Source organism: Camellia sinensis, chromosome 3, assembly GCF_055761805.1.
Source record: "Camellia sinensis isolate YWXY chromosome 3, ASM5576180v1, whole genome shotgun sequence".
Lineage (NCBI taxonomy): Eukaryota > Viridiplantae > Streptophyta > Magnoliopsida > Ericales > Theaceae > Camellia > Camellia sinensis.
In genome coordinates this window covers 34288921-34433099 of record NC_138963.1, presented here as the reverse complement: position 1 = coordinate 34433099, position 144179 = coordinate 34288921, and the positions used below count along the sequence as shown (strand labels likewise).

The 144179-nt window shown below is 35.9% G+C and overlaps 2 protein-coding genes and 2 pseudogenes across 2 annotated transcripts; 3 read left to right on the top strand and 1 right to left on the bottom strand.

Moving 5' to 3' along the window:
* The first annotated feature begins 36225 nt into the window (after positions 1 to 36225).
* On the top strand, positions 36226 to 36725 carry LOC145821422 (secreted RxLR effector protein 161-like). The gene is made up of 2 exons (XM_082917936.1): positions 36226 to 36332; positions 36377 to 36725. Exons 1-2 carry the CDS (start codon positions 36226 to 36228, stop codon positions 36723 to 36725), a joined length of 456 nt encoding a protein of 151 aa, XP_082774062.1.
* A 3988-nt stretch (positions 36726 to 40713) lies between these two features.
* Positions 40714 to 64529, top strand: LOC114274128 (cytochrome P450 76A1-like; annotated as a pseudogene).
* Positions 64530 to 76496: 11967 nt separating this feature from the next.
* LOC114274127 (protein FAR1-RELATED SEQUENCE 1-like) lies at positions 76497 to 78950 on the bottom strand. The gene is made up of 3 exons (XM_028215993.2): positions 78051 to 78950; positions 77889 to 77954; positions 76497 to 76544 (listed from the first exon to the last, which is right to left on the bottom strand). Exons 1-3 carry the CDS (start codon positions 78948 to 78950, stop codon positions 76497 to 76499), a joined length of 1014 nt encoding a protein of 337 aa, XP_028071794.2.
* Positions 78951 to 82147: 3197 nt separating this feature from the next.
* On the top strand, positions 82148 to 102131 carry LOC114274121 (cytochrome P450 76A2-like; annotated as a pseudogene).
* Positions 102132 to 144179: the final 42048 nt, after the last annotated feature.

Here is a 144179-nt window from a genome sequence, read left to right as displayed (position 1 = left end):
GGAATGAAGCTGCTGCTGCTGATACACTTCAAAGGGAAGCTGCAAGGAGGCAACAAACTGCCGAACATTATGCTCTTCGTAGTTCTTCAATCATTACCACTACTACGTTTAAGGCTGGTAATTTCCTTTAGTTTCTTTAGTAATTTCCTTTCCTAAGTTTTTAGCAATAAAACTTACCATTGCTTCTTATTTTCTGTCTTGCAACAACAGTTACTTCACCTCTTTCTTCTTCGACAATGGCTTCTTCTGTCCTGTTTGAAGTTAAAAGGCCATTAGAGGTAGCCTCGAAAAGGAGGAAGAAGATCAATACTAAAGTGTCCTTAAGTGTAGAGCCCATCTAGATAATACTTCCCCTTCCCAGCTCTACATTTTCCATACCTTTTTTGAGGCAAGCCATTCCTATTTCTTTATGCCTGGGCTTAACTCCATATCTACCTCATCTAACCTTTACCTTAGCCTAATTTACTCTCCCTAAAATCCTGGCTACTCTTTCATCACCTGAGAAGGCCCTAGTTGTCACCTCATCAGTGATAGTGTAGACCGCCCGAACTTCCTCCGCGCACCCCCCTTTCGGAGAGGGCACGAATTGGTTCCTGCTACTACAGTTCGGACACTTGTCACGGTTCTGAATCTAATCTCACAAAGTGCAATGTAAGACTGATAAATCACCAAAGAGTCCAATCCAGCAAATCATTTTGGAAAATCAGATTTTGAATCAAAAATGCCAAACTAGACTGCTTTACCAAATTACAGAGTCGCCACCTAAATATTTTTTTTTGAAAAATTTAGGAAACCCTGACTCGTGCCAAAAGCCATGTGTCCGTCATCACCAAAGTTGCCTCAGCTCGGGAACTTGGGTACGAGGGGGAAAGGTCATGAAATGATCACCCTTGCTCGCCCGATCAAAGGATCAGCCTCTACTAAGCATGATATGTTGTTTTATAGACACATGTGTTCTTATTCCGATTGTTAGCTATCTTTACTATGTGATACGCACAGCATACAAGTATAGACTGAATCACAAGAATTGGAACAAAACAACTCATGTTTGTTTGTGAAAATGATTTGAAATTGCCACTCGCAAGTAGGCTAAAGCGCGGATTTGCCACCTTCAAGTGGGCTTAAAACATGATGATTTGCCACTTCGCAAAGTGGGTTTAAAACTCACATTTGATGAATTGTCCCAATTCAGGAAATAAAGCCTTCATCCACTGGCATTCATGCAATTAATCACTTAAGCAAATAGCCTCATGGCAAGCATGCTATCATGTCAACACTCACACTCGTGCAAGTATGCTAAAGCACAAACACTCACAGTGTACTCCGAGCCAAAACAGAGAACTAATTAGAAATCAATGCATGATCTTAACTATACAAGATGCCTAATACAACACATGTAATAATGCAACTAAATAGGCTCGGCTATCTAAGATGGCATATGAATGTAACACTTGATGACATGCTTTGAAACACGTATTCAAGTAAGTATATTGAAATACGATGCAGTTTGAATGATGCGTCGAGCCCGGTGCATGCAATACAAATGAATGAATGCAAACATACAAAGCATAAGGTATGCTAATTGAAAATGATCCCTAATCTAACCATTGAATGCGGGTAAATAAAAGGGAGAAAGACGTGGGGTTGGAAGACATGCACACACACACGCACACTTATTACAACATTGCCCTCGCAAGGAGGGTCCGAATAAATAAGCTAACTAGCTACGCTAATTAAGCTAATTATTACAAGCCAACTAATTAACTATGCTAAGCTAATTAATTACAAACCGAATTGAATAACTAGTTAACACTGAGCTAATTAAATAGTACAGACCAAATTGAATAATCAACTATGCTAAGCTAATTAAAACAATAAAATGGCCTCGCGGGCAAGGGAGACATGCATGCTCGGTTGGCGTTCGCTTGAAAATCCATCGCTTTGCCAATAGTTGCCTCTGTTTACACTCGCCTTAACCTCCGAACATTGAACCAATCCTCCAGACTGCCTCTGCCTCAAAACAGAATCATTTTTGCACAAAAACTGGGCTGATGGCCGGTCAGCCACAAAAAGTGGCTGCCAGCCACCTCAACTGGCCGGTCGGCTAGTTGGAGTGGCCGGTCAGCCACTTATTTTCCAGGTTGCTGGTTTTGCTGCAACAGAGAACAACAGAGGCACAGCAATGTATTTGCAAGGAAATGTGTGTACGACCACCCTCCTTATCATGTCTCAAGCTCAAAAGAGTGCGGCACTTGGCTTCCGAGCCACCAACCAAGCATTTTCAATGCATGGTGGCCAAGAACCAAGCTTGTACAATGTTGATGAATGCACAAATAAGACTCGAAGAGCCACCACCTCATCATGCATGATCAAAGGGGACGACGACCAAGAAATGTGACACGTTTCATCACTTGGAGTATGAAACGTCCTACATTTCTCATGTTTGGATTAACGTCCGATCCAAACACATGCAATGCAAACAATATGCTTATCTTGCACAAGTTTTACTTTACTCAATTCTTGTTTACACATTTTACATTACCAAACCATTATTTAATTGGTTAAGTCCAATGCGCAAGTCTTCTAAGGATAGGAGGTTAACCAAAAGAGTGATTTAGGACATGAGAGGGATTATGCCTTTGACTAGGAGGAACCCTCAAAAGAGGGTTAAAGTCATTTAAGCACAAGCCCTCCTCATGTTTAAACACAAACTTGAGGCCAAACAACTCTCAAAACAAATTGAAAAATGAAGAAATGAAGAAGGTTGCAGATGTTTTTAATGTTGAAATGGCATGAGAAATAACATCACAACATGTAAGTAACACATACACAACATGTTAAGGGCCAAAACAATGAGACTAATGAAGGGCACAATACTAGAAGCATGCAATGCAATGCTCAAATGATTAAACCAGCCCAAAACAGAGCTGTACCATGCCAAAATAGTGGCCTAATCATGCTGAAATTAAGGCACAAAAGGCAAGAGAAACATGCTCATATGTTGGCTCATAAACAAGGCATAACACACAACTTTCAAAAGCAATGAAGAAGTGGAATATCTGAGAGTGTGACAAGGCTACATGCACTGAAATCATGTGCAAAATGATGCTATGGCATGTAAACAATCCAAGCAAAGCATGCTAAAGGCCCCAAAACTCAAAGCTAGTAAAGAGCATGACACTAGAAGCATGCAATATCAAGCTCAAACAACCAAACCAGCTATGGAAAGACCTAAAACACATCAAATCAGAGACTGAAATGTCCTGAGATAATAGCATGAAAAACGAGAAAATCATGCTCATGTATTGGCTCATAAACAAGGCATAAAACACAACTCTCAAGAGCTATGAAAGAGTGAAATATGTGAGAGTGTGACTACACTATATGTACTGAAATTACATGCTAAATGATGCCAAAACACATAATCATCACATACACAACATGTCAAAGGCCTCAAAACTCAAAGCTAGTCAAGGCTATTTACACTACAACTATACGAAGCAAAGCATATATGACCGAGACCATCCAAATCAGAGTTAAAGCATGCTAAACCATGAGCAAAAATGTGTTGGAGCCAAGCTAACACATGCTAGAATGATAGACTAACTCATTAAGCATGTTAAACTAGTAAGCAAAATTGCACTACAAGTGCAAGATACAAATAACCAGTGACTAAACCAACCAAAAATAAGCTTAAACATGTTAAAATATAGCCAAAAACATGCTGAGATCAAGCCATTACACTGTAGAAAAACATGCTCAACTACTAAGCCATCAACACATGTAAACAAAATATGAGGAGGGGGAATTACGCCCTCCTATTTTGGACCTCAAGACCAAGTTTCTACCACTGAAAAACCTCTGAGTTTCAGTGGCAGAAAGACCAAACAAAGGGTGCCTTAAAAGCTTTATAGGATGGCACCAAACTTAGCAAATAAAGCCACAAATGAGGGTGGACCACCCTAACTCCAAAAGGGCCTCAAATAACCATTTTTAGCACTTAAAAATAGAGGTTTTTGCAGTTGACAACTAGGCCCAAAGTAACATGGAAAGGTGGCCAAGATGGTGTACAAAAATAAGCTTAAAAGAGGAATATGCTCACCCTTGAAGGACAACAGCAAGACAGCAACTTTTTTGAGCCAAAACCAGCTTTAGGAAGTCCAAACAAGCCTTAAGGAATCTCAGCTCCAAGGTCAAGATGTTTGGCTAAAGGGTTGTAGGTAAAATATGTGAAGAACACTCACTTCCAAGCACAATATAGAGAGAGAGGGAGAGAATTCTAGAGAGAGTGTGCAATTTGGACTCTGAATTTTCTGAACCTCAAACAAGGGGGAGGGGCTTCTCTTTATATAGAAAAAGTAAGCCAAAGTTTCCTTGACAAGCTAGAAGCTTGTTTGAATCCATCCATACACGTGTATGGAGGATACACTCAGTGTGCAACAGCTGGCTCAAAAGATCTGAAAATATCTGAAAAATGAGAAAAATGGCCGTCGGCCACTTCAACTGGCTGGTCGGCCACTTTAACTGGCTGACCGGCCACTTCAAGTGGCTAGCAAGGAGAAAAAGTGGCTGACAAATGCCAAAAGTGGCCGGCAGGGCCCTTTTCTCCCTCCAGGCAAGAGGCACCAAGGTCTAGCCCAAAAACAAGGCCAAAACATAGAGGATTTAGAGGCTCAAAGACAAGGCACTTAGCCAAGAACTTCAGGCACTCAAAACGAGCACAAACATGCACAATCATTGCGTGCACAAACGATGACGTCTAAGTTTTAAGGTCGGTCAAAAATGGGGTGTCTACAGATAGCTGGTGCTTCCAGAGAAGATACTAGTACCTTACCAATTTCTTGTCCACCACCACCATCCAGCTCTAGTCCCTCTTCTCTTAACCTACTGGTGGTTAGGACTATAGACACTGCCAAGGACACTTCAACCCCTTCTCCTATCCCTATGCAATCATGTCTTCCAGACCTTTTTACACCTTCTATGTCAATAGAAGAGATGGACATTTTTAAAGCCTAGTTGGCTAGCCTTTTTGACACACCTTCAACCACTCCAATAGCCAGTAATGAAGCTGAGCCATTGGTCCTTGCTAACTCCCTCTTGGAAATTTTTGAGTGCTCTTCAACCATCAACAGATTTTCCTTGCCTCCATTAGACTTAGGCACCTGTTTGGAATTGTTGACATCATTTTCAAGGATCTCATTCGAAGCCTTACAAAGACCCATACTTAAGAATGGTTTCCTCCAGTGCTGCAAAGTCATTGAGCAATCCAATATGGCCATTTCAAGCCACTCATTCCATGCAGCAGCTGCTATAGATTTCTATGTCAACATTTGCCACATTGCTAAAGCTGTAGAAGAGAAGCTATTAAAAGAAAAGGAATTTGTTTTCCATATACATACTGAGGTATTTGAATTGAAGAGACAACATTCCTCTGCTTCTTAGTTTTGCATTCAACTCTTGGAAAAAAAGGCCCACTTAGAAGAGGAGTTAGCAGCAGTTAACCTAGCCTTGGATCGAACTGCTACAAAGCTGCAGATCACCAATTAAGGGCTAGCTTCCCGTAAGAAAGACATGGCTACAACCATTCAGTTGTTCCCATCCCTTAGGAGTAGAGTATCAATTATAAGGGAACAACTGAAGCATTGTATTGATTTTTGGGCCAATATATGGCTTCATGTACTTAACTCTTTATGAAATGAAATCCTTATTTATTATTTGATTGTTTTCATACTCTTTTGTTTAGCATTTCTCACACTTCTTGTGTTTCCCACACAGTTAGATAATAAGGCTTCAAATATCTGCCATTTATTTTCTTGGGATATACATAACCATTTAGATTTTTCAGATGGTATGCTCCCCCAAGCAAAACTCTATGGACTTGATATGGTCCTTTCTAATTAGGTGACCACTTACCAAATTTATGGCTTTTAATTCCTATTGGGAGTATTGTTTTCTACACCAAATCACCTTCATCAATGCTAATATGCTTAACCTTCTTATTATAGCTTTTGGTTGCCTTTGTCTTTTGGAACAAAATATTATTTAATGCCAAAATTCTAGCCTCATCTATATTCTCTAATCCCAAGAACATGCTCTAATGATATTGCTCAAAAGTTAACTAGTCCTAGCATTTCACCCTCAAGGACCTAATGTTAATCTTCACAGGCAACACTGCATCATGCCCATATACTAAGGCATAAGGAGTGACCCTAGTACTTGATCTTGAAGAAGTCCTATAAGCCCATAATACATCTAAAAACAGGTTATGCCAATCCCTATGATTGTCTTCCACAACTATTTGTATTCATTTTTTCAAGGACTTGTTAGATGATTCTGTCTGACCATTTGCTTGTGCATAATGAGGGGTAGAATTAATAAGACTAATTCCAAATTCTGCTGTGAAAGGTTTTACCATCTTTCCATCAAATACACTCTCATTATCTATAGTTATGGTCTATGGGATGCCAAATATGTGAATCAAATCTTTAATAAATCCAATAACTTCAGTTTGACCCACAGCCTTATATGGTTTAGCTTCGACCCACTTAGTGAAGTAATCTGTGGCCACTAGGATGAAACAATGATGCTTCGAAAAGGGTGGATGTATTTTCCCTATCATATCCATAGCCTAACCTTTAAATGGCTAAGGCTTCACAACTGCATACAAATCAGTTATTGGTACATGTCTTATCATGCTATTCTTTTGGCATACCTGGCAACCTCTAGCATACTCTATACAATCTTTAAAGATGATTGGCCAATAATAAGAATGCCTTCGAAGCAACCATCTCATCTTCACACCAGGTTGATGGGCACCACAAATATCTTCATGGACTTCAGCCATGGCTGTCAATGTCTCCTTTGGCCCTAGACATTGCAATAACAACTCATATGCTCTCTTTTTATAAAGAGCATTACCATACACTATGTATTGCATAGACTGTAATTTAATCTTTCTGCTGGCCTTCGAAGATGGGCCAGTTAAGTACTACATGATTGGATGCCTCCAATCTTGATCTTGTAAGTCATTATGATTGACTTCCAACACAACATTCCTTTAAGCTAAATGTGGTATAAATTTTTGATATGTTGCTTGACTTATGTTCAATTGAGTGTCATTCCTCTTTCTGAAATTCGAAGCCTTCTGAGCTACATCATTGGCTTTGTTATTCATGAACCTTGGGATATAAGTCACATTTGCTATTTGAAACTGAGAAAACAAATGTAATACAACAACATAATATGGTAACATGCTTGCACTTTGACATTTGAAAATTCCTTTCACTTGGTTGACTACCAATTGAGAATCTCCAAATATATCAACCACATGAGCTTGTAATCCAATAAGTATTTTCAGTCCTATTATTAAAGCTTCATATTCAACTTGATTATTGAAACAAGTAATTTCATCAACCCTGAAACCATGTGTGGTTTCTACCCCCTGTGGTGACTTAATTACAACACCAATTCCAATCAGACCATTGGCCTTTGATCCGTCGAACCATATCTGCCATGGCTTAACATTGACCATACCAAGATCTATTATCTCCTAGCTTCCTATTTGACATGGATGATCTGCCAAGAAGTTAGCCAAAACTTGTCATTTTCCTGCCTTTTGGGGGACATATTCTAGATGAAATTCTGATATAGCTAATATCCATTTGCCAATTCTTCCTCTCAACATAGGTGTAGATAACATGTACTTAACCAAATTTGTGATTGCAACTACCAAAACAACAGTAGGCAAAAGATAATATCTTAATTTCATTGTTGCAAAGTACAATGCAAGGCACAACTTTTCTACACCTGAGTATTTACATTCACAAGAATTTAAAAACCTACGAAGGTAATAAACTGCTTGCTCCTTGCCTTCTTAATTGTCCTGGACTAGGAAAACTCCCAATGAATCTTCTATTGCAGCAATGTATAACTTCAAGGGCTTGTCGCTCCTTGGCGGCATCAACACTTAGCCAAGTAGGCTTTAATTCCTTTGAAAGCAGCTTGATACTCTACTGTTCACACAAACTTCTCTTCATCTTTCAATTTTAACAAAGAAAAAAATACTTTAGTTTTCCCTGTAGTGTCAGAAATAAATCTTTGAAGAAAATTAACCTGACCAAGGAACTTTGGTACTTCTTTCTTACTTGATGGAGGTTTGGCCTCAATGATGGCTTTGGCTTTATTCTGATCAATCTGTATTCCTTTCTTGTGCACAACATACCACAAGAATTTTCCAGCTGATACACCAAAAGCACATTTGAGAGGATTAAACTTTAACTTGAAATTTCTCATTCTTTCGAAAGCTGCTACCAAGTGAACCAAGTGTTCCTCCATAGACTGGGACTTTACAACAATATGATCAATGTAACACTCTAGGTATCCTCCAACAAGATCATGAAAGATAGTATTCATTACCCTCTAATATGTTGCCCCAGCATTCTTTAGAGCAAATAGTATTTTTACCTATTTGAAGGTGCCAATATTCTCAAAACACCTGAATGCTATCTTGTGGACATCCTCCTCTGCAATGTAAATCTGGTTGTAACCTGAATGCTCATCCATCATAGACAAAATCCTGTGTCTTACTGAACTTTCTACCAATAGATCCACTATAGGTATGGGGTATTCATCTTTTGGAGTTGCCAAGTTCAGATTTCTAAAATTGATGCATACCCTCATCTTGCCATCCTTTTTAACCACAGGCACAATGTTAGACAACCATTTTAGCAGATTTCTAATGAAGCCTGCTTTAAGGAGCCTAAGAATTTCCTCCTTCACTTTTTGAACCACTTCAAGGCTCAGCCGTCTTGGCTTCTGCTTGTGTGGTTTGAAGTTAAGCTTCATAGGGAGCCTATGTTCCACTAATGACCTATCCAACCTTGGCAGTTTATTATAAGACAACGCAAAATAATCCTTATATTTCTTTAGGACAACCAACAACTGGTTCCTGCCAATAGAACTTAACCAAGCACTGATAAAAGTGGATTGTTGTGCAGAACCTTCCTCTAAATTGATTTCTTCCAAAGGGTCTTGTACTTGAGCACTTACTAATGCTTCTCCTTCAACTTCTTCTACCTTCGAAGCAACTTCTTTGCTTTGTTCCGCTCCCACCTTCTCTAGTTCAACATCTTTGCCTTATTTCTCAGACAAAATATGTCCATAAGGCTTCTTTTTTCTGTATTTTCTGGACTTTTGTTTCAATGTCCAATGCACAGTACTTATCAAGGGTCAGAGGCCTGACCTTTTGTTGCACCTGATTACAGCCAACCACTATGGCTTTCTTCTCTCGTTCTTGAATCTTCTGGACTATTGATTTTATATCCAATGCTGGAAACTTGCCTAAAGCCAAGGGTCTGGCTTCTTGGGTCTTAACTTTTTACCTACAACCAGCCATCGTTGTCATCCTGGTGACGAACTCTTCATCAGCACTCTCTTGCACTAAGTGCTTCAGGTATGCTACTTCTTCATCAGTCGTCACTTCGGCTATTCTATCAGGCTTTCTCACTATGCTGAGTGGTGTCATTCATTTAGTATATAACTTAGCCTCTGCAAAGTCAGCACAAGCAATAAAAGGTTGAGGGTTTGCGTTGATCTCCTCTGTCTCTCCATTACATAGGGCCATCATTATTTTCTGATGTAGAGAGAAAGGCACACATTTGTTGGTGTAGATCCAATCCCTGCCAAGTAAAACATTATACTTGGCATTACTATCTATAACAAAGAATGCTGTCATGCAATCTCTGGTTCCCACACTCAAATTGATGGGCAGGATGCCCTGAGTCATCTGTTTATCCCCAGTGAAGCCAGCAATGGTTGTGCTAGTTGCGATTAATCTGGGGTTTCTTTTTCTTAATTTCTTCAAAGAGGACTTTAAAAGCAAGTTCACTGTTGCCCCATTATCCACCAACACCCTGTTCATTTGTATCCCATCGAAATAAGCCTTGATATACAAGGGCTTAACGTACTGCGTCATAGATGTTGTAGGATACTCGAAGAGATACGAGAGATCAATACTCACCTCCTTACTTTCATCTTCAGTTTCCATTGGTGTGGCCACTTCAGACTCGTCTTGAATCATGCTAACTTGTGAATCTTCACTAGAAACTGGAATAGGGTCATCTTCCTGACCCTCTTGGTTTCCATCTTCAGCCTGGAACTCCCGTGACAATATATATACCATGTTTATTGACACTGGAGGAAATGAGCCAAACTAAACTGCTGGTTGTACTTGTTTCTTTTCCAAACTAACTTGTTCAGTTATTTCGGAAGCGTCTTCCATGTTACACTCTGGTATCTCAATACTGGTGACTTCTTTCGAATCAACTCGTTTGTGGTCTGCTCCTGTTGGCTTTTCGACTAAAAAGGTCTATTCAACCATGAAGGCTTCAAACATCTCATCTTCATCAATTTCTTTCCTTTGGCCTAGTTCAACTTCTCCTTCTGTCTCACTGTCGCTTTCCATCAAGGCCTTTTCAAGACCTGCTAAGCTAGATCTTTCCTTGACTTTCAGTTCAGTGTGAACCCTAGCTAATTGCTCTCTACTGACACTTTTTTTGTTCTGATGAGCCAATTTTGGACTTTCTTTTTCCTTTGTCTGGGTTTTTGACTAGGCCAATGAAGAACTCTCTCCACTTTCCTTCAGATTCTTTTAGTACTAGGTGTACCTTCGCTGGATCTTCCTCCTTTGATACCTAGAGATTACTGGAACTATATTTAGTTCCTTTGTTTTTGGGTGCTTGAGTAATACCTAATTATTTGGAGCCACCAAGGGAGGTTTAATCATTCTGCCCTTATCTCCAAAAACATTTTTCTGTGCAGGTATTTCCTTAGGCTTGTTCTACATAATAAACTAGTCTGGCACCCCAAGTGCCTACGAACTCACTAGCTCACTTGCTGAACTTACTTTCCCAGTCTTTAAAGTCACCTTCAGAGCTAACTGTTGAGGCCAATCACTGGCTTTGGCACTCTGTCTCAAGCCTAATTTAGGCATTCTTTCAGGGTAATTACCTTGCATCTTGTTCGAAGTTGACTTTTGAGGCCAATTACTGGCTTTGATTCCCTGACTTGAGCCCAATTCAGGCCTTCTCTCATGATAATTGCCTTCCATCCTATAATAATTGGGTGGTCTGAACTCATGCAGAGGTCTCTTACCCTTGGATTGTATTTTAGTGGTTGGTGGTCCAGTCAAGAATGGCTGCTGTCGTGGACCAGTTGGGTATGGCCTATTGTTGTAGGTATTGGTTGGCTTAAGACGTCTCTGTACATCCTTATAATACTGTTTCCTATCAATTAGGAGCCTTTTCAACCATTTGTAAACTAACTTGCATCTGGGACACATCTGTTGCATAACAGCTGCCTCAAGAGAGTCATTATCCAGTGTTTCCTCACTAGAGTCATCCTTTTGGTCCGCAAAGCTCTGTCCATTTGCTGGTGAACTTCTGGTATCCTTCTTCAAAGCAGACTGGTTGGCAACATGCATCTGCACATTAACCTCCTCCAATTCCTTCAAGGATAGGTTTTGAAAATTTAGCACGCCAACATTGGCTGTAACCTCCCCAGTCTCTAGGAACGGGTGTCAATCCCCATAGCTTTCTCTGCTTTGGTTGGAAACTTTAAACTCTCCTTTCGAATATATTCTTGGATCATGTCCTGAAAAATAATACGGTTTTTAGTTGAATGAGACCAAGAATTATGCCATTTACAATACATTTTCCCTTTAAGTTCTTCTGGGGTAGGCATCTTAACTCCCTTTGGTAACTTTAGGAAATTTACTACAAGCAAATGATCAAAAATGTCATTTACTTTTGTTAAATCAAAAGAATACTTCCTATGAAGGTCTTTCTTTTTAAACTACTAGTCTATTGTGGTGCCCTTCTGAATTAAAGCCTCACAAGTCATAGGTTCTTTCCCTACGATTTCTGCTGCATCAATTTCATAATTAGGATCCCTATAATAAGTCTTATATGATGCATTACTTCGATCCTGTTCTTCCTCAAGTAAAGATTCATATCTAGACACCTTATAGGTTAATTCCATTATGTCCCAAAACTCAGTTGAATCGAACTTATTTCGAAGCCTAAACTCTAAACCATTTTGAGTCAATCTCACAAATTCAGGTTTTGGTAGAATGACCCTACACTTGTTTCATGCTCTTTTGAATCTGGTAATAAATTTACCAACCTTCTCATCAGGCCTTTGACTCAACCTTGCCAAATCTGCCATGGAAACTTCAGGCTCTATTTGGAAGAATTGGGCATAAATGCCTCCTCTATTTGCTGCCAAGTTTGGATAGAGCCAGGTGTAAGGTTAATATACCATACAAAGGCTGCCATAGTTATAGAATTTGGAAAGAGTCTCAACTTCATATAATCATTATTGGTAAATTCACCATATTGTCCTGCGAACTTGGCAATGTGTTCTACTATTGATTGGTTTTCATTTCCATAAAAGCGAGTAAAGTCTGGTATTCTAAACCCCCTTAGGTATTCATACACCCTATCCACCCATTCTGGTATGGCTTTCTATATACAGGAGTCTGAAACCCCCGAGCCATAGATCTACACATTTCTCTGACAATATCAGCAATTTGGTCCTTAGGAACTATATTATGTGTTTGTTGGATTACTACTGGAGGAACAAACATAGGGTTTGGTGGAATCCCATGTACTTGAGGTCCTCTTGGTTTATGGGGAGGTATATTTAGGACTGGCTATCCCTGTGGTACTAGTTACTGTTGAGGGTATGGTTGACCTCTTTGGGCTTGTCCTGCGAAAGGACCTATGAAAGGTGCTATAAGAGGAGGAACATGTGTTGTTTTTCTCTCTGCCATAGGAAACCCTTCCAACCCCCCAGGTGTGAATTCGAACAGAGGGTTAGTAAACCCCCTTATGCCAAGCATGGTTTCGAACATGGGATTTGGAAACATTCTCATGCCATTTTCTTGTGTTGGCCCAGATCCACCAATTTGTATGGCTTCGCTGTTAGGTAATGAGATATTTTGATTTACCAAAGGCATCGAAGGAGGCTCATACCATGACAGAGGTACAGGTGATGGTCTTTCATAATTTTGATTACTAGTCCGACCATTAGTATGTCCATTAATTTGCATAGGTTGTTTATCTCTAGCTAATCTTTGTTGGAAAACATTTGAATTTTCCCCCATATGCCTTGTGATAGTTGGTTGATGGGAATTCATTCGATCCATGAAGGATGTTGCCCATCTTTCCATTGCATACATTAACTGCTATCCCATGGCATCTACCAAGCCTCCCCACGAATTCATTGACTGGGTAGACAGAACAGTGGATGGTCCAATTCCATGGCCTCGTCCAATATTTTGAACATGTGGTGCATTTTTCGAGGTGCTGTTCTGTTCGACCATAGGTTCTAATGAGATAGGTGCTTCCATAGAATGTGTTATCACATTATCCTCTAGATCAGGTACTTTTACCTCTCCCTCCACAGCTTCTTTCAGGAGTTCATTTTTTCCTTGTCTCCTACGTTTAGCCATTTTAGAGTCCTACTAGGTGTGCCAAAAATATATGTTAGTTTTTTTGGCTTTCGAAGGTTAATAATGTAAATTTAAGCATGCCAGTAAGGAACAATCAGTCCTTACAAAATATTAATTGCTAACCAATTATTAGACGATTGTGTTGTAAATCTTTCATCCTCAATAAAGAGGACTTTTACTGGTGACTTGTTTAGGAGAAATTAGTAAATAACAATAAGTAAAGAACAATTTCAGAATCTAAATGAAAACTTAAAATGATCTAACCCAGTCTCATAGAGGTTCACAGCAACAAATTATTTGAAACTACTCAATGAAGTGCAGTACAAGAATTGAAGTGCAAAAATGTAAAAAAACTACAAAACTAGAAGGAAAATGAAGTAAACAAACTGATTTTTTGATCTGAGTCCGGGGGGCTTATTCTGGGGCCTTCCTTACTATTTATACTTCTTAGTGGTAACCGTTGAAGTGGGCTTCTAATCGTCGAAATATCCTCCCATGATTGCTGAACATACTCTCTCACAGTCAGTCCCACTACGCCACTCTTGCAATTAGGTTTCTCTCCTGATTTTGAATTTAAACTTATGAGTAACCGTTAGGCCACATCATCTTGTATCTCTCGACTATTCCAGTGTTACACATATCCATTAATACCAATATGAACTGTCACTTGTCAATTGGCGACTTGCATTAATTCCCCAAATTATTTTTTTGGTGTTACGTGTCACTGCTATTGATTTTACAAATTATACAACCAACAGAATATAAATCTCAGAAATAGAATATAATTTTTAAAATTTTAAGAAAGATTTTATAATTTAACTAAATTTCAAAATAGGTGTGAGTAATTTGCCCTATAAATTTTAACGACAATGCTATGTAGCTCAAATTTTGTGGCTCAAAAGTGGCTCAAATGGCCAAAACGACGTCGTTTTGAGTACAGAACAACATAAAAATGGCCAAAACGACGTCGTTTTGGCCATTTGAGCCACTTTTGAGCCACAAAATTTGAACTACGACACATTTTCCAAATTCTAAAAGTCATACTCAGTTGTTAAAATGTCATGCTCATCGCATAAGATTCTTCACCTAATAAATTTTTTATTCATAAATGTCTGGCTCACAGCTCGAAATTCTTCGATTACAACACAATTTGTGAGGGAAAATTTTTCACCAGATTCACATCGGTTTTTGTTAATTTTAAGAAAGTTGATTAAAAGTTAATTTTTTAATTTTTTGTCTTTTAATATATAAAAATAAAATAAAATAAGAAGTGATATGATTTAAAATGCTAGGTTCTTAAATTATCCCAAAATTGTAGAACAAAACATATAAAAGAGGGATGACCTATTTGTGTGGAATTTTTCTTTTTCTTTTTTTTTCTTTTTTGATTATCAATCAATAAGAGAATAATTATAAATATAAAAAATATTTACATCAAATAAATTACTGGCCACAATAATTAAAAAGTTAACAAAACCTAACACAACTAAACTAAGCCTAAGAACCACTATTAACTACAAATAACCCTCATTATATGGAAAAAATAAACCATCACCACAAAAGATATCAATTTCTTCTCTATAGAAATTGAATCGGATATCTCACGTCACAAATGATGTTATTAAATAACCATTAAGCCAAATGAGATTGGAATTTTTTCCTTTTAAACAAAATGGATTCCATTGTATTAGTTTCTATGTGGTTTAGTTCTTTGAGACACATCAAGGTTATTAAATGAGATTCAAAGGTATAATCATATTTAACATTTGATTTGATTATAAGATTGTGAATGTCCAATTAACTTGATTTTTTTTAATTTTTTATTATGAATGATATTCTCAACGAATTCTATAATATAAATTGTTCGAATAATCAAAATAAGCATGTGTCAAACTCCCATAATTACACAGTCATATTGTAGAGTGGTTAAAAGCCAATAGATAAATTACAATTAGTACTTTTGCACTTTTATCAAAATTTTACTTTGATCATTTCATTTTCAATTATAACAATCAACTCCCTATACTTTAAATCAAATTTTAAGAATATTTATTTATCAACTTTGTTAATGGTAGATTGATGGAAGGGTGAGATTGCAAATTGACTTAAAGTGTAAGGAATTATTTTTTACAATTGAAAGTAATGGGACTAAAGTGAAATTTTAGTGAAAGTGAAAGGATACCAAGAGTAATTTATCCAAAGACAATACAAACATATGAGAAGATTAATTTGGAGGGAAATTCTATTTACACAACACATGTACCTCTTTACACCCTCTATTTGAGATTTTTTTTTTCTTCTAATTTTAACTATGTGTAAAACTACCTTTAAGGATAAAAGATAAAAATTAAATAGATTTGATTATCTCTTTACACCCATTATACTTTAATCCCTAATTCTTTTTTTCATTTCTCATTTTTTCTTCTATACTATACATCTACTTTCAAAAAGTAAGAATCATAGTGTTTTGATTATAAAAGAAAGTAATGGACGAATAAATTGTGATGAATGACCAACAAAAAAGTGAAATGGTGCGTTTTTTCTTTCTTTTTTATGTTTTCATTTCGTTTTTGAAGAGGGTTGTTCGATTTCTATTCGGTGTACCAGAATCGAACAAAATCAAATAGCCCTAGAATCACACTGTCGAACAAAAAATACAAATCTGGTAGGAGTATTTGCGGTTCGATTTTGGACAGTTTGTGGATCGGTTTGGATCCGTCCGCATGTATGCGGTTTGGAAAAAATTCAACCAGCAACCGCTCGCAGTGCGGGTTGCGGTTTGTACAGATAGGGTTCGCAGATGTTTGGGCGATTGAGGGCGGTTCGTGAATTGAACTTTTTTCAATTTTCAGATTCAATTTCAATTTCCAAATTCAATATAATATAAGATTGGTTTCAATTTCAAAAGTAATTAACAGATTCAATTTTCCTTCCATGAAGAAGTAGATTCAATTTCCTACAATGTTCACAGAGCAAACAAAAAAGACAAAAACAAAAACATTCAAAAACGATATTCTCTACAACATTTCTTTTTGTATCATGAAATTAGGGTTTGATGTGTTGGCCAAAAATATCTAGGATAGGATGAATGAAATCAATAATTCAGGTTTTTTTATAAAAAATAAAATAAAATAAAAAATCTAAGCGCGGGCAGGTTCTTGCGGATACGGGTTAAACCCGCAACCCACAATTATGTCATATTCCAAATTGCATCTATTGGTATTGTGTCTGTGAAACCGCCCATTTGTATGCGGATCGGTTTGGGTTGGGCGGGTTGGGCGGTTCAGATAACCCTATGCCCAGCCCTAATATCTGGTAACCCACAGTCGAACAAAAAATACTTGTTTAGTAACCTACTGCCAAAAAAAATATATGTCTGGTAACTCATAGCTAAACATTTTTAGTTTCATTTTTTTAACATTTTTGTTTTTTCTGCTTTGAAGGATTATGCTACTTTTCATTGTAGTAAGGCTAGTAGTGCATTGTTAATGGACTACAATCATGAATTCATTACAAATGAGGTTTGTTAGATTTATCTGCTTTCTAGTCATCTAGTACCTCTGAAAGTAAGTAATTGAATTCGTTTTCATCACCTATGTGCTAATGGATGGGATAAAGCATATACTACTTGTATTGATCTATTCTATACGCTTGTTAGCCCTGATATAGTAACTACCGAAACTATCGACATAGATGGATTGTGATAACATCTCAATGTGTTTTTATAGATGTTTGTTTTGATAGATTGAAACATATTTGTATTGACTAATTTTATGAATATTTTTATGGATGTTTGTATACTAAATATTTTTATGGATACTTGATGTTTTAAGAAAAGTGAATCTGTCAACGCATGGTAACAAATGGCTGGACAAATCTAGTTTGTTCGACAACATGACACCTGAATAATCTAAATTGTTTGGCAATGTATAACCGAACAAGCCCATCATAAATTTAGAGGGAAAAAAAAGAAGATATTTTAAGGAAACTGAATTTGTAAACGTGCGGTAACGGATGGCTAGAGAAATACAATTTGTTCGATAACATAACACCGGAGTAATTCAAAAAGAATAGGTGTAATGAGAAAAAAACTATAGGGATTTTGAAAAGGGTTTAATTTAGGATTAGTTTTGATATTATAAAAAATGTTATGAGAATTTCAATTATTTCTTAAAGGTGTAATGAGAAAATAAATATAAAGAAACAAAATTATAGTGTAAGTAGAATTTTCCTAATTTGAAATGTGAATATCATCCCTTTACAAGACACTTCTAAAAATCAACAAATTGACCCGAATTGTTTATGGAAAATACTAATTACCACTCATTGATGGTGATTAATATTGGTATATGAATGTATTAAAATTAACTTTTCTAAAAATATATATATACATAAAAAAAATTGTGTAAAAATGTATATTAAAAATTTAATTTTTATTGACATTTTTAACGAATGTCCAATAAACAATTAAGTAGCACGACCTAATGAATGATGGCATGTAAAGCCGGAAAGGCAATATTATCGTTTAATTATGTGTCGGTATAATTAACTACATCTGTATATATAATGGCAATATCATATCTGTCGTGAATCCATCTATAGTTTCTGAAGATAATTATAATTTGAATGGATTGTTTTTACTCACTAATATATTTTTATTAAATTAATTCTCTCATTTTATTTTTAGTTATGAATTTAATAATTTAATTTTAATTTTTACAAAACAATTTGCATTTAGGATAAAGAATAAGATTAATTGGCAATTAAAGAAATCAAATGAAGAAATAGAAGCAAAGTTGATCAAACAATTTCCAGCAACAACTAGCATCACACGGCCGATTAGAAAATGTGTCTTACGTGCATAAAGAAATCGAATTGGATCAATAATGCAAAACCTTATTTGTTGGATGATGTATGGGATGGATGGATCAAGATTCAATTGGATGAATGATGGATGATTTGATGCATCACAACCATGGAGAAAGCATATTGGTAGGATGATGCCAGAAGAAATTTTTATGGTATAATCAATCAGTCAAAATAATTAATCTATTGGAATTAATTTTTTACATAAAATAATCGTTTATATCTTCCAATTGAAAATACCCTTGTGTATGTCTCAATTGCGTTATACAAATTAAATCTGGAGTATTTTAGAGGATCCTTAATGCCTTAACACCTTTTTTATTTTATTATTGTTGCCTCAATTTATCTTTTAACTAATTAATTTTTCCTAAACTATCCAATCATTTCCAAAAAATTCAAAATCATTTTATTCTTTATTTCATTTGAGTGTTCGGTCATTTTTTTGAACAAACTAGTCCCTAAGGATTTGATTTCGGAGTCACTGAGACATACTACTTGGTGCCATCCTCCGTTTGGGATTACAATATTAAAATTGCAGTAATAATCAAAAAATCGTGATGATATACCAACTTAAAAAATATACAAAATACATGGTCTATCTTGTCATTTTAAAATAAGGAAAAATTAGCCATACGAAGTAAGTTGAGAAAGTTATTACACATGTATGGAAAAACTTATAATTATAATAATTAATATTGATAAAATTTATTATTAATTTGTAATTATTATTTAACTGTTACACTAATTTAAATTTTTTTTCTTTAAAATAATATGGCATGGCTACCACCTACTCTAAAAATTATAAAATATTCTCAAAATATCATATAACATTATCTACATTATACTCTTATCAAAATAAAAAATCGTAAAATGTTCCATCTCTTTAACACCACCACAACCAACCCCCCCCCCCCCCCCCCCCCACACACACACACACACACACAAACACCTCCCTCAATATCAAACTCTTCTCTCTCCTTCCAAAATTGTTTTCCACATCCCCCCCCCCCAACACACACACACACAAACACCTCCCTCAATATCAAACTCTTCTCTCTCCTTCCAAAATTATTTTCCACATCATTGAGGGCAGGGATGAAATCATAATTTTTACTTGGGAGGGGCCAACGTATACAGGAAACATACTAAGGTCTCGTTTAGAAACAGGTTAATTTAGTAATTTTTTGGCTAAATAGCTAAAAAGGTAGGTAAAAAAAACTTGTATGTTTGGGATGACTTTTTGACTAATTACGAAAAGCTATGTAAAAAGTAGAGAGAAGCCGTAATTGTTGACCTTTTGGTATGACTAATTGACTAATTGGCTAATTTAGTAACTTTTGAGCTAATTGGCTAAAAAGGTAGCATCCCAAACGAGGCCTAAGTTAATTTTGATATATTACTAATTGAATGTAATTTTTATATGAACATTGAGAAATAATTTTTGGGTAAACTATCAATAGGTATTAATAGGTTGACTTAATATCTATCAAATCGTATTGACAACAAATCTTAATAAAATTGTCACTAAAAATAAATTTTGGGGGATAATTTTTTATACATCACTAAAAATTGACAATTAGTGACTTTTTTTATCGCAGTTTTTTTAAAAAAAAAATAAATTATCACTAAAACTTACAATCAGTTACTTTTTTGTGATGAATTTTTTAAAATGTCGCTAAAAGTTAAAAATTCGTGACTTTTTTGTGTCAATTTTTTTAAACTGTCGCTAAAACTTATAATTTGTGACAAAATTTTCAAATTGTCACTGAAAATTAATAATTAGTGACATTTTTTAATATTGTTTGATGAAAAATGTCATTAATTCTCACAAGACTTATTGGACAATAAGTCTACCTATCAGGACCTACACGTAAGTCCTCCATAGTTTTTTTAGTTTTTAAAAGTTTTGAAGTATTGATTAGATCTCAGTATATAATGGAAACCGCTATTATAAGTTATTTTATGGATGGATATAATGTAGTAAATAAAAGTGAAAAATGCTTAAGACCCTTAAAACATGACCATTAAATTTATATTCAATGACATTGAATGTTACATGCCAGTTGATTTATTTAGAAATTAATCAATTAAAACTCAATCTCTGCCATGTCATTGTGGACAAATTTAAGTTTTAGGTTTCCTAGCATCGCTCATAAAAAATATACATACCATTTAATAAAATTGACATGTACCTCTTGTATTAATAAAATTGACTCAATAAAATTGATGCTATTATTTAAAATGTGAAATAATTAAATATCATTTAATTATACATTGTGAAATATTAATGAAATAAAAAGTTAATAAAGTAATTTTTATAAAACAAACAAGTCATCACATTATATATTTTATGTTGTAAAATATTTGGATAACCATCAAAAGAGATGCAATTGGAATTCTAATGAGATTTAGGCCAAAGTGAAAATAGGGAAAAGTTTTATCACACGGGAAGTGTGGTATGTCATGTGCCAAACTACATGGTGTGATGAATAGTAGTGAACAGTGAAGTTTTATCACCTATAAATAGGTGAGTTTGCATTGTAACGAAGATATAGAAAAATTGTGTATTATATTATTTTCTCTTCCATTGTGGCTGTCATGACCCGAACCCGCCCCTATGGGTTAAGACCATAACCGGCCAGTAATCACGAGATTACCTACGGCCTCAAACCAAATAAGACAAAACTCATCAGAGTAAAGGGGCCAAACGGAAGCAAACTTAAAACTTTGTCCATAGAGTTGTGCTTATATGCACATCATAACATTCCACATTCACATATGTTAATAACTCACAACATAAAGTATAGTAGCATAAGGTTCTGTACAGACAGGATCATTCAAATCTAAGTCAGCCAAACAAAACTATACACAGACGTATACCGAAGTCCTCGCCAACATAACAAAATACACAGAAAGGCAAAAAGGCGAAGACGTGTCTCGTGCGTGAGACGCAAGGGCTGACTCTTTAAAACTTTGGTTGTTCCATATAGACTTCACTGAGGCTGGGTCTGGACCTCTCTTGGCTCACCTACAAACACATGAATGAGCGTGAGCGAAAGCCCAGTGAATAATATTAAATAAAGAATATACATTGGAACAATATACATCAAACGACCTTGGCCCAATTTATATTTCTAACTAATACATACATACATAGACATATGTAAGTTAAATAACTGCGGTTCCAAACACATCATACAGCCTCGGGCCCAATTCATTCGTATCATTCAGGTCAAACTGGCCTTTGGCCCATTCAACTTTCATTCATGTCAAACTGGCCTCTGGCCCACTTATTCATGTCAATTAGCCTTCGGCCCAATCATTTATGCCAATCAGGCTCTGGCCCAATCATTTATGTCAATCAGCCTTGGGCCCAATCATTTATGTCAATCGACCTTTGGCCCAATCTCATTTATGTCAATCGGCTTCCGGCCCAATCATTCATGTCAATCGGCCTTTAGCCCAATCATTTATGTCAATCGTTGTTCCCCATTCAAATTAATGAACTTACAAAACTTACATAGAAGTAAACAATTGGACAACAACATATTTCAAATATCTTGTTAAGATATTACTCACAGTGATCGGCTGATTGATTTACCGTGGAGCTTGACCCTACATACAACATAACACATATGAGTCACAACCGATTCAATCCGTTCTTAATTCACATATTCCTCTTTAGGCTTAATTCTAATTCTTTTAACTCATTTACAATGCTCAATGTATGCCTAAGAGTACTTAGAAGTGAAAGGGAAGGGAAAATGAAACATAGAATACATTTTCAAAATTTCAAAAAACAGGGTCCCCGCTCGAACGGACCCTTGAGGCTTGCAAAAGTACTGGTTATGTCAAATTTACGCTTGATCGCGAACTCTGGCGCTCGAGTGGAAGGCCTCTCTACATGGCTCCCCGCTCGAGCATGAACTTCCCCGCTCGAGCGGACACCATGTCTGCAGAAAATACTGGGAACATGAATTTCACGCTCGAGCGGCGGTTTCCCCGCTCGAGCGGGAATCAAAATTCTGGAAAATTCAGAAAATGTTCTTGAGCTTCAATTAGACATTCAAAGGTTCCAAATGCATGATTTTGGCTCAAATTTCACATATATATATTCTAACATGGTATAAACACCAAATTACAACACAATGAAGCTCAATTTCACAATTTAATCACTTGCATATGTCCCAAATTAACTCAAACTCATCACCAACACACTACATTCAAACATGCAAGACTCAAACTCCCATGATTTGCACTTGCATGTGAAATATACACATTATCCCCAACTTAATTGGTGAAAAGATGATCAAATGCATGGTCATTAATCAAAACTTAACATGGATTACATACTTTATGCTCAAACATGGAAATTTATGGCAATTTCCTTCATGCGTGTGTTCTAAGACTTCAAATTCAACAAAACCAACTCAAATTCATTTCAATTCTTACTCTTGATCATTAATCAACTTTGAATACACAAAATTACATATTAAACTCATGAATTCAAAAATCAATTGCTTACCTAGAAGCCCAATCTTCCCAATCTATGGTTAATTCTTGAGTTTAACTTCAAGACTTCTAAGCTTCAAGACCAAACATAGATTTTCTTCCCTCTCTCTCTAATTTCGGGTCTCTCTTCCTCTAGAGAGTCAAATCAGCCAAAAGATGAAGCAAGGAGAGGAATTGAGTGTATATTGCCTTATTACAACAAATCCCACTAAGTCCAATTTAATAATAATAAATAAGTGGGCACTAATTCATCAATTAATTCTGATCTGAATCAATTTCTAATTAAATTTCACCGTAGGCTCTAAAAATTATGCCTATCACAATGGCGTAATAAATTTTGGTTTCGGTGGCCGATAGGGCCTTCAATTTAAATTCCAAAGCAGATAATCAAACAGATATTCCTACGGTGAACAGATAGAAGTTCAAAACCACATATTTTCTCATAATGGCACACAAAATCATATTAAACACATAATCATACTCATATTAAGGACCAATTAACATATTACGGAATAGGGATATCATAGTCTTCCCCCATTTAGGAAGTTGGGTCCTCCAAACTTATTTTACCTTCAGTCGAAAACAATTCGGAATACCTCTTATTCAATGGTTCCAGTGCTATCCTTTAGATAGTTATTTGCTCGGTCTTAAAATCAAGCAACATTTTGTTCTTAATAAATCAGAGGCTTACCTTTTTCGCCATGTAAGGTTTTGCACGGTGCCATACCGATACCAGAGTGCAAGCTGTTGTTGTAAGCAGAGTCTGCCAACAACGAATAGACTTTCCAAATTCCCTAAAAGATCTACTAAATATATTTGGAGCATTTCTCCCTAAAGTTCTTTCTAATTATACATCAATTAGCGGATGGAAGGTAGCGCTGACTCACAATCCAGTTCCCATCGCCTCTTGAAGACTTGTCAAAATTCAAACACATTTTATGATCTCTGTCCAAAACAATAGATACTAGGATCCCATGCAAACGAGAAATCTTGTCGATGTAAACAGTTGCTAGTCTATAAGCATCCTACGAAAATTTCACAGGGAGGAAATGAGCAAACTTAGTAATCCTATATACAATAACCCAAACGGGACTTATACCTTGGGTGTCCAAGGCAGCCCCCCAATGAAATTCGTTATTTGGCTTTGACTTGTTGGTACCGAAAATATTTAGACACAAGTTCAACAATTTCCTTTTTCACAATAGGTCACCACATAGTTATTTCAGATGTCGGCTAACTTTACCATAGAAGTTCAGTCTATTCCCTTGTCACAAAAGTTCAATTCATTCTTCAATAACTCCGCAATTCACAATCCGATTTGGTATTTAGTTCAGTGACTCATCACAGTTATCCAAGGTCAATCAAAAGTCTACAGGAATTTAAAGCGGATCTAGACACTGATTCCCGAGTCAACAAAGATAACAACGAAGCAATCAACCACACGACATGCGTAACTCATATATCCCCATAGTACCAATTGCAAAGTACAATAACATCAAGGCAGTTGAATTCTAACAGAATACACATGTTCTTAATTCATTTAACAGTTTGTAGTTTACAATTCGGTTCAACATTTAATTCCCTGCTCCTTCGAGTCTTTCCACACTATCTCATAGTCGCAAAAAGTAGAAGGCAATTCGTATATTAATCCCCATGATGTCAAGGATGATATTAAAATAGTCAATCATGTGTTAAACACAATTTACACATCCTCAGAGCCCCAATTGCAGAATATAATGGCACTGAGTAGTTATTTACACTAGGCGTATTGAATTCACATACTTTCGGACAATCAACATTTTTAAAAGCTCCTTGGACGTTAATAACATCTACATAATACCAAAGGATGACATTCCGGACAAAACAAATGAGTAATCGTCTCGGAATCAAAGCACACCCGTTTACGACCGTCGGTGGCCGACCCGAGATCGATTAGACAAACCCACCCGTACAAAACCGTCAGTGGCAAAAGAGATATCTCAACACATAGGCTTAACGTCCCCTAGCACGAAAAGACGTCTCAAGAATGTCATCAAAACAAACACAATACCACTCACATAATTTGATTTCCCAAAATCTGATAACACTGAAGCAGACACATGAGACATATTCTGATTAGTTGAGGATAAATATTCAGTACTGTTGACAATCAAATCAATCTGTTGTCCCCAGCTTCCTTAGCGTCAAATATGTAAGAGCATGACAACACACAAGCATTGTTCCTTAAGACACCCAATCACTGGATTTGCACAATTCGGTTCATTTTTAACACGTATGTCCTCGATAGTTAGAGGTTGGTTCTCAATGGTGTTCACGGTTAGATCAATCTGCTGATAGCCCACATAAGGTCTTTCGAGTAAGTCAAGTACTCCAAACGGATTCAAGTTCTGGGTCTATCAATTTTCCTGCCAAGAATAATCTGGCTATTTATTCACACGTAATACTTACCTCCCCTTAACAAGGTCAAATCAGATAGAGGGTCTCATCAAATGAATCCCGTCAAAGGTCTTGCCAAATCAAATCGAGCAAAGGTCCCATCAAGTTATATCAAATGAGGGTTCTAACAGGCCCAATCAAACAAAAGTTCTATCAGGTTGAATCAAATAAAAGTTTTCTCAATAGGGTATTTTGGTTCTGTAAGGCACACTTTGTTGCTTAGGTATATAGTCGATAGTTTTACAACTGTTCTAAGTTCATCCATTCTCAAAATCATATTGGAGTTATTTATCACAACTGTTCATGTCGAAGTATTTCAAATCATGTACAATATGGCACTATTCACATACGTTCAGGTGTAGTTGCATATGCAGGCATTCATATCAGGAGGTATATATCATAATCAGTATAGAAATTCTCAAATAGGTCTTATATGCAAGCACATGGTACACAATAACACATTAAACAAAGCTCCTTGGTTACACATAATATAGGATCTGTCACGCAGAGGTTCCAAATTAGTCATGAAAACATAAGTTTACGAGTCAAGCTTAACATAGTCACATAGTTCAACCAATTTTCTACCAATCCAAATACATGATCTCGCAATTTATAGAGTTCGTTATTTGGGGTGCTCAACCCAGTCACACAATTACAGGGTCATAATTCCAGTGATTTAGTCATTGAAGACAGTAATATAACAAATCACCCTGAGCATAGGTTTAGATGTACATGTGCATGTGCAGAGTTAATTGATATCCCAATACATATTTCACAAATTTCCCAAATGGAGCATATACATTCAATGAATACGGTCTCGACCTTGTGGGTCTAACCAGTCTGGATACACATGTAGCATATACGAAAGAAGATACCGATCCGAATCAAATAATACCCCAAGTGAAGATATACACATGTACTAATTCAGAATTAATCAATACATAAGCATTCGTTTGTAAATAGTATAGATACTTGGGATAATGTTTGCAGTATTTTGAGCACTTTCTGGGATGAGTGTGATTACTCTATCTTGATTAGAAATTCCTACCATCGGCATGAACCTAGTTGAGGCAGAAGATTTATTCACGTTCCGTTCAATTCGGGGACAGTTCCTTACCATATGGTCCATTTTACCACACCTATAACAAGCCCCAGAAATTTGATAGCAAACTCCTCGGTGTTTCTTACACTGGTGGTGGCAAAGGTTCTTGCCGTAGTGGCAACTGGCGTTGTTGTCTCAAAATCTCTGCCATTTCTTGTACTATTCTTTGCAGTCTATCAAGTCGGGCTGTGGAAGAGTCTGCCAACCCGTATGCCCTTACTTTATCCATGTTCTACACAAATTCTTATTAAGCCTTGCCAAATACTGGGATGCCCAATACAAAAATAAACACAGATACACATACGTACATTCGCACATAGGCACATTGTTATATTCTCATTTTATGTATCAAGGCACAATTAATCACATACGTAACAGATGATTGCATACTTATCAGATACCCATGCTGAACATTTACTAAGTAGTTATATACTCAAATCATGTTCATATTTCACATAGACACCCATTTGCAGAATCGAATGCACATAAGCAACTTTTCATGACTTATATGTTCATATATGTGCATTATAACAAAACAAACTTGTTGTACACATTAGTGTAACAATTCGCATCTCATATAATCACATGTTCTAACCATCTGATTAAACTTGCATTATACTTTATACAAAATATTCACAGGTATGCATATACAAAAGAGCATACGTATTCAAATATTTTGCAATGCAAGCAATTCACAAACTTACAGCACATAATCGTTCATATCAAAACAGTTAGGCATATTCTCAATGCTTCCAAATTCATACTTATCACATGAGTGCATCCTAGATCTTTTCTAGACGCTTATTTCTCTTTTGGACAAGTGTGTGAGTTATTAACTCGTGCTCTGATACCACTCTGTCACGACCCGAACCCGCCCCTATGGGTTAAGGCCATAACCGGCCAGTAATCACGAGATTACCTACGGCCTCAAACCAAATAAGACAAAACTCATCAGAGTAAAGGGGTCAAACGGAAGCAAATTTAAAACTTTGTCCATAGAGCCATGCTTATATGCACATCATAACATTCCACATTCACATATGTTAATAACTCACAACAGAAAGTATAGTAGCATAAGGTGATGTACAGACAGGATCATTCAAATCTAAGTCAGCCAAACAAAACTATACACAAACATATACCGAAGTCCTAGCCAACATGACAAAATACACAGAAAGACAAAAGGGCGAAGACGTGTCTCGTGCGTGAGACGCAAGGGCTGACTCTTCAAAACTTTGGTTGTTCCATATAGACTTCGCTGAGGCTGGGTCTGGACCTCTCTTGGCTCACCTACAAACACATGAATGAGCGTGAGCGAAAGCCCAGTGAATAATATCAAATAAAGAATATACATTGGAACAATATACATCAAACGGCCTTGGGCCCAATTTATATTTCTAACTAATACATACAAACATAGACATATGTAAGTTAAGTAACTGCGGTTCCAAACACATCATACGGCCTCGGGCCCAATTCATTCGTATCATTCAGGTCAAACTGGCCTTTGGCCCATTCAGATTTTCATGTCAAACTGGCCTTTGGCCTATTCAACTTTCATTCATGTCAAACTAGCCTCTGGCCCGCTTATTCATGTCAATCGACCTTCGGCCCAATCATTCATGTCAATCGGCCATCGGCCCAATCATTCATGTCAATCAGCCTTCGGCCTAATCATTTATGTCAATCGGCCTTAGGCCCAATCATTCATGTCAATCGGCCTTTGGTCCAATCATTTATGTCAATCGGCCTTTGGCCCAATCATTCATGTCTATCGGCCTTCAGCCCAATAATTTATGTCAATCGGCCTTGGGCCCAATCATTTATGTCAATCGGCCTTTGGCCCAATCATTTATGTCAATCGGCCTTCGGCCCAATCATTCATGTCAATCGGCCTTTGGCCCAATCATTTATGTCAATCGTTGTTCCCCATTCAAATTAATGAACTTACAAAACTTACATAGAAGTAAACAATTGGACAACAACATATTTCAAATATCTTGTTAAGATATTACTCACAGTGATCGGCTGATTGATTTGCCTTGGAGCTTGACCCTACATATCACATAACACATATGGGTCACAACCGATTCAATCCGTTCTTATTTCATATATTCTCCTTTAGGCTTACTTCTTATTCTTCTAACTCATTTACAATTTTCAATGTATGCCTAAGAGTACATAGAAGTGAAAGGGAACAGAAAACGGAACACATAATGTATTTTCAAAATTTTAGAAAATAGGGTCCCTGCTCGAGTGTGGACTTCCCCGCTCGAGCGGACCCTTGAGGCCTACAAAAGTACTGGTTATGTCGAATTTACGCTCGATCGCGAACTTTGGCGCTCAAGCGGAAGGCCTCTCTACATGGCTCCCCGCTTGAGCGGTGGTTTCCCTGCTCGAGCGGGAATCAAAATTCTAGAAAATCCAGAATATGTTCTTGAGCTTCAATTAGACATTCAAAGGTTCCAGATGCGTGATTTTGGCTCAAATTTCACATATACATATTCTAACATGGTATAAACACCAAATTACAACACTATGAAGCTCAATTTCACAATTTAATCACATGCATGTCCCAAATTAACTCAAACTCATCACCAACACACTAGATTCAAACATGCAAGACTCAAACTCCCATGATTTGCACTTGTATGTGAAATATACACATTATCCCCAACTTAATTGTTAAAGAGATGATCAAATACATGGTCATTAATCAAAACTTAACATGGATTACATACTTTATGCTCAAACATGGAAATTTATGGCAATTTCCTTCATGCGTGTGTTTTAAGACTTCGAATTCAACAAAACCAACTCAAATTCATTTTAATTCTTACTCTTGATCATTAATCAACTTTGAATACACAAAATTACACATTAAACTTATGAATTCAAAAATCAATTGCTTACCTAGAAGCCCAATCTTCCCAATCTGTGGTTAATTCTTGAGTTTAACTTCAAGACTTCCAAGCTTCAAGACCAAACATAGATTTTCTCCCCTCTCTCTCTCTAATTTCGGGTCTCTCTCCCTCTAGAGAGTCAAATCAAACAAAAGATGAAGCAAGGAGAGGAATTGAGTGTGTATTGCCTTATTACAACAAATCCCACTAAGTCCAATTTAATAATAATAAATAAGTGGGCACTAATTTATCAATTAAATCAATTAATTCTGATCTGAATCAATTTCCAATTAAATTTCACCGTAGGCTCTAAAAATTATGCCTATCACAATAGCGTAATAAAGTTTGGTTTCGGTGGCCGATAGGGCCTTCAATTTAAATTCCAAAGCAGATAATCAAACAGATATTCCTACGGTGAACAGATAGAAGTTCAAAACCACATATTTTCTCATAATGGCACACAAAATCATATTAAACACATAATCATACTCATATTAAGGACCAATTAACATATTACGGAACAGGGATATCACAGTGGCTCTTTCTTCTTTATTTTCTTTAGTTTTATAATACGTTATCTGCACGAGAATCTAACCAGCTAAGAAGATAAAGCTACTGGGTGGTTGTAGTAAGTCTAAATAAATTCTAAAGCTAATTTCATAATTCCTTAATATATTTACGTGATACTAAATATTTTGTTTTTGTTAAATTTAGTAAACATGTCAAATCTTTCAAAATTAGAATTCTCAGCTCTTGATATTTCTGAAAAAAATTATTTATCTTGGATTCTTGATGTTGAGATCCACCTTTAGGCAATGAAGTGTGGTATGCCATGGGCCAAACTACATGGTGTGATGAATAGTGAAGGTTTTATCACTTATAAATAGGTGAGTTTGCAGGGTAATGAAGATATAGAAAAAGTGTATTACATGCGTGATCCTTTATTTCCTCTTCCATTTTGGCTCTTTCTTCTTTATTTTCTTTAGTTTTATAATACGTTATCAGCACAAGATTCTAACCAGTTGAGAAGATAAAGCTACTTGGGTGGTTTTAGTAACTCTAAATAAATTCTAAAGCTAATTTCATATTTTCTTAATATATTTACGTGATACTAAATATATTATTTTTGTTAAATTTAGTAAACATGTCAAATCTTTCAAATTAGAATTCTCAGCTCTTGATATTTCTGGAAAAAAATTATTTATCTTGGATTCTTGATGTTGAGATCCACCTTCAGGCAATGAATCTTGGGGATACCATAAAACATGAAAATAAAGCATCCCTGCAGGATCGCGCAAAGGCAATGATATTCATTCGCCATCATCTCCAAGAAGAATTAAAAAATGAGTACCTCACAATAAAAGATTCACTAATTCTGTGGAATAATTTGAAGGAGAGATATGAGCACCAGAAGACCATAATCCTCCTAAAAGATCGCTAGGCTGCACTTGAGGTTGCAAGATTATAAAGTTAGTGAATACAACTCTTCTTTATTTAAAATAATCTCTCGATTAAAATCATGTAGAGAAAAAATTACTGAAGAAGATATGTTTGAAAAAACATTCTACACATTTTATACTAATAATATGCTCCTACAGCAATAATATAGAGAGCATCGTTTTTCAAAGTACTCTGAACTAATTTCATGCTTTCCTGTGGTTGAACAAACTAATCAATTATTATTGAAAAATCATTTATCCCGTCCAACCGGTTCTGCTCCATTCCTTGAAGTGAATGAGGTTGCAGTTCATGGTCGTGGACGAAGAAGAAGTCACGGTTTTGGACGTGGCCGAGGTAGAAATAATTACCAAATCCTTAGGGGATATGTTCAAAAAAATAACATGCGATTCCACCAGAAGTGGAATAATTCTGGAACATCACAAGAAAAGGGAAAAGGTTTACAAAATAAACCTCTCAAGAATCATGAAAATGCTTGTTACAGATATAGCATAACAGGGGCATTGGTCACGTATCTGTCGTACGCCTAAACATTTAGTGGATATTTATCAAGCCTCGATAAAAGAAAAAGGAAAATGAATTGAGATACATTTCACAGATCATTATGAACCCATTGATATTAATCTTCTTGATGTGTCTGATTTCTTTGAAGACCTTGACGGAAAAGTTAATTATTTAATTGGAGATGGAAATACTCACACCAATTAATCTGATTTTCTAAAATTTTTGGATTATGCTTTGTATTGTCCTGTTTTATGATTTTGAAATTTGTATTTTTCTATTTTGGAGTGTTCATTTTCTTGTTTTAGTTAGGCCTTCAAAGTTTGTATTTTTCGGGTTGACAGTTTGTATTTTTCCTATTTTGAGAATAATGAATTACTTTTTTTTATAGGCATGACTTTCATTGATGCATTGACTAACTCCAAAATAATTGATGATGATATCTATCCAGTGGACAATGCAAACACACAAACACAATCTTACGTGATGTAAAATATTTTATACAATTAGTCATAGAAAAAGTTAATGTCAATACAATTTTAGGTTCTGCAAACCTAATTAAGGGCTCTAGAAGAGCCAATATTATGTTGTCAAATGGAACATAAATTTATATTGATGAAACTTTGTATTATACCAGATCTAGAATAAATCTGTTAAGTTTCAAAGATATACGTCGTAATGGTTATCATATTGAAACTATAAATAAAAGTCAAGAAGAGTATTTATTGATCACTTCAACTAATTCTAGCCAGAAGCTAATATTAGAAAAACTTCATGCATTTTCATCTACATTATATTATACAACAATAAAAATGATAGTCACATATTGTCATGCACCAGAAGTGCTCTAACCCAAAAACATTTATGCTATGGCATAACCAACTTGGGCATCTGGGATATATAATAATGCGTCGAATAATTAAAAATTCACATGGATATCCATTAAAGAACCAGAAGATTCTTTTACCAAGTGATTATCAATATGCTTCCTATCCACAAGGAAAATTAATTACCAAACTATCACCCACAAAAATAATTGTTGAATTGCAAAGAATTCAAGGGGATATATGTGGGCCCATACACCCTTCTTGTGGACCATTTCGTTATGTTATGGTTTTCATAGATGCATCAACTAGATGGTCACATGTTTGTTTACTTTCTACACGTAATGTTGCATTTGCCAGACTCTTTGCTCAAATAATTAAATTGTGAGCACATTTTTCAGACCATTCTATCAAGACATTTCGTCTTGATAATGCTAGTGAATTTACATCACGAACATTTGATAATTATTGCATGTCCATTGACATTGATATTGAACACCTTGTTGCATACACTTATACCCAAAATGGTTTACTTGAATCTTTCATTAAGAGACTTCAGTTGATTGCTCGGCCTTTGCTTATGAAAAGCAAATTACCTGTTTCAGGATGGGGTCATGCTATATTGCATGCAACATCTTTAATTCGTGTTAGACTAACTGCATATCATGAGTACTCGCTATTACAACTTGCATTTGGGCAACCACCAAATGTTAGTCAACTTAGAGTGTTTGGTTGTGCTATTTATGTTCACAGTGCACTAAGATGGGTCTACAACGTAGACTTGGAATTTATATTGGTTTTGATTATCCATCAATCATTAGATATCTAGTGATGTGTTTAAGGCACGATTTGAGGATTGTCATTTTGATGAAACAATTTTCCTATCATTAGGGGGAGACAAGTCACAGCCTAAAGCTCGACAGGTTATCGCTTAGAATACTTCGGCATTATCTCATCTTGATCCTTATACTAATCAATGTGAACTAAAAGTTCAAAGATCATTCATTTACAAGATATTTCAAATAAGTTACCGGATGCAGTTACCGATACAAAAAATATGACAAAATCTTACATACCAGTAGATAATGCCCCAACAATAATTAATGTTCCTATCGGACAATCAATGGGTATAGTAGCAAATAAGTCTAAGGCACGCCAGAAGCGTGGGAGACCCGTCGGTGCAAAAGACAAAATTCCGCAAAAAAAGAAAACTCAAGAACAAACAGCTGGTACTCTAGAAGAAACCATAACTAGATGTCTTGGAGAGATCATACCCATGAATAAAAGCACCCCTGAAGAGGTTACAATCACACAAAAAAACTATAGTAAGTCTATCTAAATCTCCTACTTATGAACCTCCAGAAGAAGAATCTCCATAAGAGAAATCTCCTGAAGAGTTATTCCTTAAAGTGGAAAAGGTACCTGAAAATAATGAGATCTCAATATATTATATGAGTACAGGAGAAGTTTGGGATAAAAATCAAATTGTTGTCAACAACATATTTTCGTTTAAAGTTGCTCTTAACATTACCAGAAGTAATGCTGAAAACATTATCAAAAGTGATGATGACAATGAACCACAAACTGTCGAGGAATGTTGACAGAGAAATAATTGGTCAATGTGGAAAGAAGTAATACGAGCAGAGTTAAGCTTGCTTACAAGATGTGAAGTATTTCGACCTGTAATCCAAACTCCTAAAGAGAAGTAACCTATGAGATACAAAGGGGTATTTGTTCGAAAATGCAATGAGCAAAATGAAATTGTAAGATATAAATGACAACTTGTTGCGCAAGGTTTCTTGCAGAGACCTAGTATTGATTATGAGCAAACATATTCACCCGTAATGGATGCAAGTACATTCAGATTTTTTATTAGTTTGGTAATCACAGAAAATTTAGTTATGCCTCTAATGGATGTAGTTACAGTATATTTATATAGATCACTAGATAGTGATATATATATATATATATATATATATGTAAAACCTAAGTTGTGTGTAGTATTATTTTATTGGATAGATTAGTAATTAAATTAATTTATATGGGTCATTTATTAATATCAAAGAATTAGTTATGAGATGGCATTATATTTTCTATTACTTAGATGGGTAATTTTGTAACTTTGAGAAATTTGGTTAATAAGCCCACCTATTGTGGCTTTAAGTCTTGGGGAAACAAACAAAACAAAGGCTAGGAATTGCTCCATAGACGGCTAGGGTTTGAGAAGGTAAAAGAAAAAAGAAAAGAAAAAGAGAAGAGAGGTTCAAGTGAGGCTGCAATAGGGATTGGAGGCAGCACGTTGGTGATTTTGGGACACCCATTGGTTAAGGTAAAATCTATCTTTACTGTTAATTATTAAGTTTATGTTGAGGAATTTAACAATCAATGCATTAAGGGGATTTAGAAGATCTATAGGTGCCTACTTAGGTTTTGAGAATTGGGTGCAATGTGTAAGTGTAACTTTGGGTGGGTAATAGAAACAATGGAGTTTTGTATCATGGGCAAGGGTGTGTTTGGCTATAAAGTTGGGTTGAATGGTTTAATCACTTGGATATTAAAGCAATACACTAATCTAATATAGTGGGGCTTTTGTGGGTGTATGTAACACGTAAAAATATTAATTTATTTGAGGTTTTATTTATTAGGTTTGTGTGATTGAAGTGGTGGAGCTGGGTGTTTGGAGTTGGTGATGGAATATTATTTCTAAGCGTTTGGAGTAAGTAACCCTCTATCACTGTTGGTTCATTTTTATTCCTATCGAATCATTTAAAATCATAAATATTTATTTATAGCCTTTATGTTCTCTTAAAATAAAATATGGGTCAAGTATAAAATAACATTGAATATTATTATGAAAATTATTTGAATATTTGGTGAAACTATTCTGAAAATTGTACTAAACGTTTATTCTGAAAATATCGAATGTTTTATTTAAAATTTGTGTATTGTTTAAATTTTGAACATCATTCTAGTCTGACTATGATTTGGACCCTAGCCAATAAGGGTTATTTATTGGCACAGAAACTTGTTTCGTTTGGGACTTTATCACCGGCCTATGTGTGGTTCTAGGCCTTGTCACGAGCTAAGTGACCGTAGTCATTAAGACTTGGGTTTTGTGAATCAAATCATTGAACCATTTGAATATCGAACCATCGATTTGAACAACGAATTACTTTGAATTATCTTGTTGGCTTTTCATTTAAAATGTATTCTACATTGCTTATTTTTAGCTATGAAACCATCTTACAAATAATTGTTCATTTATTGAACTGTAGAAAAAATTATATTTATTGGTTATCGATTTATTTATTTATTTATTTGTATACTTGATCCAACTAGCAGTGATGGTTGATTATTTACTGGGCTATCTAGCATACCCTCTTTCTTTTTTTTTCAGATTCTGAAGAGTAGAGCTGCGCTGGATTTTTACATGTGGGAGTGTCAAGAGTAGGACTATGATTTAAGTACTTGAATTATTGTTTTGTTAATGGATTTTGTTAGTGGACTTGGTGGATAATTTCATATGATAAGAATAATCAATTTTTATGGATTTTAGCATTATGGTAATTAAGGATTTAATTGGAGTATTTTACATTGTTTGTTATGTGTTGGACTCTTAGCATTGCATGCTCACTTAAATGAGTGTGCGGCATTGTCACAAAGCTTGGGACGTGACAATATATATATATATATATATATGAAACTCCCTAAAAAATTTAAAATGCCAGAAGTATCTAATTCAAAACCCATAAGTGTTTATTCAATCAAGCTACAAAGATCTCTATACGGGTTAAAACAATCCGGACGCATGTGGTATAATCAGTTTAGTATATATCTATTGAAAGAAAGATATGTGAATGATCCAATTTGTCCATGCATTTTTATTAAAAAAATCAAAATCCGAATTTACAATTGTTGCAGTATATGTTGATAATTAATCTTGTAGGAATTCCAAAAGAACTTACAAAAACTACATAATATTTAAAGAAATAATTTGAAATGAAAGATCTTGGTAAAACAAAATTTTATCTCAGCCTGCAAATCGAACATTTGCCAAATGGGATTCTTGTACATCAATCCACATGTATAGAAAAAGTCTTGAAGAACTTTTATATGGATAAAGTTTATCCTTTGAGTACTCCTATGGTTGTTCGATATCTTGATGTGAAAATGGATTTTTTCGACCTCGAGAAGATACTGAAGAACTCCTTGGTCCTGAAGTACCATATCTTAGTGTAATTGGTGCTCTTATGTATCTTGGAAGTTGTACTAGGCCTGATATTGCATTCGCTGTCAATTTATTAGCAAGATATAGTTCTGTACCAACCCGAAGACATTGGAATGGAGTAAAGCAAATTTTGTGTTATCTTCGTGGAACAATTGATATGAGTTTATTTTATTCAAATAAATCCAAGCCGCGATTAATTGGATATGCAGATACTGGATATCTTTCTGATCCACATAAAGCCAAACCACAAACAAGATATGTTTTTACCTATGGGCATACTGCAATATCTTGGCGATCAGTAAAACAAATATTGATTGCTACTTGTTCAAATCAGGTAGAGATACTTGCAATTCATGAAGCAAGATCAGGAATGTATTTGGCTTAGATCCATGATCTATCATATTCAAGAAATATGTGGATTGTCTTCAATAAAAGATAGTCCAACCATATTATATGAAGATAATGTTACATGTATCACACAGATCAAAAGAGGCTATAACAAAGGTGATAGGACTAAACACATTTCACCAAAATTCTTTTACATACATGAGCTCTAGAAAAATGGTGATATTGATGTTCAACAGATACACTTAAGTGATAATCTGGCAGATCTATTTACTAAAGCATTATCGACTACAACATTCAAGAAGTTGGTGCATAATATTGGGATGTGTTGACATAAAGACCTATTATACAGCATTGAGGGGGAGTCATCAATTTTAGTAGATTTGTAGATTGTACTCTTTTTTCTTCGTTTAAGGTTTTTTTCCCACTGAGTTTTCCATAGCAATGTTTTAATGAGGAAATTTAAACAAATCACATACAAAAATATTGTACTCTTTTTCCTTCACCAAAGGTTTTTTTCCACTGGATTTTCGTTGGTAAGATTTTAACGAGACATATTCTTAGTATATGGTTATCCAATGGGGAGTGTTGTGAGATATTTGGATAACCATTAAAAAAGATGCAATTAAAATTCTAATGAGATTTAGGCCAAAGTGGAAATGGGAAAAAGTTTTTCCATGTAGGAAGTGTCGTATGCTAAGTGGTAAACCACAATGTATGATGAATAGTGTTGAATAGTGAAAATTTTATCACCTATAAATATGTGACCTTGCATGATAATGAAAATATAGAAAAATTGTGCATTATATGTGTGATCTTTTATTTCCTTTTCCATTGTGACTCTTTCTTCTTTATTTTATTTAGTTTTATAATATTTTATAAATATTAATAAATATATAATTAATAATAAATTTTCAAAACTCGGAGGGAGCTGGGGCCCTTCCGACCTCTTCATATTTCTGTCACTGATTGAGGGAGAGTTTAGGGGGAAAAAATTAGGGAGTTGTAGCATTGCATTTTTTTTTATCACTCAACAATCGTGATATGTCCCACCCCTGATATTTTTTTAAAAAAATTGTCACCTCTCCTTTATGCATTAGACTTAAGGGGTGTTTGATTACCTGATTAAACACTTAAAACTGAATGTATTAAGTAACAATTAATTCAGTCCATTTGATAGCCACAATTGATATCACTTAAAAATTTAAGGGTAAATTACATTACACCCCCTAAGGTTTGGGTTTAATAAATATCACTCTCTAACATTTGAAAAATTACACTGACCCTCCTATCATTGTAATTATTTAGATAGAATTAACATTGGTATCAAAAAGACGTTGAATTCATACACACTCTCTTTTCTTGCTTTGCTCTACTTCTTCCTCTCTTTTTTTTTTCTTTTTTTTTTTTCTTCCTTTGCTTTGCTTTACTTTTTTTTTTTCAATATAATTTCTTCTATTTTTCTACTACGAGTTATTGTCTTTTATATAAGCAATGGATTTGTGAAATGAGAGTATTTACCACAGGGATGATAATGTAATTTCTATAACATTAGGAGATGGGATGTAATCGAACCAAACCTCAAGGGGTGTCAGTGTAATTTATCCAAAATTTAAATCTCTTAAAATGTAGACTAAAAAACTAAATTTTTTTTTAATTATAAATCATATAAAACTTACTTAATTATGATTAAATTTATAAATACTAAACATTATCGATATACACTATTATAAACTCACTACCACCACCACCACCACCACCACCCCCACCCCCATCCCCACCCCACCATTGCTACCGTTACCACTATCACCATACCATCACCAACACTACCATTACCACCACTACCACTACCATCACTATCGCTATTGCTATGACCATCATCACTATAACCACCACCATTATGTCACCGTCACTGTTACCATCACCACCATAATCGTCGCTATCGCTACAACTACCACCATCACTATGCCACCGCCTCTACTACTGCCACTACTACCACCACTTCATCACCATTATCACCATCAACGCTACCGCTATCACTACCGCTACTCCTACCACCACCATACCATCGCTACCATCACCACTATCACCACCATCACATATAAAAATTAAAATATCCAATTTAAAAATAATAATTTAAATTTAATCTTATACATATTAAATAATTTATTTTTAGTGCAGTACTTAAGTTTTTATCCCCCCTCCCAAAAAAAAAAGGCATTTACATACAAGTCCCATTTTGTGAACTTATAATCCATTAAGTCCTAGATAAAAATTTTACTCCTTAAAGTCCCATTAATTTTTAATAGACTAATTTACCCTTCCAAGATCTCCTCCATAGCTGCCAAACATCCATTGCTGTACTTCATTCACTCTCTCTTACTCTTACTCTTACTCTCTCTCTCTCTCTCTTAGCCGAGAACATGTGAAGAGGTGGGAAGAAGTTCTGAGGAAGATGTTACCTGTCGGAGCTCCATTGCCTAACGAAGAACAACTCGATTACTCCATCGCGATTGAGTACGACGGCCCTCCTGTGCCCTACCAGGTCCCCAAGGTTGATCCACTCGACGTCGATTCCATCTCCATTTGCACCTCTTCAATCGTTTCCGTTTCCGAATGCGTACCAGTTGTCCTTGTTGCTGTCCTGATCGCGAAGCTTTCGAGGTTCAACAAAGGCGAAAGAAGCACGAGTCCAATAGAGGTGAATCGGAGATCGTCGTTGCTTTCGCGGAGTCAACAGGAGTTGCAGAACACCTCAACCAATCACGAGCTTTCATTCTTCATTTGGTGTGCTCTTTAAATGAACACACAAAAAATATGTAAACTTCTTTATTTTAATTATGATTCGTCGGCTTCCAATTAATCATGAAGAAATTAAGAAATTTCTCAAAACTGAGTTGGAGATATATGTGGCCCCAAAATTTGATAAAGGCCTATTTTGAAAAAGAAAAGTCAGTTTATTTGTTTGTTGATTTATTTGAATCATTAGTGTGTTTAGTTTTATAATTTTAAAATTGAGAATATTATCAGTTTAAAATTGAAAAAATGATAATATTCTCAGTTTTAATATTGAAAAAAAATGAAAATCTTCTTAATTTTACTAGATATTTTTGAAAAATTTCTCAATTTTTTTCATGATTAAAATTGAGAATATTATAAACTGAGAATGTTCTCAATTTCAAAACAGAGAATAATTTCAATTTATAAAAACTAATAAATTTCTCAAATTTTTGCCTTTTGCCTTTTGCCTTATATGTAGTAAATTTTTTGTGTTTTCTCAATCACGTGATTGTTTGTAATTACGTAGAAATTGAGGTGCTGCCAAATGTTGGAAGAGAGAGTTGGGGAATAATAAATACTGGTAGTAATAATTAACGAGGGGGGAAGGGTTTGGCTGTTAGGCACTTTGTGAGGGCGAAGGGCACCAGTCAGTCACACACAGCCCAAACCAATCACAAAAGAAAATAAAAAATAAAAAATAATGGGGGCGTGGCGAGCGAGTGCGAGAGAGAAATGAGAATTTTGGAAGAAATGAAAGGAAAGGGCCTACGGCAATCCGGACAAAACGACTCTTTGTCGCTTATGTTATATATATATATATATATAACTATTTGGATTGAAGGGTAAAAATGTCTTCTTATTTATAAATAGGACTTATTGGTTCAAAAACTTTTAGATAGGACCTAAGCTACCACAAAATATGTAGATAGGACTTTTAGGTAATTAATCCAAAAAAAAAAAAAGTTCAATTTAAAAATTTTACTTTTAATTTTTAATACTTAATTTTCTTTCTACAGTTTTTAACTTTATCAAATATCACTTTATTATTACAACCAACTTGTTAAGAAATTTAAAAATACCATACATTTTTTTTATTATACAAAATATATAACGTTTTTGATCAGTTAAATTTTGCTTATTTTATAAAAAAAATGTGTTAATTGATGAAACGATATCGCCTATGCTACACACATGCTACATTAAAAAGAATAGAAAGAAGCAAAACCTAACTAGCTATCATCCAAGCCATGGAATGGACATGGAGCTTTCTTATTCCATTATCATCATATCACCACCCTTCCTCCTTCATCTCCTCCGCTACCACAACTCCGCCTCCACCACCCTACCTCCTAGACCACCAGGTTGGCCGGCATTTGGCAACCTCTTCGACCTCGGTAGCATGCCACATCGAACCCTAACCAGACTTTAAAAACAGTACGGCCCAGTCGTTTGGCTCCAGCTCGGCTCCATAAACACCATGGTAGTCCTCACTGCTACCGCTGCCACCGAGCTATTCAAAAACCACGACCACTCCTTTTCTGACCGAACCGTCTCCGCCATCTTTCGGTCCCACGACTACCACAAGGGCTTCGTCGGTCTCACCCCCTGCAGCCCGTACTGGCGACTATTGCACCGTGTAGGCTCCGTCGAGATGCTCATTGCCAAGCGGATTAACGCCACGGTGGGTGTCCACCGAAAGTCCGTCGACAACTTGTTGATGTGGATAGAGAGGGAGGCGCGTGGGCATTGTGATGCAGCGGTGCGTGGGGTTCATGTGGCGCATTTCGTGTTCCTCACATCATTTAATATCCTCGGAAATCTTACGTTTTCAGGTGATTAAATTTTAGAAGAAATTACTATTTGGTGAATTCTATAAAATTATCATGTATTTATAAAAAAATAATTATAATTATAATTATTAATATTTGTAAGATTTATCACTTATTTATAATTTTTTTCCAAAACTCTTACTGAATTGAAATTTTTCCTAAATTTACTATGCTAATGAACGTATTTAATTATCCCAATGTGTTCAACCATTTTAATATCTTTTATTTATTTATTTATATATTTTGTTTATAAATCTTCTTTTGTCTTGTTCATGAATCTCATCTTGTTCATGAATGAAGATTCATTGTTTTGGTGACCTTTTATCTTGTTCATAAACAAAGATTAATTAGAGTTCATGAACTTGGTGGTGAGTTAATATTTGGAGACTCTCCATTGTCTCTAGTTTACTGGTCAATATTATTTTTTGGTGTAAATTGTAAGGTCTTAGTGGCCTATAAATAATTCCTCTCATTTACTTTTTTCTACACCAACTATTTTTCATACTTGAAAGATTACTAGCCAAAGAATGATGTTTTTTCTTGGTGGAGCTTTGGATTCACTATCTTGTGCAGAGTTGGTTTAAACCATATGACAAGTGGCCGAGCTGTTGTATCCTGGAAGGACAAGTCATAGTTTTGTGACTGGTGCATCGGTATTTGGGTTCTTTCTACCATAGTGGGCTTGATCTCCTTAAAGAAAACGAGATATCTGTGCCTCAGTCTGATCTATTTATATCTCATTTTCTTTGCATTATTTATCAATAAAATATAATTTTTTCTGATACTTTCACCAACAATTTTAAGGAGATCAACCATGGAATAAGTACTAAAAAATACCAATGATAGAATTGGAGATCTCAACAAGCCTTTCAAGTTCAAGGGAGTTCATTTTAGGAGGTGGAAAGGAAAAATTCTTTTTTCACTCAGTCTTTTGAAAGTTGCATATAATCTTATCGAGAAAAAATCAAACAAAATCCCAAACGAGGAGATAAATAATGAAGACTATGAGACACATGAAGCAAAAGTGACATCCTACAATACAGATAAGTATAAATGTCATTTTTATCTCTTAAATTTCCTTGCTGATTAATTTTACGATTGTTACTATGACACCACTTACACTTTGTCTTCTATTAATTTTTGGCATGCTCGCTTGTATCATATTTACAATAAATATGTGGGAATCATGAGTAGTTTAGGATTAATTCCTAAAGTGAAAAAAAAATTGAGAAATGTGAAGCTTGCAGTAAAGTAAAAATTACCAAGAGGTCTCATAAAAGTATTGAGAAAAATACCGAATTGTTAGAATTATTTCATACTGATTTGTGTGAATTTGAAGGAATTTTAACTCAAGGTGGTAATCGATATTTTATCACTTTTATTGATGATTTTTCAAATTACACAAACGTATATTTATTAAAAAAATAAAAGTGATGCTTTTGAGAAATTTAAAGAATTCCTTCTTGAAGTGGAAAATCAATTCGGTAAAAAGATTAAGAGAATTATAAGTGATAGAGGCCGAGAATATGAATCTCTTGGATTCAACTCTTTTGTTTAGTCATTGGAAATTATTCATGAGACTACTCCACCATATTCACCTTCATCTAATGGCATAGTTGAAAGAAAAAATAGAACGTTAATTGACTTGACATATGCTAGGCTTATTGATTCAAGTGCTCCCTCAAATCTTTGGGGCGAGGCTATTTTGACAACTTGTCATGTGATAAATAGAGTGCCACACAAAAATACTAAAATTGTACCTTACGAGTTGTGGCGGGGGCATAAACCAAATCTAAGTTATTTGAGGTTTTGGGGTTGTTTAGCTTTTGTAAGTCTTGCAGATCCTAAACGACCTAAATTGGGTGAACGAGCTACCACCTCTGCTTTTCTTCGGGTATGCGTTGCATAGTACAGCTTATAGATTTTTTGATATGGAAAATAATATTATTTTTGAATCAGATGACGCTATTTTTCATGAAAATAAATTTTCTTTCAAATCTAGAAATAGTGGGGGTCAAATAATTTTTGAAAATATTTTATCCATGCCTAGCTCTTCTACTCCATCTCAAGTTTTTCAAGAACAAGAAAATTCTCAAATCCAACCAACGAGGAGTAAACGAGCTAAAGTTGAAAAAGATTTTGGCCCTAACTATTATCTTTACAATGTGGAAGAAATTCCTCTTACGGTGCAAGAAACTTTATCATCACCTGATGCTATTTTCTGGAGAGAGGCTGTAAATGATAAGATAGATTCACTACTTTCAAATTAAACACGAAAGCTAGTGAATTTACCTCCAAGTTGTAAAACTATTGGGTGTAAATAGGTTTTTCATTAAAAACTTAAACTGGATGGAACTACAGATAAAAATAAAGCGAGGCTTGTCGCTAAAGGTTTTAAATAACAAGTTGGTCTTGATTTCTTTGATACTTTTTCTCCAGTTACTAGAGTTACATCCATTAAACTATTGATAGCAGTGGCTGCAATTCATGATTTAAAATTTTATCAAATGGATGTAGAAACAACATTTTTAAATGGAGATCTAGATGAGGAGATTCACATGGACCAACCCGAAGGCTTTGTGGAGCCTGACCAAGAAAACAAGGTGTGCAAGTTAACTAAATCCCTTTATGGTTTTAAACAAGCTCCTAAACAGTGGCATAAGAAATTTGATTCCTGCATGCTTGAGAATGGCTTTAAGACTAATGAATGTGATAAGTGCATATATTATAAAACTTGTGAGAATGCACATGTGATTATTAGCCTATATGTAGATGATCTACTTATCTTTGACTCTAATTTGCATATTATAAATGCGAATAAAAATATGCTTAATAGCTATTTTGATATAAAAGATCTTGATAAAGCCAATTTTATTTTGGGAATTAAAATTACCAAGATTAATTATGGCATTTTTCCTAATCAATCGCATTATGTTGAGAAAATTTTAAAGAAATATAACTTTCTACACTGTAAACATGTTGTTACTGCTTTTGATGTAAGCATACATTTATCTGTTGTAACAAATAAAAAAGAAGTGATTAATCAAAAGGGATATGCTAGCATGATTGGTAGTTTGAGATATGCTACTGACTGTACTAGACTTAACATTGTATATACTGTTGGACTACTTAGCAGATTTACTAGCAAGCCAAGTCGAGATCATTGGCTAGTCATGGAAAGAATTATGAGATATTTATCTGGTATCAAAAATTATGGTTTGTTTTATAACAAGTATCCTGCAGTACTTGAGGAATATAGTGATGCCAATTGGAATACTTTGTCAGGTGTTTCTCTCTCTTTACCTCAAGTTTTACTTTTACCTTAGGTGGTGGTGCTATATGTTGGAAGTCTAAAAAACATACTATAATTGCTAATTCTATTATAGAAGCTGAGCTTATAGCGTTAGTTTCAGCATGTGAGGAAGTGAATTGGTTGAGAGATTTGTTACATGAAATCCCTTTTTGGGAAAAACCAATTCCTCCTATGCTAATTCGTTGTGATAGTACTGCTGTTATTGGTAGAGTGAACAACCATTTTTATAATGGTAAATCCAGACATATTCGAAGGAAACACAGTAATGTGAGATCCTATTTGAGTAATAGCATCATAATTGTAAATTATGTAAAATCTTGTGATAATCTTGAGGATCCGTTAACCAAGGCCTTGGTGAGAGATAGGGTCTGGAATACATCGAGGGAGATGGGTTTAAAGCCTATAAAATCATAAACCATGTATGAGGACACCCAGTCTAGGGACCAGAGATCTTGTAACTAGGTTCAATGGGAAAAACGAATCATAAGGTTGTAGCTTGACTTTCTCACGCCCCCTTTCGGAAGTTCGAAATAAGCCCTACAGTTCAGAATCCCGCGGTTTTGAATCTAATTTTACAAGTGTAATGTGAAATTGATAAACACCAAAGAGTCCAAATTCGACAAATCTTTTGAAAAATCGATTTTGAATCAAATTGCCAAAAATGGACTACTTTGCTAGATACAGAGTTGCCACCTAAATATTTTTTGGAAAATTTAGAAAATCCATAACTCGTGTCAAAGGCCATGTGTCCATTGTCACCAAGATTGACTCAGCTTGGGAACTTAGGTACGAAAGGGGAAGGTCATGAATTGAGCACCCTACTCGCCCGATCAAAGATCGGCCTCTACTAATCATGATTTGATTTTTATCAACATTATATACTCTTATTTCGGTTTATTAGGCTAGCATTACTATGTGATGCGCACACATACAAGTATAGACTAACTTTGCAAGAATTGGAACATTTCGATTCGTGTTTGTTTTGAAAATTATTTTGAAATATGTGCCGCTTGAAAAAGTGATCGCATAAGAACATTACTCAAATTATTCCAATTCAAGCATATGGCCTTCATCCACAAGCATTCAAGTAGTTATAGCACTTAAGCAATTAGTCTCCTGGCAAGCATGCTAAACATGGCAACAATCACATTCGTGCAATTATGCTAAAACTAGTAAACACTTACCTAGTACTCCAAGCCAAAAAAAGATAAATGAGTTAGAAAAATGTATGATCCTAACTATGCAATATGACTAATGCAACACATGTGAATATGTAATTAATAGGCTCGGCTACTAATATGGCATATGAATCAATTAAATAGCATGTGATATAAGCATGTATTCAAAGAAGTATAAGCAATAACAATGCAGTTAGAATGATGAATCGAGCCTCGGTGTATGCAATACAAATGGATGCAAACATAAAGTATGCTAAACAAAACATGATGTCCCTAAACTAACCATCAGAAGCTAGTAAATAAAATGGAGAAATACGTAGGGTTGGAAGACATACACATTATTACATTACGCTCTTACGAAGGAGAGTCCGAATGAAAAAGCTAGCTAACTAACTAACTAATTAAAACTAAGCTAATTATTACAAAACAAATGAAATTAGCTAATCTACTTAACTAATTATTACAACAAATGAATTAACTAACTAGTTAACTAGCTAATTAAATAATTACAACGTAGGTGCAATTGAAATGGGTAATTAAACTACACGACTATCTACTATGCCTCGGGAAACGAAAGATGTTCATGCGCATGCTCGGTTTCTACCTGAAAAGCCATTGTTTTGCTTCTAAATGCCTCTATTTGCACAGTTGAACAACTCTGCTCCACCTTATAAACACACTGCTGAAATTTGCATCAGTGACTGGCCGGCCAGAGATGAAGGTTGCCGACAACCAATGGAGGTGGTCTACTAGCCACTGATGCACAGGTTCATCTTGCTACAACAAAAGACAAATAGAGCATATACAAGGTATTTTCAAGGGTTGTCTGCACAACTCACCCCTCATTTTCATGAACAAATCCAAGGAGTGGTGAACCTAAGCCACAAACCACCAATTCAAGCAATTTCATTGCATGATGGCTTGTGAACCCAAATGTGCAATTTCAATAAATGCAATGAAAATGAGACTCTCAAAACCACCTCCCTATCATAAATGATCAAGGGAAGTGGTGACCTTGGAAACTTGAATCATTTCATCACTAGTAAGTATGAAATGGTTCAAGTTTCCACGTGTTCAATTAACGTCTGATTGAACACGACCAAATTATTATCTTTTACCATTTTTAGCCTCAATTTTAATTACTCCATTTTAAATTATCAACCATTCTTTAATTCATTGAGTCCAATGGTGAAGTTAAGTACTCTAATGGAGTGAAGTACCAAACCAAGAGTTAACTTAAGACATGAAAAAGATGTCACGCCGTTGATAATGAACCCCTAAAAGGGATTAAACATGAAGCATGACAACCTCAATCTCATGCTTAAAAGAACAAGAGACTTGAAACAACCCTCAAAGAAAAACAAAAACCAAGAAAGGAGGGAGTTTGCAGAGATTATTAATGCTGAAAATAAGTTAGAAAAGCATAAATAAATGCTATCAACTCAAATGAGATGGTGTATAAGGCCTAGAACACCAAACTCACGAAGACTATTACACTATAAACATGCAAAACAAAGCTCAAGCACAACAAACACTTAAAAACAATCTTAAAACAAGTCTGAAACAACCCTAAAACATGCTGGAATTTAGCTAACAAAAGCTAGAAAAATAAGCTAAACACATGGAGCATATTAAGCTAGTAAACAAAACACAAGGAGGGGAGGCTACCCTCTCCATTTTTGGACTTCAAAACATGATTTTAGCCACTGAAATAACTCTGAAATTCAGTGTTTAAAAGCTCAAAAAAAGATAGTAAAATGATGGGAAACACAAGGGTAAAGGCCTTGAAAGTAAAGTGTAAAGAAGGGTGAACCACCCCTCTACCTTTATTAGCCTTAAACCACAAGTTTCAGCCCAAAAATACAGAGTTCTCATAGCCCAAAAATAGTAAGAAAAAATAGAAAATAAGTGGTGTAGAGATGGTGCAAAAGCAAGAGAAGGTATACCTCTTGAAGAGGAATGAACCCTTAAGTCACAAACCACCAATTTCACACTCTCAAGTGTTTTAAGAGCTCAAATTCAAGCTCAAATAACCTCAGCAAGAAGCTCTCTAGTTTTGGTTTAGAGTGTTTGGGCAAAGTCTATGCAAGTTGCAACAAAGAGAGAGAATTGTGGAGAGAGAGGATATTTTTTTGCTCCCAAAGTTTTTTTAACCTTGAAATATGAGAGATAGGTAATGTATATATAGAAAACATGAGCCTTAGGTCGAAAATATCTATTCAAAAACAGCTGAAGCAGTGTGAAAACAACTAGAGGAAAATATCTACAAAAAAATTTGTTTTTGGTCACTAGTGGCCGGCTTGGACACCAGTGGCTGGCAGGCTAGAAATGGTGGCCAGCCGTCCACAAATGGTGATTGTCGGCTACCTGCCAACCACAAGAAAAATCTACTTCCAGGTCCGACTTCAAATGGGCATATCTCTCTCATCCGAACTCGATTTTACATCATTCTTGAGTCTAAATTGAAGCCCCGAAAGTCTACTTTCTGATGGTGATGGCTTCACATCTAAATTCTAAGTGTGAAAAGAGATATGCCTATTTTAGTGAAGGTTGCTCAGTTTTAGCTTAATTAGAATGATGCCTAACTTTAAACAGTCATATCTCCCTCATCCGAACTCAGCTTTAGGAGATTATTGGGTCTAAAATGAAGCCTCGGAAGTCCACTTTCCAATGGTGGTGGCGTCACAACTAAAGTTCAAGTGTACAAAATGATAGGCATGATTCAGTGTACGCTGCTCAGTTCTCCCTTACAGTTTCATACCCAACTTCTTCCCCAACTAGTTTTCTTCGCTCGCCACTTATTTGCTCCAACTCCAAACCTCTAAATAAGATGTTTAAAAGATTTTTCAAAGAGTTCACATCTCTTCCATTTATTTTCACTTTATCCTTACTCGTTTTATCGAAAAGTGCAACTTTTAAACGAAATACGAGCCTCGAAACATCATAGAAGCTTTTCAAAAATATTTTGAAAGAAAGGGTTTTAAGGTCTCAAATGGTTTTGGTCAAAATAGTTTTGGTCAAAATGAGGTGTAAGGTTGGAATTTAGAGCTCTCCTTGATGAAGAAATCGAACATTTGTATAGCACAACTTTCATCATTGAGTGATCAATCAGTGGCATTCAAGTCTTAAGGGCGATCAAAAATGGGTGCCTACAATGGTGGTTGTAAAAAATGCACTCCTTAATATTTTGTTGTCCATTCCTATAATGTATGTGCATTTGTCCTGTAATGTTGGAGGGTTGAGTTTTTGTACTCTTAATGAAATTATGTAGCTCTTGTTGAGTGTATTGTGTAAATTATAGGAACATCCTTGACAGATTTCACCTATATGAGCATGAAAGTGGGGTTGTTTTCTATAAGAACGAAGCTTATTCTCAAATATGCTCATGAAAATTGGGATAAGCACGAGGTCGTAATGTGCTAGCTATTAAAAGCTCATGTCAACACCTGAATTATTATGTGTGAGTAGTAATACTTTATTTCTCCTAAGTAGTCATAGTTCAAGTTTGAGACCACTACTGACTCTGGAGTAGAGGTTACTGTTTCACTAATGAAGGTTCAATGCAGAGCACACCTTCATGATGCATACTAGCCTATCTTTGTTTGGTAATCTCTTTTGTCCTTGCTGATATTAAAATGAGTGGGGGATTGTTGGACCATTTTAATATATTTTATTTATTTATTTATAAATTTTGTTCTTGAATCTTCTTTTGTCTTGTTCATGAATCTCATCTTATTCATAAATGGAGATTCATTATTTTGGTAACATTTTGTCTTGTTCATGAATGGAGATTAATTAGAGTTTGGAGACTCTCCATTGTCTCTAGTTTAATGGTCATTATTATTTTTTAGTGCAAATTGTAAGGTCCTAGTGACCTATAAATAGTTCATTTCATCTACTATTTTCTACACCAATTATTTTTCATACTTGAGAGATTACTAGTCATAGAATGGTGTTTTTTCTTGGTGGAGTTTTGGCTTCACCATCTTATGCAGAGTTAGTTTAAACCATATGACAAGTGGTCGGACTGTTATATCCTGGAAGAGACAAGTCATAATTTTGTGACTGCTACATCGAGATTTGAGTTCTTCCTACCTAAGTGAACTTAATCTCCTACAAAATATCCATATCTCAATCTGATCTATTTATATCTTATTTTTTTTACGTTATTTATTAATAAAATATAATTTTTTCTGCTATTTTCACCAGCGCAATATAACCAGCAAAGCTAACTTATTCCAACCACACGGATAGAATACACTCACTTAGATATGTTGAATGTGACGTGATATCACCGTTTTAATTATTTTTTTTTTCCTTTTTGTATTTTTAGGGGACGTAGTGGACCAGAGTCGGCACAGGCTTCAGAGCTTTTCTCGGCAATGACGAGTTTTATTGAGTGGGCCGGGTATCCGAATTTGGTGGACTCGTTTCCGTGGCTCGGATGGGTTGACCCACAGGGTTTGAGGAGAAGGATGGATCGGGACCTCGGAAAAGCGTGGGCAATGGCTTCAGGGTTGGTGAATAAGAGGGTAAAAGAAAGGGACGAAGGTGGATTGGGAAAGAAGCAAGACTTCTTGGATGTGTTGCTAGATTTTGAGGGAAATGGAAAAGACGAACCAGAAAAATTGTCTGAAGCAGAGATCAATATATTTATAGGGGTAAGTATTATTTTAGTCCCTTTTTTATAATTATGAATTTATGAGCATGGCTCATATTTTCTCATCTCAGTTCAGTTTGGCCATGATTTTTTTTTCTTTTTTTAAGTTTTTAAATTCTACTCGACATGACGAATTAAAAAATTTAGAAAAGATAAAAATAAGTAAAAAGTAATTTTTTTTTTATTTATTTTAAATATTTTTTTACTTTTTAAATTTGTTTACGTGATTTATTAATAAAAAAGAAGCCACTAATGATAAAAATAAAATTGAAAAAAGACGTGCTGTATTTTATTTATTTATTTATTATAGTCGAGGGAAATTATTCAATTAGCACCACGTGTCCATACTCCATACCAATCACCAATTAGTTAGTCCCATATTGTCCCCCCATCTCCAACATAAATCGTGGGTCCTTGTGTCTCTCTACCAATCAAAACATTATGGAGCACCACGTATCCATACTCCGGAAATACTGAATAATCACCCTATAGTCAATATCAAGAAGTAGCATGGATCCTTTGTTCTAGGATCAACTTAGTATAATTATTCAGTATTGTTTACCTAATATTTTTAATTACTAAATTTTTTTTTTTTTTTTTTTTTATGGGTAAGACAATATTAACCCTCCTTTATTTGGTAGTTGGGATTACAGTTCTTCATCCATTGATATTATTTTCTTATAAATAATGTCACATGACATTATGAAATTATTTAGGACAAATTACAAACACCCCTCGAGATTTGATAAAAATACAGATTCCCCTCTGAAGTTTGAGAAATTACAAATTGCCCCATGAGGGTCAAATTTTCATAACAAATTAGGAAAAATTAGGAGGGAATCTGCATGAAAATAAAAACCTCATGGGACAATTTGTTATGAAAATATAAACCTCAGAGGGCAGGATGTAATTTCTCAAATCTCATGAAAGAATCTGTATTTTCACCAAATCTTGAGAGAGGTGTTTGTAATTTGCCCAATTATTTAATAATATTTGCGTCCGTCTATAGCATTTGTTCGTGGAAGAATTATTTAATAGTGGAACAACAAAAAAAAAAAAAAAAAAACAAAAAAAAAAAAAACACAAATATCTCATGCGTTTATAGTTTTTTTTCTCTGCTCTAAGTAATTTCCCCTTTGTTCATAACTAATGTTATGCAAATTAATAAATTCTACAAACTTCTTTTTACTTACTATATTATTATATCATTAAAATTATATTATTGTCTAACGAAATAATTATATGATTTATCAGATGTGAACAACTGTCTGAATTAATATAATCATTGGTCTTTTATAATTTTTAATTAATCCAATTAGTATATATTAAATCATATTTGAATGATCATTTACACATTTTAAACCCGACCCATCTTAATCCATCATCCATTCATTCTGAATGGAGTCCACTCTCCACAAATATGATAGTTCAAGGTCACCAGGCCCCAAATAATTTTGGGCCTCTATTATCCATAAACCCAAAAATAAAGCCCAGTGAAACATACCTATGTTCAATATTCAAATATATGGTAGATTTATGGGGTGCTTATATTTGCGGGAAAAAAAAAAAAAAAAACAAACAAACAAACTCGCTACGTTCAATTAAAATTTTAGTTTCTGTTATATCTCAATGTAAATTTATTAATAAGGACAGCATTTATTAAAACATAAAATAAAGTATCTTTTTTTTTTCATAATACATCCTGATCACTGATGCGTGTTATTCATATTCAAGTTTTTTCATATTCTTTCCCAAGTTTTAATTATTTTCTCCTTCTTCTTCCTCACTCAAAAACTCCAATCTACTGCACCAAAACTAACCATTATCATCAATATCATTGTTTCTTATTTGTTGTTACATGCAAATAGAACAAAAAATTGAACAAAGTCAAACAATGAAGGAGAATAATAATCAAAACTATTTTTTTAAGCAATCCATCAAAGAAGAGTAAGTATTCACATAACTATTAAAGAAAAATTCTTAATTTTTTGTGTTTTTTTTTAAACATAAAAATGAATATTCAGCCTATTTGACGTCAATACTATTCGAACTTTCAGATCTAAACAAATTCACTTTGTTAGAATTTTCACTGCCGAACAAAGTAAATTTGTTCAGATCTGAAAGTCCGAACAAAACAATCTTATTCGGCATTGGAAGGCCAAACAAGCTGACTTGGATCCAATTTTTGTTTCATCCTTCTCCTTCTTCAACGTGGATTTAATGTGCTTTTTTTTCAGTAATTGGCAATGAAAAGACTAAGAAGAGGATGACATGGTTGAGACGTGCCTGAGAATGGCTGAGAAGACAATGTCGTAGCTGAGAATGATTAAGAAGAGAAAATTGAGGGTTTTTTTTAATTGATTTTATATGAAGGCTATTATTTGAGTGTACCATAAAATTAAAATATTATATTATTTAAGGGTAATTTGTGAAAAAATATAGGGTGTATTGAGAGTCAATTATATATTTTAATAATTTAATATGAAGCATTGAGAAATTGGATGTATTAATTAATTTTTTGGGAGTAAATAAAATCCCCTAGATTTATGTTATCTATGCAAAATAAAGAGCGCAGTCCAACTTAATTAGTAATTTTATATTTGAAAATGCTATAAAAATAATATTTGTGTAATACTTTATTATGATTGTTGGGTATACTTCTTTATTGGAGTATGGGACCCAATTAGTTTATTAAAATATTCCGTTTAGTTTGGTGTTGGTTATAATTTTTTTTAAAAATGTTATACCTAACTTTGGAGGCCCAATGGGTATTTAATAATTTGTTTGGTAACAGTTAGGGTTGAATAAAAGCCCTAAAATCAATAATATATATATTGTTAATGTTCCTCCACGTGATCAGTTAGTACAAATTCAATTCGGTGGGAGTGGTTTTTTTCTCTGAGGCTTGGAAGATTTCATTGGTTTCAAGTTTTGGCTGCTTTGAACATTGTCTCTGTATCTTCGGCTGGTTTGGTTTAAGTTGATTTGGGTTATTATTTTGGATCTTCTTCAACTCTGTTTTGAAGACTTTTGTTTCATCTATTTGGTGAGATCTTTCCTCTTGATTATTTGTAATTATTTGGAATTCACCTAAGGGTGGTTTTGTGAGACCATTCGTGTCTCGTTTGTAATCATTTGAAAACTTTTTAGTTGATAGTGGAATCGAACTTCGATCCCATGGACGTACCTCACATTGAGGGAACCACGTAAAAATTCTTGTGTCGTCATTGATTTAATTTTTTCGCATTAATTTTTATTCCCATTGATTGATTTACTTGTGAGGAATCATCTATTTTCCCTAACAACTGGTATCAAAGCTTGTTGTTTATTTGGGTTTATTTATATATGTAAATCAATGGGGGGGAATATTGGTCGTATGTCTAGCTTCGATGGAAGCAATTGGGTAATTTGAAAAACTAAAATGAAGGACTTATTATTTTGTAAAGATTTTTATGGGCCTATTGAGGGTGATAGTGACAAACCTGAGGGTATGCAAAATGATTAATGAAAGAGGCTTAATCGAAAAGCCGTTGGCGTTATCCGTCAATAGATTGATGACAATGTGTTTTATCATGTTGATACTGAAACTTCGGTATATGATTTATGGAAAAAATTAAAAGGCCTTTATGATAGAAATCAGTCACAAATAAAGCCTTTCTGTTTTGAAAGTTTGTTAATTTAAAATATAAAGATGTAAGCCTTATTTCGGAACATTTGAATGAAATAAAGAGTATTGTTAACCATCTTGCTTCTATGAAAATTGTTTTTGATGATGAGTTGCAGTCTTTGATGCTATTTAGTTCTTTACTCGAAAGTTGGGAGACTTTGGTTGTGACGGTTAGTAATTCAGGGCCCGATAAAGTTGTCACAATGAGCCGAGTCACTAGTAACTTGTTGAATGAAGAAACTAGAAGAAAATCAGTGGGTTCCAATCATTCGGAGGCATTTATTGTGAGAAACCGAAGCAAAACAAGAGGGAGGAGTAAAACTCCTCATAGTCGCGATCAAAGCTGTGACAATTCAAGAGATGGTTCTTTTTCAAATAAAGACATTGAGTGCTATTACTGCCATGAGAAAGGACACATGAAGTGGGAATGTCGAAAGCTCAAGAACAATGAGAAAAGGCGTGACAAAAGTGTGGATAAGAAGCAAGAAGACACAATGGCGATTACTACCAATGGTGATCTCATGGTCATTTGTGAAGATGATTGTATCAATTTTGTGAGCCAACAGAGCAATTGGATGATTGATTCCAGTGCTTCTTTTCATCTGACTTCTCGAGTGATTTCTTTACTACCTATATCAAAGGAGATTATGGTTGTGTTCGAATGGATAATGAAGGTTTGTCCAAGATTGTTGGCATGGGTGATGTTTGCTTGGAAACAAATTTAGGCAGCAAGTTGTTACTTAAAGATGTAAGGCATGTTCCCGACATTCGCCTCAATTTGATTTCTACCGAGAAGCTAGATGATGAAGGCTTTAACAACAAATTTGGTGATGGAATATAGAAGCCCACAAAGGGTTCTTTGGTAGTTGCTAAGTACAAGAAGACTCATACACTTTATTCGACGTAAGGAAAAATTTGTAAAAGTATTGTCAATGCATTTGAAGATGATACTTCTACCGAATTGTGGCACAAGTAGCTTGGCCATATGAGTGAAAAGGGACTACAAGTTTTGTTCAAGAAAGAGCTTTTACTCGGTTTAAAAGGTACACATCTTAAAACTTGCTTTCATTGTTTGACAGGTAAACAACATAGAGTTTCTTTTCATAAAAATGTTGTTTCTAGAAAAGAAAATGTTTTGGAGTTGATTCATTTAGATGTTTGTGGTTCTTTAAAAGTTAGAACACATAGTGGTGCACTTTATTTTATTACTTTCATTGATGATTATTCAAGGAAAGTTTGGGCTTTTATACTAAAAACTAAAGATCAAGTTCTAAATGTATTTAAGCATTTTTAGGTCATGGTTGAAAGAGAAACGGGACATAAATTGAAGTGCATCCGAACAGACAATGGTAGTGAATACATTAGGCGATTTGATAAGTATTGTCGTAACCAAGGTATTCGGCACCAAAAGACAGTTAAGAAGATTTTTCAACAAAATTGCGTTGTTAAGAGGATGAACCGCACCATTTTAGAAAAAACAAAGTGTCTGCTTTCACATGCTAAATTATCAAGATCTTTTTGGGGTAAGGCAATGAGGACAGCGGTTAACGTGATTAATTTGTCTCATTCCTATCCTTTGAATGGAGATGTTCCTAAAAGAGTTTGAACCGGTAAAGGTGTCTTATGAGTACTTGAGAGTGTTTGGTTGCCGAGCTTTTGTTCACATTCCATAAGATAAAAGGTCCAAGCTTGATGGCAAGTCAAGACAATGTATTTTTCTTGGCCATGGGCGTGATGAATTTGGTTATAGATTGTGAGATCTAGTCGACAGAAAAGTCATTCAAAGCCGTGATATTGTATTTCTTGAAGACCAAACAATTAAAGACTTTGGCAAAGGTGATCAACCGAAGCCAAAAAGTAGTGATCTCATTAACATGGATCCATCTCTTTCATCTTTGGTGGATGATGAAAATGGAGGAGATGTGCAGCCACCTATTAAAGATGTAGATGATGATACTAAACTTAATGAACTTAAGCTAAAAATCGAGAAAGAGCATCCAACTCAAGAACCGCCACCACAACTTGAGTTGAGAAAATCTACAAGGGACTGGCAACCTTCGAGAAAGTATCCTCCCAATGAATTTGTGTTGATTTTCGATCAAAGGGAGCCTGAGAGGTACGAAGAAGCAATTGAGCATGCAAAGAAAGATGATTGGAAAAAGGCCATGGAAGAGGAGATGAATTCCTTGTTTGAAAATCACACTTATGATTTAGTGAAGTTGCTTAAGGGGAGGAAAATTCTGAAAAATAAATGGGTCTTCAAATTGAAGAATGATGGAAAGAATTTGAGGTACAAAGCACGTCTTGTTGTGAAAGGCTTTGAGCAAAAGAAAAGTATTGACTTTGATGAAATTTTATCGCTAGTTGTGAAGATGCCTTCTGTTCGGGTTGTACTTGGCATGGCTGTAAGTATGAACCTTGAAGTTGAATAACTTGATGTGAAAACCGCATTTCTTCACGGTGATCTTGAAGAAGAAATTTACATGGAGCAACCAGAGGATCTCGTGGAGAAAGGAAAAGAAATTTTTTTGCAAATTGAAAAAAAGTTTGTATGTCCTCAAGCAAGCCCGCGACAATGGTACAAAAAATTTGATTATCTCATAATGAATAAATATTTTTCTAAAACCACTTTGGACCATTGTGTGTTTGTGAAAAAAAATTCAGATGGTAAATTTATTATTTTTTTGCTTTATGTTGATGACATGTTAATTGTTGGTCAAGATTACACTATGATTAATAAGTTGAAATTGGAGTTGAGCAAGTCTTTTGCTATGAAAGATTTGGGGCCGACAAAGCAAATACTTGGTGTGAAAATTGTTCGTGATTGCAAAAAGGGGCTAATTTGGTTGTCTCAAGAAAGCTACATTGATCATTTTAAGCTTAGTTCGAATCAAAGTCCTAGAAGTGAGAAAGACAAGGAAGAAATGCAGAAAATTCCTTATGCTTTAGTAGTTGGTTCTTTGATGTGCGTCATGGTTTGTACAAGGCCAGATATTGCTCACTCCGTTGGTGTGGTAAGTCGATTTCTGTCTAATCTGGGTAAAAAACATTAGGCAGCAATAAAATGGATTCTAAGCTATCTTCAAAAGACTTCAAAGGTGTATTTGAGTTTTGGAGATGGTAAGCCGATGCTTAATGGGTTCACGGATTCTGACATGGCCGGTGATGTTGATTCTAGGAAATCCACTTCGGGGTATTTAATGACTTTTGCAGGGGGAGCTACGACATGGCAATCTAAATTACAAAAATGTGTTGCTCTCGCAACTACCAAAGCTGAATTTATTGCTATTACGGAAGCTTGCAAGGAATTGAAGAAATTTTTGCAATAATTGGGTTTGAAGCAAGAAAGGTATGTGCTTTATTGTGATAGTCAAAGTGCTATTCATTTGAGTAAAAATTTTACTTTTCATTTGAGATCGAAACACATTGATGTGAGATACCATTGGATTCGTGATGTGTTAGATTCAAAATTATTCTAACTCGAAAAGGTTCACACGGATGATAATATTTCAGATATGTTGACTAAGACTTTGTCGAAGGACAAACATTTGAAGTGTTAAACTTTGGCGGGTATGGTTGATGTCTCCACCTAAATCGATAGAGGGAGAATTGTTGGATATACCTCCTTATTGGAGTATGTGACCCAATTGGTTTATTAAAATATTCGGTTTAGCTTGGTGTTAGTTATAATATATTTTTAATATATTATACCTAATTTTTGGAGGCCCAATGGGTATTTAATAATCTATTTGGTAATAGTTAGGGTTTGAAAAAAATCCCTAAAATCAAATCTATTTATGTTCTTCCACGTTAGCAGCTGGTACAAATTCAATTCGGTGGGAGTGGTTTTTTTTCTCCGAGGCTTGGAAGATTTCATTGGTTTCAAGTTTTGGCTACTTTGAAAATTGTCTCTGTGCATCTTCTGCTGGTTTGATTTAAGTTGATTTGGGTTATTATTTTGAATCTTCTTCAACTCTGTTTCGAAGACTTTTGTTTCATCTATTTGGTGAGTAGGGATGGCAATCTGAAACCGACCTGACGGTGACCTGACTCCCCCAACCCCGAAGTCAGTGGTTATTCACCGAAAAATGTCCCCGACGGGCCAGGGATGGTATTCAAAAGTTCATCCCGATGATATCCGGGCTGGGGACGAGAATAGTTGTTTCAGACCCGACCCCGCCCCCCCTGGCCCCGCTTAGTCCCCGAGGTAAAATTACCGTTTTGTCCCTGAATATATATATGCTTGTGTTTGTTTAGGGTTTGAGACACACACACACTCAAACACACACGACGTTCTGTTCCGCTCGTTTCTCTCTCTCTCTCGCTCGCCACCACTGGTTTGGTCTCCCCCTCTCTCTTTCTGTCACGGTCGCGCCTCTCTCCTCATCAGCAATCCTCCGTCACCACCGATCCTTCATTACCGCCTCATCTCTGCTGTTTTACCGTTTCACCTCCTCGTCTTTCTCTCTCACACACACACACGAAGCGGCTGCTGCTTTCTCTCCCTTACCGCCGCTCCTCCGTCACCGCCTCCCTCCCTCACCGCCGTTCCTCCGTCGCTGCTCTCTCTGTTTAGGTATCTCTCTCTCTCTCTCTAGGGATTTGGTTCTAGGGTTTACAAATATGTATATATATTATATATATATGAGTGTATATTATATATAGATTCAACATCTGTTTTTTTTTCCCTTCAAAATTTATAAATCTATCTATTTTATATATAGATCTGTTTATAAATGACGACTTCAAAACAACGACTGATCTGTTTATTGATCTGTTGGGAATTTGTTATGCATATAGATCTATTAAGATGATGATCATATTATTGAAGATGATATGTGGGAATTTGTTATGCATATAGATCTGTTTATTTTATATTATTGATCTATTGATATTATTGATAATCTGTCTATTAAGATGACGATCTGTCTATTTTATATTATTGATAACTTATACCATCTGTCTATTTGATGATTATTGAAACAGAGAAAGAAAATTGATGATGTTGATGATGTTATTCTGTGTATAGAAATTAGTTGTTCTTAACACAGTTTAGAAAAGAAACAGAGAAAGAAAATTGATGCTTCCATTAGATGTTTAGTTAATTTGTACACTAAAAAATATTAACAAAAAATATAGATCTGTTTATTTTATATTATTGAAGATGATGAGTAGTTAATTTGTTTAAAAGAAAGAAAAAAAATGGAATGAAAACAGAGAAAGAAAATGATGAGTAGTTAATTTTTTATATTATTGAAGATGATGAGTAGTTATTTTATATCTTCACTGTATTTTATCTTCGCTGTATTTTATTCTTTCTTAAACATCAATTTTTTATTTCACTGTATCATTGAAAATTGATGTTGTCACTGAGTAGCTAAACATCAATTTTTTATCTTCATTGTATTTTATTCCTTCTGTTTATTTTATATTATTGAAGATGATGAGTAGTTAATTTTTTATATTATTGAAAATCTTATTGGTACATGTCCCAATTCAATTCCATTCATCTAAAAGAAAGAAAACAGAGAAAGAAAAAAAAATTGATGTTTAGTTAATTTGTTTCTCAGTTCCATTAATTCAATCCATTAGCTTAGTTATTATTAATTTGTTTCTCAGTTCCAGTAATCTACTTTTATGTTGCCTCTGTTAATATTAATTCAATCCATATTATTTTTATAAAGGTTAAAAATGTCAGATGTTAACTCTGAAGCACTAGTTAACTCTGAAGTACCCGTTAACTCTCAAGTACCATTTGAGAGTGACGCGTCACAATATTCATCGCCAGCTACAAACGCACCTACGAACTCACCGTCTCCCCTCTCTAATCAAAATGTTATTGATTTAGAAGAAGAGTCTAATACTACTTGTGGAGAAACTAAAAGAAAACCTAGTGTTGTGTGGGAACATTTTAAAAAACAACAAATGAATGGGGTGTGGAAGGCAATATGTAATTATTGTAATAAGCATCTTGGAGGTGATTCAAAAAATGGAACTAGGCATTTGCATGGTCACCATAAGAGTTGTACTAGGAAAAAAGTGATGGACATGAGGCAAAAAGTGTTAACTAACAACTTTAGTAGAGAGAGTCCAAAAATGAATTCTTATATTTTTTATCAACATTTTGCTAGGAAAGAGTTGTCACATGCCATAATCTTGCATGAATATCCCCTCTCTATCGTAGACCATGTTGGTTTTAAACGATATTCAGCAGCACTTTAACCATTGTTTAAAGTGCCTTCTCGAAATACGATAAAAAATGATATTTTAAAAATTTATGATTATGAGAGGGTGAAGACATTGAGTTTGGTAGAGCATAATAAAAGTAGGGTGGCAATAACAACTGATATGTGGACTGCTAGCAATCAGAAGAAAGGATTCATGGCTGTTACCGCACACGTTATTGATGATTCATGGACATTGCAATGTCGTATTTTGAGGTATATTTTTGTAAATTTACAAATCATTTAAAAATTCTATCTTATTCAGTTCAATTTGCATGTTATTAATACTTGTTTATGAATATCATATTTTAGGTTTATTTATGTTACATGTCCACACACAAAAGAAGTTCTTTGTGATACTTTGCTTGAGTGTATGATGGATTGGAATATTGATAGAAAAATCTCGACTGTTACTGTTGATAATTGCTCCACAAATGATGCCATGATTATTATGTTAATGGATAAGTTAAGTAATTCATCGCTTTTGTTGGGTGGTACTTTGTTTCATATGCGTTGCTGTGCACATATTTTGAATTTGATAGTGAAAGATGGATTGGATGTCATACGAGTTGGTGTGGAAAAAATTCGAGAGAGTGTAGCTTATTGGACAGCAACCAAAAAGACTAGAAAAATTTGAAGAAACAGTCAACCAATTGCGTATTCCACATACTAAGAAATTAGGACTTGATTGTGCAACTAGGTGGAATTCAACTTACTTGATGCTTCAGACAGCCTTATTGTATAAGGATGTCTTTTCTGGGTTGAAAATTAGAGAGCCCCAATATAAGACTATGCCAACTGAGCAAGAATGGGAGTATGCTAGAGAGATTAGTGGGAGGTTTAAGATTTTTTTTTTCTATCGCAGAGTTATTTTCTGGTACAAAGTATCCCACAGCCAATGTTTGTTTCCCAGCTTTATGTGAGATTAGGATGACACTGTTTCAATGGCTCTCTTGTGAAATTGAAGTGATCAAAACAATGGTATAAAAAATGTTGGAAAAATTTGATAAATATTGGTTAGTGATACATGGTGTTATTGGAGTTACAGTTGTACTTGATCCTAGGTATAAGATGAGTGTATTGAAGTTTTATTTTGAAAAACTTTATAGAGACAAAGCTGAAGATAAAGTTGATAGGGTTCGTCATATTTGTTATGATTTGTTGCAAGAGTATCAGCACCGAGTTAGTATGGAGACCGATATTGTTAGTGACTCTTCTACTCATCCAGAAATTGTTATAGAGACCCTTTCAGAATTTGATTTGTTTGTTAGTAGAAAGAGAAGTAAAAAAATGAAGAATGTAAGATCAGAGTTAGACCATTATCTAGAAGATGATGTTTTGCCAAGAACTTCAGGTTTTGATGTTTTGAATTGGTGGAAAGCTAATGGACCAAAGTATCCGACCTTACAGGCAATAGATAGGGACATTTTAGCTATTCTTGTGTCCACTGTTGCTTCTGAGTCAGCATTTAGTACTTGTGGAAGATTGGTAAGTCCACATCGTAGAAGACTTCATCCAAACACATTAGAAACATTAATGTGTGCACAAAGTTGGTTGTGGGGTGCAGAAATGAAAGATATTATTTCATCCAATCTATATATTATTATTTCACTTTTATTATTTATATTACCATGAAATAATTTCAATACTGAATTTATATTCTTTCCTTTTAGGAAATTCAACATTGGAATCGGTGGGTTATGCAACTATATATGATGATGATGAGATCGAGTCGGATCAGTCATGTGCTACCTTTGTGTTAGTTGTCATCTTTTTTGTTTTAATTGTTAACATTTTTTACATTTTATTATTAATATTAATTATTTGTTTTTTTCCTTTTATTATTTAACAGGAATTCAAGTTGAAGGAGATGATGGAAGTTGTTGTGTGGTTTGTATGGATATTGGAGAAACAATGGATTTGATTTTTTATGTTGTAATGGATATTTTTTTTTTATTTTTAATTTCAATTTTTGAGTAACCTATCCCTTGCGAGTTGTGCTTGGGATTAATTATTCTTTTTGCTACTTGTTGAATTTTCTTGTGTGTGTGGGTTGTGTATGGGCTGCTGAATTTTCTTGGAGAAACAAGATACTATTTTATGAGTTTGTCTCAATAATGACGCTGTCTCAATGTTTTGTATGCTACAGGATGTTTTGTGTGTGGGTTTTGTATGGCACTGTCTCAATGTTTTGTGTTTGGGTTATGTATGACACTCTTAGAATTTTTTTAATTGGCAATGCTACAGGATGTAATATGCAATTTCACATGCTACAGGTTGTGTAGGACAATGCTACAGGATGTGCTACAGGTTGTGTATGACAATGCTATAGGATGTAATATGCAATTTCATTGTCTCAATGTTACAGGATGGCACTGTCTTAATGCTACAAGATGTAATATGCAATTTCACTGTTAGAATTTTTTTAATTGGCAAATATGTTGACAAATATATTTTAATCCATGTTTATAGATTTTTATAGATAAAAAAAAAAAAAAAACACCGGGGATTTTTCAGGGCTGGGGATCCCCGATCGGGGGAGGAGATGGGACTGGGCTATGAGTCCCCGTCGGGGATCAAGGGCGGGGACGGGGCATATATAACTTTCGGGGATCGGGGACGGGGAGTGTAGTCCCCCGCCCCGCCCCGCTCCACCCCGTTGCCATTCCTATTGGTGAGGTCTTTCCTCTAGATTATTTGTGATTATTTGGAATTCACCAATGGATGATTTTGTGAGACCATTTGTGTCTCGTTTGTAATCGTTTAGAAACTTTTTGGCTAATAATGGAATCGGACTTCAATCCCGTAGACATGCCTCACATTGAGGGAATCACATAAAAAATTTTGTGTCGTCATTGATTTAATTTTTTCGTATTAGTTTTTATTCCCATTGATTGATTTACTTATGGAAAATCATCTACTTTCCCTAACATTATTATGGTGGGTTCAATTTTTGTTTGGTTGTATTATAATTTTACATTTTGTTTGATGTTTTCTTATTTTAACATGATTTTTTTCTAAATTATAAAGTAATAAGATCGTATTTTATCTTCTTTTTTGTTTTTTGATTAGAAATTTTATCTTTGTAAGTTCTTGTAATGAATCCATCTGTAAGAAAAATTTTAGAATGTAATTTTAATGATTATATTTGTGGGTACTGGCAAATAAAAAGAGTAGAAGGACAAACTATTTTGTTTTATAAGTACTATTTTTTGTTGTAATTATAGGGTGTTTGAGAAGAAACTTTTTTGGTTTTTTTGGTTGAAATATCACTAAAAGACAAAATAGATTAAAATAGTTAATAAGATAAAATATCACATCAATTCGATAGTCATTTCAATTCTTTCACAAAATCACTCTTAACTACAAAAAAAATCTAACTTTTATTCTAAACACAAAAATTTTAACATCTTAAAATAACTAAAAATTAAAATCACCCACTAAAATAGTAACTTCCCACGCACCCACCATGTATAATGGGCCTAGTGCTATTTTTTGTTGTGATTATTATGTACAAAGAGTTGATTATAAGAGTTCACTAGTTCAACAAATCCTGCAGGAAATGTTTCTAGCCGGTTCAGAAACAACTTGCAGCACCACCGAATGAGCAATGGCCGACCTTCTTCGCCACCCAGAAACCATGGCCAAGGCCAAAGCCGAGCTCAACAACGTCGTCGGATCAAATAGAAAAACAGAAGAGAGTGACATCGATAATCTGCAATACCTACAAGCCGTGGTAAAGGAAACGATGCGTTTACACCCTTCATTTCCACTACTAATACTGCGAAAAACTATTCGAGATACTAATTTCATGGGGTATCAAATACCCAAAAACACTCAAGTCCTTGTCAATGCTTGGGCCATTGGAAGAGACCCTGAATGTTGGGACGACCCTGAGTCGTTCAAGCCTGAAAGGTTCTTAGGCTCGAAAATAGACTATCGGGGGCAACATTATGAGTTTATACCGTTTGGGGCCCGGCGGAGGATGTGTGCTGGCATTCCGTTAGCTCATCGGATGGTGCATCTTCTTCTGGGCTCATTGCTTCATGAATTTGAATGGGAGCTTCATGGTAATGTCAGTGTCACTTGTGAGAATATGGACATGAAAGAGACGATGGGAATAGCAGTGAGAAAGTTGGAACCATTGGAAGCAATTCCGAGAAAGCGTAGGTGTGATCATGATTTTAAATAATAATAACAGAATACAATGATATTAATATGATTATATATATATAGCGGTCGACAGTATTAATATTATACTATTGAAAATTCAAAATCCTAATAGTATGTTGTGATATTTTTATGTCACAAATAATATTAGGGGGTCACCTGTTTTTGTCCTAGTTTTATGCTAATTGAGTGGCTACCGTTTGATTGGGTGTGTTATGATTGTCCTTTGTTTCACTTTTATGTATTAGTAATTCTACGGCCTTTGAAATATTATTCCGAATTTTATCCAAAATTATCAATCTACGATTTAAATTTATTTCACGCTTGGACGTATATTTCATCAATTCAATCTATACAATACAAACATACTACCCAAAAATTTTTTAGATGGTTTAGTTTGGCACCATAGCATTTTTCTTTATGTATTGACATGCAAGGTGCAGTGTCAATGAACCCGCAAGGGTAGCCCAGTTGGTTGAGGCCAAGGGACTTGGGGCCTAGGAGTTTGCTCCTCTCTAGGTCTCAGGTTCGAATCCCACTCCCAGCTGTGCTCCTGGCGGGCCACTGCGTCTTTGCCTGGTCGATCGGCTCAGGGCCCCGAGATTAGTCGAGGTGCGACACTCCGAAGGAGTGCTGGCCCGGACACTCGGTCATCAAAAAAAAGGTGCAGTGTCAATGAATGCTTCACTTATTGACAAATTCTTTTTTTTGTTCAACTTTTTATTGTATGAACTTCTATTAATTTTTATTTATTTTTAGTTTATAGGTATTATTAGACTAGAAAACTCTAAAAAAATTAAACCAATTTTGAAAAAAAAAACCATAAAAGATTGTTATATTTCTTGACTTTCTCTAAAGAAATTGAACCAGTATTGCTTGATAAAATCAAAGCAGACATTGGGAATTGACCCAAGTTACAGACAAAGATGGACGTTGATAGATAAAATAGCACACTAATAATCCAATAATCGGTTTGGAGCACTATGTTGGCAAAATGTTCCAGGACTACTAATACGTAATGAACAAAATTTTACCGAATTTGTTTTCAAAAATTTTGTGCGTTCATATACATTTTTGGCATGTTTGATTGGGTGGATTAGAGCATGGGATTGGGATTATTAATCGGTAGGCCCAATTATCTTATATTTGTTTTAATATTTTGGTTTAGGATTATTAATCCAATGGATAATTAATCCAACAAATTTGTAGGATTATTAGTAATGGGGTAGTGGTGGGATTATTAATGCAATGGATATTAATCCAATTGGATAATGAATACCACACTAATTTAATAGGATTATTAATACTTCACTATTAGTCTTGTGAATCAAACATGACCGGTATATTTGATTAGTAAGATTATAATATAAGATTGTGATTGTTAATCTATGGACTCTCAATCTCATGTTTACTTGCAAATTTTATTAATCAGATTATATGTACAGTAGATATTTAAATTTGATTAAATTGACAAATTTTTAATATTGATAGGAGTTGAGAATCATAATTTCAAATATGAAAAAAAAAACAAAAAACAAAATGAATATATAATAAATGATTATCTCACTAAATTAGATAATTAATCGTATACTAACTCATGGAAATATTAATACGCTTAGAGCATCTCCAACGGTAATAGGCATTTTACCTATCTAAATATTACTATAAAGTATATATTTTATTTTACCTATCAACTATTTCATATTTCTACTCCAGCCATGCTCTTTATTTTAGCTATTCATCTAAATACTATTAATTTTATAAAATGCCACATCAGCAACAAAGATGAAGGTAAATGATCCTAATGATTAAATATATTTTGCCTAGTCTTGAAAGCTAGCTACATGTAGCTAGTGAATGTGAGTTGAGCTAAAATGCCTAATCGTATGCCTAGTGCATTGGAGTTGAAAAAAATAAGTTATACTAGACATTTTGACTAACAAGCATGATATGCCTAGTGGGTTGGAGATGCTATAAGGCCTATGTGTCCGATTTTGTAACTGGACTGGAATATTTGTTTGTGCTTTGTAGCAAAACTGCTTGACACAATAAGCGTATCACTAATTGAACTGAGTGACGCAAGAAATGTTTCTAGCCGGCACAGAAACAACTAGCAGTTCCATTGAATGGGCAATGACAAAGCTCCTATGCAACCCAGAAACCATGATCAAGGCTAAAGCCGAGCTCAACAACATCGTTGGACCAAACAAAAAAATGAAAGAGAGCGACATCAATCATCTGCAATACTTGCAAGCCGTGGTGAAAGAAACGCTACGTTTACACCCTCCATTTTCATTTCTACTCCCTCGAAAGACCATTCACAACACCAATTTTATGGGTTATCACGCGCCCAAAAACACACAAGTTTTTATCAACGCTTGGGAAATTGGAAGAGACCCAGAATGCTGGGATGAGCCTATGTCTTTCAAGCCTGAGAGGTTCATAGGCTCAAAAATTGATTACAAGGGTCAGCATTCTCAGTTGATACCATCTGGTGCCAAGCGAAGGATGTGTGCTGGGACTCCTTTAGGTCACCGCATGTTGCATCTTCTTTTGGGCTCATTGCTTCAGGAATCTGATTGGGAGCTTCAAGGTCATGTTAATGGAGTGACCATGGACATGAAAGAGAAGGTTGGACTAGCAATTGAAAAATTGGAACCATTAAAAAAAAAAAATAACTAAAAGATGTAGGAAAATTGACTAGGCTGGCCTCATAAATATATATATATATATATATATATCTTATAAGTCTCACTCGGTGTGAGTTTTAATAATTGAATGACACTTAAACTTCTCCTAATCAATAGATAGTCTTTGAACACCGCTACGAGATTAGATATTAGACATTCTACACCTTTGTGAGTCTTTTTTTTTATTGTTTTTGTTTTGGTTTTCTTATGGGCTTGCTAGGTCTCTTGTTATGTTACACATTAATGATAATTATTGTTGTTAGACTTACATAATTAAATAATGTTCTGAAAATTTTGTTAATTTTCTTGGCTTTTTCTAAAGAAATCGGACCAGCATTGTTTGATAAAATCGCAGTGTTCTAGGACGCCCTGTGCTGGTTTTGCTGTCAAGTCCTGCTGTTGCTGTGCGTGTAGTTCAGTTGCTGGGTGCGTAGCCCACTACTGTGGTCTTGTTATGGGAAGCCCTCTGCTGGTTTTTTGCTGTTTTGCACTACTGCTGCTGGTCCTATTGTTGCTGGTTATTGGTGCTGCTTGTTGATACCTTGGGTGTTAAATACTTGGTGCCTGTTCCTGTGGCAGGGAGATAGATAGTGTATGTTTCAGAAGTTGCCGGTAGAGTTTTCAAGGGAAGGAGTTGGCAGAGTTGAATGGTTGTCCTTGCGGTGTGGTTGATACCTAGCGAATAATAATCTTCGTGGAAATTTGCATAAATTGTTTGATCGACTTAAAGATGTGAGATATTGTGACATCTGCGGGAATAACTTCAATGGACAAATACCTGCTTTCCTAGCCCAATGGAAAGATATTGAGGAATTGTACCTCATGGGGAACAATTTTGAATGGCCTGTTAGTCATGGAGTGTTCCAATCATTGAAGAATCTTACAATCTTGCAGCTTGCTGACATAACTGGAAGTCCCAGAGATTTTTGGTCTGATTAGGCTGATATGCTTTGCAATTGATCTGTGTGGTCAGTGATCTTTGGGAGTTGGCTGTTGCAGCTAGTGCTATTGTTGTTGTCCTGTTTTTTTGGGTGTTTGGCTTCTATTCTGATGCATAGTTCTGGATATTTTAGTTGATGCTGCTGCCAAGTTTTGCTGGTGTGGTGGAGTTTGCTGTAGACGTTTTTGGCAACCCTCTCTAGTTTTCTTTGTTTTGGATTGGTATCTCGCCAATCAGTGGATTTAGTGCTAACAGATGATTTGTGCTTCCTCTTTGGTGCCAACCTAGTTGAGATTGTGGATTGATAGCTATGATGTTTTTGCACTTTCCTGTTTTATTGATGTATATTGGTGCTTGTACTTGCTCATTTCATCAATAAATGTTTCTTTTTTCTTTGCTGATCAAAAAAAAAAGTAAGCATTGGGATTGACATGAGTTACAAATAAAAATGGACTTTGATAGATAAAATAACACACAGACATAAAAAATTAAATTAAATTTAAAAAGGGTAATTGGTAGCATATGAATTAAAAATAATGCAACGGGTGTCAATTACCGAAAATGACTTGATCAATAACTCGGCCATACGGGGAAAAAATGTTATCGAAGGGGCGCGAAGAAAATTTGAAACCACACTGTAGAGCCATCACACGGATTCTGGCCTATCTGACCATGATATGGTAAGAACAAAATGAAAGTGCAAAAAAACGATTCTATGCAGATGTAAAGCTCTAGAAAAAAGAAAATAATAAAGGAACACAAGATTTTGGTGCGATTGCCCAAGAATTGAGAAAGTTTAATTTAACTAAAATAGTTTTGTTAAATCCCCTCAAGTTTCGGGTTGTTTCCTAGATTGAAGTAGCATTTCATTGCCCTATCAGACGAAAGTTTTCAAATAGTTTGTCTATTGAGATGCGTAAGCTAGTTTGGATACTCGGTTATCAAAAAAAAAAGTCTACTTTCATTATTATGAAATGGGCTTGCACTAAACAGATCAAGAATCAAAATCGCCTTCAAACAAGTCTACTATTGTTGTTCAATCTTTTCTCAAGTTCGTAGAGTCGAGTAGCAACACATTCATTTATCGAAGGATGAGAGGCAAAGCACAAGCCCAGAGCATGTGCCAGTGAAGGAATAATGGAACAAGCAATAGGAAATGGCTCCAGCACCGCCACTTAAATGAATCCAGGGCAAAACAACAATGATACAAATTTAGAAAAATTACTGTAGGAAAAAAAAATCATGGTCTACATTCATTGTTAGCGTTACTCACATGTACTAATTTTAAATTTACACCACATACTCAATTTCGAGATAAGTTTTAAGTTAAATTTTCACAATTCACGGCTCTTTTGCAGGCAAAGACAATGATTTCTTGATTCATTTTGTTTTTATGTAACTTTTTTTTTTCTTTAGTTAACTTTTTTAAATTTGTCCCTTTTTTAAAATTTTGATTTTTTTTGGAGTATAAATTAATCAGGGAGAAACTCTAGAGTCCACAGACGCCGTATCAAGGCTCAACATACATTATGTGAAACTTATACCCACTTAAACGCTTAAGCCTTTAAGTGGAAAGCCCAACTCTTTTACTCTTTATCTGATGTGAGACTCTATCTTCACACATACTCCAACAATCTCCCTTTCATGTGTGAACCAAACACCGGGCCTCTCCTTGCTCTCTCTCAAATCTTGATTTATTATCCGCAAGTTCATCATAGATCATACACACTCCCTGTAATCCTAATCTATAACTTTTCAACATCGAGTCCAACCAAATCTACTAGCACACACTCCATCATGAGCCACCTTGCAGCGGTTCAATCTCCAAGTGCACTAAGAATTTTTCTTCATCAAAAGTCGCATGGATTTTTTTTGCTCCATCTAGAGTTTCTATGCAAGCCTAGGCCTATCAACATCGATGCTCTAGGAGAGTCCGCTAGGGAATCGAGGAGCCCACGAGCGTAGAACAATATCGGTCTAATTCATCAAGGAAAAACTCCATAGTCTACATATGTCATATCAAGGCCTAACATATATTATTTGGAACTCATACCCAATTAAAAGCTTAAGTCTTTAAGTGAAGAGTCTAGCTAATGTTTATTAAGACCCATCTCTTTTATTCTTTATCCCATATGGAATTCTACCTTCACATATGCTCCAACAAAGAAGACCTAAAAAAGGAGTAAATTAAACTGACTTAAGGTTTGAGCAAAATATAACAACATTCACAATTTTAACGTATTTAAGACGACCTCCTTTTTAGTAAAGTTAGAGGGTTCAAAACTAATGCAGATGATGTGAGAACTTGAAGATAAATAAAAAATATATATATATATTTCATTATAAAAATATGATATTATTCAGCTTGCCTGTTTTTATTTTTCAAAAAATACTTTTCAGAAAATTCTACTTTCTTATTTTTCGTATTTTTTTTTGTTTTTACTGAATTATTTTAATATTTTAAGCAATTTTTACTTTTTAGACACACCTAACATAAATACACCTAAAAAGTAAAAAAAATTGTAAAAAAAAATCTTTTAAAAATTCACTAAATACCAAAAATACAAAAAAAAAATACAAGAATTCAGTGTATTTTTTGTATTTTTATGTAATTTTTAAAAATATTTTTTCACAAATTTTTTACTTTTTAGATGCATCTAAGTAAGGTGCATCTAAAAAAGTAAAAAAAAAATGTTTAAAATTTTAAAAATATTTACTAAAAACAAAAAAAAAATACGAAAACCAAAAAACTTAGCTTTCAAAAAACTTAATTCAGAAAACTCAAACCAAACATAATGATTATTTTTCTATTGATATGATTACAGAATTATTGATGAAAAATGGTTATATTATGTCAATTAAAATTTCAAGTAAACCCAATGTATTATTATACAAATTTGTGAAATTTATTATATTTTCTTTAAATTTCAAGAAAATTCATTATAATTTATTCAAAATAATAATAATAAATATTGGGATGTGAAGGTTTTAAATAAGTGCACTTTTTTATTTTTTATGAAATATAAGTTGGATTTGGATTGGATTTGAAGTGATGTATTAGAGAGGTAATGTGACTTAAATAAGATGATGTGACTAAGGGGTTGTTTGCGGTGTCCTAAATAAGTACACTTTTTGTCTTTTTGGATTAAAAAATTGAGAAAAAAATATGGATGTTTGGGTTAACTTTTTAACTTTTTATGAAAAAATGTGTATTAAAAAATTGTATAAATTAGTGTGTAGGAAAAAATTAGGATTGAGAGTTATGCAGCCGTAATTTTTGACTTTTGGGTGAATAGTGATAACTTTTTAACTTTTTGAATAACTTTTTAGCTTTTTGACATTTTGGCAACTTGCCAAACTTGGCCTAAATAGGATAGTGATTTTTTAACTTTTTGACTTTTTTCAAACATGCCAAATCAAGCCATAATATACAAAGAGCAAAACATACATAAAAAAAAGAAAGGGAAAGCTATGGTACAATGCTGATATATAACTGTCAATAGATTTCATTGTGTATTTTTTGCTCCTAATACTGAAACAAAAATGATTTTCCCCCCGAATCCCCCAACTGTCCAAAACGACGTTGTTTTGGGCAGTTTCTGTTTTTTTTCTTTTCTTCTTTTTTTTTTTCCTTCTTTTATGCAGTCTGAAAATGGAGGGGAAGAGAGAGAGAAAAGAAAGAGGGAGAGAAGAGAGAAGAAGAGAAAGAGGAGGGGAAGATCGCTTGTCGCAGATCGATCGTCGCAGCTCGTCTCCGATCGTCGCAAATCGTCGCAGCTCGGCCGATCGTCTCCGCCCCGCCTCCACCTCTGCCTCCGCCCCTGCCCAGCCCGCTTGATGTTGGCCCCTCTTGTCCTTCTTCTGCCTTCTCTTCTTCTTCCTTCTTTTTCTTCCTTCTTCTGTTCAAATTCGGGCGATTCGGGGGGAGGACTTTTCGAGCTACATATTACAGCTCAATATTGAAACTATCACTTTCGTAGATTAAATAAGTTTAAAAATTAAATAAACTATAAAACAAATTGTGAATTTTTTTTTTTCACATTTATTAGACTAGACTACATTAACTTGATTATTAAATAAATAAAAGGCTTAAATAGAAAAATTAGAAGTTTAAAAGTCACATTAAATAGAAGCAATATAACATACACAATTTTTGTTGTTTCTAAAAATAAAAATTTTGTTGCAAAAACATTAGGATACCAATTATTGTCAACACTAAAAGGTCGCCATAAAAATTCAAAAAAAACGACTTTTGTCACAATTTTTAAAAATATCACTAATAAATGCATTTTTAAAAACAAAATAACATTGTTCCAAAAGATTTATCTTTTCAAATGAAAATTTTGATGCCCAAAATGATAATTTATTACTAAATATCTAATTTTGTCACTAAGAATACAATAATGACACTTTTGATAACTAAAATATTATTCTTCAAAAATGATTTTACCCCTAAATTTTTATCTGCTATTTTTTTAAAGAGACAAACTACAGGAATGAAAAGTGTAATTAAACTATATATAAAAAAAAATTAGTTCATCTTGTATACACACAACGTATGTTTATATGTCTCTCCGTCATATGTTTGGAATACATTTTTTTTTTAATACTTAGTGATTTTTTTCTAAATTATGTTAAAATTTCTAAAATGTTAAAAGATATTTTTTTTTAAAAAGTTAAAAAGTTATTTTTTGAAAAAATTATTTTAAAATTTATTTATTAAAAATTTGAAAATTTGTTTTTAAATTTTTTTATTTTTAGCGATTTTTTTAAAATTGTAGACGAATTAAAAAAGTAAAAAAAAAATCAAAAAATAAATATATTTTTGAAATGTATTTCCACACCTTGGTTTGAGTGTTGTATTTGGTTAGAATTTTTAAAAATTGATTCCACACTCAATTTTGAAACCATGTCTACCCGATCATCCTCCTGGATGTCCCCCCAGTCGTTCGACCAATTGATTGGAATAGTGTTTTTTTTTTGTGGCATTTGTTATTTTTATATTTTAAATAAAAAATATTTTCAGAATATTTTTTAAATTTTTTTGAGTTTTGAATAGAATTTTGAGTTATGTGTTTGGTTATAAATTGTAAGTTTTTAAAACAAATATCATATGTCACATCAAAATTTTCAAACTCAATTCAAAACTCATAACTAAATAAATTTTTCACACCCAAATCATAATTCCAAAACTTACTGACTTAAAATACAACTATATTCTCAAATCATAACCAAACACTACCTAACTTTTTCTTAATTTTGTTGTCCTTTCTAAACTTTTTTCAAAATTTTTAATTATGATTGAGTATAATCCAAAAGTGTAATAATTTTTGAATGTTTCTTTTAAAACTCAGTAAAAAAAAATTTTAAAAAAAAAATCAACAAAAAAAATTACAGTACATGAGTTTTGGAAAGAGTTTCAATTGAGTGATGTGACATATGATATTGAAAAGTGGATATTTTGAAAAATGAGTATGGAATTAATTTTTTCGAAAATGATCTGTAGCTCGAATATTGCGGGCTCGAATGGCTCAAAAGTACAAATATACCACCTTCAACAAATTAACTCTCACCTCTCTTACTCTCGCCTTAGCCGTCTCACCTTTCTCGCATCATTCCTCTGATTCACTCACTCTTGCCTCATCCCTCTCACCTCTCTCGTATCATCCCTCTTATTCACTTACTCTCGTCTCTCTCTCCTCTTTATATCTTCACTCTCGCCTCTCTCACCTATCTCTTGAAGGAGTACGAAGGACGACGATACGGTGGACAAAGGATGACGAGACGGTGGACGAATGACGTAGGAGGACGACGGAGGACGAACGACAACCTGCGATCTGAGGTAAACCTGAAATCGAAAAATTAGGGTTTACGTTTGGCTTCAATTTTTGTAGAAGTTAGTTGATTTAGAGTGTTTGGGGTTGGATTTTGCTTGCAATTTGTGTTAGGGTTTGGGATTTGGCTTTAAATTGTGATGGGTTAGGGTTTGGGATTTTGCTTGCAATTTGTGTTCGGGTTAGGGTTAGGGTTAGGGTTAGGGTTTTGCTTGAAATACACCTCTGTGATGAGTTTGGTCATGCAAAATATACCTGTTATCAAGAATGAACTCTGTTATTAAGATTAACCTGGTTAACCTGGTGGTGTGCCTAATTTAAGGTTGAACTCTGTAATGAAGATTAACCTGGTTAACAGGTTAATCTTGAATTAATTTTTAATCTTGATGAAATGTTCCTGAACTTCATTAAATGTTCCTATGTTAAATCATTTCAAAATTAATTCAATGAATAATTCAATGTTGTGTGTGTGAAAAACATATTGAACTCTGTTATCTTAATTTAACAGATTGAACAGAGTTCTGTGAAAAATTAATTCAAGATTAACATGTTAACCAAATTAATTCAAGATTGAGTTTTGTTATGAAGATTAACCTGGTTAATTCAACATATCAAGATTGAACTCTGTTATCAAAATTAATTCAAGATTAACATTTAACAGATTGAATAGAGTTCTATGAAAAATTAATTCAAGATTAACATGTTAACCAAAATTAATTCAAGATTGACCTCTGTTATGAAGATTAACCTGGTTAATTCAGCATATCAAGATTGAACTATGTTATCAAAATTAATTCAAGATTAACCTGATAAGAGAGTTCAATCTTGAACGCATCTGTCTCTATTTTTAACAGATTCAACTGTGCAATCAAGATTGAACTCTTTAAACAAATCCGTTATGAAGATTGAACTCCAACATCATCTTCTACTAATAATAGGAAGATTAAAAAAAATGGAAGAAGAGCTTGGTAGGTAGTTGAATCATCATCTTCTACTAATATGTAGTTGAATTTGTTGGTAGGTAGTTGAATCATCATCTTATAGTAATAGGTAGTTGAATCATCATCTTCTACTAATAGGTAGAACAGCTTGGAAGATAAAAAAAAAACAAGGAAGAACATCATCTTCTACTAATAGGTAGTTGAATCTGTTGGTACTTTTTTTTGCAGATAAAAAAATGGCTTCATCTTCTACTAATAATAGGAACATAATATTAAAGCCAAGATTATGTAATTGTGAAAGAACAACTTCTATGCATATTGTACGAACCAATGAGAATGGGAATGAAGGATGTGTGTTTTTTGTTTGCCCAACAAAATATGTAAGTATCTGTTATATAAATTAATCTTTTACTTCATTTGTCATCTATTCATTAATTGATTCTTGTGCATTGTAGAGCATGAACGAACACTGCAATTACTTCAGGTTCGGAGATGATGATGACGACGACGTTACCTTCACAATCCGTGCCAATGCTGGACCTCAGACATATTCAAGAACAGAAGAAATTAATGATCTAAGGAAAAGGCTTTGTGAGGTGGACAATGCAGTTCATGAGCATGACAGAAGGCTTTAAAGAATGGAAAAGATTTTGAAGGCAATGACTTATGTCATTGTATTTTGTGTATTTTTTTACTTTATCATGTAAATGAATCAGTTGTTAGGTTTTCGACAATGTTATGAATGTAATCAGTACTTCTTTTGTATTTTATTTTGTATTTTGTAATCAATATTGCCTACCATCTTTATTTTGTATTTTATTTTATTTTGTATTTTGGAATGAATATGAATGTATTTTATTTTACTTTATCTTGTTATGAATGTGATTTGGATATCAATGTTTATAGATTCTGAAATCTGTTGGCTTGAATGAGAAGCATTGAGAGACTAATAGAGAGTTATTGATGATGGCTTAAATGAGAAGTGTACACACAGGTTTGAACAAATTCACACAGGTTTTACTCATGAGATGCATAAACACAGGTTTGAACAAATTCACACAGGTTTCACTCATGAGATGCATCTGTCTCTATTGTTTTGGGTCTGTTTGAACACAGGTTTCACTCATGATATACAGGTCTCTATTATTTTGGGTCTGTTTGAACAAATTCACACAGGTCTGTTTGAACAGGTTTCACTCACACAGGTTTGAACAAATTTACACAAATTCACACAGGTTTGAACGAATTCACATAGGTTTCACTCATGAGATGTATCTGTCTCCATTTTTTTGGGTTTGTTTGAACACAAGTTTCACTCATGATATACAGGTTTCTATTGTTTTGAGTCTGTTTGAACAAATTCACATAGGTCTGTTTGAACAGGTTTCACTCACACAGGTTTGAACAAATTTACACAAATTCACACAGGTTTCACTCATGAGATGCATCTGTCTCCATTTTTTTGGGTCTGTTTGAACACAGGTTTACAGGTCTTTTTTAACAGGTTTCAGTCATATAGGTTTGAACAAATTCACACAGTGTAATTAAACTTGTTCAATTGAACCTGTCTAGTGAACAAACAGACTAGCAAGAAATTTTAAGACCAGCAACAAAATAGACCAGTAATTGAACCTGTGTATTGAACAAATTTTAACAACACAGTCCAATTGAACACAGTCTAATTTAACCTGTCTAATTGAACCAAACAGACATTGATCAAATGAGACATTGAACACAGTCTATTACATTATCACCCATAAAATAAAATTATGAACCTGTCTACTATTTTTTTGAGGAAACATTACATATCGTTCATGATTAACCAAACATTACATATTAATCAAAGAAGGCCGCAATGTCAGAATTATGGGTGCAACTTGGGCGGGGCTTAACCCGAGCAACCCGAGCCCAGCCCGAATTTTTTTAGGGCTTGAACAAAATATTTTCAAATTCGATACGGGCTTGGGCAGAAATTCAGAAGCCCGAATTAAATTTGGACGGGCTTGGGCAAAGATGTCAAACAACCCGAAGCCCGAATTATACATATATAGATATATAAAAATATTAAATATAAATATAAATTATTAGTCATTACATGATATTAAAGTAATTTATGTTATTAAATCATATTGAATATATATTATATATACAAATAACATAAAATCTTACTTTTTTCCTTTTTATTTTCACTCATAAATTATTAGGACTACTATAGTGGCATTTCTCTTATATTATATAAATTATTTGTTTTGATGGTATTAATGATTTTCTATAATAAAAAAATAAAAATAAAAAAACTGAAATTCATTTACAATTCGGGCAACTCGGACAACTCGGGCAATTCTGGTTTAGCTCGGGTCGGGCTTGGGCAGACAACCTCGAGTTACAATTCGGGCTTGGGCAGGCTTGGGCAAGTCAAAGCACAACTTGGGCTGGGCTTGGACAACCTCTCAACCCGATCGAACCCGCCCGAGTTGCACCCCTAGTCAGAATTGATACAAGTTTAACAAATCACAAATTACATATCGTCCACGATTAACCAAAAACACAAAGGGCCACACAATGGCCAACAATTACTAGTGCAAAACTAAAAATAAAATGGGGCATTTGGATCTAATATTGTTGGTACTGTAGAACTTTGACTGCTTATATTGTTGACCATTCTTGATTTTCTTCCAATATTGTCCGACGGTTCCATTGTGCAAACCCGTGCTTATAAAAACAAAGTACATATTACAAATTGCTTTAAAAAAATATTGACCAATACATTCATCATTACAAATGTGTACTCATATATTGAACACGTACCAGTACAGATATGTTGTCTTCTGTGCCCACCATAGAAGGAAAATAGTAAGCTTGATCGTGCGGTTTCTTATGATTATATAGTAAGACAATATTATTAATAATTTGAAGCATTAACATAAACCCCAACAACAAGCAAAGAGCAATATTTTAAGTACATTCAACATATACCGGTACATACAGACTATCTTGGGTGCCAACCATAGAAGGAAAATAGTAAGCTTGATCTTCCGGCACCTATCATGAAATAGTAACACAATTTCATTACTAATTGTAACCATTCAACTATAAATCCACAAAATGCTTACGAAACAACCTATGCCAAGTATTTACCTGTGCGGGAGTAGTCTTCTTGTTCTTTCTCTTCAACCGATTAACTATTTGATCAACCTTGCTAACCTCCTGCTTCATACATGGACGGCCTCTTCGGCGAACAACCAAAGGACTGAGTACCTTGCTAGTGTTGCTTGCTTTTGTAGTATTCAAACGTGGCGAACTTTTCGGCGATGTATAAGAAGGTGGTACAATACTAGTAGAAGGTGGTACAGTACTAGTACATGGCACATTACTCGCAGTACCCGATTCAATAGTTTTCACTCGATCCTTGATTTCTCGCAAGCCAAGTTGAATCACTTTGTGTTTACCATCGTCATTTGTGGCAAGTTCTAGGATCTTATCTAACGTCTTGTGATACAAATCATGTAACTTTGGATTTATAGCAGCCCCGAAATTAGTATATGTGGTTGGAATGCATGTATACCCTCTTTCCAAATCTTTTCTCCATCTCGAGACAATGTATTTATTTGGAACCTCATATATAGACCTCTCAATGAACACACTAAGTGAATGGGCACACATAATACCTCTAAACTCAAACAACCGATACATACATTGGAGCTCACATTCAGTTGAATTACAGTACACAATAAATTCTACTTTCTTCATACCCTCACCCAAAAGAATGGCCTCCCTCACATGATAGGTACAAATTGATCCCTCATCTTTTGCAAGATTCGGACGACAGTACACTAGACACTTCATTTCTGCTTGAACTTCTTTAAATTTTGCATTTGTGTACGCTACACGAAATTGCTTCTCAAAATGATACACCATTAGGCAATCATACAATTGGTTACGAGATTTGAAATCTGTTTTTGTTTCCTTTTCCACCTTACTTCTCAAGGCATTGTCATATTGCTCAACAAATTGCTTTAAGGTAGTCTTCGAGTTCATTGCAAAATGCCGTGAGTCAGTAGGATTCAAATCATGAGTGTGCTCAAGCACAACTGTGGTTAACTTATATCTGCCATCGTTTTGTAGACTAGCTCTGACCCTTGCTTTACAATCAATTTTTGATGACAAAGATAGTTCCAAGGGATTTATTTCTGATCTTTTTGTTTTGAACCTCGCCCGAGTACATTCAATTCCAAAATACTTCACTTTCCTATCACTTGTTAGATTTTGTGATCTAAAAGCTATAGCAAATCCACAGTGTTTCGCATATTTTGCATAAAATGCATACACTTCTTATTTTGAGCTAAAATACATCCCCTTCTTGGGTTCTTCAACTTCACCATTTTCGTTAATATAAAGATTGTTATCCTGTTTTTTAACTTCCTCACTCTCATTCAATGAATATTGTTTGAATCAATATTCATTGTAGTTTCAAAGTTAAATACAATAGACATTGTTAGCTGCAATTTCAAAAGAGGCAAGTAGAATGAATTTTAATTTGCATTTGCATTTGCATTTGAAACAAAGGGTCAAGTAAGGACAGCCATGCCATGGATGAGTAGCCACATCTCAATATGCTAATTTTTTACATTCATCTTAACAATAATCTTATAACAATGTTAATATCAGCTCAGTGAGTAAATATGATTACTAATACTAATATCAGCTCAAAGTGCAGAATTTGATGCCAAAAAAATATGATTACTAATACATATGATGAAATTTGAGATGTCAAAAATGAGGTACAGTTTAATTTGGGTCTACTCAACCAAAAATGAGATACAATTCTACCCATCTCATTGATCCCACATATCTAACCCTCTTTTTACATTGCAGTGATATCAGTCTTTTGGAACTGTCCATTAATTTCACCAATTTGGCTAACTTTTTCTTTCAACCATTTTAATCTCACTTTATAAAGCTTCCCATTTTACATTTGATCAATAAATGAAAGTTGACAGAACACAAAATCATGCTAAGGAGCCCCCAACATTCCATGGTTTAAATTCATATTTTATTATTGATGAATAAACCAAGAACAAACAGCAGTAGTGATTTGCACACAAGCTTCGTCCAAGAATTCATATTTTATTATTGATGAATATTTTAGTTTAGCTACCAGCCATGGCAGCAACAATCACAGAGCAATGGAAGAGGAATGACACAAGGGGAAATAAAACGCCAAGAGGAAATACCTTATCCACAACTTAGTGAATAGTCCGATTTGCACACAAGCTTCGTCCTCTCCCACTCCGATCAAACAGCAGTAGCGGCGCCACAAAGAGACAGTTCCGCTAGGTTACGAATGGACTGGTTCGAAGTCAGTGGAGACTCCGATTGCTCTGCGGCATACAAACTTTCTCCTCTCCTACATCGATCAAACAGCAGTAGCAACCAGACGGCTCCACTAGGTTACGATGACACGGTGCTTAGCTTTCTCTCTACACGGTGCTCTGCTCTGTTTGTTTATTTTTTTTATTTTTTGTTTTTGAAATCAAAACAATTGTGGGTGTATCTCGCGTAGCAGAGCAGCCCATTTATCAATTCAAGCTACTCTCGAGCCTCGCCTTTCGACCTACGGAGCGGAGTCATAATTTTTTAAAGCTGTAACCAAACAACACACTCAAACTAAGGGATAGAATTAAACTTCAACAAATCTGCCAAACAGAGCAACTTTTGAGTTAGAGCTATAAAAGGGCAATAAAAGAAGCAAAAAAAAAATTCATAATTACTCTCCTATAATTTTTAAAACTATCGCTAATAAATGCATTTTTAAAAACAAAATAATATTGTTCCGAAAGATTTATTTTTTTTAAATGAAAATTTTGATGCCCAAAATGATAATTTATCACTAAATGTCTAATTTTGTCACTGAAAATACAATAATAACACTTTTAACAACTAAAATATTATCCTTCAAAAATGATTTTACCCCTAAATTTTTATCTGCTATTTTTTTAAAGGGACAAACCATATAGGAATGAAAAGTGTAATTAAACTATATATATATAAAAAAAAATTAGTTCATCTTATATAAACACGAACAATGCTACCGACCCCCAGTGACGTGGTGCGGCCTCATTAGCTGAAAACAAAAAAAAAAAAATAATAATTTTTTTTTCGCCCAATCAGGGCCTTACACGCACGACCCCCAGCACCCCCACTGGGGTCAGAGGCATTTTCCATATAAACACAATGTATGTTCGGAGCCGTCATATGTTTGGAATACATTTTTTTTTTAGTACTTAGTGATTTTTTTTAAAAATTATGTTAAAATTTCTAAAATGTTTAAAGATATTTTTTTTTAAATTTATTTTTAAATTTATTTATTAAAAATTTAAAAAGTTGTTTTTAAATTATTTTTTTTTATTTTTAGCGATTTTTTTTTAAAATTGAAGACGAATTATAAAAGTAAAAAAAATAATATGTTTTTGAAACGTTATTCCACACCTTGGTTTGAGTGTGATGTTTGGTTAGAATTTTCAAAATTTGATTTCACAACCATTTTTGAAAACATGTCTACTCGGTCATCCTTTCGGATGTCCCCCTGGTCATCCGACCAGTTGACTGGAACAGTATTTTTTTTTTTGACACCTATTATTTTTATATTTTAAATAAAAAAATATTTTCGGAATAGTTTTTTAAATTTTTATGAGCTTTTGAATAGAATTTTAGATTATGTATTTGGTTATAAGTTATAAGTTTTTGAATCAATCAAAAATTCCAAACTCAATTCAAAACTCATAACCAAATAAATTTTTCACACTCAAATCATAAATTTAAAACTCATAAACTTAAAATACAATTCTATTTTGAAATTATAATTTTAAAACTCTACCAAACAGTACCTAACTTTTTCTTAATTTTGTTGTCCTTTCTAAACTTTTTTTAAAATTTTTAATTATGATCGAGTATAATCCAAAAGTGAATAATTTTTGAAAAGCTCCGTAAAAATTTTAAAAATAAAAGAAAAATCAACAAAAAAATTACAGTACATGAATTAACGTTTAAAATTATTATTTGTTAAGTCAATTTTGAATTTTAAAATATGTGTTTTAAGTGTTTTCTATATCAAAAAAAGATATACTGGTGTAATTATTTTTAAAATAAGCATAACTTTTGAGTCACAGCTATAAAAGGGCAACAAAAGAAGCAAGAAAAGAAAGAGCTAACTTGGTACTTCAAATATCGAAGCCATGGAGTGGAGTTGGAGCTTGCTTCCCTATTCCATCATCATTTCATCCACCACCTTCCTCCTCCTCCTCCTCCACTTTCTCCGCCGCCAAAAACCGATCTCTGGCAGGCTACCACCACCGGGACCACCAGGGTGGCCGGTATTCGGTAACATGTTTGATTTCGGGACAACGCCACACAGAACGGTAGCCGAACTTAAAAAAAAGTACGGCCCAGTCGTATGGATCCGACTAGGTTCCGTAAACACCATGGTAATCCTCACCGCCAACGCCGCCACGGAGCTTTTCAAAAACCACGACCAGTCCTTCGCAGACCGACACCCCCCCCACTGTCTTGGGGTCGCACAACTTCATCCAAGGGTCCTTTGCCTTCGCTCCTTACAGCGCGTATTGGCGCGTGATGAAGCGACTAATTAACATGGAAATCAAGGTCGCTAATAAGATGAATGAAACAGCACCCACCAGGCGAAAATCTGTCGACGACATGTTGTCGTGGATAGACAAAGAAGCGGGGAAATTGCATGGGAAACGAGCAATCATGGTTGCTCATTTCGTGTTCCACGCGTCCGCTAACATGGTGGGAAACCTTATGGTTTCCAGGGACGTGGCAGGTCCGGTGTCAGAAATGGGGTTGGAGTTTTTATCAGCCATGATGGAGGTACTGAAGTTGATTCATGAACCAAACATGGCTGACTTATTTCCATGGTTCAGATGGCTCGACCCACAAGGTCTAAGGAGGAAGATGGACCATGAGCTTGGGAAGATCTTGGCAATGATTTCTGGGTTCGTGAAGGAGAGGATGAAAGAGCGGCGAGAAGGAGGAGAGAGGAGGAAGGACCTCTTGGAAGTGTTGCTGGACTTTGAGGGGACTGGAGGAAAGGATGAACCAGATAAATTATCAGAGCATCAGATCAGCGGAGTCATAGTGGTAATCAACTATATATATATATACATATTTGCGATAACCGAGCCCAACGAAACTAACAGTTGACTATTTGATTGGTTTGAAAGTTTTAACGAATTTTCAAATTTATTTAAATTTAATTTATTAAACTTTTAAATCAATCTTAAATTAATTTTTGGTGGAGCCAAGTTCAACTAGTTTGGAATTTTTATATAATTTTAAACTTATCAAATCAAATTGAACAAATAATTAATTGTTTCAAGATTGATTTAAAATTTTTACTGAGTTTCAAAATATGTTCAAACTTAACTTGCTTACCTAATGAACTAGGCCCAAACGAGATTTTAACGAGCTGAACACAAATTGAGCTTGAACTATTTGGTTCGTTTATCACCCCTATATATTTCAAACCTTCATCCCATTAGAAAATTGTATCGATAGTCCTTACATTTTATCAATTATATCATTTTGGTCTTTGTACTTTCAATTGGTTCAGTTTTAATTCTTAATTTAAGATTTTGCATTCATTTGGCCTAATTCATAACAATGCTAGGATTTTTGACGAAAAATAATTAATGAGTTGATTGATGTTAAATCACTTAATTGATTAAATTTATAATTTTTTACTGAAAAATACAACGCATGCCGCTTATATATGCATTTTTCATAATAAAAAAAAAATGGTAACAATTGAAATCAACTGGACCAATTAATTTGAGACAGTAAAAAAATTCAAGATCAAAATCGAGCTAATTTAAATTATAGAAACAAAAATCACACAATAGTTAAAGTATAGAGAATATCTATATAATTTGCCCATCAATAACTCTATAAACACAAAAATCAATCACGAAACTGAATTCAAAATGAAGAAAACAATCTTTTAAATTGATTTTCACTTTTATATCTTGTAAAATTATATTTATTGTTGTATTCTATATTTAATTTTTATACTTCTAACTTAGGAATGGTAGCGGAGCAGGTTTGGCATTTCCTGCCTCATCCCATATCATATCGGGACAGGATAAATTGGCAATGTCGGAGGCGGGGCAGGGGCGTAGTGAGGGCAGGTTAATTTCGTAGTGTTAAAATAGAAAAACTTATAAAAATTAAAGGTAATATGATATGCTATAGATAATAATTTATAATTAATGAAAATTAAAAGATATAATGGTTTCGTTTGGGAAGTTGACTATTTTAGTATGCTATTTTAATTTTTGACTATTTTAATAAGTTAAAATATTTGTATTTAAAAAAAATATTGAATTTTTTTATAATTAAATGTGATGTTTGTAAGAGAAAAGTGAAATGATTATGGGTTTACTGTAATCTTTTGTCTTATTAACTATTTTAACATATTTTTTCTTTTTATAAATTTTAACTTAAAAAGTCCAAAAAATTATTTCCCCAAACACCCATAATATGATAAATAAGTGAGTGACAATGAATATTGAGTATAATATTTTAATATTTAAACCTAATTATGTTGAAAAAAATATATTCTATATTACATATATAAATATATTTAAAACGGCACGGAAAACAAAATTCGTTCTTACCTCACTTCCTCATCATCATGGTGGAAAAAACCCACACGACGCATGGCAAGAGCGGCAACGGAGCAGGGGGAGAAAAAATGCTATCCCTATTCGTAACACTTATCCATTCTATAATCCCTAGTATTATTATTATGTTTTCCATTTGAAAATTGATTCATCATGATGATCAATTAATAGACTCACAAGATGGTTGAATTCAGGTGACAAATAAACTGTTAAGACTCCAAATGAGAAAAAAAATCAAGTACATATTTCCGGGTCATGAATAAGATAATGTGTGATAAAATTAAAAATTAAGCATCAAAAATTAAATATTAAATTTTTTAAATTAAAAATTATTTGATCAAAATTTAAGGGTTCGCTTGGTTTGTATTTCTGAAAAATTTTTGGGAAATTTTCTCTACAAATAAGTTTTTAAAAGTAATCAAACCAAACAAATTTTTTCAAAAAAATTTCTCAAAACTTGTAGACCAAACAAGTTTTCCAAACAAATCTCTCTCTCACACACATCAAATCAATCACTTTTTTCAAAACTCTCTCTCAAAATAAATTTCCAAAACATCTTTTGAAAAAAACCAAACCAAATAACTTTTCATACTTTTTATCTTTAAAACACATCTCTCAAACACAAACCAAACATACCCTAAGGGTTTGTATGTTTGCCCGCACGAGTGGAGAGATTAGAGTATGTGTCATGTTGGGGGGGGGGGGGTGTTAGGTCAGTATTCTCTTGGTGTAGAAATCCTACATCATGGTTAAAAACTATTTTATCCCTTAGTCTAAACGGTTACAATAATGAAAGAAGGTTAATTATGAAATTTCATAGATTTAATCCTCATCAATTAATACCACCATAATACTATACAAACAAATACATTTTATCTTATATTTTTAACTTAATACTACCATATTATTAATTTCCTCATTCAATCCTAATGTACTTACTCATAATTTCATTCAACCAATCTGTCAAACAAACGTAGCCTAAGTACTCAACTAAAATAGGTTGTTTGATATGCACAAGGTCAAGTTTAAAATTTATTTTCAAATTCTTTCTTTTTAAGTTTAATATTGTGGAGGTGAAGGTGGAGCTAGAGCTGGACCTGGAGGCTGTGGCGATGGCATCAATGGTGGTGGAGGTAGAGAGATAGTGGTTGTGGTGATGGTGAAATGGCAATGTAGTGGAGGTAAAAGTAGTTGACGGCGATAGAGTAATGACAATGGTAATTGTGATAGTTGAATAATGATAGTAGTTATGGCAACTGTGATAAAGAATGTGAGGGGCGGGGGGGGGGGGGGGTTAGGTCAGTATTCTCTTGGTGTAGAAATCCTACATCATGGGTAAAAACTATTTTATCCCTTAGTCTAAACGGTTACAATAATGAAAGAAGGTTAATTATGAAATTTCATAGATTTAATCCTCATCAATTAATACCACCATAATACTATACAAACAAATATATTTTATCTTATATTTTATATTATTAATTTCCTCATTCAATCCTAATGTACTTACTCATAATTTCATTCAACCTAATCTGTCAAACAAACATAGCCTAAGTACTCAACTAAAATAGGTTGTTTGATATGCACAAGGTCAAGTTTAAAATTTATTTTCAAATTCTTTCTTTTTAAGTTTAATATTGTGGAGGTGAAGGTGGAGCTAGAGCTGGACCTGGAGGCTGTGGCGATGGCATCAGTGGTGGTGGAGGTAGAGAGATAGTGGTTGTGGTGATGGTGAAATGGCAATGTAGTGGAGGTAAAAGTAGTTGACGGCGATAGAGTAATGACAATGGTGATTGTGATAGTTGAATAATGATAGTAGTTATGGCAACTGTGATAAAGAATGTGAAGTTAAAGTGTTACAGTAATTGTTGAAGTGGTGGTGGAGAAGTGGTTGTACTAGTAGTAGAAATAATGGTGGTGGTGTAGTACTAGCAATGAAATGACAATAGTTCTTATGGCAATGAGAACAATAGTATTGAGGTTGTGGTAGTGGTGGCAGTGGTGATTGCGACAACAATGGTAGGATAATTGTGGTAGTGGTGGTGATGGTGGCAATGAGGTTATAGTGGTGCATGACATTTATGCATAAGTATTTATCAATTCAATTAAAATTAAATAGGTTTCGTATCATTTAAAATTTTCATAACTTTTAGTCTATTTATGAAGTGTTTTTGAGTTTCCTTATTGCGTCCTACGAACAAAAATGTTGTCCATTTACAGAAATTCGACATTTGATTTTGTGATTAGATTTTGTATTTATGTTTATAGCAAATTTGCTTGATGCAATGAGCATCACTAACTGAACTAAGTGATGCAGGAAATGTTTATAGCCGGCACAGAAACAACTAGCAGCACCATTGAATGTGCAATGGCAGAGCTTCTACGCAACCCAGAAATCATGATCAAGGCTAAAGTCGAGCTCAATAATGTCGTTGGACAAAACAAGAAAATGGAAGAGAGCGACATCGATCATCTGCAATACTTGCAAGCAGTGGTGAAAGAAACGCTACGTTTACACCCTCCAGCTCCATCTCTAATCCCTCGAAAGGCCATTCACGATACAAATTTTATGGGTTATCACATACCCAAAAACACACAAGTTGTGATCAACGCTTGGGCAATTGGAAGAGACCCAAATTATTGGGATGAGCCTATGTCTTTCAAGCCTGAGAGATTCATAGGCTCGAAAATTGATTATAAGGGTCAACATTATGAGTTTTTACCATTTGGCGCTGGCCGACGAATGTGTATAGGTGTTCCATTAGGTCACCGAATGTTGCATTTTCTTTTGGGCTCGTTGCTTCATGAATTTGATTGGGAGCTTGAATGTCGTGTTAATGGAGAGACCATGGACATGAGAGATAGGATTGAACCAGTACTAGCAAAATTGCAATCATTAGAAGTGGTACCTAAAAGGTGTAGGAAAATTGACTAGTCTGGCCGAGAAAAAATTATCTTATTAGTCTCACATATAATATACTTCTTGTGATTTTTAATAATGGAAGGTTACATGAACTTCCCCTGGTTGGTAGTCCTTGTGCTTCATTAAAAATTCAGACATTCGACGTTCCACACTTTTTCGAGTCTTTTTCTTTGTATTTGTTTTGGGTTTTTTCTTATGGGCTTGTTAAGTCTCTTGTTATGTTATATGTCAATGGTACTTATGTATTGTTGGACTTATATAATAAAATAATATTCTGTCCACATTCGTGTAACTTTCATCATATTTGTAAATTATCTATGAGGCTGAGGCATCATGAACAATATTTTCAAATGAAAAATAGAATTCTTGGTTGAAGAGTTCCAATTGTTGTGCATTACATGTACTTATTTTCAAAGATTTTCCATGTACCATAAACAGTTGAATTCCTAGACGTATAATTGAATTCATTCTGGTTGCAAATGTCGTGTGTTATAAAATGAACAGATTTTAAATCCCTCTCAAGATCTGTTTCTGCTTAGAGTACTATCAACTTCAACAACACTTTGAAAAATTAACTAGAAAGTTATATCAATGGACAACATTAATTATGGAATGGTCATTAATTTTAAATTTACACGGTATACTTTACTTCCCGGATAATTCCAATTTTTTTTTGAAAAAATTATTAAACAGTTGGACAAAAAAAATGAAATTACAAAACATGATTGCACCCTCACAATGCTTGAGTTGCACCCTAGCACAAGAAAAATTGCACCCTCCATGTTTTGTTAATTTTCTTTTATTCTACACTCTGAATTATAATTTTTCCAAAAAATTTCACCAACACGCATCATCAAGAGATCAACCATTATCGATTGGTGAATAGTTTAATGTCTCATTGTCTCTGAGATCATATAGGTACATCCCAAGACTATCTTCAATTTTAATATATATATATATATATATATGAGAACCAATTATACACGTTGTTGCTGTAATTTACCTTTTTTGTTAATTTTATTTTTGCCATTTCAATTTTATCAATTTTGTCTTTTAAACTTTTATATACTATGTCAGTTTAGTCCAATAATAATATTCATTAATAAATTTGACAGAAATTAAGGCCAAAATGGTCCATTTAAAAGGAAATAGATCATTTCAAAATAAACGTCAACCCCTCAATCACTTTAAGGATCATAAATGAACTATTTTGATTTTTAATTTTAGTCTAGACATGTTATCAATTAGACTAAATTGGCACAATATAAAAAAATTAAGAGTAAAATATTAGACTAAATTGACACAATACAAAAATTTTAACAGTAAAAACGATGCAATTAAAATTTTGAGAATCAAATTGACAAAAAAAATAAAGTATAGAGACTATAAATATAATTTAGCCTATAAATAATGTCAAAGACACAAAAATTAAATTAAAGAACCAAAGACACACTTTCAAATTATGTTAGAAAGACACACTTTCAAATTATGTTAGAGATTTTTTTTTTTTTTTTTTTTTTGTTTTTAGTGCCACAATTTTTCGTCGGACAAATTACACTCTTAGTTCTTGTACTTGTCTGTTGCGTCATTTTGGCATCCACAGGTCTAATTGATTCTAAAATTTAAAATTTATGTCAATTTAGTTTAATCTGTTAGGTTCCTTTATTGTCAAATCCTCGTACAAATTTTGTTTTGAATGAGTTGTAATTTTTCCTTATTTTTTGTCTTTCCCGCTCGCGCGGGACCATTGGTGCTCGAGCGTAACATGGGATGTCTTAGTAGTTGGTCATGTCTGTAAACATACTGAGAAGTGTGATTTCGCGCTCGAGCGTGTGTTCTAGCGCTCGAGCAGAAACTTGTTTTGTCACACGCGTAGTTTACTGAAGTCGCTTGAGCGCGTCTGTCCTACGCTCGAGCGGAGATCGCGAACTCTATTTTCCTACATATATCTGTTTAGGCTGATTTTAGGGTTCACTTTTCCTAGATCTTGTTTAAGAGTCTTAGGGTTTTGTTTGAGGTTTCTTCTGAAAGACTTGTTGAGTTTTCCTTGATGATTTGAGAGAGTTCTAAACTTATGATCTAAGATACATACATCAAGGAGTTTGTTACTTTATATTCAAGAGTGTTGTCTTCGGTGGATTCCGAAGATTCAAACGTGGAGTTTCAAAGGAATTTGATTCTGTACGTAGTCGTTGATTCGACAAGCGAAGTTGTGGATTCAACTTTAGAGTAATTAGTTCTGAGACGAAGGCTTGGTGAAAGAGTTACAGAAGGTTTGAAGACAAATTGACTGAGTTGGGTAATTTGTGTGTTATCTTTGTAATCTTTCTTTCTTCAGAAGTGGATTGATTAGTGGCGTTTCGCCCGTGGTTTTTCATTACAATTGAAGGTTCTTCAATTGTGATTTTTTCACGTTAAAATCGTTTGTGTCGATTTATTGTCTATTCCGAAAACAAAAATCTAAATCACTTTCGTCGGTGCTTGATGATTTAGATTGTGTGTTTTGAATAATTGGGAATTAGAATATTTTAATCTTTATCTAATCACGAATCACTTAGGATATTCAATTGGAATCAGAGCAGGTCACTCTTTGTTTTTATCAAAACTATAAGAGTGTGATTTTGTGTGACTAGTAATATGGATTCTATTCATGAAGGTAACTCGACCCATAGACCTCCTTTACTCGATGGTATAAACTATTCTTATTGGAAAGCTCGTATGAGAGTGTTTTTTAAAATCCATCGATGAGAAAGTTTGGTACTGCGTGATCTATGGGTGGAGTGAACCTATTGTCACCATTGATGGTGTTGATATTCCTAAACCCCTTGATAATGGGACACAACTGATTACCAAAACTCGAGTTGGAACAGTAAGGCTCTCAATTCCCTGTTTTGCTCCATCACACCTGAAGAGTTTCGTTGTATCTGCACGTGCGAGGTAGCAAAAGAGGCTTGGGACATTCTTGAAACGATTCACGAAGGTACTACTTCTGTCAAAAGGTCAAAACTTCAACGTCTCACCTCCGCCTTTGAAACCCTTTTTATGCGCGATGATAAGACGTTTGATGATTTCTATGCAAAACTTAGTGATATCGTGAATTCCTGTTTCACACTAGGTGAGAAAATCCCTGAAGCTAAAGTTGTTTGAAAAATTTTGAGGTCTTTACCCGAGAGGTTCCAATCAAAAGTGACAGCCATTGAAGAGGCTCAGAATGTTGATACCCTCAAGCTTGATCAGTTGTTTGGAAACCTGCAGACTTATGAAGCCCACCAGATTTCAAAGAAAAACAAAAAGATAGTGTGGCTTTCACTAGTGCTCATGAGACTGCAAAAACTCCGGAGATTGAATTTGATTTAGAGTCTGAGATGACGGCTATGTTTACTAAACAGTTTAAAAAAAATTGAAGAAAAAGAAGCCTAATTTCAGAGACCCTATTTCAAAAGACAAGAGTAATGAAAAACCCAAAACTTTTTCACCAAAACTTGCTCCAAAAACTAAAAAGAAGATTGTAAAGGGGCTAGGGGTCAAGTGCTATGAATGTCAAGGGTTTGGTCATATTGCCCTTGAATGCCCTTCGAAAAAGAGTCGAAAGAAAGTCTACACTATGACTTGGGATGATGAAAGCGGGTCGAAGTAAGAACCCGAAGAACCTGAATCCGGTGAAGACGGGGATAGTGCTTTCATGGCATTTTGGCCCACTTTCACTCAAACTCTTCCAAAGCCAGTGGAATTAGCTCTTGTTCAGAACCTGCATCATACTCCCACTTTTGATGGGAGTAACTACCTGTATTGGAAGATCAAAATGAGGGCGTTTTTGAGAACTTTTGACCCAAAAGGCTGGCAAGTTATTGAAGAAGATACAGAAAGTGCTGACAATCCGAGCAATCAGAGAGCCCTGATTACTATTCGTGGAGCAATTTCTGATGAAAAACAGCAACGGGTTGCTCATTGCACAAAGGCTAAAGATGCATGGGAAATTCTGAGCCAATTTCGTGAAAGAGGAGTTTCACCTTCACCACCATCACCTTCACCACCATCCAGCAACTTTCCTGCCTTAGTTACTAGATTGGATGAGGTCAAGGAGAATGAAGAGCAAAAAAAGGATGATGAAACATCTGAAGAAAATGATGAGATTAATGGTGATGAACTACAACAAGCTTACGAAAAGCTTTACGAGGAATCTCTGAATTTGTCCAAAATCAATGACAAACTCTCTCTCAAGCTCAAAGCAAGTGAAAGTGAGAATGTCAAGCTAAAAGGAGAACTTGTAGCAACAAAACAGAATGTCATCAAGATCTCAAGTGACAAGCAAGACTTATGTGGAAAACTTCTATCCTGTGAAACTGAAAGGAATGAACTTCTGAAAGTGTATTCCACATATGAAGAGAAGGTTGAAAGCTTTGAGATGCCACAAGTTACATTGGAAGAGATAGTCTGTCAGAAAGATGAAGAACTTCGTATTGCTAGAGCCACAATTGCCATGCGGAACAAAGGTTCCAAATCTCTAGAAGACATCCTCGGGTCTCAACAAATGGGTTGTGGCAAAAGTGGGCTAGGCTATGGTGCGACAGCTCACAAGGGACAGGCCTCTACTTCACATGACCTGAAGACTCAAGCAAAGGGAAAGTTGAAGGTAGACCAGGGTGATCCCTCTCTTCATCTACCTAAAGTTGGTAAGATCAACAAAAGGGAGGTAAAACCTGTTTTTATTTGTCATCGTTGTGGCAGGTATGGCCACATTCGTCCTTATTGCTTTGAATTGTTTGGTAAGGTGTCTCAAAAAGGTAGAACTTCGAAGATTCATGAGGGTGTTCACAATGCCAAGACATTTACTAAGACCACTAGACCTGATTTTGTTAAGACCAAAAAGATTTGGGTGAGAAAAGATGATTTGACTTGTTTAGTTGTTCACACTGCTCTCAAAGCACGTGACTCACACATGTGGTATCTTGATAGTGGGTGCTCTCGTCACATGTCCGGTAACAAATCCTACTTCACCTCCCTTGAAAAATATGAAGGAGGAATTGTTACCTTTGGAGATGGCGGCACTTCTAGAGTCATTGGTAAGGGCTCTATAAGTGTTGCTGGTCTTCCCAAGCTTGAAAATGCCTTACTTGTTGATGGTCTTAAAGCAAATCTTTTGAGCATTAGTCAAATGTGTGATTCCCATCATGAAGTATTGTTTTCAAAAAATAAATGTGAATTTTTGGATAAAAAGGGAAATACTGTCTTGCATGGGGTTCGCATATCTGATAACTGCTATGGGATTGTTACTACTAATGATCTCACTTGTCACTCTGCCATCATAAGTAACATTGATTTGTGGCATCAAAGATTAGGTCACATGAATTTCAAAGACCTAACTAAGCTAGCCAACAAAGAGCTTGTGAGAGGAGTACCTAAACTGGGTAAGAATCTGAACCATATGTGTGGACCATGTCAACTTGGAAAGCAGACCCGTGCCCCTCATAAAAAGGTGAACAGCTTTACAACCAAACGTCCTCTTGAATTGGTTCACATGGATTTAATGGGTCCTACTCGCACTGAAAGCATTGGAGGTAAAAGATATATTTTTTTAACTGTTGATGATTTTACTCGATTTTCGTGGGTAAATTTCTTAAGGGAAAAATCTGATATGTTTGATGCTTTCCAGACTTTAGTCCTTTAAATCCAAAATGAACAGGGTGTTTCCATTGGGCGTATGTAGACACCCCATTTTTGACCGTCCTCAAGACTTGGACGTCACCGTTCGAACACTCGGTGATCATCCTTGTTTGTGTTCGTCTTGAGTTCCTGGAGGTTTCGGCTACGCGCCTTACCTCAGGATCTCTCGACTCGACTGTTTTGTGTTTGGTTTTGTACCAAACACTTGTGTTTTTGCTTTGGAGGGCAGGGAATGGCTTGTTGGCCATCCCCATCCTCCACCGACCATGGCTTGAGGCCACCGGCTGTGTTTTGTTGCCATCGGCCAAATGTTTGGCCGACCGACACTCTAGATGGTCGACCGGCCATCTATTTTGGTCAAATTGCATTTTTGGCTGGCCGACCACTGTTCATCTGCTTTTGTAGATATTTTTATGCCAGCTGTGCTAGCTGGCATACACTTTGCTCTCCTCCATACACGTGTATGGAGGGATCTCCCTTTTGACTAGCTTGTTTGGAAAGCTTTACAAGAGGGATTGTCTATAAGAGGGAGCCTCTTCTCCCTCCATTAGGGTTACAACATTTTTCCAGAGGGCTCTGATATTAGGGTTAGGGTTTGCATATCTCCTATCTCTATATCGCTCTCTCTTTTGTGCATAAGTGTGTGTTTGGTCTTATTATTGCACAAAAACACCCACCATTACACCTTACCTTGGCTACTGAGGTGCTAGGGAGCTGTTCTTGAAGTTCTTGACTGGTTTTGAGCTCAAAGAACCAGCTGGAGCATTGTTTGTGAAGGAGGTCTACAAGGGTAAGAACTTCACCCTTTATTCTCCATTTTTGCATAGCTTTTTAACCTATCTTGCAATTGTTTTTATACTTTGTGTATAACTAATAAAAGTCTTGTTTTTACTTGCTTAAAATAGTTGTTTAAGGGTGTTTTGTTTTTTGGGGTTGTTTGACCCCTCTTAGGGCTTGTTTGGCCCCATTTTTGTGCTATTTTGGTGAGCTCCGGGACTACTTTGTTTGGGCCTCCTCACTACTGAAATCTTGAGGGATTTCAGTGGTGAGGATGGTGGTTTAAGGTCCTAAGAAGGAGAGGGCCACCCCCTCTCCTTGTTGTCTTCAAAATGTGCCATTTAAGCCTCATGTGTGAGCACCATTTTTGAACTCATGTTGGCCATGTTTCAGTAGGTATTTGGTAGTATTTTGCCATGTTTTACCTCTTTTTTTACTTGGTTTAGGTACACCATGCTTTCTTAGCATACATGTCTTGTAATGCCATGAATTGCCTTAACATGCCTTGTGCTTTGAGCCTTGTTTCTAGCATGCTTTTGGCTTAGCTTTGTGAAGCTTTTATGCTTGTTTTAGCATTCTAAAGGTCCTTTTTTTGGTCATTTGGGTTGTCTATGCTTTTCTTTGTATAGCTACCATGTAACCTCTCTTGTATGCCTTAAGCATTGACCCCTCTAGCATGCCATCCTTGCATCATTTCAGTGGTTCGGAACCACTTGTCATGTCATTTCAGTCCTCATGATATGCTCGTATGCTTGCATTTGATGCCCCTTTCATGCTTTAAAAGGTTGGTGTTTCTTGCTCCATGTTTGTGCCATTGTGTATGCCTCTAGGATTATATCATTTAGATGCCATCTAAGTGGTTTTTGGGGCTTACTTTTGCATGATTTAGGACTGTTTTAGTTCATTTTGGTCATTTACTTCATATGTCATATGGCCATGGTTTAAGTCCTTGGGCTTGGTGGCATGCCTAGCTTGCATTGTAGATTGGTTTGGCACCTTCTCTAACATGACTTTCAGAGCTTATAATGCATGTCATTTGTCCATGTTTGCATCCTCTTAAGTTTGCTTGAGAGCTGTTTCTATATGCCTGAGTGTTGGTCCTTGTGTGCATGCATGTTTGCATGCCATTTTGCCTTCATTCTTGAACATATTGGCCACTGTTTTGGGCTTAGTATAGAGCTGTCCAAATTAGTTTAAGTCCATAGTTCGCATGTTGTTGCATGCTCACCTTGTATGTTGTTGCATACTTGTGTGTTGTCACGTGTTTAGGTTGTCTAACATATTTGCTCCATGTGTTGTGGCATGATTGAATGAAGTCACATGCTTGCTTGCATGCTTGAACATCCCCATTGTATTTGGCATACTTATTGGTTAGCATGATCGTCACATGCCTTGTATGCTTGTTCGCATTGCTCATGTTGCATACTAGCTCATACGTCTAGGTTGCATTGCATTGACATGCATGCTTAGCCTCTTGAATTGAGTATGATAGAGGTTGAGCCCCTTGCTTGTTTATGTGCATTTCATTTGAAATCAAAGTGCATAACTTGGTTTCTTGGGCCATCACGCATCGAAATGCGCAATTGGTGGTCCGAGAACTGAGAACCATGTCCCTTTGAGTCATAAACATGATAAGGGATGTGTTGGTGCACACATTTGCTTGGAATGCATTGCCATGCCTTGTTTTGCCCTCTGCTGCTGTCAAAACAGGATTCTACAGTGCCGACCGACCAACAAGTGGTTGCCGATAGCTTAACTAGTGGCCGGTGATCATTTCCTTTCGCCGGTGACCATTTCCCTTGGCCGGTGGTATCCCACAGGGTACATAGAGTACACCTTGGGAATTTTGCAATGATCAGAGAAGGAAAACAGTGTGGACAGAGGCAACTTGTGTATGGCAGTGGACTTCCGAGCGGAGCCGAGCACGCATTGCATTCGGCCCTTTTCCCGAGGCTGTTTACTGTTTTATTAGATTAGTTAATTTGCTTAACTAGTTTAATTGGTCTGTAATATTTAATTAGCTTGTAGGTTAGTTAAATCTGTATTATTCTTTCGGTCCCTCCGAGCGAGGGTAGATTTGTAATAAGTGTGGGTGCGTGTGTGCATGTCTTCCAACCCCCACTTCTTTCTCCCTTTTACTTACCTGCTTTGATGGTTAATACTAGGACATATTTAATTTAGCATCCTTATGCTATGCATGCGTGCATCATTCATCAATATTGCATGCATCGGGCTCAGCGCATCATACTAACTGCATGGTATTTCAAATCTAAACTTGAATGTGTGCATCAAATGGTCGCATTTCACATGCCATCCTAGGATTAGCCGAGCCTATCCCAATTGCATTCTGTATGCGTTGAATTAGGCACTTAACATGGACTTGGATCATACATTGATTGCTAACGAGTTCTTTGTTTTGGCTTGGAGTACACTGTAAGTATTTTGTGCTTTAGCATCTCGCACGAGTGTGAATGTTAACATGACAGCATGCTTACCATGTGGCTAGATGCTTATGTGATATGAACTGCCTAAATGCCTGTGGGTGAAGGTTGGATTGCTTGAGTTGGAACAACTCATCAAAATCCGTGTTTTAGCCTACTCGCGAGTAGCAAATTTCAAAATATTTTCCAAACAAACGGCTATGCGATGCTTTGTTCCAAATTAGGTGATCTAGTCTATACTTGTTTTGCTGTGCGCATCACATAGTAATTCTAGCTAATTCATCGGAATAAGAACACATAACGTTTTCAAAATTGGATATCATGGTTAGTAGAGGCCGATCTTCGGATCGGGCGAGAGGGGGTGCTCATAGCTGACCTTCCCCAATCGTACCCAAGTTCCCGAGCCGAGGCAACTTTGGTAATGACGGACACGTGGCCTTAGGCAAACGAGTCAGGGTTTTCTAAATTCCCCTATAAAAAAATATTTAGGTGGCGACTCTGTATTTGGCAAAGCAGTCCATGTTTGGCACTTCTTTTTTAAAAATCCGTTTTCTCAAAACGATTTGCCGGATTTGGACTCTTTGGTTCAGACTAAGAACCGTAACACAAAAGGGAGTCCGAACTGTGGTGGCATAAAGCCTGAGGGCGCGTCCACAGCGTATCATAAGAATCCGAACTGATCATGGTCGTGAATTTGATAATAGTTCGTTTTCGGATTTTTGTGATAAGCATGAATTTTCTGCACCTATTACTCCACAACAAAATGGAGTGGTTGAGAGGAAGAACATAGTTATTCAAGAAATGGCTAGGGTCATGCTCCTTCATAAAAGACTTCCTTCAAAGATTTGGGCTGAAGCCCTAAATACTGCTGTTTATGTCATAAATCGCATGTATTTAAGGCCCGGCACTTTACAAACTCCATATGAATTGTGGAAGGGTTTAAAACCTAATGTAAAATACTTCAAAACTTTTGGGAGTAAGTGTTACATCTTCAAAGATAGAGAGCCTTTAGGAAAATTTGACTCCCGAAGTGATGAAGGTATTTTTCTAGGGTATTCAACCACCGGTAGGGTTTTTCGAGTCTATAACCTGCGAACTTCTTCTTTAATGGAATCAATCAATGTGGTTATAGATGACACAGGTTCACCTATTTCAGCAACAAATGAGGATGACAATGGTGAGTCTCCAATCTTCGATGCTGAACCACAAAGTCAAAGAGAAGCTGAGGTCCAATCACAAGAAGTTGTTACAGCATCATCCTCACAGGTAAGTTCAAGTCCAAAGAGTGCTCAGAGGGACATCACTCCTAATGCTTCTATCACCGCAAGTCCTGAGTTCAAACCATCAGCAATGGTGAAACTGAATCATCCAGCTCAACAGGTGATTGGAAATGTATCGGATCGAATGAAAACCCGAAGACAGATTCGGGATGAGGTATCACACATGTGCTATGTTTCATTAATTGAACCTAAGAATTTTAAAGAGCCCTTGCTAGATGATAGTTAGGTCAATGCTATGCATAAAGAATTAGGTCAATTTGAACGTAACAATGTTTGGACTCTAGTTCCCAGACCTAGAGGCATGAATATGATAGGTACCAAGTGGATCTTTAAAAATAAATCTGATAAGAATGGTACTGTGGTTAGGAATAAAGCCAGGTTGGTTGCTCAAGGCTACACACAAGTAGAGGGTGTTGACTATGATGAGACATTTGCCCCAGTTGCACATCTCAAATCTATTCGTATTTTACTTAGTGTTACATGTTTTCTTGGTTTCAAATTGTTTCAAATGGATGTGAAAAGTGCCTTTCTGAATGGGTATTTGAAAGAAGAGGCTTATGTTAAGCAACCAAAAGGGTTTGAGGACCCAAATGTCCAAATCATGTCTACAAGTTAGACAAGGCTTTGTATGCGTTGAAACAAGCCATTCAGGCTTGGTATGATAGACTTACTACCTTTCTTCTTAATAATGATTTTCAAAGGGGTAGTGTGGATAAGACCTTATTTGTGAAACATACTAAGTCTCATATTCTTGTTGCTCGGATTTATGTTGATGATATTGTGTTTGGATCCACTACTGATCATCTTATGAAATATTTTTCAAATTGCATGACACATAAGTTTGAGATGAGCATGATAGGAGAGTTGTCTTATTTTTTGGGTCTTCAAATTAAACAGTCTCCTTCAGGTATGTTTGTTTCTCAGTTTAAGTATGCCAAAAATCTTGTGTCAAAGTTTGGTCTTGAGTCTGCCAAACATGCACGTACTCCCATGAGCACCAGTCTTCACCTCTCCAAAGACTCCTCCGGAATTGATGTAGATCCTACCCTTTATAGGAGTATGATAGGGAGTCTTTTGTATCTCATAGCCAGTCATCCTGATATTTTCTTCAGTATCGGTGTTTGTGCCCGTTACCAAACCAGTCCTAAAGAGTCTCACCTTCTTGCGATCAAACGCATCATCAAATATGTTAATGGGACATTGGGGTATGAGGTTTGGTTTTCTACTGATACTACAACTAAAATTACTGATTTTTCTGATGCCGACTGGGCAAGGTGTGCTGATGATAGGAAAAGTACATCCGGGGGGTGTTTTTACCTTGGGAATAATCTGGTTTCCTGGCATAGTAAAAAGTAAAATGCCATCTCCCTTTCGACTGCTGAGGCTGAGTACATTGCTGCAGGGAGTTGTTATGCACAAATGCTGTGGATGAAGCAAATGCTTCTTGATTATGGGATAGAACAGAACACTCTCACTCTTTTCTGTGATAACACAAATGCCATAAACATTTCAAAAAATCCTGTCCAACACTCTCGCACCAAACACATTGACATTCGTTATCATTTTATTCGAGAGTTAGTAGAATAGGGCCTTGTTGTTCTTGAACATGTACCCACTGAGCATCAAAAAGCTGATATTTTTACAAAACCCTTTGATCTTCTTTGGTTTGAGTTCCTTAGAAAGACCTTGGGTGTCATGCTCGATTACTGGAGTGTTACTTGTTCCATGAGTAGGTGTGAGTGTTTGGCTTTATGTGTGCTTGGATGCTATAATCTGATTGTCATTGAATTCTGTTTTACTTGCCTACATCTTTATATGCACACTACTCATGCTGCTTACAAGATCTCATTGTTCTTTGTTTATAGCTCATTTTGAATGTCGATGCTCATTAACCTCATGATCTCATTCTGAACACATCCTTGAGATAAACTATTGCGGGAGTTTCCGCACAAGTGATCAAAGTTCTCTATGGACCACTAACAGTGTTTCTTGTACTTTTTCAGAGGAATTGACCGATACTAGTATATCATGGGTGATGTTGAGTCTCTTAACCATCTACCATCTGTTTTCACTTCCACAGTTTCTCCCTTAGATCCTTGAAGTCCGGGCATTAGGAAAAGGCTACCTCAGAGGCACCAACCAGGCCATCCTTTTTTATTTCATTCTTCTCTGGTGTGGTTTCCATACTCTTGAGCGTGAATGCCACCAGTGAGTGCCCACAAGAAAGAAAAAGTCTGAAAAAAAATTAAAAGAAAAAGGGGACTAATTGATTGAGGGGGAGCCTCCACATTTACTCAACAAATATCCCGTGATTCCTAGTGGTTTGACTTTTCTCTGTGTTGTTAAGTTACTCTTGGTGGAGATCTAGTCATCCGATCACTACGAGGATTAACACTAGCTCAGTGGCCTCTCAAGGATTGCACACGCACACCTTCATTTTGTGAGCTCTCATGTTGACTTTTGAGTTGTATATTCTCATGTAGCTTATGATCACTGATTATATTGTATCTGCTTTGCTCATGATTTCAAGTGTCATTTTTTCAAAATCGCAAGTTTACAGGTTTCATGATGTGCGGATTATTTCATTTTAGTATCTATTTTGGCTAAATGTGATCATCTACTTGTGTTCCAGGTCTTACTCCTTGTTATTGAGTATAGTGTTGTTTGCTAAAAAAAAAAAAAATGTCTTGTCCCCGCTCGAGCGGACTTTTCCACGCTCGAGCGTGTTTTTGAGCCTTACAGCATTTTTGTCCTTGCTTTACAGTTCTGTGAGGGGTGTTTTTGAGCTCAGGCGTCCTTCTTAGCGCTCGAGCGGGTCTCTGTGTGCTTTGTCTCACGCTCGAGCGTTAATCTTTACGCTCGAGCAGACTGATTTTGTTTAAAACTCCCTCCCTCGACTCTTCAGTTCATTTTTTCCCCTCTTTTTTCAGTCTCTCCTCCCTAGGGCTTGGATCGCGACATCTTTGGGCCTGATTTTGCCTTCCTCATTCCTCTTTCATCGCCGATTCCACCTTGGTAAGCTTTTCCCTCTCCTTCTCTCTGTTTTTTTCTGTACTTTCGGCTCTTGTGGGGGTTGTTTTTCGGGGTTTTTTTATTATTTTGTATTTAGTTTTTTTCTCCCTTACCTCACACACTCTCACCGAGTCTTGCTTTCATCTTAATGGTGGATTTCCTGCATTTTTATGTAGTTTGATGTGTCATTAGCACTAGGGTTCTTCATTGATAATCTCATGTCTTTCATTGTTCTCTCATCTTTCATTCATATGCTTGCTTTGATGAGTCTGCTTCAGATTTGCACTGTTTTGACTACATTATGCTTCAGCTTTCCATTGTACTGTCATTCATCTTATGCTATCATATTAATGCTTATACTCACATTACGCCAGTCTGTCATTGTTTTTATGCTAGTTTTGCTCTCTTTCTAACTCAGTTACTAATGTTTGTTGTGATTTGTTGATTTGGTTTTTGGGATTGTTTAGTTTTGGGTGTTAGTTGTGTTTAGAGTCATCATGTCTGCTCCTAAAAGACGCAAGTCTACAGTGTCGCATCCTGCATTTAATTCTGATAGATTTCCCTCTGCCACACACGCCAAGTTATTCCGTAAGTCATTTGCGGCTAGGACTGTTCACCTCGAACGTAATGTCTAGCCCAATACCTTCGAGTCTATTCCCATCCGTCCGTTGTTTGATCCATTAGGTGGCGATTTGGTTTTGTCTTTCTCTGGTCGTCAAAATCTTGACTGGGTCCGAGAGTTTTTCTATAATATTGAGAATATAGATGACATTGGTCCTTCCTTCACCACCTAGGTTCGGTCTAAGTCCATTTATGTCACTCCTGAGCTTATTAGAGGGCTTCTTGGTATTGACCGAGTGTTTCCAGAACATTATCCTTTTCCGGTCCATCCTACTTGTGATTTTAATGTTGTGGCTGAAGTTTTGTGTGGTGCTCCACGTAATTGGATTAAAGGCACTTTGATTAAACAGTTTGAACTCCTTCCCGAGTTTAGACTGCTTAATCTTATTGTGTGTGCTAATATTATTGTCACCACACACTCTTTTGAAATCAATCAAGAACAGGGGTTCGTTCTTTTCTGTATTGCTCGTCATATGTCCATCGATCTTGCCACCCTCATTATTCATAAGATGATTGGTGTCTTTGGGAACAAGCAATTAGGTCTTCCTTATGGTTGTTTAATCAACCGCCTCTTGTCCCAGCTTGCCATTCCCGTTTTAGAGGATGGTGAGTTTACCTTTCTCTCTCGACCCTTCACCAAAAAGACTGTTTCCCAGAGTCGTGCACACGTCGAGGGGGAGTCTTCTAGGGTTGGTACTTCTACAGGTACAGCTGCTGGACTTGCCGAGGAGGCAGAGTTTGATGCTGCCACAGCTGGTGGTGAGGAGAATGTTGTTCCACCTCGGACTGTTCATGACTAGCTTAGCCATTTCGAGGAGGCTATGACACAGAGGTTGGATTTTGTAGATGGTAGGTTTGATGCCTTTGATGGCAGCCTCGAACAGTTGGAGCAGTCCGCCATCCAGACTACTACTCAGCTGGCTTACATTATTTCTTTGCTTCAGATTTAGCAGCCTCATCCTCCACCTGATGCTTGATCCCTTTGTTTGTTCGAGTGATTTCTTCCTTGTCTCCCGACCGAAAAAGGGGAGAATTTTTGGGTTTGACAATACAGTTATATTTGGTGGTACAGTTTTGGATACTTTGGTTTTTGATATTTGGATACTTTTGGTTACTTTTGGTACATTGCTCTATGATGGATATGCTGGATACTGTGTTTTTGTCATGGTACATTGATAAATGATGTATGGTACATTCATTTTGTTTTTTCATTTTGGATATAGTATAGTGGTTCTCTTTATATATATGTTTTGATATCTTCTTATGAAGTTCCATAGTTTTTGTTTTTCTGGTATGTTGCTTACTATCTCACAGATGGATGTTTGATGGATTGTTCAAATGGCAGAGTTGTTTATTAATTACAGAGTTGTTTTGTTTACTTATTTTCTAGGTTGTCAGGTTGTCTAGTGCCTATGTTTAAGGAAAATTGTTTAGAAGAGTTTTGTCCGGGAATTGACAAAGGGGGAGATTGTTAGGTTCCTTTATTGTCAAATCCTCATACAAACTTTGTTTTGAAAGTGTTGTAATTTTTCCTTATTTTTTGTCTTTCCCGCTCGAGCGGGACCATTGGCGCTCGAGCGTAATATGGGATGTCTCAGTAGTTGGTCATGTCTGTAAACATACTGAGAAGTGTGATTTCGCACTCGAGCGTGTGTTCTAGCGCTCGACATACTGAGAAGTGTGATTTCGCGCTCGAGCGTGTGTTCTAGCGCTCGAGCGGAAACTTGTTTTGTCACACGCGTAGTTTACTGAAGCCGCTCGAGCGGGCTGTCCTGCGCTCGAGCGGAGATCACAAACTCTGTTTTCCTATATATATCTATTTAGGCTGATTTTAGGGTTAACTTTTCCTAGATCTTGTTTAAGAGTCTTAGGGTTTTGTTTGAGGTTTCTTCTGAAAGACTTGTTGAGTTTTCCTCGATGATTTGAGAGAGTTCTAAACTTATGATCTAAGATATATACATCAAGGAGTTTGTTACTTTATATTCAAGAGTGTTGCCTTTGGTAGATTCCGAAGATTCAAACGTGGAGTTTCAAAGGAGTTTGATTCTGTACGCAGTCGTTGATTCGACAAGCGAAGTTGTGGATTCAACTTTAGAGTAATCAGTTCCGAGACGAAGGCTTGGTGAAAGAGTTACAGAAGGCTTGAAGACAAATTGACTGAGTTGGGTAATTTGTGTGTTATTTTTGTAATCTTTGTTTCTTCAGTAGTGGATTGATTAGTGGCGTTTCGCTCATGGTTTTTGATTACAATTGAAGGTTCTTCAATTGTGGTTTTTCCACGTTAAATCGTTTGTGTCGATTTATTGTCTATTCTGAAAACAACAATCTAAATCACTTTCGTAAGTGCTTGATGATTTAGATTGTGTGTTTTGAATAATTGGAAATTGGAATATTTTATTCTTGATCTAATCACGAATTACTTAGGATTTTCATAATCAATAACATCATTTGATTTTAATAAAAAAATAATTATGTACACAACACGTAACTATTCTCTAATGATAAAATAGACATTTCAATTCACTTCCCCTCCCACCTCATTTGATTTGGAAGAAAATTATACAAACTGAGAAAAATTTACAATTTTTTTATACACACTAATGTGACGTTTATCATATTCATAAAACAGTTTATGTTTTAAATTATAAAATTTGATTAATAAATATATAAAACAAGTTCACACAGCGACACTGCCCCAAATTGTTTCCATTCATGTATCATATTCCTTGCAACAAGAAGTTCGCACTGGCGCATATTGCAACTTCCTTTGCCATGACCCAGTTGATGCTTAGGAATCATATTTACAAAAATAACAACAACAAAAATAATAAAAATAATAGTGTTGGCTTATTTTTCCTACGAAATAAAATATCATAAATGCGAACGTGCCAATAAGAATTGAAAAATTCTTACGGATTAAATTTAAGCTAATTATCAAGTGATTATGTTAATGTCATTACAGTTGACTGTACTTCTACCTCAATGAAGATGACTTAACAATTAATTACCTCTACTCCTATGCTTTGAAAATGAAGTGTTGAAAATAAAGTACAGAAAATATAAATGACAAGGAAATATAAATGAGAAAAAAAATAGAAATTAATTGTCTTTGATTTGAGTTTGATATTCTTTACAATATAGCCATGAATGACTATTTGTAAGTAAATATTTGTAAGAAAAAACTACCTAATAACTACCATACCTTCCATCTCTCACACTTCACACTCCATGATGTTTCACTTCATCTTTGTGCCTTCATAACTTTCTTTAACCTCCAATTCATACTCCATGTTCTCCACTTTGTCATTCATCATCTTTTCACATGTATTTAATAATTTATAACTTCTCATAACCTCCAAATGAGTAGGAGAATGTCACATATCCTGCAATTATATAGATAATAACTAATAATAAAATTATTTATTTATGGTGCCAACATTACCCCCAGAACTCTTTCAGAATAAGGAACCTCAAATTCATGAAGAGTTGTACATCAATTTAGACCATATTTGGCAGTTAATTAATGTATTCAAAGGGAGACACGCATTTGAAAGTTCTTTTAACATGATTCGATTTTGTTAAAAAAATAACCAATACGTTGCTCCGAAGGTGCTCGTGGCATATTTTAGAAGCTTTAAAAGAATAATGCTTAAAGATGATTGTTTTATTTGTCATTCCATCCAAATTAAATTTTGTGCAGCCCACAAATCCAAAATAAGTTTTGAACACCGAAAGTCATGGCATAATATAGCCTTGAAAATTCAAATGCTTTAACATTTTCAACAATGTCAAATATTTTAAATCCATTAACAGTAGGTTGATCATCATCTTTAATCACTTTTGGTCTAAGAACATGTTCTTTGGCCAAATAACTTTCATCATTTATTGACAAATGGAGCTATCTTTTTTTTTAGCCATTAACGGCTTATGAAAATCCTCCATGTGAGTTTCATCATTTCTTGGCCTAATTGGTTGCTCCATTTTAGCCATTAATGTCTTATGGATATCCTTCATAGACATATTATTTATATGGTTTAACTTTCTAAGAATAAGTTTTTCAACCCCCCGATCCTAATATGGAACATCATTTGTAACCATGCTTGGCTTAACAATATGCTTTTTAGCCATGTTGTTTTCATAACTTGACTCTTTAAAAACGGGTTTTTTAACCCCCCCCCCCTCCCGATCCATTGATGAAATCAACTTTTCCCTTTTGCCATTTTTAATAATGAAAATTTCTAAAAAATCACCAATTCCGACCATTAAAGCCTCGGTTAAAGACTTGGCAGTTAGAGTTGACAACTCATTATTCCATTAGCAAACTTCCATATCAAGTTCATAAATTTCTCCAATTAAATCGTATCTTTTTTTTTCCACTAAATAATATTGTAATGGATGAAAATTTGCTTCATCAAGAAAATGGATCTCTTTTTGAAGATCTAAAAAATTTTGTTTACACCAAAAGATTTCATATAGGCTATTTGAAATGGACGAATCCAATTCATTTTTCATTTCTTATACTTGACGTCCCACTGGACATGCCAAAAATTATTGGCTTATTTTTCCTACGAAGGAAAATATCATAAATGCGAGCATGCCAGCAAGGATTGAAAAATCCTTACAGATTAAATTCAAGCTAATTATCAAGCAATTGTGTTAATGTCATTACAATTGACGGTTCTTTTGCCTCAATGAAGAGTACTTCAAAATTGCCAAGTGTAGAGAAAAGAAAAATTAAAAGAAGAAGGAGGGAAACAGAGAAAGATAATTAAGTGAACGATCAGGGTGATTGAATAAACAATCAAAATAACAATTAATTACCTCTACTCATATGCTTTGAAAAGGAAGTGCATAGATTACCTCTACTCCTACGCTTTGAAAATAAAGTATTGAAAATAAGGTGCATGAAATATAAATGACAAGGAAATATAAATGATAAGAAAAAATATAAATCAATTGTCTTTGATTTGAGTTGGATGTCCTTTACAATATAGCCATAAATGGCTATTTATAGGCAAACATTTGTAGAAAAAATTACCTAATAACTACTATTCCTTCCATCTCTCACACTTCGCACTCCATGATCTTTCATTTCATCTCTACGTCTCCATAACTTCCTTTAACCTCTAATTCTTGCTCCATGTTCTCTACTTTGTCCTCCATCATCTTTTCACATGTGTTCAATGATTCATAACTTCTCATAACCTCCAAATGAGTATGAGAGTACCACATGTCCTGCAATTATATAGATAATAACTAATAATAAAATTATTTATTTATGGTGCCAACAAATAGATAATGTGGCCATAACTACTCTTTAAAGATAATTTATGGCACTAATCGACAGATCATAATCAACAAGTTACAATTGACAAGAATAGATTTGGTCGTAATCAACATGCTACAATCAATAGAAAAATAATTTATGGTGCAAATAGTAAAATTATTGCTAAAAAATGAGTTATTATCTATATATTATATAAGCAAAAAGGGTTTTTAGTGAGGAGTCTTGCAACGCCCTGAAATTGCAGTAAATCATCCAACACGATAGGTAAAGACAGAATGAATCAAAGTATAATGTTCTTCTATTACATGAGATTCGATTTTACAAAAAGTGACATATGCAATTATACATTCACAAGCCTATCTCTGAATCTACAGCATATATCCTCACATGAAATGAGAACCGAAAAACAAACAAATAATAGATGTCCTGCGGGCTTACAACTTTCCAAGACGGTTCTTGGTTACAACAAAAGTGGACATTTAGGTCCAATACATTTCTAGCCCTTGGCTATACCAAACGAATACAACAAAAGAGAAGCCCTTACTCCAAATCCCTCCAAGCTATTGCCTTGATGGAGGCATGTCACCAACAACTGAAATGTTTTTCCCATATAGGGTGAGCCAAAGCCCGGTAAAGATAATTTAACACAATATATGAATCTTAACAACGATATAAATATGATGTACAACTACAATGCCCGTTATAAAATCATTTATAATTCTTCTACAAAACCATGCTATGCCAAGCTTTATATCTCAATCCATTTTATCTCAATGTATGAATCGTTTCCATTTCATTTAGACAACCAAACTCAGGGTACACCTCAGTGGGTCTCTAACCAACACAACTGTTATACAAACACTTCCATTTGTCATTTTACGAATATTTCGTCCGCGGGAATTGTACCCATGTATACGCACAGTTTTCGAGACTTTCACCCTAGACACACAAGCCAACTTAATTCAATGGAGTCCATTCCCTTTCTTCTACTAAGCATGAAGTACATCCTCTTTCTTCTCCCAAATATCATACATTTACAATGTATTAAAGCATAATCATATTCAATGACCATGGATAAGAGATTAGTTTTAATTTACCTAATATTCATGCAATTTTCATAACAATCATAGCTATCCTCTACTGACAACCCAAAACAGATATTTCTAAACAGATATACAATCTCCAAGACAGATAAATTGTCCAAATCTCCATACATCCAACTCCACTATTTATATAAACATTCACGCAATTTCACATTTTCAATATCAATTCCATTTATTTATACAAAATAAATAATCAAGACATTTTAGGGTAAAACTTCATTTTCTTCCAAATTTCATCCCAAATATCAAAATCAACCATTCTATCACAACACAACCTCATAATTACTCCCATAACCATTTTCAATACATTCATTTGAAAACTCCTATTTTGATTTTAAACCAAAACCCTAGGTTTGTCCAAAATCCTCCAAGATTTTAATATTGTTTATACAACAACAAATAGCTAAGTTAAAAACTATAGAAAATTGTAGAGAATCTCTACCTCAAAGCAAAACAAAGAAGAAACTCGGATGAAACCGAAACCCAACTCTATTCGGATGTAAATGTAGTCCTTGAGATGCTCTACCTTTTTAACAAAGGCACACGGGTAGAGAAACTACTAAATCTATGTGAAAATGTAGATAATGAAGGAGTTTTAGAGAGAGAGGCTCTAGATCTAGGGTTTTTGAAATGTTTAAGGAGAAAGATATGGAAAAAGTGATGAAAAAGACCTTTTTACGAACTAATATACACATAGTTCGCTCGATCTTGAGAAGTGACGCTCGAGCACCAAACACACTAATAATTACCGCTTGAGCGCAAAAAATGATGCTTGAGCACCAAGACACAAGGAAAAAAGCACTCCCGCTCGAGCTGAAGAAGTGATGCTCAAGCATAGAAAACACACTTCCAGTAGTTTTACAAACAAAAGACTATCGCTCGAGCACAGGAATAGCCGCTCGAGTACACGACCGCTCAAGCACAAGAAACATTGCTCGAGCGTAGAATATACTCTTCCAGTAATTTTGCAGGCCTGCAAAAGTACTGAGAGTTCACAAATCCCACTCAAGCGCAAGAAGTGCCGCTCGAGCGAAAGAGTAAAATTCTGGGCAATACAAAACTCAATCTCACGGTGAGGTGACAAACTAGTGAGATTTTCGGAAAAACATCCGGGTATTCACAAACTACCCTTGGTAACTCAACTCAGACTTTCTCGCACTCACTACCCATGAAATTGGCAAGAAGGCAACTAAGCTCACTCCGCCTACGCAGATCATACACCAGTGATAAGACTCTATCAACCCGGTCCCCCAAGAAATGAAAGCAATCACCGCTCAAGGTACATACAGTAACCCTTTGACGGTAGCAATCTATGACCACCCGATAAGATGACAACCAGTCCATATCCAAAATAACATCAAAACTAGACATGTCAATCAGCACAAATGCAAAAGGAAGTCAGCGACCGGCAACCTCTATGTCACAACCCCGACACCCCTGTTTCAGAACAATCTCACCGCCAATAGATAACCCTACACAGAGAGGAGATGCTAATCTGGCCAACTCTAACCCCAAAGCCAATGCAAATGCAGACAAGATAAATGAATGGGATGCACCCATATCAATCAACACATTAGCAACTGAATTGCAAAACAAGAAAGTACCTCTCACTGCCGAGGCATTAGTATAAGATCTGGCACGGTAACAGCGTACACACGCCTCGAAGGTCTTTGCTCAACCTGCTCACCCCTGGAAGCATAAGCCTAATGCATTGACTAAGCCAAAAAGACTCCCTGATTGGCCCTCGAGGTCTGTGCTGACTGTGTAGACTGGTGGCTCTGTGTCTTCCTAGAACAAGACTCACCGGGTGTGCCACCAAACTGTGGGCAAAACCTCTTCATTTTCCCTGCCTACCCACACTGATAACACGTAAACGGCTGCCCTCTCCCCTAGCTTTGGCTCTAAGAACGAGCAGAAAACGATGCAGACCGTTGCCCTCCTCTCCTCTACAGGAAAGCTGGAGACTTATAGCTCAACTGGCTACACTTGAAACAAGTGTAATCTCCTTGACCACCTCTCCCAAAACCCGAACTCGGTATTGGAAAAATGGACCTCGACTAAGCTCCTTGGGACAGCTGTGGGTTAGAATCCCTCTGCCTCTTACTGTCCTCTTGAACCTCTTAACTCTTCCTAGATGTAATAACCCCGACCCGCAATTAGCCATTAGTCAGTAATCAAGGATGTTAATTAAGCGGATAAAATAAATTATGGGATTATTATGGAATTTTACATGATTTTGGCCTCCTATCTATTACGTGTAAAAATATCTGTTTGGATTCCGCTTTAAGATGTAAATTGAAAGCCTTATCGGCATCCGAAATCGAAATTGATTACATCAACGTGTTATTTGGAAATTTTAGAACACCATGGCAAATTTTATTAAGAATTGATTCGGTTCGGCAAAAATCGCATGTGATTAAATTGAACCTTGATGGGAACTAATTTGGATTAATTGAATTTCGCGCTAACCTGAATAAATTAAGGTTACTTATGTTTGATTTAAATAATGCATGATTGGTACCTAATCTAATCCTATTAATGATCCAAGATGTGATTGAGTGTATAATGTGTTGAGGCATTTTGTGGTGTTGAGTGTAGGGGATTAAAACCCATGTGTGTGTGTGTTGAAAGTGTGCATGTGTGTGCACGTGTATGGTGCTCAAAGTGAGGTGTGTGTTGTGTATATTCAGCTGAGTGAGGGGGTGTGGTAGGTGGCCTCTTTGGTCTCTTGTGTGAGAGAGAGAGTGTAACTAGAGAGTGAGAGAGTGAGCCCTTGAGGTTGAAGAAGAAGAAGGAAATTAGGAGGACCATCTCTCATCGTTCGAAATCAAGAAGCTAGGTAAGAGTCTAGAGCCTATTGTTTTGTAGACAACCTTCCATGCATCTTGTACTAAGAAATTGGTGAATCAATTACTGGAATTTGAAGTGAAGTTGGGTTTTTGAGCAAAAAAATGGCTTGTGTGCAAGTTTATGGGGGATTATACCTTGTTCATTCATGTCTTGGGTTTTGCTCTTGAAATCTTTGCATGCATGTAAGTTTTACTCATCATCTTCAAGAAATTATCATGTTTCATGTTTCAAAATTTCATGAGCTTATGGTTTTCATTGCATGTTTTGTAGAACAAAAGAAAGGAGTTTGAAAATCTTCCATTTTGGAGTTCAAATTTGCTAAATCCATGAGTTTTGAGCTAAATGTTTGAGAGTGATCATGTAATTGTGTTTTAGAAAGGCCTTCCAAGTGTTTTGATCAAGCTTTGCATGAGTATAGCCATTAAAATCACATTTTGAAGCTCAAACCCTGTTTTGAAAAACCCAGAATTTTACAGTCCGCTCGAGCGAGGAAACCTGCGCTCGAGCGGAGAATGCGAGCTCTCAGTATTTTTTTTCAGACATGAGCTCTCCGCTCGAGCGACCACTTGGACGCTAGAGCGAACCCTTTGCATGTTGTTGATACGCTCGAGCGTGGATTTTGACCAACCAGTACTTTTTCCAAGTTTGCAGGTCGCTCGAGCGACCCCTCTCATTTTGCATGTCCGCTCGAGCAAGGAAGTCTACGCTCGAGCGAAGTCTACGCTCGAGCGGAGACCTTATTTTCAGAAATTTTACTAAGTGTTCCAACACACATTTTGGCATCCTCTTGGCATCTTAGGCATTCCTAAGCCTTAATTAAGCCATAGTAATGAGGTTATGGATTAGAAACACACTAAGTAAAGAATGTACTAAGTTATGAGATTCAAGAGTGTGTTTTGAGCAATGTGTTAAGGAATAACAAGAATCAATGTAATGTAAGCTAAGTCTTGATGGCCAAGTACTCGTGTAATGATAAGATCTGCTTGTGTTATGTATTTTGTGATTATAGGTCAAGACTCGAGGATTGATTGACCATTTATAGGAACCATTATGAGTAACATTTCTGTAAAGATATGTTGATATGAATTATGTTCCAAATGAAATGTGATAAGCTATGATTTTTGAAATGATATCTGTTTACGTGAACGAACATCCCAAGTTTGAAATCTATTATGGCATCCATAGATAGTCCCAAGTCATAGGGGACGACATGAAAATGCGGATCCATGACATACAAGTTTACGAGATCTCGTTAGCCACTTCATTGTGGTGGTATGTGTTTAATCGGTATCCGGAACCGATTACTCTAGTCGGAAGACGTTCTGTGATGTGTTCTATGGGATGTACCATTATTATGTTCTGATATGAAAATGATTATGCTCTGGTCTGTTTTATGCTTATGATATATTCGGATTTCGTTCACTAACCCCTTTACCTTAATGTTATTCATTGGGCTTTAGCTCATTGTGTGTATATATATGTATAGGTGAGCATTCTGGAGCCCGAGCCTAAAGGCTTTTGTCTGGATCTGTGTTCTGTTGTCAGCCAACCATTGTGCCTCACGTGGAAGTTCCCGAAGTGTCCTGTGTTCAAGTTCTGTTGGTTCTGTATATATGTATGACTTGAGTTAATTCTGTTGGCTGGACTTAAGATACTGTAATGTGTGTGGGTATAATGTATGAGTGGCTTTTGATTATGTATATAAAGTTTTTAAATATTCCGTATCATATAAGTTAGCACAGCTCATTGGACAACTATATTTATGCATTTTCTTCCGCTAGCCCCCTTAATTTTGTTAATATGTTCAGAGGCCTTCGGTAGTCCAAGGATTACTGGCCGGTTACGATGCTAAACCTATAAGGGCGGGTTTGGGTCATGACACTAGAGCCCCTCATCTGCTCCTCCTCCATCTACATCATGGTCTCTAGATGAGCCACCGCCTCCACAAGGTGTTCATAATCACTAATTATTGATCCGACCACCTTGAACATGAGCCCGGTCCTCAACCTTTTCTCGAACTCTAAACAACGACGCTCCTCAGTCACCACGAGTTCTGGTGCAAACCTCAACAAGTTGATAAATATGGCCTCAAACTCAGCCACCGGAGTGTTCAGCTGCACAAGCTTGGAGAACTGATCTGTCAGCTTCTCCCTAACTATGGGCAGCAAAAACTTGTCCTGAAAGCGCTGACAAAAGCCTCTCAAGTCACACTAATATGCCCACGCGAATACTTCTACCACTGACCCGCATCTCCCTTCAATTGGAAGGATGCGAAAGTCACTCTCAACTGGCCGTCCTCGATGCCAAGCATCTCAAACATTTTCACTATTTGCTTTAGTCATTCATCCGCCATCAGTGGCTCCTTAGGATCACCCAAACACTCATCTGGATTCGACCGAAAAAAACTCTCGGTTTAAAAATGATAGCTCTGTCTCAGCTACTTGGGCCTGGGCTTGATTCGTAGCCCTAAGAATGTCCATAGACTCCCGCAATGCTCTGACCATTTCAAGGGCTAAGGCGCACATGGCCTGCTGGTCAACTGGTTCGGCCACATTAACCTAACAAACTCCTTCTTCTTACACCGGAATCTCATCCGGTAAAAGCACTTCATACCTTCTAGGCCTACCGCGGCTACCACCACCACATCCACGACCTGACATCCTAATGAAGGTAACAATAGAGATGAGCACATTTACAAATATACTGAAGCTAACTCACTCACGTCCTAATTTGGTGGACAACAGTAATTCACTCCACGTAAGCATGTTGTCACATAAACACATGCGAATTTCATTCCTGGATAACGACCGTCCCATGGCGTTGCCAGAGTTCCAATTACAAACAACAGCGATCAAGTGCTCTTCTAATGCAACTTCTAGAAACCCGTAGACTCAATCAGCATCCTAGAAATTAAATCTCATACCCATATAACCACATAAGCATGTTATCATGTAAGCACGCCGTACATACTAAAGTCTCTATCAAGCGAGACAAACCCATTGTGGCAATAACCACTTCCCACATACCCAAAGCATTCAAACCCGTTACGCTCTGATACTAAGTTGTAACGCCTCCGAAATAAATGCAGTAAATCATCCAACACGATAGGTAAAGACATAATGAATTAGAGTATAATGTTCTTCTATTACATGAGATTCGGTTATATAAAAAATGACATATGTGATTATACATTCACAAACCTATCTCTGAATCTATAGCATATATCCTCACATGAGATGAGAATCGAAAAACAAACAAATAATAGATGCCCTGTGGGCTTTCAACTTTCCAAGATGGTTCTTGGTTACAACAAAAGTGGACCTTTAAGTCCAATACATTTCTAGCCCTTCGCTATAGAAAACGAATACAATAAAAGAGAAGCCCTTGCTCCAAATCTCTCTAAGCTATTACCTTGGCGGAAACATATCACCAACACCTGAAATATTTTTTCCATATGGGGTGAGCCAAAGCCCAGTAAAGATAATCTAACACAATATATGAATCTTAACAAAGATATAAGTATGATGTACATCTATAATGCCTGTAATAAAATCATTTATAATTCTTCTAAAAAACCATGTTATGCCAAGCTTTATATCTCAATACATTTTATCTCAATTCATAAATCGTTTCCATTTCATTCAGACAACCAAACTGAGGGTACATCTTAGTGGGTCTCTAACCAACACAGCTATTATACAAACACTTCCATTTGCCATTTTACGGATATTTCGTCCGCGAGAATCGACACCCATGTATACGCGCGATTTTCAGGACTAGGCCAACTTAATTCAATGGAGTCTATTTTATTTCTTCTTCCAAACATGGAGTACATCTTCTTTCTTCTCCCAAACATCATACATTTACAATGTATTAAAGCATAATCATATTCAATGACCACGGATAAGAGATTAGTTTCAATTTACCTAATCCTCATGCAATTTCTATAACAATCATAACTATCCTCCGCCGACAGCCCAAAACTGATATTTCTAAATAGATATACAATCTCCAAGACAGATAAATTATCCAAATCTCCATAGGTGAGAGATAATACATATTCAACCTCACCATTTACATAAACATCCACTAAATTTCACATTTTCAATATCAATTCCATTTATTTATACAAAATAAATAGTCAAGACATTTTAGGGAAAAACTTCCTTTTCTTCCCAATTCCATCCCAAATATCAAAATCAATCATTCTATCACAACACAACCTCATAATTACTCCCATAACCATTTTCAATACATTCATTTGAAAACCGCTCTTTTGATTTTAAACCAAAACCCTAGGTTTGTCCAAAATCTTCGAAGATTTCAATCTTGTTTATACAACAACAAATAACTAAGTTAAAAACCATAGAAGAGTGTAGAGAATCCCTACCTCAAAACTAGAAGACGAGCAAAGTGAAGGAGAAACTCAGATGAAGCCGAAATCCACCTCTATTCGGATGTAAATGTAACCCTTAAGATGCTCTACCTTTTTAACAAAGGCCACAAGTAGAGAAACCACTAAATCTAGGTGAAAATGTAGAAAGAGAGAGGGAGTTTTAGAGAGAGAGGCTCTAGATCTAGGGTTTTTGAAATGTTTAAGGAGAGAGAGATATGGAAAAAGTGATGAAAAAGACCTTTTTACGAACTGATATACGCACAGTCCACTCGAGCTTGAGAAGTGACGCTCGAGCGCCAGACATATTAATAGTTACCGCTCGAGCACAAGAAATGACGCTCGAGTGCCAAGACACAAGGAAAAATGCGGCACTGCTCAAGCTTAGGAAGTGACGCTCGAGCGTAGAAAACTCATTTCTAGTAGTTTTACAGACAGAAGACTATCGTTCGAACGTGAGAATAGCCGCTCGAGCGCAAAAACACCACTCAAGCATAGAATACACTCTCCCAGTAGTTTTGTAGGCCTACAAAAGTAGTGTGAGTTCACAAATCCCGCTTGAGCGCAAGAAATGCCGCTTGAACAGAAGAGTAAAATTCTAGGCATCAAAAGTTTGAAAACGAAGCAACCAACCTGTTCTAAACGCAACCACTACAATCCAATAGCCAAACTCAAGGAAGTATGAGGGAAACAAGACATGAACAAAAATACGAAACCACAAAACCTGAGTCCAAAATACAAAAGGGTCGAATCAAAACCGGAATCGCTATAAGTCTTGTGAGAGTTTCAATATCTCATACTAATTTTCTTAATTTTAAACAATTAATAAAATTTCCATTGGCTAACTTCCATTTAACCATATAAAAATAAAACTCTAATTAGTTTATGATTTATTTGATAATCCTACATTGGGAAAAGAAGAAAAAGTGAATTGTTTTACTTATATAAAGTGAATCTTATACTTCCATTTAATATTGTAATGTTGTGTATGTTTCAGTTCAATATAGTTTAAATTTTTAAATAAAATTTAAAAATTTTAATTAATTAATTTTTGTGGAAGTTGGTTAGTCTTTTGACCTAGCCAATTAGGTTGAATCATTTTTTGTTCGACTGATTCGTTAGTTTAACCTCTATTTTAGTAATTTTATCAAAATATATTGATTAGACTTGTTAATTCGAAATAAACTAAAAATTGATCTGATTAAAGATTGAAGGACCAATATTACTTGATTAGAAATAAACATCTCACTTAAACAATTATTAACTTTTATTTTATAATCCCACATTGAGAAGAAAAAAAAAAAGAGGTGAGTTGGTTCACTTATATAAAAGTGAACCTTATAATCCCATTTAATATTATAGTATTGTGCACAATTCAATTCAAGACAGTTTAAATTTTAAAATTAAAATAACATTTAAAAGTTTTAATCAATTAATTTTTGTATAAGATGGTTGTTCTTTTGACCTAACCGATTTGGTTAAATCATTTTCGGTTTGACTAATTTGCTGGTTTAACCGCGATTTCTCATACTTTTCTTAATTTTAACAATTAAAAAAATCTCCATTGGTTAGCTTCCATTTCACCATATAAAAATAAAAATCTAATTAATCTATGATTTATTTTATAATCCCAAATTAGGAGAAGAAGAAAAAAGCGAATTGTTTCACTTATATAAAGTGAATCTTGTACTCCAATTTAATATTATAGTGTTGTGCACAATTCAGTTCAACGCAGTTTAAATTTTAAAATAAAAATTATAGTTAGTCTATGATTTATTTTATAATCCCACATCGAGAAAGAAGAAAAAGTAAGTTGTTTCACTTATATAAAGTGAATCTTATACACACATTTAATATTGTAGTATTATACATGTTTCAATTCAATATAATTTAAATTTTAAAATAAAATTTTAATTAATTAATTTCCGTGTAAGCTTGTTTATAGCGTTTCTAGTTAAGACCCGACCCATTGTGCATTCTTAACTCAGGTTTCATAGTTTCGTATGGTTGTCCATGTCTTTTCCCCCTTATTCTTCCTTAAATTGAGTGATTGGGTTGTAATGGTTTTATTTGGAACAACTTGGTTTCTTTTGTTTTCAAACCTGTGTTGCCCAGAATTTTGCCTCTCCGCTCGAGTGGGCTTTGTGAACTCTTAGTATTTTTGCAAATCTGCAAAACTACTGGGAGGGCGTGTTCTACGCTCGAGTCGGTGGGCATTCGAGCGGCCTTTCTTGTACTTGAGCATTGGTCTATTGTCTTCAAAACTACTAGATGTGTGTATTCTGCACTCGAGCATCACTTCTTGAGCTCGAGCGGTAATGCCCTTTTGTTTTGTGTCTTGGTGCTCGAGCGTCACTTCTTGTGCTCGAGCGCAACAACTTATTGTGTCAGACGCTCGAGTGTCACTTCTCACGCTCAAGCCGACTGTGCGGATATCAGTAGGGGTGCAACTCGGGCGGGCTCAACCCGAGCAACTCGAGCCCAGCCCGAGTTTTTTTAGGGCTTGGGCAACTATATCTTGTAATCTGGACGGGCTTGGGCAGATTTTTGATGCCCGAATTGCAATTCGGGCTGGGCTTGGGCAGAACTAATGGCCAACCCGAGCAACCCGAACCCGAATTGAATTTAATGTATTATATAATATATAATATATAATATATATATAATTTAATAAATTATATAATATATATAAATTAAGTAAAAGAGTTAGTCTTAATTTTTATTTTTTATTTTTTTTTTGTTAGTCTTCTACCATTAGATTAGCATCTTTTATGTCTACCCTTAGATCTACCTACAGGTTTCTGGACTCGGGCAATTCGGGCTAACTCGAGTTCAAAATACAAAGCTTGGGCCGGGCTTGGGCAGTAATGTTCGGGTTCATGGTCGGGCCTAGATATCAGTTCGTGATAGCCACTTTTTACATCACTTTTTCATCTCTTTCTCTCTCTAAAACATTTCAAAACCCCAAATCTTGACTCTCTCTCTCTAAAACTCATTGTCTCTCTACATTTTCACCTAGATCCACTGGGTTCTCTACCCTAGTGTCTTTGAGAAAAAGTTAGAGCATTCCTAGAGCTCCATTTTGATCCGATTGAAACTTGGTTTCGGCGTCGTTGAAGTTTCCACCTTATTTTGCTCGCCTCCTAACTTTGAGGTAGGGACTTTCTACACTCTTCTATGAGTTTTAACTTTGTTATTTGTTGATGGGTAAGAAATATTGGAACTTATGGTGATTTTGAACAAATCTAGGGTTTTGGGTTAAAATCAAAAGAGGAGTTTTCGAATGAATGTATTGGAAATGGTTATGGGAGTAGATATGAGCTTGTGTTGTGTTAAAATGGTTGATTTTAATGTTTGTGATGAAATTGGAAAAAAGAGAGTTTTGTCTTAAATTGTCTCGAATAATTATTTTGTATAAATAATGGAGTTGGCATTGGTAATATGAAGATGGATGTTTATATAATTGGTAAAGTTAGATATGTATTACCTCGCACCTTTGGAAATTTGAATAATTTATCTGTTGTAAATACTGTATATCTGTTTAGAAATATATGTTTTAGCCTATCGATGGAGGATAGTCATGATTGTTGTAGAAATTGCACGAGGATTAGGCGAATTGAAACTAATCCCTTAGTCGTTATCATTGAATATGATTATGATGTGTATACATTGTATATGTATGATATTTGGGAGGAGAAATGGGATGTACTCTGTGTTTGGGAGAAGAAATGAGATAGACTCCATTAAATTAAGTTGGCATGTGTGTCTAGGGTGAAAGTCCCGAAAACCGCCAGTACACATGGGTGCCGATTCCCGTGGACGAAATTTCCGTAAAATAGCAAGTGAATGTTTTTGTATGCTAATTACATTGGTTGGAGACCTGTGGGGCGTATCCTCTGTTTGATTGATTAAATGAAGTGGGTATAACTAATGAACTGAGATAAAATGGATTAAGATGTAAGTTTCGCATAACCTGGTTTTGGAAAAGAGTTGTAAAAGATTTTGTCATCGGGCATTGAACATGTGCATCATACTTATATCTTTGTTAAGATTTACATGTTGTGTTAGATTGTCTCTATTGGGTTTTGGCTCACCCTACTTAGGAAAATCACTTTCAGGTGCTGGCGACATGCCTCCTCAAAGGACTTAGCTTGGGAAGACCTAGGAGTTGAAGGCTCAGTATTGTTATTTTGTATTTAATATTTGTACAAGCCTAGGGCTTTATATGTATGGAGCTTAAGACTCTCTCTTTTGTTGTAACCAAGCTTAGTCTTGGAAAGCTGTAAGCCTGTAGGGCATTTATTTTGTTGATCATTAAGCTGGTATCACATGCTATAGATTCAAGGTAGAGCTCATGAATGTATATTGCATGTATTACTTTTTTGTAAATAACTCTGATTAATGAAAATCTATTATTTTGTTTGTGTCACGTTGTATTAGTCATTTGCAGATGAATTATTGTAATTATTTTGGCGGCGTTACATTGCTGTTCTTTTGACCTAGCCAATTAGGCTGAATCATTTTTGGTTTGACTGATTCGTTGGTTTAATCGCTATTTTAGCAGTTTTATCAATATATTGATTAAATTTGTTTGATTCAAAATAAAGTAAAAATTGATCTAATTAAAAATTGAACGACTAAGATTGCTTGATTAAAAATAAACTTTCCGCCCAAACAATTGTTAACCTCTATTTTATAATCTCAAATCAAGAAAAGAAGGAAAAAAATGAGATTTTTCATTTATATAAAGTGAACCTTATACTCTTATTTAATATTGTAGTGTTGTGCATACTTCAATTCAAAACAGTTTAAATTTTAAAATTAAAATAACATTTAAAAGTTTTAATTAATTAATTTTTGTATAAATTGGTTGGTCTTTCGACCTAACTAATTAGGTTGAATCATTTTTTATTCGACTGATTCACTGGTTTAACCACAATCTTAGCGGTTGTATCAAAATATATTAGTTAAATTTGTTTGATTCAAAAAAAAACTAAAGATTGACCTAATTAAAGATTAAATGATTGATATTGTTTGATACGAAATAAATTTTCCGTCTAAAAAATTGTTAATTTTTATTTTACACAATCTCACATCGGGAAAAGAAAAAAAAAAGTGAGTTGTTTCACTTATATAAAGTAAACATATTCTCTCATTTAATATTGTACTTCTGTGCATGTTTCAGTTGAAGACAAACAAAATTTTAAAATAAAATAAAATTTAAAAGTTTTAATTAATTAGTTTTAGTGTAAATTGATTGTTCTTTTGTTCGATTTTAATGATTTTATTTCTAAAAGGTATGTTTAAGTTATATGACAAATTTTCACATAGGATAAACTAAAACTAAAATTTATAAAATAGAATTTATATTTATTTTATGATAAATATAATTTTTTTAATTTATTCTATTTTTTTCATCTTTACCAATTAAATTATGACATCTATTTTTTATTGTAAACTTAAAATATACAATGAATCACATAACAATTGCAATAAATATTTTAATAAACTGATTGAAATTTAATTGATTCTAAATTATTTTTCTACACTTTTTAAATAAATTTATGTTATTATTTAATTTTGAAATTATTTTTAGAGTTAATTACCTAAAAGTCTGATTTATAAATGATATGGTAACTCAGGTCCTATTTAAGATTTTTTGAACCAATAAGTCCTATTTAGTAAAACTGATAATATTATCAGTTTTTCTCAATTTTAAAACTAAGAACATTATCAATTTTGCATAGTAATGTTTCATATAATTGTTTCACTAACTGATAAAAAAAAATAGAGCATGAGATTAAACTATTTTGCCCTTCTACTTATTGATTTGATTCAACTATCCAATAAAACTGAGAATATTATCAGTTTTTTCTAATTTTAAAATTGAGAATATTATCACTTTTTTTTCATTTTTAAAGTTTTTTTTTTTAATTTTGCACATTAATGTTCCATCATCAAACTCCTTTCTAGACACAAAATTTTCAGTTTCGTACAAAAAAATAATTCAATTTTTTAATTTTTAGACACACCTAACATAAATACATATAAAAAGTATAATTTTTGTGAAATTTTTTTTTTAAAATTCACTAAATACCAAAAATATAAATAAAAAAAATACGAGAATTTAGCATTTTTTTTGTATTTTTATGTATTTATTAATTTTGAAAAATATTTTTTCACAATTTTTTTTTACTTTTTAGATACTAAGTAAGGTGCATCTAAAAAAGTAAAAAAAATACTTAAAATTTGAAAAATATTCACTAGAAATAAAAAAATACGAAAAATAAAAAACTTGGAAAGTTTTCAAAAAATTTAATCCAAAAAACTCAAACCAAACACTGATTAGTTTTTTTTTCACATAATTTTTTTTTTTTTTACTTTTTTCAATTTGAAAGTAAATGTTTTGAAGTTTTGAAAATCAAAATAAATGTCAAACTTTATAAATAATCATAAATGATGAACAATCCTTATTTAAAGGGTAATTTTGATTATTAAAATTTTAATGGAACTTGAAAATCCAAAAAATCTTAATTAAGACTTAAAAAAGTATAAATTTATAAATTAAAACTTGTCTGTAAATATCCCTTATTTTTAATTATTTATTTAGGCCGTGTATCACATGGGTTCATATGCTAGTTTTATATATACAAATGTATGGATAATTCTATTCTCACAAAATCTCAATATAAATCATTTTGTTATTTAAATATAAATATTCGAATAAAAATAAATGTTTAGACATAAACTTTCAAGCAAAAAATAATTGTTCAAACATAAACATAAATCATTTTGTTATTTAAATATAAATATTCGAATAAAAATAAATGTTTAGACATAAACTTTCAAGCAAAAAATAATTGTTCAAACATAAACATATGAACAAAATTTATTACATTGCAATTTTGTTCAAAATTTTCAAAAATTAATAACCTAACATTTGAAATTTATTTGAAAGATTATATTATAATGACACAAAATGAATAACCTAATTGGCCATCATGACTCTCCAAGGGATTAGACTGAAAGGAAAAGTCATGGATTCAACTTTTTTTTTAAGGAGAAAGGGAGTTGATTCAACTCTTTTAAGGAGAAAGGGAGTTGAATTTGGAGATAAAACTAACTTTGATCAGTGCTAATCTAAGATCTTCTAAAATTTTAGATACAAATAAATTTGGAAAAATTATTAATTCAGTTTAATTTTGGGCAAATTACAAATATATTTGTTTAAAACATAGATTGCCCTCTATGGTTTAAAAAATTACAAATATTTTTAAAAATTCACTAAATACAAAAATATAAAAAAAAATACAAAAGTTTAGTTTTTATGTATTTATTAATTCTTTAAAAATATTTTTTCACATTTTTTTTAATTTTTAAATACATCTAAGTAAGGTGAATCTAAAAACGTAAAAAAAAATATTTAAAATTTTAAAAATATTTACTAAAAATAAAAAAAATTAATTGAAAAAACACAAACCAAACACGCAATAATTTTTATATTTCAATAGCATGAATTGTAATATTCTCATAAAATTTCCCCAAATACATATACAAACCCGTGCTAGATATATTCAAGCCATGGAATGGACTTGGAGCTTTCTTCTCTATTCCATCATCATTTCATCCACCGCCTTCCTCCTCCTCCACCACTTCGCCGCCGTAGTAAGTCGATCTCCGACGAGCTACCACCAGGACCACCACGGTGGCCGGTGTTCGGCCACATTTGATCTCGGGGCAATGCCGCAGAAACTTAGCCGAACTTTAAAAAAAGTACGGCCGAGTAGTATGGATCCGACTAGGTTCCATAAACACCATGGTAGTCCTCACCGCCAAGGCCGCCACCGCGTTTTTCAAAAACCACGACCAGTCCTTCGCAGACCGACAGTCCCAGGTCATCATGGCGTCGCACGAGTACATCAAGGGGTCCTCGGCTTTGGCTCCCTATGGCGCGTGCTGAGGCGAATAAACACCATGGAAATGTTTTTTTTTTTTTTGAACGGCACCATGGAAATGTTGGTCGCTAAAAAGATGAATGAAACAGTGCCCATCAGGTGTTTTTTATTTTTGATATTTAGGTGTTTGAAGCTATTTTTAGTGGTTTTTTATTTTATTTTATCCTCAGTGAATTTTTTTTATAATTTTTTTTTAAAAAAGTTAAAAATTTGAAGATAAAAAGCCTAATACAAATCCAACTCTCTTCTTTTAGAATTTTTTAAACTTTTTGATCATTTTTAAATTTTAAATTTTTTAAAAAAAGTTAAAAAAAAATTGACATAATTTTGAAAAAGATCAATAAAGACAAAAAAATTCAAGAAAAATGTAATTTTTTTTAAGTTGTCCCTGAACACTCCCTTAGTAGATGAAAAATAAAAATTAACCTAAAATAATTTTCCTATTCAACAAAAATTGCGCTAATTTTGGTAGAAAATATATTTTTTTGGAAAAGTATATGAATATTTTTTACTCAAACAAACAAGTTTAGATTTTATTACAGAATCTGTCGTATCCTTAACACAATGAGCATTGATGGGCATTGTACGGGGAGCAAATATTCTGCGGAACCTGTACTCCTTTCATCCAAGTTCCTTGTCTATCCGATCGACCTGCGAGCACAATGGCGGTGAGCTACCCGGCGGTGTGTGGCCGAAAAACCCTTCCGACGGTCAAGTTAGCACATACACTCAGGGAGAGAGAGAGAGAGAGGAAGAGAGAGATATCTCACAATGAATGTTTCTTACCAAAATGATGTTTCATCCCCAGCATGGGGGGCGCAGTCATGCTTATATACTTTCTGCGCTCAACTCTGCACCCATTAGTCTCTCGACACGTGGAGCTGCTCTCCCATCTGTCAGCACAAATCCAGCAAACACCACCTAACCAAACTGTCAGACAACATTAGCGGGAACTCGGCAGCCCGGCGGCATTACCTCGGCCTTCCACGACCATGCTGCGCAACGTGCCTGAGTGCTCCACTCACCGAGCTCCATAACGGCCGAGCTCAGTAGTATCCCAGCAGAACCGAGTTCAAGATAGGTCGGCTGGTGAACAGAAGACATTTCCCGCGGAGCTACACGTGCGACCCATGGAACCCGGGGTGGCAGGCGGTCATCTCGACCGAGTAAGCTCAGTCCAAACATGGGACCTGGACCTCAGGCCTGGGCCTCGACCGAGCAAGATCAACTCTAGGGAAGCCCTAGTTAGCTCGGCCTAATCAGGGGCCTGAGCCACGACCGAGTGAAACCCACTCGGAACAGGCCCAAATTAGCTCGGCCCACACGTGCTCGGCCCTATCCAGTCCAGCTTCTTCCACGGCCTAAAGCCAGATTATAAATCTCCCTCTCAATTGCCCCTTAATTCCATCCGTGCAAGCATGACTGGGATTACCTGATCCGACCGGGGTAGATTCTCCCTCGGTTCTTAGTTCGCAAAACGTTAACCGCGCTAATCCCTAAGCTCGGTTTCTCGATTTGCTCAGTTGACGTCTCAACTCGCTTTCCTGTCTCTTCAATACTGACGTCGCCGTCAATGGGGACACGCGTCGATCATTTATTGGCCTCGAACAGCCAACCCAGACGTCCCTTCACATTCAAAATTTTGGCGGTTCTTTTCGCCTATAAACACGCCACTTTCCCTTCACATTTTCTTCTTACTGCCTCTCTTTCGTTCCAGACGATCAAGCACCATTGTTGCCCTCTACTACCAAGCACCATTCTTGCTCTCGAAGATTTTACTCTTGACTCCTTTTGGTAAGTTCTACGAGTCTTTTTATTGCTTTTTGATTTCGTATTTCACATTCTAGGGCACAAAAACCATTGGTTTTAGGATATAACCCCCCAAAAACCTCTTCTGCCCCTACTCTCTCTGCTGTTCTTCAACTCCAGTGATGAACACACGAAGATTTGGAGCCGACAGGGCTCCAGGTCTTCTCTAAACCGAGCAAATTGCGAGTTTGCAAAAACTCCTGTAGGAACCGAAGTAGGTAGAGGACTCGACCGCTCGACCGAGCTAACATCTGGTCCGTTTGAGCGGTCGAGCTTCTGGATTTACCTTCATGACCGAGGTGGTTTGGTACTCCATCTGACCGAGCTAAGTCAAGCTCGTTTTGCGCAACCGCGCTCCCACTTACACTTGCCCTCCTTTTCCTACAGAGTCCAAGGGGACCACGCACCAACACTGCGGCTCTCAAGGACCGAACAGCCATCAATCGAGAATTTTGCCAAACCAACACAGCCGTGCTAAACCCAGCCGGCTTCACATGGGGCGTTATCGCTTCCTTGTTGACACGCCGGTTGCACTAGCCGCGTTCTGGAAAGAATATGGCGTCCCCGCCGACGTACATCTTGAGCTCGGTGACGAGGACACCGCCCCTTGGGGCAGCTGGACCAATGCCCTTTCACCGTGCTCTCCATAATAGAAGGTGGCCTCCACTTCCCAGTTAACCCCCTAATGTGCGAGTTCTTGCGGCGCACCGGGCTAGCACCAACCCAAGTTTCAACCAACACTTACCGAATAATTAACGAAATAGCCGAGCTGAACAATCAGCTAGGAGTCAGCCTAGGTTTAGCCGAGATACTTCGCCAGTACACCCTCAGGCATACAAGTGATGGACTAAACTACTACCTCAAGATCAGACCGGGCAAGGAGAAGATAGTAACCGGCATCCCGGACAAATATATGCACAACGACGACTTTTTCTGGGTGTCTGGAAACTATGAAACCGCCGATGTGCCCGGCTGGTACATCAACAAGAACTTCGGTTCGACATGTAAGTCGTGCTCACTGCTCGGTCGAATTATTTTCTTTCACTATTCTGTACTAATATATTTTATTCTTTGCAGCCATCGAAGCTTTACAAGCCAACTACCATTATCCTAACGAAGCAGCCATCAGAACCGTGCTGCGGTACCGTAACCGGGATTGCCACGAACTCCTCGGCTACGTACCGACCTACAGATACTTCGCTCCTTGCCGAAGTAAAGTAACAGACTTCCTCCGAGCACCATCTCCACCTCCCAATCCAACTCTACCGGACGTGCCCCTAATCCGGCTGACAAAAGCAGAGGAAATGGCCAAACGAAGCCGCATCAAAAATCTCATCACCGCCACATCCACCGAGCTGCCGAGCATCCCTCCCGTGCAGTTGCTGCCAGTCAAACAAGCAGGACCGTGGTTGCATTGGCGTCACCTGCAGCTCTGTAGACAAGTAAGGAAAGCCGTCGAGCTTGGAAAAGGCCTCGCACCGCCGATCCTTCAGCCGAGCTCGTTGCGGAGCTGAACACCGAGCAACCAGTGGTCACAACCAAGCCAACACCCCCTGGAAGCCTCAATTGAAGCATCGGGGAAAAGAGATCCCGACCAGTGCTACGGTCAAAAGGGACAAAGAGCACCTCCTCACCTTCGACCTAACCAAAGCCCTCCTTCTACCGAGTGACGCGACCAGCAGTAACCACGTGCCCGACACCCGGCTTGTGAAGTCCTCGGTCAAGTCCATGACCCGGGTAAGAATTTTGCATGCTTTATCCAAATATTTCATGTGTTTGCTCGGTTTTCTTTTTCTAATCAAACTCTCTTCTTGCAAGCCATCCAGAAACAGCATCTGGTGATGGAGCGGATTCATAGACTCCGGAAGAAGGCGACCGACGCTGCCAGTCAGGTTGAGCACCTTCAAACCGAGCTGGGGCGGTCGAAGGCTTCCTTAGAAATTGTAAATTCTGACAACTCAAAATTGCCTGGCCAACTTGGAGCCGCCGAGCAAGAAAGAGACGCTCTCCGAGCCGAGCTGGAAGCGTTGAAACAATCGAGAAAGGATGAGGTAGACGAGGCTAACAACGCCGGTTTCAAGGAGGCCGAGGAAAAGTACACCAAGCAAGTTCATGCCACCCAGGACATTTTCTTCAAGTCCAGCTGGAAGGCTGCTTGCGAACAACTCGGCCAAGTATCTGGAACTGATGCGTTTGCCTCTCCCCCAACTGCCTTTCTGCCGACGTACATGGTGTCTTACACCAACGATGTCTACAGTGCGTTGCAGGCTGAGGTCGAGGATGAAGGTGAGGACGAAGCCGAAGAAGATGCTGAGGGAGAAAACCACCCAAAGCAGCCCGGTCAGGTAGAGACCGGCGTCCAAGAAAAAACAACCACGGTCAACCTGGAAGCAACTACAACCGGGGATGACTTCGCCGACCTGTCCCCCTTAGTTTAGTTTTCTTTTCTTTTTCCAAGAATGTAACCGGGCTGCCTGCCCCACCTTATGTAATTCGGTTTTACATCAATGAAAAGTTTTGAGTTCTTTAACTATTGCATTGCTTGGTGGACTGTGTTTTGTCATCTCGGTAGGAACCTTTAAACAAAACGTCAACAACTTTAGCCGGGGCAAAGCACCTTGGCTAAATCTTTTGAGTGGGACAAATCACCAACCCCTTTAGCCGGGACAAAGCATCTCGGCTAAAGCCTTAAGTAAATCAACTCATTCAACCGGAGTAAAGCTTCTCGATTGAAACCACCGGGTTGAGTAAATCTTCAACTCATTTAACCAGAATAAAACATCTCAGTTGAAATCACAGAGTTGAGTAAATCATCAACTCATTCAATCGAAATAAAAACATCTCGGTTGAGACCATAGAGTTGAGTAAATCATCAACTCATTCAACCGGAATAAAACATCTCAGTTGAGACCATAGAGTTGAGCAAATCATCAACTCATTTAATCAGAGTAAAACATCTCGGTTGAAATCACAAAGTTGAGTAAATTATCAACTCATTTAACCGAAGTAAAACATCTCGTTTGAAATCACAGAGTTGAGTAAATTATCAACTCATTCGACCAGAATAAAACATCTCAGTTGAGACCATAGAGTTGAGCAAATCATCAACTCATTCAATTGGAATAAAACATCTTGGTTGAGACCATAGAGTTGAGCAAATCATCAACTCATTCAACCGGAATAAAACATCTCGGTTGAGACCATAGAGTTAAGCAAATCATCAACTCATTTAACCGGAGTAAAACATCTCGGTTGAGACCATAGAGTTGAGCAAATCATCAACTCATTCAACCAGAATAAAACATCTCGGTTAAGACCATAGAGTTGAGCAAATCATCAACTCATTCAACCGGAATAAAACATCTCGGTTTAAATCTCAGAGTAAGCATCGAAAATAACAGAATGTTTCAGCAAAAATAAGTCACTTCTATTATATTTGACAAAAAGCGTGTTACATTCAGAAGTATAAGCAGAGCAAGTCCTTCCACAAAAAACTACATAAGAACGTAAAATGCTTAAAAATAGTACAATTTGAGGTTGGCCTCATTCCATGGCCGGGGTATGCCTTTTCCTTCCAAATCTTCCAAGTGGTATGCCCCCTTGCTCGCCAGACCGGTTATCTTGTAAGGCCCTTCCCAGTTTGCCCCTAGCTTGCCTTTCTCCGGCACTAGTGTGTTGCCCATCACCTTTCTTAAAACCCAATCTCCAACTTTGAACGGTCTGGGGTGCACCATTTTGTTGTATTTTCTGGAAAGCTCTTGTTGGTATGCGGCCACATGGATTAGAGCCTTGTCTCAGCGCTCTTCCACTAGGTCCAATTCCAAGGCGATGGCTTCAGAGTTCAGCTCGAGCTCAAAACTTTCACTGCGGAGGGTGGGGCATGCCACTTTCCAATGGGATGACCGCTTCCATGCCATATGCCAAGGCAAAAGGAGTTTTCCTAGTTGATTGCCTCGGGGTCGTCCGGTATGCCCAAAGGACACTTGGGAGTTCCTCAGCCCATTTACCTTTTGCTTTCTCAAGTCTTTTCTTCAACCCATCAAGAATAGTCTTCTTTGATGCTTTGGTTTGGCCGTTGGACTGCGGGTAAGCCGGGGTGGAGTTGTAGAATTCGATCTTCAATTCTTCACAAAATCCTCTGAATAAGCGCCCGTCAAATTGGGTGCCATTGTCAGAAATTAGAATCTTGGGGACGCCAAACTGCGTTACCACATTCTGCCAGACAAACCGTTTGACGTCTTTCTCCTTGAAAGTTGCTAAGGGCTTAGCTTCAACCCATTTGGTGAAGTAGTCCGTAGCCGCGATGAAGTACTTCCGGTTGCCTGGTGCCGTTGGGAGTGGTCCCGCTATGTCCAGCCCCCACATCGCAAAAAGCCAAAGGCTTATGAGGGGAAGAAGTTCTCTGGCCGGCTGGTGAATTTGGTGGGCGAACTTCTGGCACTTCTCACATTTACGAACATATTTTTGAGCATCCACTTGCATGCACGGCCACCAATACCCTTGCAAGATAGCTCGGTAGGCCAAAGATCTGCCCCCGATGTGACTGCCGGATATGCCTTCGTGAATTTCGTACAGGAAAACTTCCACGCTGTTTAGGTGTACACACTTGAGATAAGAACCGGTGAAAGAATTCTTGTATAAAGCGCCAGATGGAGAGAGCCAAAACCGCTCTGACTTCACCCGGACTTTATACGCTTCCTTTTTATCGGTCGGAAGGGTCCGCTCTTTTAGGAAGAGGATAATAGGGTCCATCTAAGAAGGGCCAAGCTCGGTGCAGAGTACTTCTATCTACTCGGGTTCCTCTATACTAGGCCTTGGAAGAAACTCAATTAGAAGAGGACTTGGAGATATTCTGTCGACCATGGAAGCCAGACCGGCTAACTCATCTGCGCGGTCATTTTCTTCCCGTCCAATTTGTTGGACCCTTATTGCCTGGAATCGCTTGATCTGGTCTCTTACCAGAGCTTGGTACTTTGCCATTCTGTCATCTTTAGCTTCGTAAACCCCAGACACTTGGTTGACAACAAGTTGGGAATCGTTGTAAACCATCAGCTCGGATGCGCGCACCTGGAGCGCGCACCTGGAGCGCGCTCTTAAGTCCGACCAGCAGTGCCTCGTACTCAGCCTCATTGTTTGATGCAAGGAATCCGAGTTTGATAGAGTGTTCGGTGGTCAGACCATCTGAGGAAATCAAAACTATGCCCAGCCCGGCACCGTGACGATTTGAGGCTCCATTTACAAAAAGTTTCCACATTTCACCGACAAAGAGCTTCCAACACTTTGAGGGGTCCTGGGAGACTTGAAATTCGATGGGATCACGGTCACTCGGCTGTGCAGTTTCTGGTTCGCTGCTGTTTGGTTCCATTTCATCGCCTTTCGGTGATGCAGCACCAGACCAACAGGTTGATTTGCCATGCCTAAGTCCGGAGTCGCATCGCCGGGCTGCAGTACTATGCCGGCTGGAGGTTCTATGGCGGGGAGCGCAAGTTCCGCGTCGCCAACATCGCCCTGCTATGCAATTTTTGGCGAGCCTGCATTCACCTCCTTGGTTGTCGTGGCAAGATCCACCGGGCATACTGGATGAATTCCAGGTGAGAATTCAGCAACGAAGTCGGCCAATATCTGTGCTTTTATGGCAGTTCAGGGTTGGAACTTGATGTCGCATTGTCCCAACTCAACTGCCCACTTTAGAATTCGACCGGAGAAATCTGCCCGCTCGAACAAGGCTTTCAGGGGAAATTCGGTCAACACAATGATTGTGTGAGCATGAAAGTAGTGCACCAATTTCCTAGAGGCCATCATCAACACCAAAACAAGTTTTTCCAGTGGCAAGTATCTCGACTCTGCTGGTAGCAAGGTTTTGCTTACGTAGAAGATGGGGAAATGCTGAATTCCTTCTGACCGGACAAGCACTACGCTAACTGCATGCTGAGAAACGGCCAATTAAAGGTAGAGTTCTTCGCCGGGCTTTGGGGTCACCAATAATGGAGCAGAAGACAGATACGCCTTTAGCTCGGCCAAAGCCCTGTCACATTCCTCGTCCCATGAAAACTTGGATTTCAAGGCTCGAAAGAAAGGGCGGCAGCGATCTGATGCTTGGCTTATGAATCGATTAAGCGCGGTGGCCATCCCGGCCAGATGCTGCGCGTCCTTCGCCGAGTTGGGTTGCTTTAATTCTTGTATGGCTTTGATTTGTGTGGGGTCTGCCTCGATGCCTCAATTTGTGACTAGGAAGCTTAGGAATTTCCCGGATCCCACGCCGAAGGCACACTTGGACGCATTCAAGCATAGCTTGTGCTATTTGAGAATGGCGAACATCTCGGCTAGGTCGGACAAGTGGTCTGCCTGATGCCTGCTTTTGACCACCATTTCATCGATGTAAGCCTCCATCATTCGGCCTAGCAGAGGGGCGAACATTTTGGTCACCATCCTTTGGAAAGTTGCCCCGGCGTTCTTCAAACCAAAAGGCATGACTCGATAGCAGAAAAGTCCCCTTGGAGTGGTGAAAGAGGTTATCTCACGGTCGGGGCCATGCATGGCAATCTGATGATAACCGCAGTAGGCATCCACGAAACTGAGCCTTTTATGTCCGGCCGTTAAATCCACCAGCTGGTCTATTCTGGGCAGAGGAAAGCTGTCTTTAGGACAAGCTCGGTTGACAGTCTTGTAGTCGACGCAAACGCGCCACTTTCCATTCTTCTTAGGTACTATGACCGTGTTTGAAATCCACCGAGGGTAGTGCACTTCCTGAATTGCCCGTGCTTCAAGCAAGTTCCTTACCTCCTCCGCGACTACCTCGACGTGATGAAGAGCCGATCTCCTTGTTCTCTAAATGACTGGCCGTGCATGAGGGAAAACATTGAGTTAGTGGCAAGTAAAACTTGGATCGATGCCAGGCATGTCGTAGGACGTCCATGCGAAGACTTTGATATTTGCCATCAAGAACTCTGCCATCTTAGTCCTTTCTTGAGCAGTCAGGCTTGATCCGAGCAAAAAGAACTTGTTTGGACTTTCCATGTCGATCCGTACTTCTACTAATTCTTCAACAGCTTTGTCCTCGGCCTTGGTGCCCACGTCATCAAGGACACTCTGGTCTTCTAGGCCTTCAATCATTTGCACGAAGCCTTTGTCAGCTCGGCTCCCATTCACTGCCACGAAGCATTGCTTCGACATGACTTAATCGCCTCAAATTTCCTTAATTTTTCCCATAGCCGAGGGGAATCTCATAACCTGGTGGTTGGTCGACGCTACAGCCTGCATAGCGTGAAGCCAGCCCCTACCGAGGATCAGATTGTATGTAGACGGCACTTGCAATACCCAGAACTCCACCTGCTTGACCACGGATCCGGCTTTGACAGGTAAAATTATTTTTCCCAAAGGCCACTCTGGTTGCGAGTTGAAACCTATCAGTGGCGAAGTTACCAGAGCCAAGTCTGTATCTCGGAGTTTGAGTTGTTTGAACGCGGCGTAGTACATAATTTCAATCGAGCTTCCCTAGTCAATCAAGATGCGCTTGACATCGAACTCTTTGACACAAAGGATGACCACTAGGGCGTCGTTGTGTGGCGTTTGAATGCGCTCTAGGTCCCTTGTGGAGAAACTAATCACGTCTTTTTCCTCGGTCTTTCCCCTTTTGATCGCGGGCTGGACTGACAAAACTTCCCTCATGTGTTCTGCCTTTTTAATCATTCCTCGAAGCACGCATACACGCGCCGGCTCCACTATGCCGTGGATCACATTAACCACTCCTTGAGGGGGCGCCTCCAAGTCATCCGGTCCATGCGGATCAGCCAGGGCGGGATGTGCGGCCTTAACACCCCCATCAATGTAAAGATCTAAGTGTTCGGCCGCGACTAACTCCTCTAAGCATAGCTTCAGAGGCAAACAGTCCTCTGTCCGGTGTCCTCGCTTCCGGTGATATGTGCAGCGGTACCACAGATTGAAGCCCTTTTGCGCGTCGCCTAACTTAGCAGGAAACCGGACGTAATCCTCGTCACGGATTTCACTAAGTATGTGATAGATTGGAATCTTAAAGACCGTGGTGATGCCCGTCCGAGCTTTCAACATTCTGTTAGCATCAGCTACGTCATCGCGGGGGTATTCAGCTCGGTCATTCCGACGACCCCTCCTCCGATTTTGATGATTTGACCCACGGTCAAAATCCTCGGCGCGATCATTTGGACGGTTAGTCTCATGTCCGACCGCGTGTACCTTGCCAGCCGACCTCTTATCTGTTACCACCGGAGTTGCCTTCGCAGTGGACGCCGCCGCATCATCCTCGACTCGGATATGCTCATTAATGCGCTGCATTAGTTGGCCCGTGGATGTCGGTTGGTTCATGGTAAGCGAGTCCCGCAGCCTATGTCCGACAGGGAGACCACGCTTATATTGGGTGATTGCCAGGTTGATCGGGCAATCTAAAATCTCATTGAAGGTTTCCCAGTAGCTGGAGTTGTATACCTTGAGTGTGTCGCTCGACTCCATTTTAACACTAAGAAGGTGGTCCACCTCCTTTGGCGTTTTAGTGTTGGTCTTGAAACGAGTCACAAAGGCTTCCGGCAACTGCTGCCACCTTTCGATACTTCCCTCCGGTAGCCTCTCAAACCATTTCAAGCCCATCTCGCCCAAACTCGACGGGAAGATAAGGCACATAAGAGCGTCATTGCGCCTATGTCCGGCCATGACCTGCCGGAACTGGCTTACATGTATGTATGGATCGGTCTTTCCGTCGTAGAGCGTAAACTTGGGCTAGTGAAAGCCCGCGGGGAGCGGTGTGGTTTCTATCTCAAGGGAGAAGGGGGTGGCGTTCAGCCTCGCCAAATCTGTGACTAGAAGCAGAGGCACGGCTGGGCGAGGTGGTGGCATTATGACCTCTTCACTGGCGTGGCCCTCGTAAGATAGCCGTTAGAGCGCCGACACCCTTTGATTCTCTCGCCGGCGAGCCCGCTCCTTCAAGACTACCCGTAAGTCCTCTGAGCGAGTGGAGTAGGAATATCTCGATGTTGTTGCCGGACATGAGGGTTGATAGGTATTATCTTGCGCGCTAGACTTCTCTACAGGCGCGTCGGAATCTCCAACCCTGTAACTTCTGGTGAGAGAAAGGGAGGGAGTGTGCCGCTGGCTCTGACTGCCTGAACGGCGTGGTTGGGTGCGCTCACTATGGTCTCCCACTCTAGCAACACCCTTCCCTTTGACATGCCGTTTGAGAGCTTCCATCTCCGCCGCCATTCTTCGGATGACGGAGTCTTGGTCACTTAATTTGTGCTCCAGACGTCTAGCTTGTGATTCTCTTCTCCGCCGGTGTCCGTCTGGGCTCCGCGAGTGACCAAAACTTCTAGCGTGCTTATCACGCGCATCTCTTGAATGTCCTCCTGGGGAAATCTCTAGGTCCGCCATGTTTGGAATGGTGGGGAGTCCGTCTCTCCGTCTGGCTGACTCCGGGTTAACACCGTCAATGGCGAACAACAGTATTTTGTCGTTGTTCGCCATGGAAGGCGATCCGATGAGCTTGGAAGACAAGGTTTTGTCTATCAAGTTTCCCACAGACGGCACCAATTGTACGGGGAGCAAATATTCTGCGGAGCCTGTACTCCTTTCGTCTAAGCTCCTTGTCTATCCGATCGACCTGCGAGCATAACGGCGGTGAACTACCCGGCGGTGTATGGCCGAAAAACCCCTCCGACGGTCAAGTTAGCACACACACTCAAGGAGAGAGAAAGGAAAAGAGAGATATATCACAATGAGTGTTTTTTACAAAAATGATGTTCCATCTCCAGCATGGAGGGCGTAGTCATGCTTATATACTTTCTACGCTCAACTCTGCACCCATTAGTCTCTCGACACGTGAAGCTTCTCTCCCATCTGTCAGCACAAATCTAGCGAACACCACCTAACCAAACCGTCAGACAACATTAGCGAGAACTCGGCAGCCAGGCGGCATTACCTCGGCCTTCCACGACCATACTGCGTAACGTGCCTGAGTGCTCCACTTACTGAGCTCCATAACGGCCGAGGTCGGTAGTATCCCAGTAGAACCGAGTTCAAGACAGGTCGGCCAGTGAACAGAAGACATTTCCCGCCGAGCTACGCGTGCGACCCATGGAACCCAGGGTGGCAGGCGGTCATCTCGGCCGAGTAAGCTCGGTCCAAACATGGGACTTGGACCTCGGGCCTTGGCCTCGACCGAGCAAGATCAACTCCAGGGAAGCCCCAGTTAGCTCAGCCTAATTAGTGGCCTGAGCCACGACCGAGTGAAACCCACTCGGAACAGGCCCAAATTAGCTCGGCCCAAACGTGCTCGGCCCTATCCAGTCCGGCTTCTTCCAAGGCCCAAAGCCAGATTATAAATCTCCCTCTCAGGCATAGTTCAGAGGGCCCAGCCCAAGCCCTAGGAAGGCCTAACCCACCTTTGTCCTAACACTATAATAAAAACACATTTTAATGACATGTTTTTAGAAAATTTCATAAAAATAATATTTTGTGATACATTTTAGAAAAATGCCACAGAATCACAAACATATAACGTTCTAGTGGCATTTCAATAAAGAAATACAACCTCGATTTTGTGGCATTTTATAAAAGAATGACACAAGAAATTGTTTTAGAGACATTTATCAACAAACGCCACTAAACTAGGCAGGTGTAAGTTACTTTTTATGACATTAGGTATTAAGTGTCATAAACAAATATTTTATAGCATTTTAAGAAATGTCACTAAGCCAAAAACATAACTTCAAATTGCTCTCTTGTACAATGATAAAGTTTCTTGAATTTTAGTCTCTGTAGTTTCAATTAACTCGATTTTGATTCTGCATTTACGGATTTATCTCAATTTATTTCAATTGCTTATAATTGTTGGGTAAATTACATCAATAATCCTTACAGTTTGTTGTTCTATATAGTTTAATTGACTCAATTTTGACACTTGATTTTAGATTTTACATCAATTTAGTCGAATTGATAACATCTTTAGGGTCTTTGATAGAAAATTTTCATTGGATTGGTTAAGGTTAAGTTACTGAATTGACCAAGTATTTTGTTTCACTCCTAAAACGATGACAGGTTGCATTTGTCATAAAAAAATGCTATCAATTGGACCAATTTAAAACAAAATAAAGAATTCAATATTAAAATCGATTCAATTAAAATTACAAAAACTAAAATGACATAATAGTCAAAATAGAGGGACTAATAGTGTAATTAGCCCTAATTGTTAGTCTTTTTTAATAACAAATATGCATACAAGTGACATATGTCATTCTTTTAGAGGTAAAATAATAAATTTGCTCAACTCATTGAGTTAACCTCAACAAATTCAGTGATAATTTTTCATCAAAAACACTAACGGTATTATTAATTTGACTAAATTGACACAAAATTAAAAATTACAAGTTACAATTGATTTAATTAAAAATATAAAGACCAAAATTAATATTTATTTATTTTATTTAAAATATGAACAAACTTAATCCATATGATGCGTCTGGTCTCATTCTCCACCGTTTTTTTTTAATTTATTTTTATTTTATATTTTATATTATATTATATAACAAAGGAAATAACGAAGCTCAAAGGAAACAAACTATAGCGACCCTAATTTTTTCTTAAGTCGTTATTATTATTATTATTATTATTATTATTATTATTATTATTATTATTATTATTACATTATTTTATTTTTTTGACTTTATTAATTACATAGATACATGAGAATTTAATGTGACATTTAATTAATTTAATGTTATATTTAATTATATATAATTAATCCGAATATTCATATATTTATATAGTTTATATATAAAAAAAGAGTGTTTTATTTATTGATAAAATATATATTATATTTATGTATGTTGTATTTATATTGTATTTATATAATATAATATAATAGTTATTAGGTTATATAATTGTGATGAGGTTGTAATAGGGTTCTCATTAGGAAAAAGAAAAGGAGAAGAAAAAAAAAACACAACAAAATCAAAACAGAGCAGTAGCCCAGAGAGAGAGAGAGACGGCAGAAGAGAGAGGAGGGGGAAAAAATAAAAGAGTTAGGATTTTATTTTGGTGGTTTTATTAATTCTCTAAGTATTTTTTTGATTTTTGAAAAATAATTGCACTGCAGGAAAATTAGCTTTTACTGGCGTTTCAAAAACGTTGCTAAAGTTATCAAAAACGTCAGAAAAACATATATTGGCGTTTTAAAATTACATCGAGGATGTGACCGTCGCTATAACTTAGCGACGTTTTATAAACGCCGTACACGATCTTTTAGCGACGTTTTATAAATGCCGTACAAGATCTTTTACGGCGTTTGCTTAAACGCCAGCATTAAAATTGTCCCTACCCACAAATGACGTTATACTAACTTATAGTGACGTTTTTATTAAAACGTTGCTAAAAGTTTTTTTCCAAAATAAAAAATTATCTAAACCTAATTAAGAAATTTTCCAAATATGAATTCCTTCCTCAAAAAAAATTAAAAAAAAGAAAAACCAACAAAAGCAAAATTCAAAATACACAATTCACAATAACTCAAACATTTAATCACCTTTAACATTCAAAATAAATTGATCACCTTCAACATTCAAAATAAATTGGAACCAATTAAGTCGTAAATATTTTTAGAAAAATACAAATTTGACCAATGAAAATTTATGACATAACAAAAAATTAAAAATATTTACAAACATGAGCATATCATGACACACTACTACTTCATGACATTAAGTTCACTTTCTGCCATGGCTACTAAGGTAGTACTCCAAATGCCTGCACTTAAAACAAAATAAGACATCTATCAGAATTGGACAAGTGGTTTGGATATAATGCAAGGTGAAAGTAATTGAGGATTGATGGGAATATCTATATCCATCTACTAATAGCAAATATATACTTACAGCTTTAATCTGGTTATTTTTCACCCAATCCACACATTAGAACCATCCTCTTCCATTGAACCCAGATATCCATGGTAGCAATCTTTTCGCCTTATCGTTACATTTGGTTCCTTCTCCAACCATTTCAGAGCTGCACATGAGAGAGAGAGAGAAAGAGAGAGAGAGAGAGAGAGAGAGAGAGAGAGAGCTTGAGAATTGAATTATAGAATGAATAGATAAAAAAATAGAGAAAACTGATTGCACTTATACCAAGAACCGAATTAGGTTCATCAGTGCCAATGATGCAATGAGGATGATAGGGATGTTTGAGTTTTCCAGGATAGTGGGAATCAAGAAATGCAAGAACTGGCCATTTTTTGTTGCAAAACACTTTTTCCAGTCTTACCGATTCATCAATCATTTCAGTGATTTGACTATGGGCTCTGTGGGTGCCTGAAAAAAACACTCAACCAACCAAACACAAACTCAACCATCATAACATAACAACTCAGTTTCAGACCACAAAAAGAACCAAACAATCTGTGTCGTGTTAAAAACTCATTTGAGATTAGCAGGTTTTGTGAACAAGCTAAACTTGAATAGATTTTAAAATCGCTAAGCTTTTTAAGCCAAGTTTAAACAATCTACTGTACAAGTGGGTTAGTAGATTAGGGACAAAATTGCTTGAATATTCTTCCATCTAGCGGAGATACTCGTTTATTAGTATTGCACTATCAATAGTAGTCATTTATCTATTTTATCAACTTATTCAGTAATTTCTTTTGGCTATCGTCTTATTCTGCTTGTGTCGGTTTGAAAAGAGCAGCAAGCTACACCTGAAAAGCCAAGCTCCAAAAATTATGTAGTTACAATTATCAAACCAAATTAATTTTTTCATAACTAATCTACACATAAACTTTAAACTTAGAAGATGAAGAAGTTGATTATCAAAGAAGATCATGTTAGATTGATGGTCTAATCCATATTAATTTGAAGTAAAGAAAAATCTATCCATTACAAAATAATTGAAACTGGGTAATAATGAAAAGATAAAAAGAGAGGGGAGAAGAGAGACCAGATTTCCAGCTCCAATCATGTAGAAGCAATTGATGGTGTTGACAAGAACTAAACCAGTCTTGAAAATATAAGATATATATTGATTCCCATATTTGTTTCAATGTTTCATGGATTTAACTCATAAAAAAATTGTATGTAGAAATTTTTTTTTCTTTCAAATCATCTCAATATCAGGAAAAACCAGCATTCAAGAAAATATATAATAGAGAACTTTATTATTTCATCATGACATTTCTAATGAAAATCACAAGCAAAGTGTGCGTCCTCTGCCATTTCAATATTAAAATGTAAAATTTACAAACAAAAATAAAGGATCATTTTTTAACAGTATGACAAACAAGTCACTTAACAAATAAGAAGCTATCGATCAAAATCTTTAGTCTATAGCTGCCTAGTTACTTCATATTCATACTTGATAACAGTCCAACCTGATAATGACTATTCTTAGTATCAAAATAACCATTTAGACAAGTTTGTTTGACATCAAACTAAAAATGTGGGTGAATCTTCAAATGTCCAGAACATTTATCTCCAAAAATGGAGCATTTGATATTTCTCATAGAAAACAATATCAAGAGGATATCAAGAAAGATAAGGGGAGCTAATATTATAGACAACAAAAAGATTGTGAGATAGATGATTACACAATTCACTACAACTATTTTTCACATTATTACCATTAAGGGTGCACAAGATCCCATGGTAGGCAGATACCATTATCAATAAAAGTTTCATCATCATTTTTATTTTCCAGTGTTTGGCTAAAAATTAAAAGATAGAATAAAAATAACAAAATTTTTCCATTGACATTTTATCGAACATTTGACATGCAAGGAAAATGGTACAATAAGAATCACAATATCAACAAGCTATTGCAAAAAAAAAAAAAATCCATGAAAAAAATTTATGTCAGTAGAATAAGAATCACAGCATCAGGAATACTAATCTCGACTACAAATCGGTCATCATCAATATGCATAGGAGAGCACCAACGAACTAGTCACCAGCACTAATTTTAGAAACTGTTTTGACATATTCTATAAGGAAAATGTGATAGAGTGACAAAGATAATGAGATTTAATCAAAAATAGAGAGAGAGAGAGAGAGAGAGAGAGAGGTCCAAATCTCATAGAGCAATGAAAAGAATACGCGAAATTCGATTGGAGAGATTGAGAAAGCAAATTTGATATTACCACAATAACAGATTGGAGAGACAGAGAGAGCAGATCTGATCGGATAGAGAGTAGATCTGAGAATAGGATCTACATCTCTACGTCGTTGAGTTTGCTTCTATTCACTGTTGCTAACGATCCAGATCCAACGCTGCTTGCTTAGCCTGTACGTGATTAGAGACATTAACACGGCACTCAAAACCCTAGAAAAATCTATTCGAAAAGACAAAACACAAAACAGAAGAAAAGAAACTAGAAATCAACTATAAATCGTTAGTTTAAGCCATGAAAGTCTACAGATCTTGTGTGAATGTAGCAAATCCATATGAAAAAACTCTAACCTTAAGCCCTAGATCGACTTAGATAAGGGGGATTCAAACAATATTACAGACAAAGGCTCAAATCAAGTGTAGAACAAGAATTTCCAAATCATACAACCAAAGAATCGATGCAGATCGAAGATCCTGTTGGAACAATCTTCTGTGTAAATAAAATAAAATAAATCTTATAGAATTTATTTCGTTGAACCGAATAAATAATTCAAGACCAAGTCGAGTATGTGACACTCTGTCCTTAAGACAGATTCGCCCCGCTACGGTGCTTACGGTTGAGTGGCGTCTATCTCCCAAGATACAATGATCTTCACAAATTGTAGTAGCGCTCCAAACAATTTGTTCGGCGAACCAAACTTGTGTTCTAACTCTCTGAATTTTATTCTAAAACTAAAATGAAGAGTAATGCATACAAATGAAATCTGGGCAGCAAGGAAATAGATTTCAGACTGTTTTTCCTCGGGGGCAAAACTGTTGGACAGTGCTGGATATAAATAGGGCCGAACAGGTGTAGAAGTTTGAACCAACAGATGCAAAACTGTTCCGAACAGATACAACTTCAATTCAAACAGATCTGGACAGATTTGAATTCTGTAAACTGCAACAGTTAAACCCGAAACTGCTGGGCAGTTTCTGGAAGTTTAATAACTGAAAAACAGTTTAAATTTGTTGAGAAATTTCGGACAAAAGTTGTCTTAAATGTTGGACAAAAAATTAGAATTCGAATTTGAATTAAATTCTCGCAATATTATTTTGGAAAAATTCAAATGAATTTTGTCCAAAAAATTAATACAAGAACCGACCCGACCCACAACCGTACCCAGCACGGCTCGACTCGGCCGGACGGACGGGTGGCGGTGGCGCGCGGGCGCGTGTGTGGTGGTTTGGGCTAAGGTTCACTTTGTCCATAACTCCCTCCTTCTACAAACTTGGGGTGCCCCTTGGGGCCCAACCCAAGTATTGTAGGCTAGAGCTTATAAACTCAACAAAACTCTCTTCAAGTTTCAATGTGGGACAAGCCTCTCAAGGAAACCCACATTCAAAACTTAAATGTTCAATTCCACGAACCCGAAAATGACGTCATGTTCCCATTCACTCATAAATGGTTTTAACGAACCGTCTTCACCGTATGACTTGCCACGCAGCAAGGAACACTTCACCTCTTCGGACCCGCCCCAAAAGGCGTTTGGGGCCCACTTAATTTTGGGCTCAAAGTCGGCCCAAAATAAGCCTAATAAACCAATTTTTCCAACAGATCCGAGGCCTTGATTTCTCTCTGCCTCTCTCTCTCTCTCTCTCTCTCTCTCTCTCTCTCAAAAGTCACGCTCTATTCTCTAAAGTCACGCCTCTCTTTGATCAGAGAAGTCCTGCGTCTTCAATCACAAATAAATGTTATTTCACAATTTTTTAATAACGGCGTACAAAACGAAATGGAGTAATTAAATTTGTTCAAAAAGGGAAAATTATAGGAGATTTCACGACGTTTTTCAAAAACGCCAAAAAAAAAAAACATCGTAATATCCTATTTTTCTTGTAATGTTGTGAGTGCAAAACTCACTTCCCTTAATTTATGTTTATTTTATTGTTTTTATTTATTTTTTATTTGATATTGTATTGGCATAAAGATGATGGATTGATTTCAATTATTTTGGTTAATTGTGTATGTAAGGTTTAGGGTTTTTATATATATTCATTTTATGGTTGTAATCACACTCATGGATATATAAAATTAAAATAAATAAGGAATCCATAGATAAATTCTAAATACTCACTCAAGGAATTGTTATTTTATTTGAGTGCTGGTGAGAAAAAGTGTACGAAAAAAAAAAGTGAGGATTATGAGATTGATTTGAATGCCTTAGACTCAACATTGTTATTGTTGTTCTCATAAGTAGATGAGGGGTTGTGTATATATATATTATTGTCTCGTTCTCAGGAGTAGACTAATGCTTTGATTTACGCGCGTACGTATGTGCTAACCGTCCGGGGAGTGTGGGTCAAACTTGGGAAGACATCCTCGTGCAAGTTTGGTGGAGTTAAGGTACAAAGAATTAAATATGAGTTTATTGGTATAGTTTAATTGTATTGATTTGTACATATCGAAAAATAGTAAACGAGCTCGATAAATTACAAAATTTGGGTAGAGGCATGTATACATAATTCTAGACAACTTTTGTATTTTAACTTTTTACTAAAAAGATCAATTAGAACTTGTAATCGGATGATCTTGGTTAAAATAGTTTTTATTCATTTTAACAATGCAGACTTTAGATGTTTTAACCCATGAAACGAGCTCATTTTCATTGATATCTTGTAAACTGAAGTAAAGCATTATTCTGAACACTTTTTACGTTTTGAACTTTTCTGGAAAAAACCATCGTAGGGAAGTTTCTTTACGTTTTTGGCTTTAGATTTTTCGACTTAATTCCGTCTAAGTTCTTCTATCAAGTTTTTCTCCCAACCTGTTCAGTTTCTACTAAATTCGTTCGCAAAATATTTTATGAAATTTGATTATGTACAACTTTTTTTTTTTGAGTTTTGGTCAATTCGAATGATTTAAGTATGAAACAGTGCATTTTTATACTTCTTCAGTAATTTGCTTATAATTAAATTATACTAATTTTATTTTTTTAAGAATGATGGGTCTTACCAACTTTTTATGCAGGACTAATACATCATATTATTTTTATTTTTATTTTTATTTTTTGTATACTCAATTTATATTTACGGGAAATAAACTAAAAGGTTGTTTGGGATATTCTAAATAAGTGCACTTTTTGACTTTTTATGAAATATGGGTTAGGTTTGAAGTGATAGGGTAGAGAGGTGATGTGACTTAAATAAGATGATGTGACTTAAATAGAATAGTGACTTTTTGACTTTTTGGCTTTTTTAGGGGATGCCAAACCTAGCCTAAATGTCACCGTATCTCGGAAAACTACCCATTCGTCTCGGTGTGTGTGGAACTACTTGTCTTATCCCATAACAATAATTAAATGTATTTTCATTTGCCTCTGGTAGATATGTGGGTGTCAAATCTTGTACTCATACCAATATGCTTGTCTATTGACTCGTTTTGTCTCTTGGCATGTCGGGTGCGTTCCGTTTAAACGCAGCTGAGCTTCATTTGCACTATTAGTTGAGACTACGGTGGTGACGGAAAATAACTACAGTTGTAAGACATGTCTTCTGGATTTCTTTTGTTTTCTAGAGTTTAGGGTTGATATTAGTTGATTTTTTTTTTTTTTTTATGACTTTAGTATTTTGATAGTTTGGTATTGTGGGTTATTTTCTAACTTTACATTATTTAATAAGTTGTTTTGACTACTTGTTGCTACTTTAATATTGAAGGTATTAGATAGTCATGAATTTATGATAGATGGTTTGGTTGATTTTTGTTTTTTTTTTTTTATCCCTTGTATTTTTTTTTTTTTTTTTGAGGATTTAAATTTACTTAAACTAGATTGGGACAAGTTATTGGAGCTCATGTTGCTTGACCGGCTCCATTTGTGGTATATTTTTTTCGTAATTACTAATTTCATTAACAAATTTATATTAACTTAATATAGTTTCAATTACCTTTATATGTTTATCTTTTGGATGCAGATTTCACAAGTTATGGATGCTAGACGAAAATATTTATACAAATGAGGTTGAGAATTTGAGAACTAAATTTGTTTTGATAATTTGTCTCTCCAGAAGATGGATATCACTATGGCTTTTCAGAACTTATGATTGGAATAATTTTCTTTTAAATTTTTTTTGCTTTAACTTTGTTAGTGTGGTAAAATATTTTATAATTTTAATTATGATTTGTATTGCAATATAAATAAATTTACATTTTTAGATAAAAAAAAATGATTGTGGTTTGAATTTTTTTGTTTTTGATGTGATGATCCTATGGTGGTAATATTTGTTTATTATTATGAAAATATTATAGGATGAATGGATGTCAAATTAATATAGGATGTGACAATTAATATTTAATTTTTTATAAA

Bases quoted from the DNA above. Each gene is read 5' to 3' on its own strand.
- LOC145821422 (XM_082917936.1), top strand. From the start codon at position 36,226: ATGGATAAAGTTTATCCTTTGAGTACTCCTATGGTTGTTCGATATCTT. The intron at 36,333-36,376 runs GTACCATATCTT...GTATCTTGGAAG, and splicing joins AAGAACTCCTTGGTCCTGAA to TTGTACTAGGCCTGATATTG.
- LOC114274127 (XM_028215993.2), bottom strand. From the start codon at position 78,950: ATGAACTCGAAGACTACCTTAAAGCAATTTGTTGAGCAATATGACAAT. The intron at 77,955-78,050 runs GTAAATACTTGG...ATTTCATGATAG, and splicing joins AGAAGACTACTCCCGCACAG to GTGCCGGAAGATCAAGCTTA. The intron at 76,545-77,888 runs GTATATGTTGAA...TTCAATACACAG, and splicing joins AAGATAGTCTGTATGTACCG to GTTCAATTACTGGTCTATTT.